Source organism: Danio rerio, chromosome 6, assembly GCF_052040795.2.
Source record: "Danio rerio strain M-AB ecotype USA chromosome 6, GRCz13ab, whole genome shotgun sequence".
NCBI classification, from domain to species: domain Eukaryota; kingdom Metazoa; phylum Chordata; class Actinopteri; order Cypriniformes; family Danionidae; genus Danio; species Danio rerio.
In genome coordinates, this window is record NC_141026.1 from 23,900,937 (window position 1) to 24,045,115 (window position 144,179).

The following is a 144,179-nucleotide window of genomic DNA, read 5'->3' on the forward strand; positions in this document are numbered from 1 at the left end:
GGGGGCGGTATATGATGCAATAATTGTTTATCTCGATTACTGCTTTTTCATAATCGTTTGAAGCCAAAATCGAAATCGGACTTTCGATTAATTGCACAGCCCTACACCAGGAAACCCTAGGGCGAAGGTCAATGATTGACTTTGTGGTTGTATCAGCTGATCTCCGACCGTATGTCTTGGTCACTCAGGTAAAGAGAGGGACAGAGCTGTCAACTGATCACCACCTGATGGTGAGTTGGATCCGCTGGCAGGGGGAAAAGCTGGACAGACCTGGTAGGCCCAAACATACTTTGAGGGTCATCTGGGAACATCTGGCTGAACCTCAAGTCAGAGGGATTTTCAACTTTCACCTTCAGAAGAGCTTTGACAAGATTCCTAGGGAGGCTGGAGACATTGAAACAGAGTGGTCCATGTTCTCCATCTTCATTGTTGACGTGGCCATGAGGAGCTGTGGCCGTAAAGTCTGTGGTGCCTGCCACTGGAGCAATCCACAAACCTGGTGGTGGACATAGGAAGTATAGCATGACGTCAAGCTGAAGATGGAGTCCACCAGGGCTTGATTGGCTTGCAGGATTCCCGAGGTAGCTGATGAGTACTGACAGGCCAAGCGTGTTGCAGCCCGGATGGTTGTGGAAGCAAAAAATAAAAATAAATTAAAAATCTGGGCAGGGAGGAGTTCAGGGACACCATGGAGGAAGACTATCGGTTGGCCCCAAAGATATTCTGGCAAACCGTTCAGTACCTCAGGAGGGGACACCAGCTCCACATCAACACTGTTTACAGCAGAAGAGGGGAGCTTTTGACCTCAACTAGGGATGTTGTTGGACAGTGGAAGGATTACTTCGAGGATCTCCTTAACTGACATGTCTTTAATCGAGAAAGCGGAGACTGGGGATGCAAGGGTGGACTCACCCATCACCCAAGCTGAGGTAGTTTGCAAGCTCCGCGGTGGCAAAGCATGCGGCGGTGGATGAGATTCATCCTGTGTATGTTAGGTCTCTGGATATTGTGGGGGGTTCATGAGAGTATGCAGAACCAGTTCACATGCGTTTTGTGGACTAGGAGAAGGCATTCGACCGTGTCCTTTGTGGCATTATGAGGAGGGTGCTCTGAGAGTATGAGGTCAGAGGTCCTCTGTTAAGGGCCGTCTCGTCTCTGTATGAACAGAGTGGGAGTTTGGTTCGCATTGCCGGCAATAAGTCAAACTTGATTTCAGTGCATGTTGAACTTCGGCAGGGCTGTCCTTCATCAACAATTCTGTTCATAATTTTTATGGACAGAATTTTAAAGTGCAGCCTTGGTCCAGTTCGGAGAGCCCAGGATCTCATCTCTGTTATTCGCAGACAATGTTGTTCTGTTGGCTTCATCAAACATGGACCTTCAGCATGCACTGGGGCAGTTTGCTGCAGCTGGGATGAGAATCTGCACCTCCAAGTCCGAGGCCATGGTGCTCCACCAGAAAAAGGTGGTTTGCCATCTCTAGGTTGGAGGAAAGTCCTTACCCCTGGTGGAGTTCAAATATTTTGGGGTTTTGTTCACGATTGAGGGAAGGATGGAATGTGAGAATGGTAGATGTACAGGTCCGTTGGGGTGAAGGAGCTGAGTGAAAGGCAAAGCTCTCGATTTACCGTTCAATCTATATTCCTACTCTCGCCTATGGTCATGAGCTTTGGGTCATGACTGAAAGGACAAGATCTCTGATACAAGTGGCCGAAATGAGTTTCCTTCACAGCCTGGCAGGGCGAACCCTTATAGACAGGGTGAAGAGCTCAGTAACCCAGGAGGAGCTCGGGTAGAGCCGCTGCCCCTCCACATTGATAGAAGTCAGCTGAGTTGGCTCACGCATTTGTTATGAATGCCTCCTGGTCGCTGACCTAGGGAGGTGTTCCAGGCATGTTCCACCAGAAGGAGACCTCGGGGAAGACCCAGGACACAATGGAGGTACTTTGTTTCTCGGCTGGCCTGGGACCGCCTTGGGATCCCCCTGGAGGAGCTGGAGGAAGTGTCTGGGAAGAGGGAAGTCTGGGGTTCTCTCCTAAGACTGCTGCCCCCTTTACCCGGAAAATCGGTTCAAAATGAATGAATGAATATAATATTTTGTTAATATGTTCAGTTTTATTATTTTTTAAATATAGCAATCAGCCAGGTATAGTAATACATAACATTTTGAAATCAGTAAAACTGCTAAAATATTACATAAATACTTTTTACAAATTCTAAATTGTGGCCCTTAGCATTTTATGTGGTTTTAGGGCGCTTTCACACCTGTGTATCGATTCAGTTGTTCCGAAACAGAGATTACAATTGTTACATTGTTGCTCTTTGCTCTTGGAGCGGTTCGCTTTCACACTGCAAAGTTTATAATCGGACCAAAAGAGCTAAAACAAGTCACGTGCGAGGAAACTCTCTTCACTTTGGTCAGAACCGACTTATTTGAGAACCGGGAGTGAGACGCGAGATTACCGGGAGATCATCACTGGTTTGCGGGCATCCGGAGACTCGCGAAACTTCCCGACATACTCATAATTCTCTCTTCATATAGCCGTAAGCCTATTACATATCCATAAAACACTGTGATATAACCGCGCTGGGATCGGATCGCTTTCTCACTGCAATCGATCCGCTCCAGGGTTCGTTTCAATCGACCCGAGACCACCTCATTTAAGCGATCTCGGAGCGATTACTTTGGCGCGGAACAGAGCGCGATTGCCCTGTTCACATATGCCAATCGAACCGCGCTAACTGGGCAAACGAGATACGTTCCGAAACAAAAGTGTAGGTGTGAAAGCACCCTTAATGTGCCCCCCAGGCCTTTAAACATGAATACCACTGAGCTGTATGGAATGCCTTGTGGGACTGGGATGCAATGTAAATGTGCTGTTGAGTGTTAAGACTGTGGTTGATACTTACTGCCATGACAAGTTCAAAAGGATGTTTGTACACCCTCACAGGGGACTGATACTTTTGCACCATGATGGAACCTTTGGCAGTGCTGAAGTATAAACTAAAGAAAAAAAAACAAGAACACAATCATTTTATGTAATGATACAAAGATTTATCAGAAGTAGTAGTACATCACCATAATGTTGCCAGAAAAGCATAATTTTACATTTTTTTATTATTCATACACATTTTTAGTTCTAAAACTACGTCTATGTATTAGGGTTGTGAAGATGAGGAAATTTCCCCACAAAATCGACATGTTAATCGACATGTGACGACACCGGTAATACCGGTATCACCGTGGGGGTGGGTGTTTCCTCTTTTTTTCTGCTTTTAAATAACTTATAAATGTGTGCGTATAATACTTTCATTTTCAGTTTTGCAGGAATTGCCAACACGCACAGCATAAGAGCGCTATACCCAATACACTGACTGGCAGGATGTGCTGAACAAACTCCTCAGGACCAGTTTTATTTGTTTTGCTATTTGCGTGTTGTTCCTTTTCATAGTACCCTTTATTTGTAAAATCTCTCAAGTTAATATTGGCTATCGGGTAACAATCTCCCTCAAAGATATTGGGGTTCAATAAGGTGGTGCGCAGTATGACAACACCTCCCTGTAAGTTTACACACTGCATAGACTACAGCTCTGGTGTGTTATGAACTGCATGTTTTAAATGACAGCGAGACATGCTACATTTAGTTTTTCTTGGAAAATATACATTATAACCCAGTACACAATAAAATAATATTTTTTGAATGGCTTGTCTATTGGCAGCGTAAAACCGTTAAGCTTAAATAGGCTTAGTACATTTTTATTAATATCAAAAAACATTGATACAAACTAGCCACCCTTTGATTTTTTTTTTCGTTTCTGTATATTTTATCAAACGAAAAATGCAATGAATTGTTTATTTTGGTTTTCATTTTATTAGAATTATTATTAACAATTATTATTCACAACTTTTACATAACATTGGCTCTGATTGGGTTAATCTAACAAATAGGCTTTTTGGCTCAAGGACATTTATGCCTGTTAATTTCAGTGCTGTATTTTGACAGATTTCCCAAAGGCTTCAGCTATTCTACCTGTCAGTTGGTACCAGCCCCAGTTTTGCGACTTGACTTGTGTGGCGTCTGTATCATTGTCTGGATAACAGTGAGAGAGAGATAAGATCAGACCTTAGATTCGATGTGTGTCATAGTCACTTTACTGCAATTTTGTAATATTGGATCATCTTTATTAACTTTCATTTGATTAAATGCCAAAATACTGCCACACATTTCATTTCTTGCCAAAATAAAACATTGCATTTAATGCTGAAAGAAGGTCAACCAGATTAACATATCATACCGCATTCACAATAGCCTCATTTATTTAATTAGGCTATAATGTCCTTGACCACCACCAAATAAGAATGTTCAACTGGACATTACTTTAGTTCTATGTTCAGAGTCGCTGCCTCAGTCAATCAAATCCAGTCAAATAAAGATTACAGCTCAGACTACAGGAGTTTTAACCCGATTTATACCCGATTTTCACCTTCTGTTAAAAGGAAATAATTAAGTTTACTACAGCTCATAAGCAAATAAACACTTAGTTTATGTTGTCATATTTTCATTGTCAATTTTTTTGTTTCTAGTTTAATAAACAAAAATAAACTTATAAGCATAATTTAAAATGATTATTTATATAAATATTACGGAATGATAGGGTATATTTTACATATTAGGCAACTAAAGCACAACAGCAGCCTGTTTTTTGTTCATTAGATATAATCAGGGCCGGAGTGGGACTCCTTTTCAGCCCTGGAGTTTCAAGCCTTATACCGGCGCACCTCAGTTCACATTGGACTATATTAAAATAAGGTAATTTCCAATTCAGTATCTAATTACACTATCACGTCTTTTTCAAGAAAACAGCTGCTTGAAAACTTCAAATGTTCCAACAACCTTTGAGTTTTATGTCTTAACAATAAAAATGAAAAAAAAAGAAAGATTTATTCAGGTGAGGATCGAACACAGATCGATGGCGTTGCAACGCAACGTGCTGACCACTGGACTACAATAGCGCAGTTACACTTGTGTGGCCGGAACGATAGTTAATACTCATCATTACCCTGCAGGCTACATTTTGCTCATGGGGCTGCAGGACAATAAATAATAAGAGCGAAGCTGCGGCAAAATAATGAATAAAAAGTGCGAGGCTATGGTCAAATAAATAAATAAATGAAAAAAAGTGTGACTAGGACTGCTGGCGGCTCCGTTTGCCATGCTTGAGAGGAACAGTCTGCGCAAATGGAGTACAGAGTGGGTGTCATCGACTACAGCTCTCATCTGATTGGCTGAAAAGTACGAGTTGCCCTGATTCTGCCAGGAAAGTCTCAAAAATACACACACTCGTATCCAGGGGGAGTCGTACATGAAAGAGGATTTGCACATTGTCATTCAGGATGAACTCGCAAGTTTTAAACATTCAAAACTTTTTGTATACTCTTATACATTTGCAAATGGTGTTTTGCATTTGTGAACGTATTTTATGAAAATTTATTTTTATATCGTGCACGTGAATTTTTTTTGTGAATATAAATAAATATTTTACGCACATGAATTTGATTTTATGCATGTGAATTTGGCTACGCATGTGTACATCGTGTCTTTTGCGTGAATCACTTTTGAGTCTTTTCTGACTTTTCTGACATACTAAAGTGTCACTACTAATAAATTAAGAAATAATGTAGGCCTACGTGTCACTAATGTCATGCCACTGATGTCAGTAGGCCTACATGCCACTAATGTCAGTAGGCCTACATGTCAGTGATATTGTGACGTGCCAGTAGGTGTCAGTATAAGCACATTAAGGCTATAGTTTTTCTTTGCTTTAATATTGAAAAATGATTAGGCGAATGAAACCTGTTATCTTAAATACAAATATGTTATGTAGAGCTGGGCGATATGGCAAAAAAAATTATCACAATAATTTTTTTCATCAGTCGATATCGACATTTATCACGAGAAATGTAAAATCTTTATATCTATCAATTATATAAGATTTTCAGCATGCCAATGGCTTTGTGCAGCTGATTTAACACATTTAGTGAAATGTTTTAGCTGTCTGACAATATAAATAATAAAATAATGAACAAAAGAACCATCTTAATTCAGCATTTACTTGTTCAAGTTTTCAACAACCAAAGACATTACAAGTTATTGGATATTATTGTTCAACATCAGAAAAAAAATAAACCCGATTTGGAACAATGTGAGTTAATAGTCACAGAATTTTCAGTTTTGATTGAACTCTCCTTTTAATGGTGAGTATGGTAAATTTAGGGTAAAATATACTTTAATGTATTTTATTTAGGGATGCTAAAGATTACTTGATCTATTGATTTCAATAACGCTTTAATTGATGGACCTTATCGATGACTGATTAAGCATGCATGTAAAGGTGTAGTTAGGCTTTGTGCTGAGACGCATCCACGCATTACATAATCAAGTGTGTGCAGTTTACCTTACTTATGCTGTCACCCTCTTGACATCCCATATTGCGGGTCGCATAAAACCTTGTTATGCGCATATCGCCGATATATCCACACGTGTTTTAACCAAATTTGTCTGACAGACTAGCACGAATAGGTCTATGCAGACTCTCATTTTACAATGAGATGGGTTGAGGGGGGGGTTCTTGTTAGGCACGGCTTTCGAAAATGATGACATGAGCCTCTGCTGGGTAGCTGCGCAGGTTTGCCAACACTTGTTTATGTCTGTAATTTCTTAGCATCTTCATAAGGGTGGTCTTGTTTTAATTGGTGAAACAGGCCATGGTGTTGCCTGCTTTTAATGACACGAGTCGTCTAAGCAGTTTGTGGAGCACATTGCTCTGTTTTGTGTCGGATAGCGAAGAAGTAGCTCATGAAGTCTAGTGACGTTTCTTGTCAACAATGTCTGTGACTCTGACCTTTTTTTACCTTATTTCTTTCTTACTCCTTTCAGTGCAACTAACACTGTATGGCTGTAAACTTGTACGGCAAGCGGCAGTCGGAAGGGCAGGCTGCAAAATGCTTGCGCAATGTTTTGCATAGTGCGTAAATATTATCGAGCAATTATCAAACTGTCATTATCATTTTATCAAAAAATTTTATATCGTGATAATTATCGATATCGAATTATCGCCCAGCCCAAATGTTATGTATTTACAACATGCATTTTATTATAACTTTATTATAATATAACTTTTTAAAGCATATCATTTAAAATACCTTAAAATTAAAATTAATTAATTATTAAAATTAATAAATTTTTTAACAAACAGAGAAGTCCATATTCTAGCCAACAAAGGAACCGCCACAATGCAATAATATAAGGCACAACAGATAAGCATGTCACAATAAATTTGATATCCACTGACATGTACTGTCAAATGATTTAATATTAAGTATAGTAGCAACAAATACCGGAAGTATAACTACGAATACATAAAATAAATGTTTTTAAATTAAACATCATGGAGTAGTCCAGCATATAAACTAACTTGTGACACAATAAATCATGTTAAAAATTGCATAATAATTAAATATGGTCTTGTGCGTGTTAATTGGTGTCATTTAGCTTCGCCGAGTGTCGATGTCACTGCAGCGACATGTAGCACCACGCTCTGAGTGACACAGGTCACTACCATAAACTGTAAAAGATATGGACGTAGTATCCTTGATGTCACCCATAGATTTCTGAACACTGCAAAAGAAGCTACAAGTAGGCCCCACCAACCATCACCATTTTGTTCGTACATCATCGCACCCACAGTGGGATACCAAACAAGGTCAAAGAGGCGGACAGTGAGCGGAGCTACAGACACCTGCTGGCATTTTGCTTGGACCTGGCTTAAGCAGATTTTACTTTGGGAGAACGCTTAATACTTTACTACCTGCGACACGTTTGTGTTCTGACCACGAGCTTGGTTGTGTACACTATATTAATATAGTGTTTTGACTTTTAAAAACACTGATATAACACACTGAGCCACTATGCATTGTTCTTATGACATTTTTCTACAGGAGGAAAACGTGAATTACTTCCCAACACTTCAGATATAGTCCATGTTAGTAAATGCAAGATTTATTAGGTCCAGGCATAACACTGTCTGAACATGCTTCAGATGACTGTTCTATAACCTACAGCTAATCAATCTGTCAGATTCTGGAGTGCTTTACATGTCTAAAGAAAAATATAAATGATGCTAAATAAAACAAATACGTTTATAGAGATGGTATACAAGTATATACTTTCAATCACCTGGGAAACTTAATCAGTTTGTGAGCACAATTAAATGCACGCAGCATGTTATATCATCTGATAATTGTAGGAAATCATCGAGATTCAGTTTTAACATGAAGTGACACGACATCTGATGTATAGATGCCACTAGAACGTGCCACTGAGTGTAGTGACACTTCCGGTGACATACCAGGTTTTCACTGTCATGCGTCACTCGGTAGTGGCATGTGTAGTGACCTGTGTTGCGCTGCATGTCACTGAAGTGACATCGACACCCGGCGAAGCTTAATGACATTAATCAACACGCACAAAACCATATTTAATCATTACGCGACTTTTAACCTGATTTATTGCGTCGCAAGTTAGTTTATATGCTGGACTACTCCATGATGTTTTCATTTAAAAGCATTTATTTTATTTATTTTCGTACGTAATGTTTAGTCATTTGATAGTACATGTCAGTCAAATTTAGTGTGGCATGCTTATGTAAAGGAGGGGTTACACTTATCTGTTGTGCTGTATATTATTGCATTGTGGCAGTTCCTTTGTGGGCTACAATATGAACTTCTCTATGTTTGTTAATTCATTAATTTATTTATTATTTAACTTGTTTATTTTCATTTTAAGGTATTTTAAATAATATCCTTTATAAAAGTTAGAATAAAATTCATGTTGTAAATTCATAACATATATGCATGTAAGATAATAGGTGTCATTTGCCTAATAATTTTTTAATATTACAGCAAAGACTAACTTAAAAGATTATGTGCTTATAACGTGCTTATACTGACACCTACTGGCACATGTCACAAGATCACTGACATTACTGGCATGTGTCCCTGACATTACTGACAAGTGTCACTGACATTAGTGGCATGCACTGACATTAGTGGCATTTAGGCCTACTGACATTAGTGGCATGCACTGACATTAGTGCCATGACATGAAGTGGCATGTAGCTGCAATCACATTTAACACAGCTTACATGACAGTGAAAACCGGACTTGCCACCGGAATTGTAACTACACTCAGTGGCATGTGCCAGTGACATTGGTACTACAGATGTTGTGTCACTTCATGTTAAAACTGCTGCTGGAATAATCCCAAAAGGCAACTGACTACGTAAAGAAACATTAACCAAAACAAAAATACAATGTATATGCCGAGCTCAGCAGCTAATTAGCCGTAATCAGTTGGGGTGACAAGACAGCGAGCAGCGAGAGCTGTCACTCAAGTGGCCATGCCCTTAATTATGCCGACTTAATATAACTTAATAAAAATTAATTAGATTATAAAATAAATAAATAAATAAATCAACCCCCTCACAGTTGTCAAGAAGTGTAATCACACCAAATATACACCACATATACATATACACCAAAGCTATCTTTTGTACCAGGCTGTAAACATGTTTTATCAGCTGTAAAAATGGCCTATTTCCCTTGCAGTCAGAAATCACCTGGACTTCCTGGAGCCAGCTCCCCAAGTGGAGTCGATGAATTGCAGTTTAAGTTACTAAATATTAGACACTACACATCACTACTGAGTGACACATGACAGTAAAAACCGGACATACCACCGGAAGTGTCAATACACTCAGTGGCATCTGTACGTCAGATTTCGTGTCACTTCATGTAAAAAAATGCTAGACTCAGATCTAGACTAACTACTGCACTAAGAAATAAAAATCTATGTATATGAGCTAACTTACAAAAATCGGTGACGTAAAGTAATAGAAACCTTCCTTCTATGAACTGTTGTTATTGTAGCATATCCGAAACAACTTTCTCTATTATGAAAGAATATGGTATATGTATGCTTATCTGGACATCATATATATTATAAGTAACTTAGCTGAGCTCTTCTGGTAACGCAATTAGCCGGTTAGCGCATAGAATACTTCCTGAAAACGTCCCTCACAATGACCCCATGATTTAACTGTAACGTTGATCATTAAGAAATTATACTGCTCTAAAACACCACGGTCGTTATTTAAAACAACACGTAACTATAAACGGTTTTAGGGGAAACGCCCGACGTAGCGTACGTTAGTTCACCGCTAATGCTATTTAACAACAAGACGTCTAAGCATTGCATTAGTCAATAGCAAGTATACATTGATTTTATTTGAAATGTATTTAATGTGTAGTTAATTGGAAAATATACTTACAAAAACAAAGTAACGTTATTCGTAGAAATTGATAAAGCCCTTTTCAATGTCAAGCGTCCGCTTCAGTTTTTAGATGCTAACGTTAAAAGGGATTTCCATGGCTGTTGTTTTGTCTCTGAGTCAAACCAGCCAGTAATCCAGATCAGACCTGGAACAGACTCACTGCTGTTGACCCTGTTCCCATAACACAACGGGTGAGAAAACACTGCTACTCCTGGCTGCTTGTATCTCCAAAAATTTTAACGCCACAATGCAACTCAGCTGCGTTAACGTCCTTCTGCGCAGGCACAAGAAGTGAAAACTACATATGCAATCACTTCTTCGTCTTCTTTGATGTTTATCGGCGGTTGGTATCCAACTACAATGGTGCATTACCGCCGCCTTCTGTACCAGAAGTGGACAGCGATAAGCAGTCCCTTCATTTTTTTAACTCTGGAAAATAGCGTTTTTTGCTTTTCTCCTAACACTGCATTTCACCGTCAAATATAATATTTCAAATATAAGATTTTTTTTCTTTGCATTGTGATGTAATTTCATATCTCATCTTTGGCTATTTATGTATAGGGATGGGCAGTATATATGATAGCCTACATGTATTTCAAATAAAAAATATAATTTTGTCATTTGTATTTAATGAGTTTGTGAAAATGGGTTAAAATTTTAAATCAAAATACTTCAGTGTAGATGGGTTGCAGCTGAAAGTGCATCCGCTGTATTAAAAAAACGTGCTGGATACGTTGGCGGTTCATTCCGCGGTGGCGACCCCGGATTAATAAAGAGGCTAAGCCGAAAAGAAAATGAACACTAGTGTCTTGTATTTTTGTATTTTTGAAATACTATAAAATACTTCGTAAGGAGTCTAGATGATGACATCATAAAAATCCAGCCTCAGATTAAAGAGCCCATATTATACATGAAATAGGGTCATATCCTGGTTGTAAGGGTCTCCAACAACAGTCTAATATGCATGCAAGGTCAAAAAACACTTTCATGGTCTTATAATCTGCATTTATTTTTACCTAATTATCCCAGCGACTCCTGTATGAATCGTCCAGTGATTCATTTGTTCCCAAACCCCTCCTTAGCGCGGAGCTAATCTGCGCTGATTGGACCGATGACAGTCTGTCGCGATTGGTCGACTGCCTTCAGTCAGAGAGGGAAATGGCCAATAGCTAATCAGCAATTTAAAAAGTAATCACAGTTCATACACGCTCGATAGTGCAGACGTGGATTTTAGCTGCCACACTATGGCGAGTGGATAGTGCCACGGATAACCGAACGAAGGAGACAGTCGTGTACTGGCCATACCACACACACACAAAAACACACACACACCTCCGGATGACAACGCTCCCGCTTCCGCCCGCACCCGCCAGGTTTTAGCCTGAGAACCCGCTCCGTTTTCTGCCCGCCGCGCCCGGTCCCGCTAGAGCGGAGAACACAACCAAAAATCACCCAGTATACAGTCCAGACAGCCAAGCTGTCGTTCGTTCGTTCGCTCGCTCTCTCTCTCTCTCATACGCGCGCGTGCGCACTAACACACACACAAGCACCACGCAGACTCTCTCTTTCTAATTCGCATAGCAATATCCGTGATATTGCTAGACAGCCCGCTCCCGTCCCAAATTAAACCCGTTACCGACCGCTCCCGCGATTTATTCGGAAATTTATTCCCGCGGCTGTCCCCGCGCCAGATTTCTGCGGCGCGGGAATAAATTTCCGAATAAATCGCGGGAGCAGAACTCTAGCACGGAGCTCCATAAACAAACAGCACGCGTCGCGTTTTTAACGTGACTTTGCACGCGATAAGATAAAATATCCAGTTAACCTGATACAGTACACGCGGTTACAAGTAACAAATCACAACCAAATACATTTGCAAGCAAGAGTAAACGAGGCAACAACTTTAACCGCACGTACTTACACTTGAGAAATGGAAGAAACCCATCCTGACGTCCATCAGTTACTCTTTACTGATCCTTCCTTTAACAAACTCAGATGAAGTATTCTTTGTAGCATGTAGCTTCCAGAAGTTTCCAACTGCTTGGTTATAATGCTGAGGTTTCATCTTTGGGTAGAGACTCAATATATCCATCTGCAGTGTGACTTCAATCGACCGGCATGTTTGTGTGCGTGTGTTTGTGGGTGTGCGTGTGTTTGTGGGTGTGTGTGTGTGTCTGGGTTTCTGCGTCAGAGGGCGGGGCCTCAGGTTTGAAATCTCCCGGGTTTGCGCGTGCACGTGAATAACTTGGTTTCGTTCGTACGTCATGGCGAAACACCTAATGAGTCGGTATCAAGGCGACTCGTTTGAAGCACTATGAGTCGACTCTTTTATAGATGAATCAACCGTTTTAAACACTGTATTCTTACAGATTTAAGCCTTAGCTGGATACTTCGCTTCACTTAGAGCTGTGTTACACACTACATGGAGGGGAATTTTCAAAAACCCATAATATGGGCTCTTTAATGCTTTCTCAGTTATTTGCCTAGGTTTGAGATCAGAACAGAAAATTTAGCAGGTGGTCAATGCTTGGAGTATGGATAGAAATTATGCAACAGACACAAAGCAAATAGCAGACAAATAACTTGGGTATATTTGGGAGCAAGTCAACAATTACTGAAAATAGTATACTGCACAATGACCAGTAATATATAATGGCAGTATAGTGTGCATTTCAGCATCAGCATCCTTGCTTAGGAAAGAAGATTAAATAAAATATCATCCCTTAAGAACAGGATAAGGAGCCTTCAGCACATGAAAAACATGATTTATGGAAATTACTTTATGATTTAAATTATTTTAGTTTAAATTAAATTTAGTTTATTTAAATTATGTAAACCAAAAAAAAGTCTTCCTATATTACCCTTTTAAAATATAAGACTGTTAAGAGAAGGTGCCAATTTTACTAAGCACCCAATGGATGAAAACAATTAACAATTAAGAGATATTGTACTATATTCCAACTCAATATCTGCATTAAATGGTTTTTACAGTGATTAAAGAGATTGAGACAGGAATCTCTGTATGAAATTTGTGCAAATATTATTTAAAAATATAAAAAGAAAAGTTTATGAATACCTCCTCATGTACAGGGGTAAAAGTGAATGAAGTGGCAAAGAAAGCTCAGAGAAACACTGTTGCTGTCAAATGTTGTTTACTTCACTAAGCCAGTTTAATGGTTTGAAGTTTAAAGGTCTGCGAAGAAATGCCATGTAAAAGTATGTTGTAGTACAGCCTGAGACCCCCTTTTTCCCCGAAAAATGTTCTAGGGCCCCCTTTACATTTAATGACATATTCGCTCATATAAGTTTGCAGTAATGATGACAAAAAATATTGTTTTCAAACTAACTGTATATTTATTACGATATCTAGATATGTTAATGCAAAAATAATAGCCTAATGTCTCCTAGAGATGGGTTGCAGCTGGAAGGGCATCCGCTGCGTTAAACATGAGCTGGATAAGTTGGCGGTTCATTCCGCTGTGGCGGAAAAAATGAATGAATGATTGAATAATAGCCTAATGTAAAATATGAAAGCAAAACATCAGTGGGCCATTTGTAACTGAAAAACGTAAGCCTTTGGTCTTTAAATTCACCCTATTTGAAATTCAATAACAAAAATATCAGTATTCACACTGGTTAAGAAAAAAAATAATAATAATATAGGCTGTTATCATTCAACACTTGCATGTTTTTTGTTATGCTCTATCAATAAGAGGATTGCTGCGAGGCGAATCAGTGAGTGTTTTTGTGGAGGACGGATTAACAATACAAATTTGGGGGGGTTAGTTTTGTAGGTTGCTATGCGACCATCAACCGTTTTCTCAGAGGATGACAAACTGACAAAATATTGCTGTCACTCTCTGATACAAGTTTTATTTATGGAGAAAAGTACAAAGGACTTCAGTGTTTGTGTGTTCTGTGTTTGTCTGAGAAAAATAATCTTACCAAAATAAGAATATTCCATACAAGCTGAAGCTGATCGGTCAATTCTTGTCACGTGACTCGTGGTGCGCTCGCGACACGGGGTTCATGCAAGCCGCGCACCTCCATTGAAAACAATTAACTTGTGCAGACTCTAGAAATACGCAATATGCGAACAGCCCCTAAAAGGCCGCCATCATTTGCAATCTCCATCAGTTGATCTTCTTCCACAGCCATGGTGGATTCACCTGATTTGTTGACAAATGGGCTGCGAAGAGACGGTGCTAAAATGGCGGGTTGAGTAGACGTGATTTACTTTAGCTCGTGCTAAGCTAAAATGATATTTTTGCCTGACGCCGCATCACGCACCTCCGCAAACTCTGCCAAGACGTCACATTCGCAGCGCTTACTCAAGCGAACAAGCGGATGCGTGGTTCCGGCCAAGATGGCGGAGAGAGCAGTTGTGTTGTGCTTTTGAAGAACGTTATAAGTTTTGTAACACAGAGTTATAAAAGATTATGTAATATAGTTGCCGTAATATTTGGTTACCGGATGTATATAGTTTACAAGTAGGATCATTTTACAAACCTGTTTTTGTTGTTTAGTGCACATTTCGGTACTCAGTGTTAACATGGAGTGAACTGTGTACCACGGAAGAAATGGAGGCAATTACTGTCAAAGAGAAAGACATACACTCTCCTGTAAAGCTTATAAGGATGGTAAAGGGGTGTGTGATTCTAGTCCAAACACACCGGATAAAAAACTCTCAAAGAAAGCACGCAAAGAACAGATAACGTTACAAGTAAATTCTGATCCTTCTTTGACTGAAATAAAGGACAATATAATTTGTGTTATTACTGCCAAAATCAACGAAAGAGCAGATATAACTGATAAAGCTGTGAAACACAATACGATGCAAATCGAGGGTCTTAAAAAAATCGCTGGACTTCTGTCATCAAGCAGTAGTCGATCTGTAAATAGAAAACGCTACAATAAAGATACGAGTGGAAGAAATGCAAAAGAAAGTCAGTGAAATGGAGCAAAAAGTAAACGATGAGATCAATATAGCCGCCGGTAAAATCTTCGTATCTATGGAATGAAGGAAGAGCGGGAGGAAAACGTCAATCAGCATAAGTGCTCGAAGGCAGCGTAGAGATCGTAAACAAATGCGGGGGAAGCGCGGTGGGCTAAGAGCTAAGCTAAAGCTAACACCACACCGGCTCTCGTTACCCAGCATCTTTCTTGCCAATGTACGGTCACTGGTGAACAAAATGGATGAGATTCGACTGCGCATCAACCACAGCAAAAGATTATGGAACTGTAACGTCATCATTTTCACAAAAACATGGCTAAACTGCGGGATACCAGACAACGCTGTATCGCTAACGGAGCACCACTCATTCCGAGCAGACAGAAAATCGGATGACTCCGGTAAGACCAGAGGCAAAGGATTATGCCTTTATATTAACAAAGCTTGGTGCACAAACTTTCTAACCTGGAATTTCTAATGGTTAAATGTAGACCGTATTATCTGCCACGGGAGTTCATATCCACCATTGTGACTGCTGCTTATATTCCTCCAGATGCTGATGCCAAGCTTGCTATGAACGGACTTTATGCAGCCATCAGCAAACAACAGACTGCTCACCCGGAAGCTACTTTTATTTTTTGCGGGGGATCACTCAAACTTAAAGTCAGGGCTCCCCAAATTCCCTCAAAACATTTTCTGCCACACAAGGGGAAACAAAACCTTAAAGGGTCACGAAACACCAAAACACATTTTTTGAGCTGTTGAAATTCGTATATGTGTCCCACACTGCTAAAAACACTATTAGGACACCTATATTTCACTAAAAAGTGTAAATTGGTTGTTTTTGCGTTATTTCAAGCAAATTTGTACTTCCGGTTTGAAACGAATTTTTGAAGCTGCGTCACGGCCATGAGATAATAGCGTGTATTACAGCATGCAGACTGGACGTCTGTACCAGAGTGGACCTTATTACGTCTCAGAGTGTGCTGCATTAATGCATGAGTAAGGCTTGGTTCAAACCAATCAGCGCGCTCTATTGTGCAACTTCATTAATATTCATTACTGTCACAGTGTTTAGACGACAGAGACGCCACGTTGGGTTGGCAAAACAAGCATGAAGTGTTGCTTTTATAGTTTGCTGCCGTTAAGTTTTGTTTTCATTTTCTCTCTGTGAGAGCGCAGCTGGAGTCACGCGTGGAATAACAGTGTACGCGATGCTCGACAACAACAACTTAAGTGTCTAAGGAGGAACATTGTTTACCTGAGAGCTGTTCTCATCTGCAAACGCTGAGATCCGGATTCGCTTGTAGTGTTCTCTTAATAAAGATGCGGCTCTATTTGCTGGTGATTGTCCTGTCTCTACAGATTTGGTAAGTGAGCGACCAATGCTCTTTGTTTATTCAGTTTGTTCGTATTGAACTAACTATTGCGATATTAATATGTAAACATGTTACTGACTTGGGTCAATCAGATCACCTTTCTTTGTTCCTTACCCCTAAGTACACATCCCTCATCAACTGTGTGAAGCCATCAGTGAGGACCATCAGAGTGTGGCCAGCGGGGGTTGACTCCACAATCCAGGACAGGTTTCAACACACAGACTGGAGTATGTTTGCTTCCCAGGTCACACGTGGCTCTCACACAAACATTGACTGTTACACTTCCTCAGTTCTGGAATATATTATCACCACCATAGACAGTGTTACAACCCAGAAACAGATCACTGCATACCCGAATCAGAAACCATGGATGAACAAGGAGGTGCGACTCCTTGCTGCTGAAGGCACAAAACACTTCATTCAGATCAGGGGATGCACAGGCCTACAGCATTTCCAGTGCAAATCTGAAGAGGGGTATCAAAAAGGCCAAGCACTGTTACAAGCTAAGGTTAGAGGAGCACTTTTGCAACTCTGATCCTCATCGCATGTGGCAGGGCATCCAGGCCATCACCAACTACAAACCCAGCCAGTCCACACCCACAGACGTCTCCTTCCTGAACGAGTCAAATGACTTTTATGCCTGCTTTGAAAGAGACTGTAAAGAACCCTACACCAGGATCACTTCCTCAACCGACCACTCACCTATCCCACTCACCTCCTCAGAAGTCTACACCGCACTGAGTCGGATCAATGTGCGTAAGGCTGCTTGACCAGACGGTATTCCTGGGGGCGTCCTCAAAGCATGTGCAGAACAGCTCGCTGTGGTATTCACAGACATTTTCAACCTGTCGCTGAACCTAGCAGCTGTGCCAACATGCTTTAAAACCACCTCTATTGTGCCAGTGCCTAAACACTCCAGCCCAACATGGCTAAAAGACTACCGTTCTGTAGCCCTCACACCCATCATCATGAAGTGCTTCGAGCAGTTGGTCCTGGCACATCTAAAAGACTCTCTGCCATCCACACTGGATCCACAGTTTGCTTACCGTGGCAACAGGAGCACAGAAGATGCAGTCTCCATAGCACTGCACTCTGTACTCAAACACCTGGACAATAAAAACACTTATGCATGGATGCTGTTTGTTGACTTCAGCTCAGGATTCAACACTGTCCAACCCTCCAAGTTAATGATCAAACTCATAGACCTGGATAACGACACGTCTCTCTGCAACATTCAACAGACCTCAGAATGTCAGATCAGGCCACATCTGCTCCACCACCGTCACACTCAACACTGGTCTACCACAGGGCTGTGTGTTGACCCCCTTCCTCTACTCCCTTTTTACCATCGACTGTAGACCTGTGAACAGATCCAACACCATCATCAAATTTGCAGATGACACCACAGTGATTGGTCTAATCAGCAATAATGATGAGACTGCCTACAACAAGGAATTTCAGCATCTGGCCACTTGGTGCACAGACAATAATCTGCTTCTTAACACCAACAAGACCAAGGAGCTTATTGTGGACTTCAGGAAGGGACAAACAGGCTCACATGATCCCATCCACATCAATGGTATGGCAGTTGAGCCTGTCTCATCCTTCAAGTTCCTGGGGGCCCACATCTCATAGGACCTTTCCTGGACCACCAACACCTCCAACATGGTCAAAAACGCTCACCAGCGCCTATTCTTCTTAAGGCAACTTAAGAAGAACCAGCTTTCATCAGCCATCTTGGTGAACTTCTACCACTGCACAACAGAAAGCATCCTGACCAACTGTGTCACAGTCTGGTATGGAAGCTGCTCTGTTGCTGAGCGTAAGGCACTGCAGTGGGTGGTGAAAACAGCCCAACGCATCACAGGGACCACACTGCCAGCCATTAAGGACATCCAGAAGAAACACTGTCTGTGCCGAGCACGCAGTATTCTGAAGGACACCTTTTACCCCGCTTACAGACTGTTTTCACTCCTGCCTTCCGGCAGGCGCTTCAGATTCCTCCGGACAAAAAGCAGTAGACTGAGGAGAAACAGCTTTTTCCCCAGAGTTGTCTCCCTCTTAAACCCTGCCCCTCACTGACTCTTTTAGAAATATTAATTATAATAATGGAAAAGAACATCAAGCAGGTCTGCTGCTTTGGAGGGAGATTCTCCCTCCGAGCCTATTCTGCCCACAGGAAGAGTTTTAGGAGCCATGTCATGTGGTATTGAACACTCCGTTAAGAAAGCACATGGTTGCGGTGGTCGGTCCAAATGATAAACGGGACGGAAGCATCATCTAGCCAATGATGCTATTCCCCTAGGACAAAAATGTCTGACTTCAACTGTATATATTTGGAAAAGAACAGTGATAAAAATTAGAGAGCACTATCAGATTCCTTCCAGTTATTGATGTTAATTGTGCCACGTGGTTGGGAATTTTCTCATTCTATTAGGGTATGTACACGAGTGCAGCAAGTCGACAGCTGTACAGCTGTGCGACTCCCAGCTACAACTCAGGACACTGTTCATATTTTTGCTATGCCACAAAGCAGCATCTGTATTGTTTAGTTTTAAGTAACATGCGAATGTACGCATCAAGTGTGTTTTACTTTCCACTGTCATGTGCACAGCACTGGGCTGCATGGCACATCCGGTGTAAGACCCCCTTAAGAAGACTGAACCAAGGTCACAGCAGAGAAGTGTGAGACACTAACGACTGTGAGTGCAGATGTGTTGAAGTCATTGCATTTTTTTTTTTTTTTGTCATTCTTGTTACTTTTATATATTAAACACGCTGTATGTTTGCGGCTTCATCTTTGCTTCCTGTTCCATGACAGAGACACAAATCCAGGCAGAGTAAACATTCCAGTTTCAGGCCTCACTTCCCCAGGAAGCAACACTCGCATCCTGTGAAAGTTAGAGCGCAGAGGTAAAGACTTAAATACATGCTCCTCCCTCCAGCCATTCTTCAGTTTGTCCAAAAGCAAAACACACATACTGTATGTGCACTGCTTAGAGTGCTCAGCCATGCAGGTGAAAAAACAGCTCTCTCTCAGGGCAGGCACATTCCTCATCCTCTTTCTCTTCACCTGTAAGAACACCTTCCATTTATTTTCTCTCAATTTTGCTTTTTGATACCAAGGTTGCTTTGACCGTGTTGATTTATGTCTCATTTTTTTGTTTTTGTTTTATTTTTGCAAACAAATCCCTCTCTCGGACATTTGACATCATCAGCAGACAAAGCTAACACAGGTCTGTAAACCGCTCACTTCTCAGACATCTATCAATTTTGTAAATTTAAGAATGTTAGAATAATTGTCATTTATTGCATTAATGTTATGTGCTGTTTGTATTTTTTTAAACATGTCTGTATGTTGTCACAAGCCAGTGTTATGCAAAGTAGTGGGAAGGGATTGAGAGCACATAAGAACATAAGTGGTGTGATATGGCACATCATTTTCTTTTAGAATGATGGTCTTGTATTTTACAGCCAAAAAGAATATACTTGAATGTAATAATCTGCAAACTATTATAGGTGTAAAGCTATAGTTTACATACTGTTCAAGTTTTACATCCTATTATTAGCTTGACTTTGGCAGCTTGTATGGAATTGTCTGTTCATTTATTTAATCCTGCAGTAAATCCTGTTTATTATAAGCATAGATTATTATAAACATAGAAAAAAAAGAATATATTTAATCTTTACTCATTTGCCTTACAAAGTTATGTGAAATAATTGGCATTTATGTTTATTATATTTATTTTCTAATTACTTTACAATTGTTCATCACTAAATGTATTCTTTTTTATAGCAATTTTCCATTATTATTATATTTTATTATTATTCATTATAATAATATATCATGTAATATCATAATAAATAAAGGTAACAAACTATAGCACAGTCTAAAAATATAACATACAAAGCTGCTTAATAGAAGAAAAAATACCAAACATTCATATGATTTAGTTGTTATTTTATTAGCCATTTGTGGGTGCTGGGTGGGGACAGATATCTCTAAAATAGCTCTAATCCCAAGAGATGGAAGTCTCTAAATATGTTTAATTATTCTTCTTCCTGTACCAAAGTTTGTGTATACAGCACTGAGATTCCCACTGCACTGCTGATAAAAAAAAAAAGATAATAAAATGTTATTCCATTCCTCAAACTCTACCACAATCTGACTGCTTAAATTGCTTTTTACCCAGAGTTAAAAAGTGTCAATCTCATTTTGTCATTTTTCAATCTATACAGCAGAGGGAGAAATGGTTTCTTTGATGGTCTTCTTTAGAGATGATTATTGCATAAATTGGTTTTGATTTTCAATGTACCCAATCATAAAATCTTTGTGTATCACCAGTTCACCTACTGGACTGATTCTAAATGATCCATTTTAGATTTTTGATTACCTTTTCTCTTTTATTTAGCCTTTGTACATATGTTGTACAAATGTACACAAGTATATTGCAGTCATAAATCTTTCTTCTTTTTGGTAAAATGTATTTTCAAAATGTGATACGATGACGCAGTAGGCAGTGCTGTCACCTCCCAGCAAGAAGGTTGCTGGTTCAAGCGTCAGCTGAGTCAGTTGACATTTCTGTGTGGAGTTTGCATGTTCTCCCCGCGTTCACGTGGGTTTCCTCAGGGTGCTCTGGTTTCTCCGGTAAGCTATAATTGTCCATAGTGTATGTGTGTAAATGAGAGTGTATGTGTTTCCCAGTGATGGGTTGCAGCTGGAGGGGCATCTGCTGCGTAAAACATGTGCTGGATAAGTTGGTGGTTCATTTCACTGTGGCACCCTAAGATTAACAAAGGGAATAAGCTGAAAAGAAAATGAATGAATGAATAAATGAATGAATTTTCAAAATACATTAAAGTTTGTCAGTAAAAACACAAGGAATATGTTGCCAATTAAATATAAGTTTTCTGTTTCCCTTTGAATTTTAGCCAGTACTTGTTGATTTCTTGTAGTGTAGATCAATACATTATCTTACACAAGAAATATTATTTATTTAATTTCTCAACCTGCCACCATCTGACTGGTAAACTTGCTTTATTTTCCCCAGAGTTCATCATAAAAAGTGTAAATCTCTTTATTCAGCCGAGGAATGAAGTTCAAAGAGGTATAAATGTGTCACTGATATGCCAGGCAGAAGTCAGCCAAAGCCCAGGGTCCAATCCCAACTATGAATACATATTCTACAAAGATTATGAAATGCTACTTACAGAAAAGACCACCGCTACACACTGGTTCTACTCTATACCAGATGCCAGAGTCTTCCACTCTGGAAAATATGAATGTGCTGTTGTCATTGGGCATCAAAACAAGAAGAGTGGTTCCACAGACTTGACTGTTAAAGGTAGAGTAACACATCAGTTCAACGCCTAAAAGATCTTTCTCTCAATTCCTAATACCATGGCATGTGTCTGCAGGTCTTCTGACACCTGTTCTATCAGTGGATCAACAAAGATTGAAAGAAGGAGATAATGTTACTGCTGTCTGTACAGCAGAGGGAGAAATGGGTTCTTTGATGTTTTCGTTTAGAGATGGACCAGTTGAACTCTACAGGAAGTCAACCAATACTCAGAAAGTTGAGCAAAAGCTGGCCTTTGAGCACAAGAGGATGAGAACTGTGAACATGTTTTGCTACTATTCAATTAGTCTGGGTAGCAAAATAGAAATATCTAACAACAGTAATGTGATTGACATTGACATTCAAGGTAGGTCAATAAATGTTTTGTTATTAAACTGTAAAAATGTTACTTTATGAAAAATTGTGGACACAGAAAATTAAAAATTGATCAACAAATGACTTCCTAATAATTAGCCCACATAAAATCCACTGTATTACTTTTAGCTGATTGTCTGAAGTTAAAATTAAAAATATATATTCATCAAACATATTAAATTGTGCTCAGCCAATTTATCAAACCAAATTGAAGTATATGGGCTTTGCCAGCAAACCTTGTAGCAAAGAAATGCGTGTAGAGCCGCTGGTCGGCACCACGTCTGGCGCATATTTAAATTACAGTTTCCAGTGCAACAACGGCGGAGATCCTACTAAACATCATATTCAGCGGATTTTCTTTCATAAACTTTATGGTGAGTACTGAGTTTTGTATTTATTAAACACTGCTTCAGTTTAACCATTAACCATTAAACTAGTCTCAGTCATTTCGACATAAAAACAAACAGCTTGTACATTATGCTATTAAGTAATGCCTGCCCCCATCCGAAGCAATGTTGGACACAATAATTTTAATTAAGCACCTGTAATATTGACATCTAAGATATGTTCATGACCATATTTATCTCTTTGGGGAGAGTTACTATACCTATATACCTCACATAAAATGAAAAAATTCTTACTACAGCCACATGTGGTTTCAAACCACCAACTTTGTAAGTTTCTTTGTTCTGTAAAACACAAAAGAAGGTATTTTGAAGAAAGCCGAAAACCTCTAGCCATTGACTTCCATGCTATCTATTTTTCCTTCTTTGGAAGCCAATCGTTACAGGTTTCCAACTTTCTTTAGAATATCTTCTTTTGTGTTCAACAGGAGCAGAGGTGGGTAGTAACGAGTTACATTTAAATATGTGTATTTTTACTTTTACTCTAGTATATTATTAGAGAAAAGTCATTACTCTTACTTCGCTACATTTTGCGGCGTTCCTCATTACTGTCAAATGATAATAAAAATGATCCAAATGTTTTGTATGCAAATATCATGAGGCGCCGTATTAGAGAGGTTGTGTTGCGAGAGGTTGCTATAAAGACACGTCTCTCGCTTTCGGTTAGGGCACATGCTGCCACGTGCCTGTTTTTTTTCTTGAAAACATTTAAAATTACATTTTGTGACTCAACTAGAGTAGTATTTTTTTTAAATTTAGATTATAGGTGACATTTGTAAGTGTAGACTTAGTATTGACATTGCTATTTTATATTTTAACATACAGGGCAACTGGAAAACCACACAACTACAATGAAGATGGGAATTCTTGAAACAGTAAGAAACAGCAGCTTGATGAACTTTCAGACCCCTGGTAACTATGCTGAATGTCTGCTGGCCTGGAGTGTGTTTCCCAAAACACACACGTTAGCCAAATAAGGTCACAAGTTCCATCGTTACAAACATAGTTTGTTGATTTGCCATTTCCCAAATCTGTTGCTGCAATGAACATTAGCAAACTGCGTCGCAAAATTGAGCACTCGCAACTACAGCTCTGAAGCTGTCGTTAGAACGCTCTGGTTACTAAAGTAACCCTCCTCGGGGAACGGAAATGCTATCAGTGAATTTATTTAATTCACAAATGGGGAATTTCATTTCAGAAAGCCAATCGTCTGAAAGAGTATATAATGGGCCAATGAAATGCCAAATATATAGCATTTCCGTTCCCCTCCTCGGGGAACGAGGGTTACTTTAGTAACCAGAGCGTTCCTCTTTGGATGGGGAACTTCAATGCTATCAGTGAATTTATTTAATTCACGAATGGGGAAATGTCTGGAAAACGCCATAATGACTGCACCTTACCTTTGCCTGCGATGAGAGGATAGCCAGGCATAGCATGAGCGCTCCTGCATCAAAGAGAGGTGCACTCTTCCAACGTGATCCCTGGCCCTTACTTATCCCACTTCAAAAGAAGTTTTATGGATTTAGATATATTTTTTGGGAAGTTGCAAGCATCTAGATAATTCTAGGAAATACGACAGTACGTTGGGAAAGCGTGCAGTCCCGATAGGGAGGACGCTGCGGAGGCCATCTACCCAATTAGGGAGATATGATGGCAAAAAATACATATGGACTAGCCCTGAAAAGGGGGAGTACACATATAATAAGATGGTTAGTGGAGAGGGAAGACACGGGTCCGCCCGTGAGGGGGGACTGCACCGTGACTGAATAAGCATGTGGGATTGCCTAGTGGGGATCACGCATAGTGGGCACCTATACACAAAACGCGGGCTGACCAGCGGGCAGACCTACAACGTAGTGGGCCAGCAAGTGACTCCTCCGCTAAGTCAGTGCTGGGGGCCTCAGAGGAATCTGCAGGGCTCACCTGACGGGGAACTTTACTGACAGATAAAAAGGCGCATGTATCTCAGTGTTAGGGAGAATGGCACAGCAAGCGTGTTTCAACACCTTAACTGAATTGTTTCCTCAATCAACAAAGGTTACCTAATACCCTTGAGGAAACCGGCTCCACTCGCAGATTGTAAAACCTTGCAATTGTATTAGGTGTCGCCCAGCTCGCAGCTCTACAGATGTCTGTTAGAGAGGGGCCGCGTGCACGCGTCCAAGAGGATGCGATGCTCAGAGTGAAGTGCGCACGCACTCTCGGGGGACATGGCTCGCCTTGGCTTTGATAAGCGAGAGAGATGGCATCCACTATCCAGTGGGCCAACTTTAGTTTCGATACGGCACTTCCCTGCTGCTGACCGCCATAACAGACAAAGAGCTGCTCAGATGATCTAAAGCTCTGAGTGCGGTCCAGATAAATACGCAAGACGCGAACTGGACAAAGTAATGAAAGGGGCTGGGTCTGCCTCCTCCGGGGGCAGCGCTTGCAGGCTCACTACCTGGTATTACCTCCCGGGCGGGGTCTCAGGAACGTGAGAGTAAGCCAGCCTGAATTACAGGCATGAGTCACTGACCGAAAAATGCCTCCAGGTCCCCGACCCTCTAATCGATATCAATGCGACCAGCAGAGCTGTCTTCAGGGACAGAAATCTTAAAGATACTGAGTCAAGAATTGAAGGGATTGACGCAGGCTTGTGAGAATGAGGGCGAGATCCTAAGAGGGCATGAGAGGGGGGCGGGGTGGATTAATTCGCCTAGCGCCTCTGAGGAACTGAATGATGAGGTTATGCGTTCCTACGGTGCTGCCAGCCACCGCATCATGAGAGCGGAGGGAGGGCCATCGCGAGGAGGGAGAGCTCTGACATCCAGGTCCGGTTGGGTCATAGGGGTGCAACCAGCAACCTGTTCCTCGTCCTCCCTGACCTTGCACAGTAACTGCGCGAGCAGGCTCACTGGGGCAAACGCGTATTTGCGCATGCCCCGAGGCCAGCTGTGAGCCAGTGCATCCGTGCTGAGAGAGCACTCGGTCAGGGAAAAGAACAACTGCCAATGAGCGATCTCGGAGGAAGCAAACAGAACGATCTGGGCTTCCCCGAATCGCGCCCATATCAGCTGAACAGACTTGGGGTGGCGTCTCCATTCTCCAGGACGTAAAGGCTGCAGTGAGAGCGCATCGGCTGCACGGTTGAGCTTGCCTTAAATGTGAATGGCACGCAGCGATTTCAGCCGCGGATGACTCCAGAGGAGCAGACGGCGGGCAAGCTGAGATATGCGGCGAGAGCGAATACCCCCCAAGCGATTGATACACGCCACCGCTGCCGTGCTGTCCATCCTGACCAGCAAGTGTTGCTGCTCCAGCACCGGAAAAAATGGTGGAGAGCGAGGAACACTGCCAACAGCTCCAGGCGATATGCCAATGCAACTAGGTTCCTTTCCACAGGCCCGCAGCTGCATGCCCGGAACGAACAGCCCCCCAGCCCATGCTGGAAGCATCTGTTGAAACAACAACATGACTGGACGCCTGTCCTAGAGGCACTCCGGCCTGTAGGAACGAGGGGTCATTTCAAGGGCTGAGGGCGCGGTGATACAGCGCAGTAGCAGTGACTCGGTGTGCGCGCATGTCATGCACGTCTGGGGACTCGATCGTAAAGCCAGTGCTGAAGTGGTCTTATATGGAGTAATCCGAGCGGCGTGAAGCGGCTGCGGATGCCATATGCCCCAGGAGCCTCTGAAATAATTTAAGTGGGATCACTATTTTGCTGTCGAGCTCTCTCAGACAGTTCAGCATCAGCTGAGTGCGCTCTCCGGAGAGGCGCACTGCCATAGTGACCGAGTCCAGCTCCAGCCCGAGAAAAGAGATCCTCTGCACGGGGGCGAGTTTGCTCTTTTCTCGGTTGACCTCAAACCCCAACAGGTGGAGGTTCCTGAGCACCTTGTCTCTGTGCATAATCAATTGCTCCGAGAGTGGGCTAAAATCAGCCAGTTGTCTAGATAATTGAGTATGCGGATGCCCGCGAGCCGAAGGGGCGCTAAGGCACCCTTCGTGAGCTTGGTGAGGACCCGCGGAGACAGAGAGAGCCCGAAAGGGCCAAGCTCGACCTTTAAGCGCAAACCGCAGAAACTGACGGTGGCGAGGAAGAATGGAGACATGGAAATACGCGTCCTTCAGGTCTATTGCTGCAAACCAATCCCGAGGACGAACGCACTGGAGGATGCGCTTCTGCGTGAGCATTCTGAACGGCAGCTTGTGCAGACAGCGGTTTAAAATGCGCAGATCTAGGATTGGCCGTGACCCACCGCTCTTTTTGGGCACGATGAAGTGCGGACTGTAAAACCTGCTCTCCATCTCTGCTGGAGGGACTGGCTCGATTGCATCCTTCGCTAGGAGGACAGCAATCTCCTCTCGCAAGACAAGGGGGGACAGGGGGCTGACCCTGGTGAATACACACCCGTGAACTTGGGGGAGCCATTTCGCAAACTGAATTGCATAGCCGAGTCTGATTGTGCGTATGAGCCACCGCCTAGGGCTGGCCGCGCTGACCAGGCAGGCAGAGCTCTTGCTAATGGACTCATCGCTACAATCGCTGACGTACCAGAGATTTGCTCTCACTCCGCACTCAAACTCCGGAGGGGAGGCTCGAGGGGTGGGAGAAAGGAGACCGTCCTCCCAGCGCACGTGAGCCACTGGCGAAACGTACCGAACCTGCGAGCTAGAAAGCATAGCTTCTCAGACTGGCAGATTTTAGGGCTGTCACATCCGGGGTAGTGGAAAAGTGCTCTTTCATTGATGTTTTCATGGCAGTAAAAAGTGCCATTGGAAATGGGGCCCCGCCCTCCAGCGGGGAAAGAGCAAGTTTCCTCTTCTCCAGATGACCTGTCCCAGGGACGCTTCGCGGTCCCTTACTGGACTTAGCGGTGCTCTGGGCAGGGGGGGGCTGCCTGCTTCCGAGGTGCTTGACGCACTCGCTTCGTAGGCAGCCACCTTCAGCGAGGAGCAGCAGATATGGATGGTACGGTGGGCGGAGCGGGGTTACGGTCCCGCCGATAGGTGACATTACCCATCGCCTCACACTACTCTCTCACCGCCTTGAATTCCTGGGTGAATTCACAGACGGTGTCGCCGAACAGGCCAGCTTGGGATATGGGGGAGTCTTGAAAGGGGACTTTGTCGACTTTGCGCATATCAGTCAAGTTTAGCCAGAGGTGGCGCTCCTGGACCACTAATGTGGACATCGTCCTCCCCAACGCACACGCAGCGGACTTCGTGGTCCAAAGAGCATAGTCGGATGCGATGCGAAGCTCACAAGCCTGGGTTGGACCCACCCTCATGCAGCTTGGCCAGCGCCTGCGCTTGGTAACGCTTGTAGGTGGCCATTGCGTGCAAGGCAGAAGCAGCCTGGCCCGCAGCCATGTAAGCTCTAGCTCCGAGGGAGGCAGATAACTTACAGGTTTTGGACGGGAGACGAGGCTGACCCCGCCAAGAAGAGGCGCCTCGCGGACAAAGATTGACCGCAATCGTGCGCTCAACCTGAGGAATCGCCACATACCCCCTGGCCGCTCCACCGTCAAGAGTGGTGAGGGTGGAGGGACACACAGCACGGGCAGAAAAAAGTGCCCTCCAAGACTGCGTGAGCCTACTGTGCACCTCCGGGAAGAAGGGAACAAGAGGCTTCGAAGGCTTCGCCCTCTGGTCCTCTACGTAGCACCCATCTAGTCTTTCTGGCTGCGGAGCTGGAGGATAAACCATCTCCAACCCATGGCCGAAGCAGCCCGGGAAAGCACGGCTAACATGTCCGTTTCAGGATCCGTCTTGACATCGCTCACCTGCCCGGAGGGGGTGAGCGAGTATGGATCATCATAAGACAATGAAAGCCCACCCTCTGATGCCACGGTGGACGTGCAGGGGACAGCTGGGGTGGTTTGCCCTTTTGCAAAGGCTAGCCGCGATCTTAACTGCGCAACAGTCATGGCATCGTAATGACGACATGAACTGCCCGCGAGCAGCGCATTAAAGAGCCCATATTATGGGTTTTTGAAAATTCCCCTCCATGTAGTGTGTAACACAGCTCTAAGTGAAGTGAAGTATCCAGCTAAGGCTTAAATCTGTAAGAATACAGTGTTTAAAACGGTTGATTCATCTATAAAAGAGTCGACTCATAGTGCTTCAAACGAGTCGCCTTGATACCGAGTCATTAGGTGTTTTGCCATGACGTACGAACGAAACCAAGTTATTCACGTGCATGCGCAAACCCGGGAGATTTCAAACCTGAGGCCCCGCCCTCTGACGCAGAAACCCAGACACACACACCCACAAACACACTCACACAAACATGCCGGTCGATTGAAGTCACACTGCAGATGGATATTATCGACTCTCTACCCAAAGATGAAACATCAGCATTATAACCAAGCAGTTGGAAACTACTGGAAACTTTTGGAAACTACATGCAACAAAGAATTCTTCATCTGCGTTTGTTAAAGGAAGAATCAGTAAAGAGTAAGTTAACTTACTGATGGACGTCAGGATGGGTTTCTTCCTCCATTTCTCAAGTGTAAGTACGTGCGATTAAAGATGTTGCCTCTTTTACTCTAGCTTGCAAATGTATTTAGTTGTGATTTGTTACTTGTAACCGAGTGTACTGTATCAGGTTAACTGGCTATATTCTCTTATCACGTGCAAAGTCACGTTAAAAACGCGACGCGTGCTGCTTTGTTTACGGAGCTCCATGGTAGAGGTCTGCATTCCCGCGACTGTCCCCGCGCCAGATTTCTGCGGCGCGGGAATAAATTTCCGAATAAATTGCGGGAGCGGTCGGTAACGGGTTTAATTTGGCACGGGAGCAGGCTGTCTAGCAATATCACGGATATTGCTATGCGAATGAGAAAGAGAGAACTTTGTGTGCTTGGTGCTGTGTGTGTGTTTATACAGACAGCTTGGCTGTCTGGACTGTATAGCTGGGTGATTTTTGGTTGTGTTCTCGCCCGCTCTTTAGCGGGATCGGGCGCGGCGGGCAGAAAATGGGGCGGGTTCTCAGGCTAAAACCTGGTGGATGCGGGCGGAAGCGGGAGCGTTGTCGTCCGGAGGTGTGTGTGTGTTTTTGTGTGTGTGTGTGGCAGCCAAAATCCACGCCTACACTATCGAGCATGTATGAACTGTGATTACTTTTTATATTGCTGATTAGCTATTGGGCATTTCACTCTCTGACATAAGGCAGTCGACCAATCGCGACAGACTGTCATCGGTCCAATCAGCGCAGATTAGCTTCGCGCTAAGGAGGGGTTTGGAAACAAATGAATCACAGGACGATTCATACGGGAGTCGCTGGGATAATTAGGTAAAAATAAATGCAGATTATAAGACCATGAAAGTGTTTTTTGACCTTGCATGCATATTAGACTGTTGTTGGAGACCCTTACAACCAAGATATGACCCTATTTCATGTATAATATGGGCTCTTTAACATGCTGGACCTCCACAGGCATGAAACGCAGTGCCCATGCCCATCATCCGAGGACAGGAAACCACCGCATCCAGAAACGCACAGTCGGAGCACCATCCTGAAAAGGACGTGCTGCACGACAGTGTTGCTCTTGTTGTGAAGTTGCAACTTTATACGCACCACTCTGGAGGACTGGACCCAAAGAACGCCTGGCAAGGGAGAAACCCAGCTCAACCATCTGCCACTGCGTGTACACACTCTGGATCGGGAAAAGGCTCTCGTTCGCTCGAAATCGCTGGATCACAGCAAGAGGAACCCTCATCAACTCTCTCAGAAGGCTGTAATAGTCTCTGAAGCGAAAAGGATGGCGTTTCCTTGCTTTCCCTGTCCTTATATGCGGAGCTAATTGGCAATAAGTTTCAGGTGCGCAAGCTTACGCTGCCAACTCATTTGGCATTTTATTGGCCCGTTATATACTCTTTCAGACGATTGGCTTTCTGAAACGAAATTCCCCATTCGTGAATTAAATAAATTCACTGATAGCATTGAAGTTCCCCATCCGAAGGGGAAACATTGTTCCTGGTTGTGTTCTATTCCCAGTAACCCCTGCGATTGCCTATTCATTTAGAACATTCTAACATTCAAAGTTGGAATTATTAAAAATAAAAAAGCATTAAGGTTATCTCCCTTAGGTGTAATTTGCTTTCAAATTATTTTGACAGGTCAGTTTTAGCTTTTTTTTTTAGCTTTCGGTTTCATCATCATCATTAATACTATAAATATTACTATTAAATTAAGATTTTTTTATTTCTAAATCATAATAATAAAAATAATAATAATAATGGGCGAAGCAGTGGTGCAGTAGGTAGTGCTGTCGCCTCAAAGCAAGAAGGTCGCTGGGTCGAGCCTCAGCATCCGCTGCGCAAAAACTGGCTGGATAAGTTGGAGGTTCATTCCGCTGTGGCAACCCCAGATTAATAAAGGGACTAAGCCGACAAGAAAATGAATGAATGAATGAATGAATGAATAATAATAATCATCATCCTCATGATCATCATTAGTATTATTAATATTATTATTGAATTAGGATTTTTTTCATTTCCTAATATATAATAAATATTAAATTTCATTTTATAATAAATAGCCTCATTATTTATTTATTCATATGATTCATATATGATATTAGAATACATGTTAGCTTTTGTAATTATTTTAGTAGGTAATTTTAGAATAGGATATGTCATTCTCAATAATTTTTGTAAAGGAAACATAGGCTCTATATGTGGTATTTACATTTAATTTGGTTAATATGGAAAGCGAGTGCATGTTTTTACCAAACCTAATATGGGATTTTATTTTAAATGCTTGTGCGTGTAAAACAATATAATTTGTTCTTCTGTAAACAAGTAGTTCCTCCACCCCGTTTAGAGCATCATTATGGGCGTTTTACGTTATAACTAACATGGTTCAAGCGAAGGGTCTGCGACAGAGAAACTGCGGGTTTTGGGAAACACTTGTCACTACATCGTTCTTTTCCCAAACGATGCATCATACTATGATAGTTCAGCCGTGAGTTATGTTGTTGTTTGAGAATTGCAGCCCTGGAAGAGTAGATGGTGCTCTTTAAATAAAAAGGCTTTATTAATACTTTTTTATGTGCTTTTTAGATTTTTGTACTCAACATGGAGTACAACGATGACTTTCTAAAGATGTTCATATGATAAATATTTGAAGATGCAGCTTTAAGTGCTTAAAGTTTTTTCCCACTTTTTCATAAAACTTATTTGAGTTTTGTTTTCTGTTCTGTGTCAGCTGGGTTAAGTCATCATTGTTTTTGATTTGATGATGTTTGTTTTTTTAACATAGATATATACACTAGATATCGCATAGGGACCCTGAGCATACGTCAATAGCGCCGCCACATTGGTACAGTGCTCCCAGGACAAATGTCTTTCAACCGCACTAGTCAAGACAGTGTTATTACGTGAAGATGCGGGACTTTAGCGCTGTATACGGGTGTAGTAACGAGCAAACAAAGAAAATAAAGCACAAAGGCAGAACATTTCATGGGTAATATTATGTTTTTTTCTGTTTTTGTATGTTCTGAACTTTTGTGCTAATCAGGCAACGTTATTGAGGATAACAGTCACTTACTGCATTCACCATACGGCAAAGCAGCTCCAACTCGCACTAAACACTCGGCTTATGCTAGTTTTGTTGAATAAAATCAGCAAACAATGCAAAAGAAATATGACAACGAGATGCTGCGCTGCCAGAAACTTGCATTATTGTCGCCTAACGTTAGTGAAATAGTCGTTCGGGGGATTCATTCACAAACGAATCACTCTCTCCGTCAGTATGAGAAGTGAAAGCAGGAGAGGAGGTGTGTTTCAGGACACGGATTAGATTAAATTTAACAGGGAGGGTGAATAGTACATTTCTGTACACACAAACACAAGCTTTTTGTCAGGAATGCCCGTGCGGTCACTGATCCATCAATGTAGAAAAGTTATGTAAAATTATAATTTTCGTAATTAGAAAAAAAAATTACATACTAACATCCAGGAAAACTCCCGATCACAGATGTATGTGTATATCTCTGGCTTTGCATGGCCACAGTCCTCCACTGTACCTTGGTCCCGCATTCATTTCAAAGGAGCGCTACCCTGTAGCAAGATGGAGGCGCTATTGACGCATTCCGTCCAATAGACAACAATAGGCCAGGCGACATCCAGTGTATATATCTATGGTTTTTTAATATATAAATGCATTAGATGTTTAATACTGATGAACAGGTTTAAGCATTAAAATGTGATTTCATGAGTTAGACTACACTAGTAGACATTACACGTTAAAGTAACCTGATAATTTTTTTTTTAACATTTTTATGGTGTTTTGACATTTTTTTGCAGATGTCTGTGTATGTTTTATTTACACCAGCTTTTTGTATAGTTTGAAAATTTAAATTCATGACTTTGTATGGTTCATTTGTAAAAGTGTTCAATGTATTTGATATTTTGAAGTATTTTCATAATAGTGCCTGTTAAATAAAAAAATAAATAAGTGTGTCAGTGTTTAGCATGTCTTCATTTTGGATATTTTATTATTTAGTTTCTGGTAACACATTGTAATGACTATACATTTTGAATAATTTATTAAGCATTAACAAATAGTTAATTTGTTGTCTGTTAAGCATCAACTCTAAATTAATTGGTGTTAGAAAGCAGATTACAACTGCAGATACAAATGCTATATTCCAGACTTATTGATTGCATTTTAATACTTTGTTAATTATTATTTTTTTCATTACTAAATTAAGTTTTGCATAATTTACAAACCAGTTATTTGAGACAAGCTGCTGTTTTTTTTTTTTTAAGAATGCATTAGTAAATGATTAATAGACCAGTCAAATTATCATTTGTAAAGCTTATTATTCAGGCATTCTCCTCGCTGGCCAGCAGAGGCCACCATCTCCGGATTACGTCATCCACTTGAACTGATAAGTACACACACATGCAGCTCATCCCGCTAACGACCCACGCTCACACATATAAGCAGCACACACACAGTCTGTTGCGAAGTATTGTTCTGCCCTGTCTGACATTACTGAGCGTTATCTCCTGGCCTGATTCCCTGTATATTACCTGGACTGTTACCGAACTTGTGTTGCCTTCTGCCTGCCCTGAACCTTGCTTGTATTCTGACTCTGATCCACGCCGCCTACCCTGAACCACGCCTGATATCTCGACTCTGAACCACGCCGCCTGCCTCTGATCCATGCCTGCTATATCACTCCTTGTGGAAAACATATGAGGTTGTTGGGCGACAAATAGTTTGCACTGTAACAGAAAACCCTGGCATTTGGCCGGATTACCCATAAACTTCTCAGGGAATGCTAGGCGGGGGCTGGACAGAGTCTGAGCATGTGTTACAGGGAGTTGGCAGGGAGAATAATTGGCGGTGGGTTGCGCTGGGGTGGCAACACTAAACCTGTGCAAAGTTTTAGCCACGACGCCGGCTAAAACTTCAAACACTCCCATCATCTTCCCACTGGTCTGCTGCAACCCCTGGAGATCCCACGTCATCCCTGGTCCCACATTGCCATAGACTTGATCACCGATCTTCCCTTGTCCCAAGGCCATACCACCATACTCACCATCATTGACAGATTTTCAAAATCCTGTAGACTCATCGCCATCCCCAAGTTACCCACAGCCCTGGAAACAGCTGAATTGCTGTGCGAGTATGTTTTCCGCTACTATGGCTTACCCGAAGACATTGTGTCAGACAGAGGTCCCCAATCTACCTCCCGCTTATGGTCAGCTTTCTTCAAAAACCTCCAGGTCAATGTCAGTCTCACTTCTGGTTACCATCCCCAATCCAACGACCAAACGGAACGTCTCAATCAGGAGATTGGATGCTTCCTATGTACGTATTGCCATAACAACCAGGAAGAGTGGATTAAATTTCTAATGTGGGCTGAATACGCACAGAATTCTTTAAGGAAACCATCCACTGGTCTAACCCCCTTTTAGTGCGTACTAGGTTTTCAATCTCCCCTGTTTTCATGGTCTGGAGAACCCTCAGAACTCCCAGCTGTAGACTTATGGTTTAAGAAGTGTGAGGAGGTCTGGAATGTGGCTCATACTCACCTGTCCCATGCTGTCAGACATTTCAAGGAACAAGCAGACCGTCATCGACGGCCCTGTCCCACATACTCCCCAGGCCAATGGGTTTGGCTATCTACCCAAGATCTCCGCCTTAGACTCCCCTGTAGAAAACTCAGTCCCAGGTATGTGGGTCCTTTCCAAGTTAAACGTCAGATTTTTCCAGTGTCTTATCGCTTAATCCTACCTAACCATTATCGTATCTCTCCCATGTTCCATGTCTCCCTGCTCAAGCCTGCTGTTGGTTCAGCCGAGGTGGATAGGGAGGTGGCAGAGGAGGCTTACCAGATCCACGAGATCCTGAGATCCAGACGCCGGGGGGGACATCTGCAGTATCTGATTGATTGGGAGGGGTACGGCTCGCAGGAGCGATCTTGGATCACTCAAAAGGATATTCTCGACCCAACTCTGTTAAGTGAGTTTCACCTGCAGCATCCGGAAATGCCGGCCTCTCGTCCCCGTGGAGGACCCCGGCATCGCGATTCTTCTCACTTCAGGAGCCGTTCGCAGGAGGGGGGCTCTGTCACTGACTCAGTCCCAGTCATTCCCCTCGCTGGCCGGCAGAGGCCACCATCTCCGGACTTCTAAGCATTACGTCATCCACTTAAACTGATAAGCACACACACCTGCAGCTCATCCCGCTAACGACCCACGCTCAAACATATAAGCAGCACACACACTCAGTCCGTTGCGAAGTCTTGTTCTGCCTTGTCTGACATTACTGAGCGTTATCTCCTGGCCTGATTCCCTGTGTATTACCTGGACTGTTACTGACCTTGTGTTGGCTTCTGCCTGCCCCGAACCTTGCTTGTATTCTGACTCTGATCCACGCCGCCTGCCCTGAACCACGCCTGATATCTTGACTCTGAACCACACCGCCTGCCTCTGATCCATGCCTGCTATATCACTCCTTGACAGCCAGCCGCCAGTCCTTAGACCCTTATAGAATACTACTGGTGTGAGTTCGCACGTAAGTGCGATTTGTATGATTGTGTTTGAACTGTGTTTAATAAATATACTGCAAATGGATCCCTCCGTCCGGCTCCCCGTTACACTAATAGTTAACTAATATGTTAATAAATGCTTTAGTAGCTCAACTTCATGCAGTGTTGTGGCCTAATCTAAAGTGAGGACTATTTATGCTTTATAAATCTCTTATAAATGACAATTAAAGGCTCAGAAGCAAATGAACAATAATCTTTGCAATCTTTTCTAATACGTAAAATTACTGTAAAGTTTAAACATTGCCAAATAACAGGAGTGTCAAAATACAACATGAAACTAGATAAAACAACAACAATATAATAATTTAAAAACGTAATAGGATGAAATGTTTAAACTCTACAGTAATTTTATTTTAGATAAGGTTGCAAAGATTTATTTTTCATTTGAAGAACAGTGTCATTTGTGTATCTTTAAATGAATAGGAATGAATAATGTAATTTTTTTGTCATTTATAAGGGATTTATGAAGCATAAATAGTCTTCACTAGATTAGGTCACAAAACTAGATGAAGTTGAGTAATAAAGCATTTATTAACATACATAGTAACCATTAATATATGCCTGATTAATAAGAAATATAAACGTTGATTTCAATAGTTTATTAATCGTTTATTAACTCATTCTGAATGATCCTAATAACCCTCAACTTGTTATGATCAAATAAGAGTCTGAGAGGATCCAATAGCAAGTGATTAATGTTTGTTTGACGTAGTCAAAATAAACCAACAAGAAAAGTGACATGCTAGGAGAACGAAGAACACAGGGCAGGAACAGACAGGATAACAGGGTCCAGGGTTCTCTCCTCAGGGGCCTGAGCACAGACAGCACACACACATGAGCAAGTGTAATGAACTGACAAAGAAACATAGAAACGTCACCCAGATATAGGAACCATAATGAGCCTCAACTGGCTGAGTGCCGTCATAGCATGTGAGCATAACAAATACACATGGACAACCAAAACAAAACAAACTCACGTGATCAAACAGACACTCCGGAAAAGCGCACAAACCTGCAACCATGACATTACTACTCTTAAATACAAATTGTTTGTTTATAATGCGATACATAATTTAGTAATGAAAAATAAATCATTAACAAAGTATGAAAATACAAATATTAAGCACATTATAAATGTATTTGTAAATCAAGAATACAGCATTTGTATTAATGTAGAGTTAATGCTTAAGAGATAATAAATTCACTATTTGCTTTGCTTAATATCACAACGCAAGCTCAGGTAATGACCACACATCAGCAACAGTTGACACACCTAACTCAGTTGACAGATGAACTGGTGAAATCGCTGCAAAACCTGCAAGCTGCTCCCACCGCGCAACTCACCGCCAGTTACTCTCCCGCTCAACCCTCTGTGACACAGACCCAGGTTACTTCTGGTGTTCGTCTGGCACTCCCCGACAAGTTCTCAGGTAACCCAGCCAAATGCAAGGGTTTCTTACTACAGTGTAAACTATTTATCGCCCAGCAACCTCATTTGTTTAAAGATGAGAACGGGAAGATTGCCTTTGTATGTTCACTGCTAACAGGAAAAGCTCTAGACTGGGCTACTGCTGTATGGCCAGACAGCACCCCGATATTCCCCTCTTTCAATGACTTTCTCAAACGATTTTGCACTGTGTTTGACCATCCCGAGGGTGGTCGTTATGCTGGTGAGGAGCTTCTGTGTTTACAACAGGGAGATCGACCCGCAGCTGAATTCGCTCTACAGTTTCACACACTGGCAGCGCAAGCAGGCTGGGCTGATGATCCACTCACTACACTTTACCGAAGAGCTCTGCGACCCGAATTGCAAAAAGAGATGGCTTGTCGTGATGAGGGGAAAACATTGGATCAACTTATTGAACTCTCAATCAGGTTAGACACGTTACTTTGTACACGTAACCCTCTATGCTCTCCCGCTTCCAGTCCTGTGTCCCCTGAACCTGTCACTGAACCCATGCAATTGGGGAGAACCTGCCTAACGCCCGAGGAGCGTGAACAACGGAGGAGAAACCATCTGTGCCTATATTGCGGAAATTCAGGATACACGAAGATCCTGTGTCCCAACAAACCGCCCCCTAAGGCTCTTCTGGTGAGTGCTACCACCGTATTCACGACTACCAATGATATTATGAGTTTACCTGTCTGTTTAAAATATGGAGATGTTGAAATTTCAACGGCAGCCATGGTCGACTCAGGAGCCGCTGGCAACTTTATTGACTACACGTTTGCCTCAACACACTCCATTCCTCTAACCTCTTGTGATTCTTCTTTAGCCATCACTGCTATAGACGGGCGCCCCCTGGGGGAAGGACACATAAAATTCCGAACTCAACAAATAACTCTTCAAACAGGCTCTCTCCATGTAGAAAAGATGTCCCTCCTCGCAATTAATTTTCCACGACATACTATCATTCTTGGACTTCCCTGGTTAAAACTCCATGACCCTCAAGTTTCCTGGAAAACTGGTGAGATTACTAGATGGAGCGATTATTGTGTTACCCAATGTCTGCATTCTGTTTCCCCTGTCCAGATCAACACTATAACCAGTATCGATGATTCTGAGATTTGTCAAATTCCTGAGGCTTATCACGATCTACTCGAAGCTTTTAACAAGCATAAGGCCACTAATCTTCCGCCTCATCGTGAGTATGATTGTGCCATTGAACTATTACCGGGTACCACGCCCCCTCGTGGTAGAATCTTTCCTCTCTCTCAACCAGAGACCGAAGCTATGAACACCTACATCTCAGAGGAACTAGAAAAAGGTTTCATACGACCATCGACGTCACCTGCTTCAGCTGGATTTTTCTTCGTCAAGAAAAAGGACGGCAGTTTACGTCCATGCATTGATTACAGAGGACTCAATGAAATCACAGTGAAGTATCGATATCCCTTACCACTAGTTCCAGCAGCACTTGAACAACTCCGCTCAGCCCAGTACTTCACTAAGTTGGATCTCCGCAGTGCATACAACCTCATCGGTATTCGTCAGGGAGACGAGTGGAAAACCGGGTTCTCCACTATCAATGGGCACTATGAATACCGGGTTATGCCCTTCGGCCTAGCTAACAGTCCTTCCGTGTTTCAGGCTTTCATCAATGAGATATTTAGAGACATGCTCAACCAGTGGGTCATCGTTTACATTGACGATATCCTTATTTACTCCAACTCCCTACCGGAACATATCCAGCACGTCAGAACAGTACTACAACGCCTTATCCAGAACCAGCTATATGCCAAGATTTCTAAATGTGAGTTCCATCAGTCATGCATTTCATTCCTGGGCTATATTATCAGTCCCGAGGGAGTCGCCATGGACCAGAAGAAAGTTGACTCCGTCACACAATGGCCACAACCTGAAACTATCAGACAATTACAACGTTTCCTGGGTTTCGCTAACTTCTACCGGAGATTCATCAGGAACTTCAGCACAGTAGCAGCTCCCCTTACAACCATGGTAAAAGCAAACAATGCTCGCTTAAAGTGGAACTCAGAGGCCATTCAAGCATTCAACCAGCTCAAAGCCCGCTTTTCAAGTGCTCCCATCCTGAGTCATCCGGACCCCAATCAACCTTTTGTGGTAGAGATTGACGCATCTAACTCTGGTATCGGAGCCATTCTGTCTCAGAGGTCGTTAACCACCAACAAACTCCATCCCTGTGCATTCTACTCCCGGAAACTCAATCCTGCTGAGAGAAATTATGACGTGGGTAACCGCGAACTCCTCGCTATGAAGGCTGCTCTAGAAGAGTGGAGACATTGGCTAGAGGGAGCTAAACAACCATTTACTGTCATCACCGATCATAAGAATCTGGAGTACATTCGTTCTTGCAAACGCTTAAATCCCAGACAAGCTTGATGGGCACTTTTCTTCACTCCCTTCGACTTCCAAGTCACCTATATCCCCGGATCAAAGAATGTCAAGGCGGACGCTCTCTCTCGACTTTCGGACGAAGAGACTCTGACAGAGGATGTCGAACCTATTCTGAAGGACCCCCTTATCATTGCCCCGATACAATGGGATATTGAACCTGAAATTATCCAGGCTTCTGAACAGCATCCCACGCCGCAGGCATGTCCCGAGAACAAAATCTATGTCCCCGCATTGCTCCGTGATAAACTCATTACTGAAGTGCATACTCATCCCAGTTCCGGTCATCCAGGCAGTACAGCAACAGTACAACTGATCCAATCTCGCTATTGGTGGCCATCCATCAACAAGGACATAATCAACTTCCTTAACAAGTGTGCTCCTTGTCAAATGGCCAAACATTCACGTCATCGTCCAGCTGGTCTCCTTCAACCCTTAGAGATTTCACGTCGCCCATGGTCACACATAGCCATCGACTTCATCACTGATTTACCTTAGTCACAGGGTAATACCACCATACTCACTGTTGTGGATCGATTTTCAAAAGCCTGTCGACTCATCGCCATACCCAAGTTGCCCACAGCTCTGGAGACAGCGGAACTATTATGCGAATATGTATTTCTTTACTATGGTCTTCCTGAAGACATCGTTTCTGACCGAGGGTCACAGTTCATGTCCCGTTTATGGTCTGCATTCTTTAAGAACCTCCAAGTTAATGTTAGTTTGACATCAGGCTATCACCCTCAGTCCAATGGACAAACCGAACGTCTCAATCAAGAGATCGGACGTTTCCTCCGCACCTATTGTCATGCTAATCAAACTGAATGGGACAAATTTCTCATGTGGGCTGAGTATGCCCAGAACTCGGAAAGGCATCTACGGGTCTAACTCCCTTCCAGTGCGTACTTGGCTTTCAACCTCCTCTATTACCCTGGTCAGGTGAGACCACAGAACTCCCCGCAGTCGACACCTGGTTTAAGAAGTGTGAGAAGGTATGGAACGCAGCTCACACCCACCTAGCACACGCCATCAGAAGGGTCAAAGAACAAGCCGACCGCCACCGTCGTCCTGGTCCCACGTATTCCCCAGGACAGTGGGTTTGGTTATCAGCCCGAGACCTCCGCCTTAAACTACCCTGCAAGAAGCTCAGTCCCAGGTACGTGGGTCCATTTCAAATAGAGAAACAAATAACTCCTGTTTCCTTTCGACTGACACTTCCTAACCATTATCGTATTTCCCCCACTTTCCATGTCTCTCTGCTCAAGCCTGCTGTTGGTCCAGCCGAGGCGGATAGGGAGGTGGCAGCTGGTAAACAGGGTCCCCCGCCTCTCATGATCGACGGAGAAGAGGCCTATCAGATCCATGAGATCCTGAGATCCAGACGCCGGGGTGGTCAGTTACAATACCTCATCGACTGGGAGGGGTACGGTCCGGAGGAAAGATCATGAATCAATCGCAAGGACATTCTTGACTCAACTCTGTTGGATGATTTCCACTTGCTACACCCGGATATGCCGGCCCCTCGCCCCCGTGGAAGACCCCGGCGTCGAGAGTCTTCTCACTTCAGGAGCCGTTCGTTGGGGGGGGGGGGCTCTGTCACCGACTCTGTCCCAGTAACTCCCCTCGCTGGCCAGCAGAGGCCACCATCTCCGGACTTTTAGCATTACGTCATTCATCTACACTGATTGCGCATACACCTGATTGGAATCTGGCTAATGACCCACATACCTCTTATAAGCCGCACTCAAACACTCGTTCAGTGTGAAGTCTTGTTTAGCCCCGGCCAGCATTTCTGAGCGTTATTTCCAGCCTGATCTCCTGTGCACGACTCCAGCCTGTTTCTTACTTTGCTTCGCCTTCTGCCTGCCCACGACCCACGCTTGTTATACGGACTCTGACTCTCTCTCTGCCTGCCCACGAACCATGCCTGTTATACGGACTCTGATCCTTGCTGCCTGCCCTTGACCCAAGCCTGCATAACGGATCCTGGTTCTCGCTCTCTCCCTTCCACTCATGCCTGGTAACTCACTCTGTGTCTGTTCATCATCAGTCTTGATACCCATACTACTACTGTGGATGTGTGTGTGCACTCCGGTGCATATTGTGTGTTTGAGTGAAGTTGTGATTAATAAATACTGCATAATGGATCCCTCCGTGTCAGTCTCCTCATTACAGTAACCTAGATGCACTTGGTAGGTAGCGTCAGAAAGCCATGTGTGTTATTCCTGTCACAAAATGCAGCGAAAATCCAACATGACGGTAATAGTTTGATTGCGGTGTTTACATGTTTACACTCAGAGAGCAGCATTTACAGCGGATCTTTCAGCCCATAATATTGTAGTGATATTAATGGACTGTAAACTTTAGTAACTTAGAAATTATTTGACTAAGGTATGTCTTTAAACACTGAAAGAATACTGTTGACGATATGAATTAACTTTGCCATCTAAATAAACAAACAAAAACACTGATCGCTTACTTACCAAATCTGTAGAGACAGGGCAATTAACATCAACTGGAGTCATGTCTTTATTAAAAGGAGACGAGCAAGCAGCAATTCTGGATTTCACCATTTGCAGTTGAGAAAAGCTCCCGGGTAAAGAAATGTTCCTCAGACACGTATTTCTGTCGCATGTCCTGTGCCCTGTAATCCACATGTGAGTCCAGCTGTGCTCTTATAGCGGGAAAATAAAAACAAAACCTTTGATGCAGCAAATTATAAAAGCAACACTGACAACCCATATCTCCAAACAATTCTTCCTACACTTGTTTTGGCAACACAACGTGGCGTTTCTCTGCCGTCTGAACACTGTATCAGGTAGAAACAGTCTTCGAAGCTGTCATGCATATTAATGAAGTTGCACAACATACACAATAGAGCGTGTTGATTGGTTTGAGCCAAGTCATGCATGAAAGAATGCAGCACACTCGGAGACGTCACAAAGTACTACCAGGTAGAGACAGCCAGTCTACATGCTGGAATACACACAAGAAGCTAATCGCCGTGACGCAGCTTCAAAAGTTTGTTTCAAACCGGAAGAACGAATTTGCTTAAAACAACACAAAAACAACCAGTTTTCACTTTTAAGTGAAATGTATGTGTCCAAATAGTGTTTTTAGCAGTGTGGGCCACATATATGACACATATATGACTCAAAATGCGTTTTGATGTTTTTTTACCCTTTAACACATTATTTCTCATTGAGCCAATTTTAACAGGCTGTTGCTGTAAAAAAAAAAAAAAATTATGTGACCAGTTACTAAAACATTTTGAGTTTGGGTGGTCATTTTTTTTAAAGTTGTTTATTGCCGAGAAATAATAAAATATGTACACTTTTTGTTCTATTTCAGAGCTGGGTATCACGCCTGAGATCAATGTCATGCCATCAGCAAATGTCATTGAAGGAGACCTCCTAACCTTCAGCTGCAATGTGGATATGACTTATCAAAAAAATTCAGAACTTAGAATCAGTCTTGTCCATGGACATACCACACTCGGTTTGAATATGGGACAGAAAGCTTACAATATGTCTGCTAAAGCCAATGACTCTGGGCAATATGAGTGCATTGCAAGCCTCGGTGCCATTCATAAATCCTCCTCTGTGAACATCACTGTAAATCGTAAGAGATTTTGATGATTAATTTTTAATACGTATTGTAGATGGATACAGTAACCATTGGGGTGGACATGATCCCTGTGTCTATTTTATGTAAAAATAATTTATAGCTATTGATACCATTACATCTTTAGACCTTGTTAGCTTGGAAACCTATGTTCTTTCTTCATCTATTTAACACTGTAAATATATTCTGCTTTAATAAGTATTTGCTTATTTTTGCTTCAGAGCTTTTCTCTGTGCCTGCCTTGAGCATTCACCCACCTGAAGTATTTGAAGGAGAACACTTCGACATCACCTGTCATACTGACATAATTGCTTCTGTGAGAATTCAGAGGGAGGATATAAAGTACTTCATATACAAAGAAAAAACCCTTGTAATAAGCAATTACAGATATAGTAATACTGCAAGAAATGTGACTAATGGAAAATACATGTGTGTGGCAAAAGCCAATGGCATAATCAAAGAGAGCTCGAATGTTCTATTTAGAGCAAAAGGTAGGCAGTCCCTTGTCATCAATTCTCTTGGAATACATAAAAAAATTAAACAGTATAAAACAAGTGAAAAAAAAAGTTAATTAACCATTGTTTTTCTTTTAAGTACTTGTTTCACAGCCTGAGATCACAGTGGATGCTCCTCCTGTCATAGTGGATGAACATTTTTGGATCCATTGCCACTCTCAGAATGGAAGTCTGCCAATTATCTACACACTGAAGAGAAACAACATTACCGTGAACAGGACAGAGGTCTCTAACCCTCATGAGAAGGCTCGCTTTATAGCCATGATATCAGCTCCCTCAGACATCAGCAGTTACTTTTGTGAAGCAGAGAATAATGGCAAAATCTCAGTCAAGATGAGTCAAAGGCTAAATGAGACTGTAATAGGTGAGGACATGAGATGTTAAATCTTTTAGCATTTTGTTTTCATTTATTCATTTATTTATTAATTTTCTTAGAAAAATAGACTTTTATTAATTCCCTTCATTAATCTGGGGTCGCCAACTCATCCTCATATGTTTTACATAGCGGATGCCTTTCCAGCTGCAACCCATCACTGGGAAACATCCATACACACTCATTCACACACATACACTATACGGACAATTTAGCTTAACCAATTCATCTATATCACATGTCTTTGGACTGTGGGAGAACATAAAATATCCAAACAGAAATACCAACTCACCCAGCCGAGGTTTCAACCAGCGACCTTCTAGCTGTGAGGCGATCGTGCTACTCACTGCGCTCACTGTGATGCCTCATTTATTTATTTAAATAGTTATTTAATCTGAAACTGTATGCATTTGTAAATTACTTATTTGGACTGTTTGATTAGAAGAAATAATTTGTTCTATTGAGCTATAAAATGCAACTTTATATATGACATTTAATGCAGTAATTCTGAACCTTTGAAAGGCCCTCTTGTATGCAATACTAACACCCCTCCTATATGGATGTATAAAGATGTCACCGCCATAAACAATAGGGATTGTTTTAAAACTAACTGGAATATGATATTAAATAATTCACCATGATTTGGCTTGTGATTCCATAATCAATTATATAACTTTATCCAAATTAAAATTACTTTATATAACTACTAATAATTTATAATTATTTAATTTACTACTAAAATTTTAGACTAATACAAATTTTTACTGATGGTGATTATTTGTTACTGATAATTTATTAGTCATATTTAAGTAATCAAGGAGCAAGAAAGTCGCTGGTTCGAGCATCGGCTGGGTCAGTTGGCATTTCTTTGTGGAGTTTGCATGTTCGCGTGGGTTTTCTCTGGGTGCTCTGGTTTCCCAGTGATGGGTTGCAGCTGAAAGGGCATCTGCTGAGTAAAACATGCTGGATAAGTTGACGGTTCATTCCACTGTGGTGACCCCAGATTAATAAAGGGACCAAGCTGAAAATAAAATGAATGAATGAATTTAGGTCATCTTAGGCCCCCTAGGAATAAGGTAATATCCCTATTTCTATTAACCCTCTGTTACTTCTTTCTTTTTTTTTTTTCTTTAGTTCCAGTAGGGAAGCCTTTATTTACAGTCATTCCAATACCTGGAAATATTGAAGAAGGCGAAGATGTTACCCTGATATGTGGCATTCCCAAGGGCTCTCCACCAATCAATTTTAGCTTTTATGGCAACAGCCATACACCAATTAACACCACTACAGTTCAGAGTAATTCATCCTCATTTGTCTTGAGTGCAGTGAGCAGACAGAAAAGTGGAAATTACTACTGTGAGGCATTTAACCTGGCTAATAAATTAAGCAAGAGTGACATCATCTCAATCGAAGGTGAGCATCAACCCTTTTTAAAATACAGTGTTTAATTTGTTCCTTCTATCTTAAAGTAACACTTGAGTATGGCAATAAATTCACTTTTGCCTTATTAAATTATATACAAAAATATATAAATTACCTAAAAATGGATCAGTAAAATAAATGGATTTAATCCATTCTGGAATAAGGCTGTAATATAAAAAAATGTGGAAAAATTGACGCGCTATGAATACTTTCAGAATGCACTGTTTATAAAAAAGAAAAAAGAAATATATATATATGAACTACCCTACTATGATGGATCATTGACAATGTAGTGACGAGAGTTTCCCAACACAGTAGTAGCTCTGTCGCAGATCCATCATTTGAACCACTTTTGTTATAATGTAAACATCCATAACCTCATAATTTATGTGCAAATGTTATAGTTTTACAAGTATAAACATTGTTTAAAAAAAATCGAATATTAGTTTTGTTGAAAACATGCTCTCATTTTTCGCATTACTTGAAATAAATGTAAAAGGCACAAATGTTGTGCTATGTTTCATTTACAATTACTATTGAAAATATTCAATATTCTATTCTAACACATAAAGAACTTACAAAAAGCAAACACATATTCTAATCTCATATATAAATGTATAAATAAAGTGTCAGGCACTTGCCAGATTAAACAGACAGGAGACAGTAATCCGGTTCAACTCAGCCAACAGCTTAATTTATTTCTTTCTTTACAAAAACTAGCATAGTGAGCATCAGGAGGTGTCCCAATCCTCTCTTGAACACAAGAAAAAACATACGCTATCTCTCTCCCTCTCTGTTTTTATCCTCTCATATGCTCCCCTCCCCTTTTTCCTGAGAAATCCCCCTATAACAGGTAATATACAATACACTATAATAGTGAACATCTGGCCTCAGCGCTACACTGCCCCCTTCCTTAAGCTCCCTTATCCTTGAGGAAGAATGAAATCCACAATTTGCTGAGGTACTCTCAATAACTCCAAAGCTGTGACCAAAGCTGTGATCCAGTTGGAGCACTGCTCTCAGAGGAGTAGTCTGAAAATAGTGATTGTTGCCTTTTTTATCAAGTATTCTGCTCCGGGATTAACAATTTAGACTTTTCATACCATCTTCGGATGGCCCCAGCCCAGATCATTATAGAAGAAGACCAGACCCCTTGGCACTGCATGTTCAGCTCCTCCAGGAGTGCCCGAAGCTTCCCTAGATGCCCAGGATGTGGATTCACTCTTTTCACAGACTGCTGAAGTTCCCCACCCTTTTGTCCTGCATTGCGTGTTTAGCTCCTCTGAATGCAGAATGGGTTGCCCCAGCACTCTGCTTAGGAATATGGCTGCTGAAGAGTCACCATTCTCCTTGGTATGGGGCCAGTCGAACTTGATGCAGCACCAAAGTATGACCTCCGGGCTTCTATCTCAACCAGTAAATGAACTCTTCACCACATAACAAGGTCTTACCCAGACACAATCCAATTTGGGTTGGACCAAAGACTCTAGACAAGATCTCCTGAACTGAAGTCACGGCTCGTGCAGTGATGGTCATATACTCAAAACCAGCCTGCAATGCTTAGCGATGGGCAAACTTATGAGCTGACTGTAGTCGATCCTTTAACTGATGGACGTACTCCAACCCAGGTGGTGCATCAGGTGTGTCTGGTGGACGGCCCATTTGCAAGGAGATGGAATGCTTAGTTCTCTTCCCAGCATGACAAGTGCTGGTGTACATCCGGCAGTCTCCTACACTGCGCTCTGCATAGCAAGTAGAACCAATGGCAACTGTAGATCCCAGTTCTTTTCATCTTGGCACACACAAAGGGCCAATTGAGTAGAAAGCATTCGATTACACCGCTCCCCTAACCCATGCAAAGGAGTTGTCCTTGTTTTACAAATACCCAACTGCCGACAGAGTTTGAAAAACAGTTGGTACTCAAAGTTCCTTCCCTGGTCCATATGCACCTTGGTGGGAACGAAAAAGCGAGCAAACATACCCTCCAGCAGGACCTCTGCTACAGTCCTTGCCTCCTGTTTGGGGACCGCACAGGCTTCCAGCCATTGGGTAAAATAGTCTATGGCAACAACCACATTTTTTTTTTACTTTATGTCTGTGGAAAAGGTCCCAGAAAATCTAGAGCCACATGATCCATGGGACAGCCTACCAGACGCTGTGCATGAGTCACATCGACAAAGTAAGACTCTAAATCCCTCCTACAAGTGTTCCAGTAGAACTCTTGAGGCACCCCTTTCAATGTTTTGTTTACTCCAAATTGTTCCCACCCCTGGCTGTCCATGCATAGCTTCCAAAACCAAAATTTGACACATCTTGGGCACTTCCGTCTACCATTTGGTCACCCCAAGTTGCTGGACCCAAAAACAAAACTCTTTGCAACATTTCCATATTCAATCTGATACCTTTTCGCATAGACCACAGCCCCCTCATCACTAGCCCAAAAGCTGCCACCTCTTCCCACACAGGCATCCGACCTCCTTCCATCCATTTGATGACTACCTGGAGATCAGGGTTCTTACGCAGTTCAATAGTCCATGCCACATTTAAATTAGGCAGCACTGCACAGCAAGATGCTGCAGAATGCTTCCTGGGGTCTTTTTGCATACTTACTGTCCTGTATACCCAGCCAGTCGTTCACACTGTGGGCAAGATGCCTTACAAACAAACCATGACAACCCATCTGCATTTTGTTGGCTATCCCCCTTACGATGCTGGATAATGAATTGGAAATTCTGCAGGTGCTCTATCCATCAAGCGACTTGTCCCTTCAGCTCCTGAACAGACAATATCCATCTTAAGGATCCATGAACCATACGGATCACAAAAGGTAGGCCACAAATGTGATGATTACACATTAATTCTGCTCAACTTTGTTAAAGGCCCCACTGTATTAAGCTATGACCATTTCACCTCCCCCAACCACCCTCCCCCTGGGATAAAACAGCACCCAGCCCTACATTACTAGCATCTGTGTTCAGGATAAATGGTAAGCTTGGATCAGGTACGGCCAAGACTGGAGCCTGAAACAAGGCCTCCTTTAAGCAATCAAAAACCTGCTTCTGCTCTTGTACCCACTGAAACCACTACAATTTCTTTGTCATGGACAGATGTCATTTTATGATTATTAGTGGCTGTTATGTTTGTACACTTACACACCGGAGCTGCTCTGAACACGTCTTTACTTCACTATTGCAACAACCACATACACACACACACCACTAGAGTGGGTCGTAACAGAACAATAAATTTGTTACTAACTCAATATACAACAATTCCTCCCCTCCAGCATTGATGTATCCACTTCAATCTGCATTCCATTATATTTACCAGTAAGAATACAAGCACTCCAAACACAACAATGCAGAACTTATTTAACTATGCAAATTGTTGTAACAGTTATTTCAGCTAGTTATCATATGTATTTATGAATAACTACAAGTTCAGTCTGTCAGGTGGTTTGTTAACACGCTCAGGATAATGTTTCGCTTGAGGCGTTGCGTTTTTAGATGAGGACTGAGCACTGGACACCTGAACAGTTTCTGATTCGTTTACACCAGTGTCTGTAGAGGGAAACTTTGGTGTTATGAGTGCAAACTCAACAGGGCATGGGGAAGTTTCCACATTCTCTGTTACGTTTTGAGAAGAATCAACCTGTGAGGTTGCATCCAAAAGCTGGTCAATTTGTCTGCACTAAACCATGTTGGCACCAACTTGTACAGTGTAAGTAAGCAGCCCAGTCTTGGACAATATCTTGCCTGGTTGCCACTTTTGATGTGTTTGTCTGTAGTCTCTAGCCAGTACATTTTGTCAAACATGTAACGTCCTGAGTACGGATTGCTTTGTGTTTTTCTGACACTGTTTGGCTTGCACATGTCGGCGTAGATCAGGCTTAAGTAAGTCTAAGCGCGTAACCCCGGCATCCTGGCCAAATCTGCCCACTGACCTCTGTGCATCATGGCCTCCTAACCATCCCCATATTCCAATTGGCTTCATCACTCTGTCTCCTCTCCACCAATCAGCTGGTGTGTGTTGTGCGGTCTGTCGCAAAATGGCTGCCGTCGCGTCATCCAGGTGGATGCTGCACACTGGTGGTGGATGAAGAATCTCTGTAGCCCAGACCCACATAACAGTGGTATATCCACCCACATTGATTTCCACCTCACAACAGCCCATCACAACAGCCTGTTCTCCTATTCACCTTATTCTCAGCTGACGAGTGGGCGCTGCCATTTGAATCTTTTTGTCTCGCGACTTCCGGTCACATTCACTTCCATTCATTTTTTGACGTTAACAACTGCTTGTTACGCTGCTTGATGTTGCAATTTAATATTTTCTTATTATATTATGCTACTTGGTCTGTGTAGTCATGCAAACATTTGTTTGTTGAGCAAGTAGTTTGGCCATTTTCTGCCGTTTATTATTCCTTGTCATTTCTCCCATAGGCGACTGAAACGGAAGTCCTAAGACAATCGCAAAAACAGGCGCACTTCCGCATTTTAGAATAAGGTCAATAACAGTCAGCAGAGGAGAATGGGAGGTCTAGAGAACTCTCTTCATCTGGAATCTGGGGTAAAAAATAGTAACTGTAGAGCATGGACTAGAACTACTCTGGCCCTGACCTCTTTTCCACAGACTCTGCTGTCACCCCAATATCCAGAGCAGTGCAATACCTTGCCTTTCCACAGCGCCAACAGACCCCTAGCTCTATTCTTGGTGAGTCAGCCTCAGTAGGCAGGGGAGGTGAGAGTGCTTTTCAGAGTATGCAACTAGAACCCTGGGATGACTGACAGCTCCACTGGACCGTTCCTCCAGGATCTTTTCTATAATTTGAGCTTGGTCCAATGCTTTCTCAAGGTTAAAAGGTTGAATCAATCTTACCTGCTGTCGTAGACAATCTGGAGTCAATCCTCAGATAAATGCATCCAAAAGTTGAGCTAGGTGATGCAGATCAGCCATAAAAACACCCAAGAGCTCTTTTGGCTGCCAAGTGTGCCCTTGAAATTGTTGCCGTCAGGCCATCGTGGATGTGGTACCCCCCAAAATGCAGAAACAATGCCTGATGCAGTGCCTGAAAACTGAAAACTTTTCACAAAATCTGTTGTACATTACCATCTTAAGCAGCAGCAATCTGACTCAACTTCATCCCATTCATTAAGCCACTAACTCAAATTTCTTTATTCTTTTTAATCAGGCTGGAGGGTGGTAGGGGTATGGACAGGTCTGGAAAATGTAAAGCCAGCTGGGATAGAGGAAAGATTTATATTGTCAGCTGTGCTAAACTATATATAGTTGGCTGTTAAACTGTAATTGCCCAGAATGTTTGTTTACACCATCAACTGCTTCAATACAATGAAAATAGGCCAAATTGTGGGGAAGTTAGGTGGAGCTATAAGCCTTTACTTGTAATCCTTTCTGGGTAATTGGCTGTAAAATATGTAATCCTGATCATCTGCAAACCCTTCTTTAACGGTTTGAGAAATGATTTTTAGAAACTGTTTGAATCTTTAGAATAGACATGGGAAGTTTCATCTATTTTATCAGCATTTATCTCATCACTCGCAACTCGCTCGCAGAGAGGAATAATTAAATGCTTAGTTGATTGCTCACACAAAAAAATGCCAACTGGCCCTGCCGGGACTCAAACCAGTTACCTTCTTGCTGTAAGGTGACAGTGCTATCCACTGTGCCGCCTACCATGTAATAAATCATGTTTAAAAAATGTCATTGCTGCCCAGCACTAATAATTATGCAAGACATAATACAGATGTGTTCACTTATTACCTCTTAGTTTGTGACATTTATAAATGAATGTATCCTCTCTTCATTGTTTCCATGTCTACTTGCTGTTTCTATGGGCTTGTTGTTTACTCTTGGCTATTTAAAAAAAAATAATTATGAAGAAGAGTTGTTTAGTCTGGTTCAATACAAACTTTCATACAAAAGTGATATTTTTGTAAAGGAAGTTTTCACTGTTCTATTATTTCACGTCTAAACTTAGTAGGCCAAGTTGGTAGTTTTGCTTTTTTTATTTACATCAAACTGTTGTATAAATGCAACATTCCGCTAATAGCACTGTGATGTGGCTTTATATATGCTTTTGATTTATTAGGGTTGTCCCAGACTAAATATTTTCTTAATTGACCAATTCTCAGTCATTAAAGCCATTAGTCAACTAATTGTCCATTTATTTGATCACTTAAGCAAACTGACTTAAGCAAATACAGGGAAACAGTAAGAGTTTAAGTAAAGAGAAGCAATGCATTTGTTACATAATTTTATGATGTACAGAAATACTATAATAATAAGCATTAAAATTAAACCTTAAATGAAAAACACTATTTATGGATAATAAATAATAATTAATAATAAATAAGCCTAGGCCCGAGCCTTCATATGAAATATTAAATGAAAAAAAAAAATTGCAGTTGCAATTAGTTGGCAAACCAAAGAACTTATTCTTGAAATAAAATGAATAAACAAACTATAGGCTAACCCCACATTAAAAAAAAAAAAAAAAAAAAATATATATATATATATATATATATATATATATATATATATATATATATATATATATATTTAAAAATGGTTATTATAACTGACCATCTTCACTGTCATTTTCCATTCATTCTCATTTTTTTGTATTACAAGAAAGCAACACACATTTGCCTACATGTTGTTGGAAAGAAGTGAGCTCAGTGTTTCCATGTCTCACTCACAATGAGCCTAGGACATACTTCCAGACCTGCGCGTGGCCATCAAAGTTTTTTTATATTGCAGAAACGTGTGCTAAAATGCTCAGCTGCAAGTACTTCTCCAACTGTCAACTTTTAAAAAACATAGAATGCTCATATGTCCCTGGCTATGCTGCCTATTTAACTCGCATATCTGCAGTACACATACGAAGTCGACTGAGCTTGTTCTGATCAACTATTGACTAATCAACTATTAGGAGGCAGCTCTAGAAATTATTTATAGCACAAATCTGTGCTTACATACAGCCACTTCACACTGTTACTTATATATAAATAAAGGTAAATATTTGTGCTGTTTGTAATATTATATTCTCTGTATGTGTCTCTGTGTCTGTTCACCCTACAGTGAGCCTGGCAAAGTGGAAAAAGATTTTGACTGTGGCATTCTGCTTGCTGATATTGGCACTGGTGGTCATTTTCATTGTGTTGCGCTACAAAGCCAAGCGAGGTAGAGAGACCTATAACCCCCCTGCATCACAAGCTGCACACATGCCTGACCTGTAAACAGAATTACCTTTTTAACCTTTCTTTCTGTCACAGATAAAAAAGAGAAGGCTGCTAAATTATCAGTGTGAGTTGGTTGGCTTATGTAAGTTGGTCTTGAATTGAAGGCATTAAACCAGGGTTCCTTAAATCTGGTCCTGTTGACTCAACTCACCTACCTCTTATTTTCTGTTAACTTTAAGACCTTGATTATTTTGCTTAGTTGTCCTTCGTAAGGTTTGGATCTAAACTTAGCATGTCAAGGCAATTTTACATTGGTTAAGATGATTTTGTCTTATTAGAAATTTGCTAAACATTGCCTATATATATTACATATTGCATATATTTTATATATATATATATATATATATATATATATATATATATATATATATATATATATATATATTTATATATATATATATATATATATATATATATATATATATATATATATATATATATATATATATATATATATATATAGACCACCACAAACAAACATGGGTACTGGAAAATATTTAACAAGTATTTTTCTTCCCCAACTCCTCAGAATGCCTGCATTTCCCAAATCAGATGACTTTCTAATCCATGAAAGTCATTATAGTGGTTTCTCAGGTAGTCTCTTTATATTGTTACTTTTGTTTGTCTGTTTATTGACAGTCATCATCCACTCCATACATTCTTTAACATTATTTCATCAAATTACAACCTGTTGGGGTAATTTTTGTTACCTTCTTTAATTTAAAGGTGCAGTAGATGATCTTCCACAATGCTTACAGCTTAGCTTAAATCTCTGAGCAGTCACTCCCCTGCCGTCCAGAGCCACGCCTCCTGAAACAGGAGTATGCGCACGTTAAAGATGACAGCAAAAGAACCCTTTCTAATGTGTTAAAAGCGGCTAGTCCTTGTCCGGCGGTGTGCAGGAATTACACTCATTAATAAGCCAAACTGACATACTATTTAGGAGCAAATATTTGGAGTTGCATCATAAACAATATAGGGAGAGACTATGCGGAATAGTCTAGCTATTTGCTTGTGTATTGTTGTTAAATTAATTAAAATCTACAATATCGTGAATATATTACCCATTTGTAACAACATCTAACGTTACATAAGCTTTGTGTGAAGCTAAAATAGTTTTAAAACAAAACATTGCCTGTCTATGAGAAATCCTTCAGACATGGTGTCATCCTTTCTCCAGTGTGCAAAGGTAACTCCAATATTGATTGAGGTTTTTAAAAAATTTCGATTTAGCATGTTTTTGCCGATCGCGCGCTCGTGCTCTCTCTCTCTCTCTCTCTCTCTCGTGAACATGTAGCACGTCTATGCACAAACATAGGTCGGCAGAGCTGTGTACAAATGGCTGCGCAGTTGTTTAAGATCTTTTCTAAACTAAAATGGGTTAGGGTTAGGGTTAGGGTTAGGCATTTGCTGACAGACAGTTTTTGGCTACTTATCGGAATTATGAGGGATGTTGGTTTGACTCTATTAAATTGAATGAACATTTTTTAGTTTTATGTCCTACCCAAAATATAAAAATACATATAAATACATTTAGATAATTTACTTTAATCATTAATATTGGAACGTGAAGAGACTTTCAACCCGCACAACAATATATGTTTCTAAAGTAAATCACCTACTGCACCTTAAATCTTAGTAATAAGATTTCCTTAATATGTAGTCGTATGACCAGAAAAAAGTTTAGGATCACATCCTGTTCATAAGTCAAGACAATTTCAGGGATCACTCTCTTTCTGTTTAAATCACTTACTTTATAACCAGTTGATTTATAACCACAGTATTTAGCTGTTGGTTGCCACTGAATCTTATATCTTAGTACACTTAGATAGACTGTCTAATTGACCTGTCATTATGCTCCAATTCACCTTGCTTATGGATAAGAACGCCATCATACCAAAAAATATGTTTCTCTATGGCAATGAATAAATGTCTGGAAAATACAAGAATTACCTTCAAGAGGTTCGCAACTAACATACATTTCCTGACTCCAGCATATATACACAATGGATCTTAACAGGTGGAGTTTTGGTGTAACGTCACTTGTCAGTCATTGTTCAGTCCTCCATTGGCCGCACCTTTGACATACTTCCTCTTTTTCTACGAATTCTCTGCACAACAACAAAGCATACATCTTTCTGTGTTCTGTGTTCAGTTTTAACACCTCTCTTCAGACAGGAAGTTTCTGCAGAGCTGAATTTAATTTTGAACCCGCATCTATCTACTTCTGCGAAAATGCTAATTAGTATGCACAGCAGTCACCCACAACATTAGAAGTTCAGTTAATATATGACTCTTACATGACCAATACAAATAATTGTTTGATTAAAAGAAAAAGAGACAAAAATAATAAAAAAATTATTCATATTTTACAAAACATATTTATTTTAAAAAGAGGGAAACTGTTGATTAGACTTTTGTAATATCTAAATATATTATCAATAATGGGTGAGGCAGTGGCGCAGTAGGAAGTGCTGTCGCCTCACAGCAAGAAGGTCGCTGGTTCAAACCTCGGCTAGTTGGCGTTTCTGTGTGGAGTTTGCATGTTCTCCCTGTCATCGCGTGGGTTTCCTCTGGGTGTTCCGGTTTCCCCCACAGTCGAAAGACATGCGGTACAGGGGAATTGGGTAGGCTAAATTGTCCGTAGTGTGTGTGTGTGTGTGTGTGTGTGTGTGTGTGTGTGTGTGTGTGTGTGAATGTTTCCCAGAGATGGGATGCGGCTGGAAGGGCATCCGCTGCGTAAAAACTTGCTGGATAAGTTGGCAGTTCATTCTGCTGTGGCGACCCCGGATTAATAAAGGAACTAAGCTGACAAGAAAATGAATGAATGAATGAATTATCAATAATGTTCAATTTGTCATGAAATTTTGTACATTACAAGAACCCTAGCAGCAGTAAAAAATTAAGCTCACCAATGTCCCAGTGGCTCATCCGTCATTCTAACAGTGTAAATCCTCTGTTCACCACATTCTTTTTCCCTGACAGCTTTGCTTGTAATATGTGTTTTTCTCCTGCAATCTTGTATTTGCTGTTTGTTTTGTTTTATAATTGTAGCATATTTGTTAATACTTTATTTGATGTAAAAAACTAATAAAATATTTTATATGCAATTTCTTAATTTGTTATCTATTATCCTACTATATGACCACTGTTGAAATGTACTTTTCCCCATTATGTCTTTTTTTTTAGCTTATTTGGGGGAAAGTTTTTTTTACATTTTTTAAAATTGTATTCATAAAAAAAAAAAAAAAAATATATATATATATATATATATATATATATATATATATATATATATATATATATATATATATATATATTGTGGATTTAATCATGTTGTAAAGTTGCAATCTTGACTTGGGTGTGCATTTACTTCACACCCTGTTTGCTGCTTTTTTTTTGTCTGATCTAGTGCACAATCAACAGTGCCAGACCAAACCGTTTTCTTCAGATGCCTGTCTCTAAAGCAGACCAAAGTCTGTGGAAATACAGAGACTCTAGCTACTAAAAGACAAAGTTTCTAGATAAAGAAAACTAGTTGTTAGTTAAGCAAATGTTACATACTTATCCTAACTTTGAGTTCCAATATGCTGAAAACTGACTTTATAAATTTGAAGAATCAGGATAAGTTTAAATTAGGCTGAGATAAAAAAATAAACAAATAAATGTGTGTGTGTGTGTGTGTGTGTGTGTGTGTGTCTGTGTGTGTGTGTGTGTGTGAGTATGCGCGCATGCTCTTAAAAATCTAATTTGTCCCAATAATGAAATATATGCCTTTCTACAAAATACGATGATTAAGTTTTCAAATAAATGCTTGCACTTCAAATGCAATAATTTTGCTGTTTTTCAGTGGGAGTTAATAATAAAGAAAGTGTTTGGAGTGAAAAACCTCCAGGTAAGTCACCACCTGAGTAATCATGATGGTTTCTGATAACCATATCTCATTCAAAAAATGCCTCCTTTAATTAATCCTTGTCTTGGTGTTTTTGTTTTTCACTAGATATTTCTGATGAGGGCATTCTACAGTTGCCAAATGAAGGTGATGTAGAGTACACAGAAGTGGTTCATTCTCAACCTTTAGATCCTACACGAAGTAAGTTCAGTCTTACAAAGTTATATCCAACTCTTTTCTTTTTCCTCTCACACTCCTTGCCTTTTGTGAAGGAACATTATGATTTTCTGACATGCATGAGCTAATTATAGAAATGCTACTTCCTGGGTGGGGTCTAAACATCTAAATTATCAAGGGTCTTAGACTTTAATTACAGTCCATATTTTCTTATCTTATAAACAGGAAAAGCCAGATTAAGTATGTTCCTTTTATCTCTGGAAACAAAATCTGTTTTCATAATACTCTGCGCTTAAAAAAATACAGTGATTTATATTTTTAGTTCTAATACTAATAGTACATATTAAATCTGACTTAAACCTTTTATTTTTTTAGTTCCTCTCAGAAAAGGCACAGATACTGTGTACAGTGAGCTACAAACCCAAGGTACAATCACCCTTGCAAAATAAAAGAGAACATGCATGTTCAACTAACATAATGTAATTAGGATTCAGTTTCATTCTAATACACATTTCTGTTTATACAGGATCTCCTGATCACATTAACCATGTAAGTAACATTCTATCACTTTTAATGCATTATATAAATTTTGTTGCCTGACCTATAAAACAACCAGAAAATATCATGTGATTCAAGCGGATGAATGACTTTCACATTGATAATAAAATTATGTTTTCAATAACATAAAATAATTCTAATCACATTTTACAATAAGGCTTCATTGGTTAAAGTTGGTAATGTATTTCAAGAATGGGGTAAATAAATAATGAACAATACTTGAACAGCATTTATTAATTATAGTTCAGCCTTTACTAAGTTTACTCAATTTCTAAATTTAAGCGTGTTAACATTAGTTAATACATTGTATAATATTACCATTAACTAAAGTTAAAAAAGGTAAATCAATATTGTAACAAATGTATAGTTCATTGTTCATATTAGTTACATTATCTAACAATAACTAATACAACCTTTTTGTAAAGTATTACCACAAATCTGAATACTATACAATCATTTGATTACAAAACAAAAAATGTGTAGGTATAGAATAATTTGTTTAAGTAAACTATCTATTTTGTTTGATTTGTTATCTTCTCAGTAAAATTGTAAGTGTTGCAGAAAGTTCACACAAGAAAAAATAATTGAAGGTCTATAAACTATAAAGTAAAAAATAACAAACATATAAACATAAAAACCCTATATAAGGGCATATAAAGTCATTTGTGCAAATGAATAAGAGCAATGGAAAGAGATCCAATCACTGCGGGGTGCCTACAGACCTTTTTGCTTTGTAAGCAAAATAAAGAGAATTCAGGCGTCCTGCAATGTTCTTGAGTTAGAGCAGCATCAGATTTTCAAATTACTTTGACCACAGATGTTGGAGCCACAGGTCTGTAGTCATTTGGTCCTGTAATTGTTGATTTCTTTGGCATGAGGATGATGGTGGAACATCTAAAGCATGAGGAAACCTAGCACAGCTCAAGTAATCTGTCTAAAGATGGAGGGCAGCTGGTCAGAACTGACGCACATCATCATTGGTCTGAAGTGCAGGTTTGGAGGTCCTCCTCCTGCAGGGGACTGCAGGAAAAGTGGGTGTGGTTTGTTTTGGATGTGGTGACTTGTAGTTGATAATGTCTTTCAGATCTTTTCCACACTGGTGCTGAGTCACTGGACTTGAACTAGATCGTTAGTTTTTTTTTAATAATTCCCCTTTGCCACTCTGATCTCTTTTTGCAGTTTGCATTTGATCTGTTTATACAGGACACTTCCCCCATTCTTTTAAGACTCTTACTTGTCCTGATGGAGCTGTCTGACTTTTACTGTAAACCAAGGTTTGTCCTGGTAGAAAGGCATATTGTAAGCCCCTCCCATTACCACCTGAGGAAGAAGACAAGTCTTGACAAAAGGACAGAATTTACCCAGATCTGAGATCATCAATTTTGGTCTGTGCTACTGATATAAAACTGAGATCACACTCACACTAAGACCTTTACACCAATCATGATAAGTTAAAATTCATGAAATTTACAAATATACAAACAACATCAAATCACCAAAAAAAATAGAATTTCTGGTAATTCAAAGACTTCCATTGACTTCCAATGCATATTTAAAGCACATTGTGCCTATCTAACTACAGATAGGACTGTTTCATGTAGAGAACCTCAAACTGCTACTTCTGGAGAATTGCACTACTGGGATTATATTAGGGCAGCCATGACTTGTTTCCCATAGTCCTTCCATCAACTGGGCCACTGGAGAGGGCCTAAAGTGGGGTAAAAGCTGTATTCCTAACCATCCACAACCCCTGCTGCCTTAAGTTTTTTTTATTTGTGGGAAAAAAGATGTAGGCTTGAGGCCCTGCATTAATTATAGATCCCTCAATAAATTACTGTCAAGTACCGTTACCCACTTCCTCTCATTCCATCCACCCTTGAACAACTCCAGGGGGCACAGATATTCACCAAGTTGGACCTCAGAAGTGCCTAGAGTCTCATCTGCCTATGTGAGGGTGACGAGTGGAAGACCATGCTGGCCACTATGAGTACCTAGTGATGGCCTAACATGGTTAACACCCCCTTCGTATTCCAGGGATTCATGAAAGAGGTGTTCCGTAGTATCTCTCACACTCTGCGATAATGTACATGAATGACATCATGATCTACTCCCAGAAAGAGGCCGAACATTGCCACCATGTTTTTGAGATTCTCTAACATCTCCGTGAGCACCACCTATATCTCAAGCCAGAGAAATGCACGTTTCATTAGTCATCCATCAAGTTTCTGCACATCACTTAACAAGTCATTAAGATGGACAAGGGGAAGGTGCATGCTGTCAAGAACTAGCCAACTTCCACAACAGTCGAAGTGCTCCAACAATTCCTACTGTAGGTTTTGCCAACTTCTACAGAAAAGTCATTCTCCATTACAGCTTCATCTCTTCCGTTAACTGATAAGCCCAAGTCTCTTTCCTGGACTCAAGAAGCTTCTGAAGCCATGAAAACACTAGAGACTTCCACCGTCCACTACAGCTCCCCTCCTGGTTCTTCCAGATACCAAAAGGCCTTCATTGTGGAGGTAGATGCCTCCTACTCCACAGTAGGAGCTGTACATAATTCATGTGTTTTTTATTCCCGGAAACTCCTCAGTAAAGCAAAACTATGACATAGAATTATGAGAATTATGAGTTACTGGCCATCAAAACAGCAGTGGAGGAATGGAGACACGGATTGGATGGTGCTAAACATCCATTTCTGGTATAAACAGATCATGCCAAGCACACGTCTCTGGGCACTGGTCATCCTGGGAACAATCAAACAGTCTCACTTCTGAAAGACCACTTCCGGTGGCCGGGAAAGGCCACCAACATCAGAAGGTGTGTGGGGGGACGACGAGAATGTGCAATGTCCAAAGCTCATCTTCATCCTCCATCTGGCAAGCTTCTTCTTCTCCTCATTTCTCTGTGTTCCTGGTCACACCTAAGTGTAGAATTTATCACAAACTAATCACCATCTGATATCACCATCAGATGCAGTGGTTCTTTTTCCAGCATCTGCCAACCCCATAACCAGGGCTTAATTTGTGCCAGAACACGCCTGATCTGGAACCTCTGAAATCTAATCCAGCACCTAATTTTACCGATCTCCCTCCTCAACTGCCCTCCTCCCCCACCCGCTGTTCACTTTTATTTTCTTCTACGACTCCCCAACCTTCTTCACTTTCATCCGTGACACCCCCACCACGCACACTTTCATCTGCGACACCACTCCGCCATCCACCGCACCATTCAAGTTAAATTGAATTACCATTCATTCAAGTGTTCTGTCCAGTATGGTGTTAATCAACCAGGTTTTTGTGAAACACAGAGCAGCAGAATTTGAAAAATCTTGTTTATCTGGAAGAGTAGATGGAGTTGGTCCTTTTGTTGTGTGGTGGAGATTTACCAGATTGATGGGTAACACTTTATAATAAATACTGACAATGTATTATTCATTAAGCATTAGCATATAGTGAATTCATTATTTGTTAAGCATTAACTCTACATTAATAAACGTTAGAAAGCAGTTTATAACTGCAGCTACAAATGCTTTATTCCTGACTTTTTAAGCACATTTATAATGTGCTTAAAAATTGTACTTTCATAATTTATGGGTGATTGATTTTTCATTACTAAATTAAGCAGTGCATTATTCACAAACCGGTTTTTAAGATCATTCAGAATGAGTAAGTAAAAGATTAATATTAATATAACCATTCAAACTAACATTTATAATTTAACATTTACAAAGACTGTGCTATATGTGCTATAGGTGAATTGAGTAAGCTAAATTGTCCATAGTGTATGTGTGTGGCTGAGTGTGTATGGATGTTTCTCAGTGATGGGTTGCAGCTGGAAGGGCATCCGCTGCTTAAAAATATGCTGGATAAGTTGGTGGTTCATTCCGCTGTGGCAACCCCAGACTAATAAAAGGACTAAGCTGAAAAAAATGAATGAATTAATCATTTACTTACGTATTCAAATAAATTTTGTAAAACCACCAACAATTACAACTATTACTAGTAACACTTAAATAAGTGGTTTGTAAATAATGCAATATTTAATTTAGTAATGAACAATGAATCATTAACAAATTATGAAAACACAATTATTAAGCACATTATAAATGTGCTTTAAATCAAGAATAGTGCATTTGTAGCTGTAGTTATAAACTGCTTACTAACGTTTATTGGTGTAGAGTTAATGCTTAACAGATAATAATTTAAGTATATGTTAATGCTTAATAAATGATTCATAGTGTGTAATTATGAAATGTTACTGAAAGATTTTTTTCATTCTAGTCTAATTGAGAATTAATCTGTTTATCAACAATTTTTTTTCAGAATATTTGAGAAAGATGGCAAAATAGATATAGGTCTATAATTTTTTAAAACATAGTGGATCATCTGCTTTAAACAAAGCTAAATAACTTTAGCTATTTTTAATCCCTAAACAATATCGGGACAATACCAGTTTTTAAGGAAAGACAAAACAATATGAACAAGTGCTTTCAGTATTGAACATTTATCCTGTTTAATAAGAAACACATAAATTGTCCATAGTGTATGAGTGTAAATGGATGTTTCCTAGTGATAGGGGGTAACTGGAAGGGCATTCGCTGTGTAAAACATATACTGGATAAGTTGGCAGTTCATTCCGCTGTGGTGACCCCTGATTAATCAAGGAACTAAGCCGAAAAAGATAATGAATGAATGAATGAAGATGTTTTATTCATCAATAAGTTTTTGAATTTCAGATGCCTTAAAATCGACACGTTGTAAAAATTTCCAGTTCTAGCCCCTTCCATTACTATCCACTACTTTCCAGAAAATCCCTATTCTATAATTTATTAAATCTTCCTACCTTTCTTTTTGTTGATTGTTTTAAGGTGTCACCAATAAATAGTTCCCATGCTAAGTTTCCCAAAAATTGTTGGGAGACCTAGAAATGACCGGTGTGTCAAAGAAAGTTTGTTGAAGCTGGCTTCTGCTGATCAAACTATCTTTAATAGACAGAGTTTGTAGGGCGCTCTGCTTACAATCCCAAATGAACAAAAATTAACCAACAACATCACTAACTGCATCAGACATATACATAAGTGTTTTAACCTGATTGGTTAAAATACAGATAAACAATTTCCAAAGATGTACGCAGAGGTGGGGTCAAATAATATTCACAATAATGATCCACAAAAGAACTGAACACACACAGAGAACATACTGTTTGTTGTTCTTGCTGTTTCTGTTTGCTTGCTGTCTTGTTGTTGCTGTTTCTTGTGCTCTCAGCCATGTTATCAAACCAAAAATAGCTCCTCTTATAATATAATCATTTAAAATGATTAATTCTTTTTACATAGCAGTTTTCACATCTAGTGACAACTGTTCAAGTAACATCAAATGTCTAGTTCCATATGAGTAGACTCAGTAACCTCTTGATTGGGCCTGAAGATCCAGAAGAAATAACTTCTAGGTCGCTGGGTCACTGGTTCGAGCCTCTTCGTATCTGTGTAGAGTTTGCATTTTTTCCCCGCGTGGGTTTCCTTCGGGTGCTCCGGTTTCCCCCACTGTCCAAAGACATGCGGTACAGGTGAATTGGGTAGGCTAAATTGTCTGTAGTGTATGAGTGTGTGTGTGGATGTTTTCCAGAGATATCCGCAGATATCTGCTGCATTAAAACGTGCTGGATAAGTTGCTGTTCGTTCCACTGTGGCGAACCTGGGTTGATAGAGAGACTAAGCCAAAAAGAAAATAAATGAATGAATGGAGTTATGCATTTCGTAACGTAACAAAAATGATTATTAATTTTTTTTTTTTTATAAAAAGTGGAAGAGAAAATTCTGCATGACAAACTGCATGGAAGACATAACACCTTATTGAAGAACATAAAGGGTATACAAAGAGATATACAGATTACTTAACAGCTAGTTAATTCTTATAATGAATGTCTGGTTTGAAAGACTTAAGATGGGAAAATAATAATAATAATGAAAATAATAATAATGGTGACACAATGGCTCAGTGATTAGCACTGTCGCTTCACAGCAAGAAGGTCGTTGGTTTGAGTCCCGACTGGGTCATTTGACAATTCTGTGTGGAATTTGCATATTCTTCCTGTGTTGACGTGGGTTTTCCTCAGGGTGTTCCAGTTTTCCTACAGTCCAAAGACACACACTATAGGTGAATTGAATAAACTAATCTGCCCATAGTGTACTGTATGTGTGTGAATGAGTGTGTATGGATGTTTCCCAGTACTGGATTACAGCTGGAAGGGTATCCGCTGTGTAAAATGTATGCTGGATAAGTTGGCGATACATTGGCACCTCTCCTATTCAACTTTTATATGCTCCCTCTGAGCCAAATAATGAGAAAAAAAAATCTACCACAGCTATGCTGATGACACTCAGATCTACCTAGCCTTACTGCCTAATGACTACAGCCCCATTGGCATCCTCTGCCAATGCATTGATGAAATTAACAATTGGATGTGCCAAAACTTTTTTCAGTTAAACAAAGAGAAAACTGAAGTGATTGTGTTTGGGAATAGAGATGAGGGTCTTAAGGTAAATGCGTACCTTGTCACTAAAGTTCAAACAGCAAAAAAATAAGGTCAAGAATCTTGGAGTGACTCTGGAGTCAGATCTGAGTTTCAATAGTCATGTCAAAGCAGTTAGTAAATTAGCATACTATCATTTCAAAAAACATTGCAAGAATTAGATGCTTTGTTTCCAGTAAAGAAAAAAAGATAGAAACTTGTTAATGCTTTTATCAGCAGCTGGGTGGATTACTGTAACAGCCTCCTCACTGGCCTTCCCAAAAAGACAGTCAGACAGTTACAGCTCATCCAGAAGGCTGTGGCCAGGATTCTGACCAGAACCAGAAAATTAGAGCACATCTCACCTGTTCTCAGGTCTTTACACTGGCTGCCAGTTACATTCAGAATATATTTGAAAGTATTGTTACTGGTCTATAAATCACTAAATGGCCTAGGACCTCAATACATTATAGATATGCTCACTGAATAAAAACCTAACAGATCACTCAGATCTTTAGGATCATATAAACTAGAAATTCCAAGAGTTCAGTCAAAGCAGAGTGAATCGGCTTTTACTGTAGCTACTAAGCCCCTCTCTGCTGAAATCAGCTTCCAGAAAATATCAGATCTGTCTCTGTTGGTCTGAATTAACACTTCCGAAACGCTAGTGGGCAGTGAGGTGTAAATGTTTCTCTGTGTCGAGTTTCTTCTCTGCTGTTTTGCTTTTCCTGAACACTTCCTGGATGTACAAGTGGCTCAAACTCGCTTATTTTAAGGCAGGAACCGCAAGGTGCAGGTGCAACAACTTTATCTATGAGGTAAACATAAAACAAAACTTTCCATCAGGAACTTCTTTACGGGACTCCACACTTGTAAACAATCGCTCCATCAGGCTCGCACCATTCGCGCGGCTCTCGGTCCCGCCCAGACTCGTCAGCGCTACCAAGCCGACCAATCACAGAGCTTGCGCTACGCGTCGTTGCATGTAGTTACAATTTTTGAGAGTTGCACGTCAGGCGCCGTAGCATACGCCGGCGTTTGGCGCAGAAGTATAAATCAGCCTTAAGCCAAAGGAAAATGAATGAATAAATGAATGAATGAATGAATGAATGAATGAATAATAATACTAATAATAATTCATTTTATTTATGAATGGCACCATTGTGTTTTCCCTTGTTGAAAGAACACTCTGTTACTATTAAAATAAAAGCTCATGCCGCTGCCTACTGAGTTTGATCATGCAGTGTATGTCCAGGAAGTAATGAAAAAAAACCAGAAATACCCTGGGTTTGATTGGCTTGGCCTTTGTTTTATTAAAAGGATTAGCTTTGACTAGGTGGGCATGAAAAAGAACAAAAGGGCTGGTTCTGCGAAAGTTCTGTTCTCTCGAAGCGTCACCTTTTCTTTCGCCAATTGTAGATTGATGTTGCTTTCTACTCTCCATTGTTGTTCAAAGTGGTTTCACAAAGAATTTCTTTTGGTTCTAACACTTTAGATTACAACCTGCAAATTACAGCATAAGTAAATTGAATTATCAGCATACTTCTCTCTAAGTATTGTTTAAGTACATATTTGAACATCTGTGTTAGTTTTACGGAAAACTGTAATGCTTGGGTAATAAGGGTGTAACAACCAGATTTGCAACACACAAAGTACCGCATAAGTATATTGAATTTATGATGTACTTTTCTGTAATTATTGTAAACATATAAAGCAATTAACAATGGTATCCATATTCAGTGCCTTGTTTTTTTAGTATGATGTTTGGTGAACAAAAGTTTAACAACCTGTAAAATTATGATACTTAATTGAATACTGTACATATTATAAATATTGAACATTCTGCAATTCAGTAAGATGTATTGCAGTTTATGCAGAAAAGAAATGATTTTGTTCCCTGTAGTTACAGGGTAAATTTTTGGGTTGTAAATTAAAGTGCATTGTTCCCTCCTTGTTTCCTGTAGTTAAAGTGCACCATTATTTCACTGTACTTACGCTGTATTTGCAGGTTGCAATCTAAAGTGTTACTCAATCAACTACCAGGTATTCAGCGGGGTTTATGATAAATAATGATTAAGAAACTAATGACTAAAAGATCCAAATGTTCGGGAGCTACGTTCACATATATCTTTTCACACCATGTTTAACCTGGAGTTCCCTTCTTTACCCTTCGATAAATAAAGAACAAATAAGTAATACTTTCCTGATAGGAACAAATGGCAGGGATGTGGTTTCCTCTTGAAAGGAAAATTTGCAGAGTGGTCATATAGACGTGACCTCATAAAGACCATAGAAAAAAGAAGCAAAAGCGCAGCTACACTGAGAGAATGACTCAGATGCTGTAAAAAGAATTTTTAGAAATTGAATGTTTTACATTATCATGTGGTATGCAAATCTGATGGACTATGTAGATTAACAAAAGAGTGTTATATATTAAGGGTGACAAGTAGTTACTGGTCTCTGAAAGTGATAACACACACTTTATTTTGCTATTATTTATACTATTTTGCAGCCATTTGCTAAAATCATTTAAGTAAATATTTTTATTAATAATGTACACAAAGCACCCCATATTGACAGAAAAAAACACAAAATTGTTGACTGTTTTGCATATTTGTTACAAAAGAAAAACTGAAATATCACATAGTCCTAAGTATTCAGACTCTTTGATCTGGCACTCGTATATATAAATCATGTGCTGTCCATTTCTTCTGATCATCCTTGAGTGGTTTTACTCCTTCATTTGAGCCCAGCTGTGAAAGCCACACCCCTGTCTATATAACCCTTACAGCTCACAATGCATGTCAGAGCAAATGAGAACCATGAGTCAAAGGAACTACCGAAAGAGCTCAGAGACAGAATTTTGGCAAGGCACAGACCTGACCAGGGTTACAAAACATTCTGCTGCACTTAAGATTCCTAAGAGCGCATTGGCCTCCATAATCCTTAAATTGCAAGAGCTGGGTGTCTTTTATTAGGCGTTGCTCATCACCTGTCCAATACAGCCCCAATAGTATTACCACAGTAGCGGCAGTATCATGGTGCAACTGGTTGCAATCGAGGGAAAGATGAATGACAACAGATAATTCTATAACACATTTTTTTGCATTCTATAGTATTTTCATTATAATGAAATTAATATCCATGTACAATATTTCTTTAATGATCTTAGCATGTGCCTCCAGTTGTGTCTTACGTTGTTTTCCAGTTACATTTATAAATGATTTCTGTTATTTATTTAGAATAACAATTGTATAGAGAAGTTTGGGTTTGATGCTAACTTTATCTCTTGGATTAAGTTTCTTTATTCATCACCAGTTGCGTCAGTTTACACTAATGGATTAAATTCACCACCTTTTTTCCTTCAACGTGGAACACGACAGGGCTGTCCCCTTTCCCCCTTACTTTTTAACCTTGCTATAGAGCCTCTAGCTATATGGCTCCGTAGCCATAATGGTTTTAAGGGAATATCACGATATGGCTTAGTCCATAAACTCTCATTCTATGCTGACGATCTCTTACTTTACATTTCTAATCTGGCCACCTCCCTACCAGTGATTTTGGACATTCTAGATAAATTCAGTCACCTCTCAGGTTATAAAATAAATTTACAGAAAAGTTAACTATTTTTTGTCAACTCTGAAGCAAGTAAGATCTTATACTCACATTTTCCTTTTAGAATAGCTATAAGTGGGTTCAAATACCTTGGCATTTTCTTTACCAACTCATTCAATAACTTATTTATTAATAATTTCCAACCAGTGGTTGATAAAATCAAATTACACTTTTCTAAATGGTCGTCACTACCTTTGTCCCTTGTAGGCCGTATTAATTTAGTAAAAATGGTTATTTTACCTAAATTTCTCTATCTTTTTTAACATGTTCCAATTCTCATTAAGAAATCTTTTTTTACAAATTTGGATGGTATTTTATGTTCATTTATCTGGGGCAACAAGCCTGCACGCCTCAAGAAAGCAGTTCTCCAACTTCCTAAATCCAAAGGAGGACTTGCACTTCCCAACTTCCAACAATACTACTGGGCTTGTAATATTAATAATAATAACTCTGTTATCAGTTCCCAGCTTCCATTAATTATCAGCGGAATTTCAACTAACTTAGTAGTCATTAACTCTATTAAAATTTGGGTGCAATTCAGAAAACATTATGGCTTACATAAAACATCTATCCATACACCTATTTTGAACAATAAATTTTTCTCACCATCTTGTTCTGATAACACTTTTTGCATTTGGGCAGCTAATGGACTCACTGAGTTAAAGGATTTATATGAAGACGGGGTATTTGCACCTTTTTCATTCCTATCCACTAAATACAATCTCCCCAAAAGTCATTTGTTTCGTTTCTTTCAGGTCAGACACTTTGTTAAGAAATTGTTTCCCCACTTTCCTAACCGCCCTCCTGAACACCATCTTGATTATTTTGTCAGTTTAGATACGGGTCAGAAACATTTAATATCCGCAATTTATAATTTAATAGGTACACTAAATGAAAATCCTATAGTTTCTCTCAAAGAATCTTGGGAAAATGACCTTGGCGTTGATATTACGGAAGAACAATAGGAGGATATTTTAAAGATGGTCCACTCTTCTTCCATATGCGCCAAACTTGGCCTAATGCAATGTAAGGTACTCCATAGAGCTCATTTATCCAATGCCAAATTAGCCAGATTTTTCCCTGATAGAAGTTATGCCTGTCATCGTTGTAAGCAGTCTCCGGCCAACCATCTTCATATGTTCTGGAGCTGCCCTCAATTAAAAAATTTCTGGTCCAGTGTTTTTGACACACTCAATAAATCTATTAACATAAATCTAGACCCTAACCCCTTGACAGCGCTTTTTGGTATTTCAGGAAGAGTTGACCTGACTGTTGCATCTCGCCAAGTTATTGCCTTTTCTACTCTTCTAGCTCGACGAGCCATTCTTATCAAATGGAAACAGGTGATTCCTCCATCACATGACATGTGGATCCGAGAATTTTTTAGTTATATAAAACTTGAAAAATTACGATGTTTACTTGCAGGATCTCTCAAATCTTTTTACAAGACCAGGAACCCTGTTTTAGACTATATCAAAGGCTTACCTTGTTTAGTTGATATCAGATCTAATAAACAGTAATTAATTAAAAAGAGAAAATATTGACTCCTTAATGTGAACTTTTAATTACTATTTTTTCAATTGTTATTATTATAATTTTATTTATTTATTTTATTTTTATTTTTTTGCTTTAGTCATAAACTTGCTCATTTATTATTATACTGTTTAACAATTTCTTTTAATTCTTGTATTTTATTTTTAATTTATTATCATTTCTTTTAGAGGATATGTTTGTTTATAATTCATAAATTTGAATTTATTTTATTTTAAGGGGAAAGTGGGAAAATAAGAAATATAAGACACACTGAAATTTTTCCTTTGTTGTATTGTATACTATGATGTAATGTCTTGTTAATCTAAATAAAAAATAAAAAAAGAATAACAATTGTATAATGATAATAATAATTTTCACATACTGAGTAGACGGTTGACGTTTTCTATCCACAAGATGGCACCAGAACCACATAATAAGCCCTAATGTAGACTGTAACACTGTAAAAAGATATCTCTGTAGATGGGTAGCATTTCATGTCATGTTCAGCCTTATATCTTAAAGCGAACAAAGTCAGCTCTTGTAATTACTTTAGAGATTACGCTATACAGAATAATTCAAACACTAGCTCTAAAGTGACATTGGTAAATTAGTAACGGCTTCTGCTGTTTTGACGTCTGCAGATGTGAATGAATGGCGGAAAAAGTATCCTAATAAAAAGAGGTTTTTAAAAAGAGACTCTCTGTGTCTGATTTTCTTATTTATATACATGCTTGTGCCGTCGAACTGTAATATAAACGCAATATCACACTCGTTTAAATACTTTAGACCATGTTTTTTAAAGAAATCTGAAAAATGTCAACAATTCTTTTTTTTCTGTCAATATGGGTTGCTGCGTGTACAATAATGAGGAAAGAAATAACTGAAATTATTTTTTAAAAATTATATCAATATAACAAAGAGTGAAAATGTAAAGGGGTCTGAATACTTTCTGTACTCACTGTATATCTCAGTGTTTAATTTTGCCCTTTTTTGTAGCAAGGCCTGTTGGAATATGCTGAACTCAACTATGATCTTCCTGCACCAGTGGACTAGCAGCAGTCAGACATCTCCTTTTGGAATTTTGCCATTGCCTTATCAATCTCTTCCATCAGTGAGGAACACACATTCTTCTTCTAAAACACTCATTAGTCATGTTTTTAACTTTGTTTGATTTGTTTCACTGTTTGTCCTCTTTGATTAAGTGCTACTGTGTGTATATTAAGCCACAAAACACCACATTCTTTTCATATGGCTGTCTTTAATATATATTTTTAATAAAGCAAAATGATTTATTTGACTTTCTCTGGGTGTTAAATATAATATAATATAATCACTATTACTTCAAAAGCAGAAAATCTGAAACAGTTTTCTTGTATACTGTGTAACACAAATTCTCCAGCAGTTAAATCAATTCACATAAAAGAAAAAGTTGCTTTCATCTCAAATGCTTTTATCAGCTGAAAAAAAGCTTTTAACGTGCTTAAAATCAAAACAAAGAATTTCCTCTTAGGTTCCACTGAGAAATATGATGATAGCAAGTCAATACCCCGGACCAGTAACACCCTCAACATCCAGTCTATATGGTGCATGCATCTTACCTTCACAAAGGTATTCATAAAATGAGCCAATCTTCTGAAGGTAGTCTTGGGCAAAAGTGGAAAGTGTGCACCGAGGGGTCAATATCTCACATTTGTGTTCTTTGGTCTTAGTCTCCTTGCCGAGAAGCAACACAGGCTTGTACCTAATGGCAAAGAGTTTCTCAAGCTGCAATGAAAACATTGGGTATTTAATGTTCAAAGCAATAGAAAAAACAAAAAAAAAATGTTTATACTATTAGTTATTGACAACATTCTGTATAATTGGTGACGCAGTGGTGCAGTAGGTAGTGCTGTCGCCTCACAGCAAGAAGGTTGCTGGGTCGCCGGGTCTGTCCTTGGCTCAGTTGGCGTTTCTGTGTGGAGTTTGCTTGTTCTCCCTGTGTTCATGTGGGTTTCCTGCGGGTGCTCTGGTTTCCCCCACAGTCCAAATTCATGCAGTACAGTACAGGTGAATTGGGTAGGCTAAATTGTCCATGGTGGATGAGTATGTGTGTGAATGTGTGTGTGGATATTTCCCAGAGATGGGTTGCGGCTGGAAGGGCATCTGCTGTGGAAAAACATATGCTGGAATAATTGGAGGTTCACTCTGTTGTGGCGACCCTGCATAAATCAAGAACTAAGTTAAAAGTATAGTGAGTGAGATATGCAAGTAACAGATCAAACATTCCACTGTCGTTAAAAAAAAGTCACTGTCTTTCTCCCCTGTGTGTGTGTTTGTTTTGCCTCAAAGAAAATCAGCACGTGCCCAAATGGAAACTCCCATTTTTATTCAAATCCTTCCCCTTTTCCCTCCCCCGACACACCCACTTTCCTGACGTTTTCCAAACTAGAGGTTTGAAAACACCCTGCTGAAACAGGGCGGTTTCATGGCCCTTTAAGGAGGTGAGCTTTAAAATATTATGAGCTTTATCCTTCCAATGAACTTTTAGGATTGAAATTCAATTTAGACGTGAATAATTGTGTTTTTTGTGGAAAAAAGATAGATTTTGGAACAGGTTCTTTTTTTTTCATTATGACATAATGCTTCCCTTTTGGTCAGAGGTACAGATGTGGTTTTGGTCCAGGAATATACATTTTATTTCCCCTCACTGTTAAGACAGTTAGGTTTGGTATGTTCCTTGAAAACAAAGAATTTCATTTTGCTGTCAATGTTCTATCATGTTTGGGGAAATTCTTTATTCACAAATGCAGATGGTTCAAATCTATTCATAATTTTAATCAGTGGTTGAATGAGGTAAAACTTTTTTGCAAATCTGTAAAATTTGTGAATTACAAAAAAGCCCTTAAGCTTATCCCTTTTCTGGATTTTAATAAGCTAATTAAATTTTTTAAATTTATTATTTTTATTTTATTTATTTTAAAAAATGTTATTTTTTATTCTAAAGATCCAAATTATGTTTGCCTGTTTTATTACCCAACCTTGAGATGACAGTAATATTGTAAGTATGTACCATTTTGTTTGTATGTTCAACTGCTGGAAAAAACATCTGAAAGCTTGTCTTTTTTTTTACTTTTATTTATGAAAGAAGAAATGTACAATGTATCAGGAAGTTATGTGTAAGAGACTGGAATATAAAAACAGTTACAAAGTGATAAGAACAATAAGTAAAAATAAGAAATAGAGAGGAAAAAGAACAGAACAAAATAAAAAAAGGGGAAGTACAAAATTAAATAAAAAAAACAAAGAAAGCATCAAAGACTAACTTGCTGGAAGCATGATATTTTCAAAAGAACCATCAGACTGACGCTTTCAGCACATGCGCATCTTCAAGAAACCCAGAAGCTAATGTTGCTCCCCCTCAAACAACACCCCAAAATTAGTTTCGCTACCCAGACACCACCACTAAACCAAACATTAGGAACACAATTGTGATGTTCAGAACCCATTAATATAACATTACAACATAACATTTGAGACCATAGTATAACAAACAGAAGTAGTAAACTGTTATAGGATAACAAAACAAAGCAAATTAAGTATCCCTTTCCACTTTCATGATTAATAAAAAATAAATAAATAAAATGAATCAAAATAAAAGTATGTATTATTCACACTGATACAATAGCTGTAAGCTAGGCTAAAGAAAAAAAAATTATGTGGCATGCATTTTTCTGATTTGCTATATGAAAGGTGAAAATAAACAGGGCTCTGATTAGGAAAAAAGGGAAAAAAGTTGTGGAATAAAAAAACTATATATGTGTGTGTATATATATATATTTTTTTTATTTTTATTTTTTTTTTCAGATATAAGACTTTCTGTGCAGTTGTTTTGCAGTTTTTTTTTTTTTTTATAAAAATCACATTTAAAATCCACATTTATTACACTTTCATCAACAGTGCATTAGTGTACAAAAGAGAAAAGTTCATTGTAGAAGCAAGTTTAAATCCTGTCTTAATTGCTGTCATCGGTCCACAAGAGCAGGACAAGAAAATTATATCCAGACACATTTTGAATGTGTCTCAACAACCAGCTCCACTGCATATATGTACAGTGGCTAATCCACTCCATTCAGAGTCAGGAAGGAGGCCGACCTGTATGTTTTAGTCACCACCGACCCCAAAAAGATGAAGCAGCTCTTTGCAGTCTGGGTCAATAAGGTCAGCCGGCTTCTCCCCACAGTCATTTTTAGCTTCAGTATCTGCACCCAGAGAAATCAAATACCTGAAAACCAAAATGAACACTGCCACTTTAAATAAGTTTCAGAGCTGGTGTCACTTATCACTTTGGTAAAATATTCTCTTTTGATTTTACAGTCTGATATTAATTCCTGCAGTTTAACTTTTTTTTTGTAGAAAAGTAAATTGGTATTGAGAAAATTCTTTTATTAGGTCCAAATAGTACATACATTAAAAAGTTTCTTACTTGGCTATCTCTGGAAAGCCATCACTGCAGGCCATGTGTAGTGGAGTCCATCCATCCTCATCTCTCTGGGTGATGTCAGCTCCAGATTTGACAAGCAGCTTTACACACTCCATGTTACCAGATAAAACTGCCTCATGAATAGCTGCCATGCCTTTACAATCAGCAAAGCATTAATATTATAATACAGGTTTAGACAGCCTTCTATCTATATTTAGCATGTTATCTGCATGGGTCTGAACAAAGATTTTCTTTTCTTTGAAGACTGGTTTTCATACCTGAATGATAGATGGTGTCCAGACTCACTCTTCTGGTTTGAATAAAGCATCCAACTCTTTCCAGCTCTCCTTGACGAACACAATCTTGGAAGACTATGTCATTGGGAAAGTGAACAATACGAGCACTTTTGATTGAAGATTGAGAACGAGAGCATGACAGTGGGTCAGTGGTATTTGGATTGCAGATGCCATAGTGCATAGTCTGTGTGACCGGACACAGGTAGAACTTCAACATTCTTTAACGTTTTTGTTCCTACGATATACAAGATAGAGATCTGTACAAAGTTTCAGCAATATGAGAGATCTTTAGAATTTTTTTTTTCGTCAGAAAGTGCTGGTCTTGATGCCTGCAGTGTGTTAGTCCTTCCTAGACAGTTGTACAAAATTTGTTTTTAAGTCATGGCTCTGTGTGTGCCTTATATATCCCCTTTGCTAGACTATTTTGAGAGCTTGTTGTCTCATAGCTCATATGACTGAATTGAAAGAGGAGTGGGTGTGATTTGGTGTCACACACCTATGATTCTCCGCCAGCTTAGCAATGAGATATGTAGGCTCAACTTGTTTTCACACTACATTTGAACCAAGTCTTTCCTCCTCCTCTTGAAATAAATTTCCCCACCCCAGCCCGTTATCAGACACCAGAGACATAATTTTCTAGTAGCGAGTAGGGCATGCAAAATGGTACTGCACTTAAACCATAAGCACACTGTCATGATAAAGTTTAAAATAACTAGTTCAACAAACCGCCAGCAAAATAAATAATAATCTTGCCAGAGAGACTATTTGCATATATGAAAGTTATCACATTTTTTTTCATATTATGATTTCTGATTATTATTCTCAGCAATAATCTGTAATGTTACTCTGCCACTATTGAAATAAGCTTGGAGATAGCTAATGTAATTTATTTCTTGACAAAGAAATAGTGCATAATGGTTATTGTAAGAGTTGAAATATTGCAAATATTTTGATATCTTTGACAATTCAAAACATGAGCTAAAAAAAAACAGACTGGTGACTTCACAACCCAGCAGGTGGGAATGCGGGAAAAACTAGTTCCTGCTGCATTTGCATCTGAGTCTGCTGAAACTCGGCTTCATCCACCCCATCTCACATATGGTCATTTCAATGTTTGAATGTTCTAGATTAACCAAACTGACTTTAACTATCATGTTTAATATCATTTAAAATGTCTCAGTGCGACTGGTACAATGGTCTCATTCTCTCAGAAATAGACATAATCAAAACAATAAATATATAACTTCAGGCATCTTTTGAACCACTGTAAAGGGTGTGACTTTCCACAGGCAGCACCAAGTGTGAATGCCTTTTGTTTTACACACCCCCTTCCTTGAGGGAATTCTTGGATTATTTAAGGTAAGGTTTGAGAAAGGCTCAGGGCGATTCTGCCTAACCAGATCAGCCCATAACATGGAGCCTAGGCTCCACGTTATGTAAAATTTACAAGTTATGTAAAAGGTCAGGTATGCATCTTTCATCTTGGATTTATCTTTGATAATTTGATGTTTTGTATTGATCATTTATGAATTGACTGATTGAATTGGCATAATACATTTACCTGACTAATAAATTGTAATGTTTAACCATATTTTGCTCACTCTGTTATTATTAATTCAAGTAGATTACGCTGTATTCTTGTTTCCGCACGTCTTGCGTCAGGTCAGTAGACGGACTAAAATCCAATTGAGATGGAGCATTGGGCACACTAATTGTGTTTTAGGGATCCGGCTGACTCTTGGTATTGATTCATGTGTACTTAGGTGGAAAGGGCGATAACTTCCGTCTAGGTCAACAAGGTGTTGCACGACTAACCTAGATTGGGTACCCGACCTTTGTTTGAAGGTAATATTATTCTAAATTAAGTTCATATGGGAAACCATGGGCTTGGTGAAAACCAAAGTTACTATACAGTCCAGTAGTCGGGTACATTTATATTAATGCCCTAACCTCTAATTAGAAATGATGATTGTATTAACTCAAAGGTGTACATCTAAGCGGGACTAACTAAAGTATTTTAGAACGAGCGCGCTGGTAGCGGCCATCTAAAGTATTAGTCAATTTACCTCTGTTTAATATTCAAGACTGACCGGAGTGTGACCGTGAGGGACGCCTTCGGCCGAGGCGATTTCTCTGAGCGACTTGAGCACTCGAATGAACGGATGTAATAGTTACTAGTGAAGATAAACGGTTCAAACATTTATCTAAATTACATATTGATATAATCTTCTTAATGTTTTATGATTGGATTCAGATAAAGAGGAAAAATATATTAATATTCTAAACCACCTTTATATTAAAATTGGAGTCAGATATGAGCTAAGTTTAATATAAATCAACATTGTGCACTGGAAAGACCGAACAGGCATTAAACCTTCATCCACCAGTGGACACCGGCATTGGGCCAACTGGGTGAAGCTTACAGTTATCATAATTCAAAGTTCAATAGTCTAAAGCGTTTTACAAATCAGGATGCCAAACCAAAGGTTGATGGGAAGTCCAGAAAGTAACAAGTGATCAAAGGTCCTGTGAACTGCTTTGCAATGTGCTTTTTTTTTTTTAAATTCAATGTTTGACCAATTTACAAGGAAACCTGACAGAATTTCCAACAATCCACAATCAGTGATTTCATAGAATGTTGGCAATGGCTTGTGTTAGTATGGGAACCCAAGAGGGTCATCAGCCAAGCAATAAATTGAGCTGGTCACCACAATTGAAGATCCAGGGCCCGGTTTTTCAAAAGTAATCCACTAGGATTTTGGATAAGGGATTGGATCAAATCTTGAAAATGGGTTTTTCAAAAGAAAAAAACGGATTACCTAATCGGATTAGATCACGTCATCCAATCTTGGTTTTGATCCGGATCAAACCTTTAGTTTGGGTTTTTTAGACCTTTTTTGTAGGATCTGGATCACTTTGATCCAAAAAACCTGGATTAAACTGATCCTATCAGAAGGGTAGATTTAATGCCCGAAATGTAATGAAAACTTAAAAAATGTATTAAATAAAACTATCTCAAATGAGCGGACTGCTTAAAGAGGATGGTTAAAGGAGTGTTGTTTTTCTTGTTTTTATTATTATTTATTATTATTTTAATAATTATAAAATTCTTTGTTTTCATTTCAAATAAAAATAAAGTTATATTGACCATGTTATTCTACTCTTTACATATCTATAGTTCTACATTGTGATGTCCTATCCTGTTTGAGCACTGGTTATCCAGATTTAGTGATCCTGAAAAGTTCCTATCCAGATCAGATTGATCCAATCCGATGTTGCTTTGAAAAACTGGCTCAAAAAGTAAGCTGGATTACATGATCACGGATCGCAAAAACAGGATTACTAAATCCGGATCAATTTTATCCGGATTAAACCATTTGAAAAACTGGGCCCAGGTGATTTGTCAAACTGTAATCCTTTAGTCACTGATCAGTGGGTTGTTTCTAGATCAGATATAGTTGCAGCTGGAAGTTATTGAGAATTATTTATAAAATTTACCATTTATTGTATTCTTTAACGTCTACCCCTACTCCAACCCTAAAACACAAGTCACAGTACTGTAAAATATTGTTAGTCATAAAAAAAATGCTGCTATATTACCGTGCATATTGCACTTCCAGCTGCCCGTGTATCCAATCTAGACTTTACCCTGATCAGTGTTCAGCAATTTCCACCTCCTCCTTGCCTCAAGCGGCCAGGTAAACACGAAGTTCAGATGCAGAACCCTCTAAATCCAAACTTTTTTTTTTTTTTTTTGTAAAGTAGCATTTTTTTTTTATTTGGCTCCTATAATTAGGTTCAGATGTATCATTTTGTAGATAATGAAAAGGTTATCTAGTAAATAAAATAACTTTTCATAAATGTCTCTTTAGATAAATACTTGGGTTTTTAAACCAAGTAGATTTTCTTTTGCGTCAAAACCAGCTAAATCCCCCTATCAGGACAAGACAGTGTATTTAGTTGAAACATGAGTAAAGATACAATTAGTAATTATGTTACCAAACATAACAGAAACCACCTAAAATTAAAATTACATAAATCTGTCAATTAAGTGGCGGTTCATTCTGCTGTGGTAAACCAGGGAAAAAGCAGAAGGAAAGTTGATAAGTGAAATCGGTCACATAAATGCATTACTTATTAACAATAAAAATGACAATCAAATCTTATTTATCATTTTTGATATTTGGAATTTAAATTTAATGCAAGAAGAGCAATGCACACATAGCTAACATTGTAAACCAAGCTTGGTAGATTCAAATATTGTAGTTTAAAACATTGTGAAACATCAATATCTGTGCATTGTCCATTAATATAAAAAGCTTGTCAGACGTTTAGGTAATATGTAGTAGGCTAATATAAATGCATTGTTTTTATGCACTACATTTTTTCTTTAAAAAAAAAAAAAAAAAAAGCTTACATTAGCAAATAAATCAAGTTGTCATTCATTTACACAAGGTGTGTGTGTGAGATGTAATTAATATATATATATATATATATATATATATATATATATATATATATATATATATATATATATATATATATATATATATATATATATATATATATATATATATATATATATATATATATATATATATATATATATATTTTTTTTTTTTTTTTAATTTATTTATTTTTTTTTTTGTATAAATGATTTAAGGATTAGCACATTTTTTCTCCTTAGGCAATGGTGTTATAAATTCAAAAGAACTGCTGCCTTTTTGGGCACAGCGGTAAAATCTGCATCTGGACAACGCAAGTTACAAAGAACCTAAGAAAAAGCAGAAATTCTTTTGAAAAATGTTACAAAATTACAAGTGACTGTTAAATTATTTAGTTAGAGAAATAAAAAGCAAAACACGTTGATCATCGTTTTGTCATTTATTTGGCCATCAGTTAACTGTCAATTTAAACACAATGGAATGCTTTCTCAAATATGTTTGCTCATTTCAAAACCCAAACCCCACCCAATTTACATTCCCAAACCTACTTCCGTAATCTCAAACATCACCCCTGAAATTCACCCCTCCTAGAAAAATAAAGACAGATAACAGAAGAGTTAACAAATCTCTCTCTCTCCATCTATCACACACATGCACTCGCACAAGCCTGAACTCTGACATAAGGGGAAAAGACAGATTAAGATTGTTACTATGCCATTTTCTCCTTCCAGTCACAGCGACCACTAGGGCAGAATCAACTGCCATGATACCGACAGTTGAAAGGAAACTTTAGAGAAACGGAAGGCAAAAAGGGTATGGGAAATGAGTTAGTCTTTACAAGATGACAGATTAACCATTTCAGTAACTCTTCTGGAATCTCTGATGGCACCGAATCATGTGCAAGAGGGTGGTCTCAAATCCTCTCCCTGGTTAAAAAAAAAAAAAAAAAAAAAAAAAAAAAAATACTAATAATAATAATAATAATAATAATAATAATAATAATATAAAATTACAAGCCCTTTACAAAGCTAGATTAAAAAATAAAAAAGAAATTAATTCTTCACCATTATGTCTTAACCAATTCAGTAGCAGGTGTTCATAATTTTAAATGCACTGAAAGTCTATAAACAGGGAAGGTACCTTAATTTGGTCTTGGCTAAGTTTTATTAACACTACAGTAGCAGCCCAGTATAATAGGTTTTTCCCCCCATGACAATCAATAGAAAGCCCATCTGCCCTGAAACCTTCAACATTCATATAAAATTAAGAAAATAACTGAATTCCCAGAGAGAGTATTACCAGAATTAAAATGGCAAACTTAACTGAACCATCAGGCCAGTATAAAAAAAAAAGGCAGTAAAACATTACCAATACAAAAAAATAAAATAGACTTAATGCCAAATGAAACTGTAAAATAAAACAAAGTTGTTGCGGGCAGAGAGGTACTTCTGGACTTGACTAGGGTGGCAATGTACTGGCTGACATGAGACCCTGTAATGCATGTTGGCTGTAGGATTAGTAAGGAAAAGCATCAGTGTTCACAGGCAGGCAGGTTGAAAGATGTGGTGGTCAAGGGGTTTTCTCATCTTTTACCCCTGGTCCTTACAACTCATCATGTCCCTCTTCCACATCTGAATCATCTTCCTCTGCATCATCAAGATCCAAATCCTTTGGAAAGAGCAAGATATTATTTTGAAACACGTTTAAAAACTTCACTTATGCAACATTGAATTACTGCCCATATTAATAACTACCAGAGTCCATGACTTCATTTTAGACAACAAATCTGCCATGCCACAAACACATAACCAATTACTCTTCCACAAAAACAAGCAAAAGCAACAGGAGACATTCGAGGAGAGAGATTTGTTGCAACCGGCAGTGGCAGAGTGCTTTTCACATAGCTGGGATACTTGGACTAGCTTGTGCTGACTGACTGAGACCAGTCACTAGTGGGGAGGGGGGGGACTGTTGTGTTGGGCATTAGTGACTAATAATATTCTTAAAATTAGCCTTCCAAGAAGTGGGACAAATTTGATTTCTGTGATCCTACTTTGGACCAAAACCTTTTGATAACCATTCAGTTTAAACATTCTGGTCAGAGTTAAAGAATAGACCCAGCGAGTAAGAAATTAAGTATTGGTCTTTTAAGAATAAAAACAGAAAACCGGGCAGATAGTGAGGAACCGTGGAAAGAATGCCATAAATGTCTGAAAGACAAGTGGTTTTAGTTAGACAAAGTATTTACTAATTAATACAAAACTAAGGCACTTGATTGTTAACAAAAATATTTGATATTTAGTGCAATATGGGGCAATCAGTTCTTTGTACTAAGAAATGGTTTAAGATCTTTGACATTATAATGTCTTTTAAGGAGTTGAAGCTTAAAATTCTCATCTCAATAGAAATAAATCTTAAATTGAGATGCTTTCCATTTCAATGAAGTTAAGCAAAATCAAGATAACTTGTATTAGAGTTTTATGGCTTGCTGAACTTATCCAAAAACTCAATTTTAATGTGTACAAACTGAAAATAATAATAATAATAATAATAATAATAATAATAATAATAATAATAATAAACAAAAGGGCAAAAAAAAAAAACGAATTAAATTAATGTATAAATAGGAAGTCATTCATCCGGGCAGGTAAAGAGGGACAGTGGAAAGAATGCCATAAATGTCTGAAAGACTAGTGGTTTTAGTTAGACAAAGTATTTACTAATTAATACAAAACTACGGCACTTGATTGTTAAAAATATTTGATGGGCAGATAAAGATATCGGTTCAAGCTTGAAATAAAGGCTCTATTTAACAGATAGATTTGCAGCAGGGTCCACTCCCTGTATAAGAGAGAACCAGAGTCAGCAGTGCCAATGAGACAGACAGCAGACAAGCATACAGTTCAAAGCATAACCATAAACATTTAATACTACTAGCCATTCATCTATCAAATGAAAACATTTATGTATTAAACTGGTTAACAACGAGACACACACACAGAGCAATAAATCTATACATACATCTGCTTCCTCATCCTCTTCATCTCCAACTGGTGCCCCACCTTCTTTTCCTCCACTCTCCAAAAATTTTGTGAAACCATCTAGTGTTCTCTCACCATTGTAGTCAATTACCTACATATTGAGGGAAGACAACATGCTTAAATCAGTTTTTGCATTTGTAATCAACATGTTTTACAATTTTGCCTCATTTCTTTAAAAAGGTAATATGAACAGAGGAGGTCTTGAATATTAGATCCACATTGTACCTCAAACTCACCATCCAGCCTAGTAGAAAATTCACTTGGTCAGTAACGTTTTGATCCATTTGCATGAGTATAAGCTATATTTGAGTAATTGTAAATCTGGACAATAATAATAATTGAGGAGACTGTTTGGTTATGCTTCCAAAGGCTTAAACCCAGAACTGCTACAGGCACACTAGCAATACACTAAACTAAGCAAACAAAACTGCTGCCCACCTCATACAGAGCATACTGATATCACATGAGGAACTGCACTGAAATATGGTCTTAAATATTATAAAAATACTTCCTACATTCTTGACAATTGCCAACCTCACTAACATTATTAGTGGTGTTCCTCATAGGAAATAAAGCCGTTTAGATTAGTTTAGTTGCTCTCATTTATGACAGACACACACCTGAAAGAGTTCCAAGAATCTAAAAAAAATACAGCATTCTCTGTAGCTTTCTATCACGTAGAACTGTGGTACATACAAGTGAACAGTTTTCCCAGACTTATGCAGAAGACCTGAACATAATATTTCTTTATTTAAATTAACATGCCATACATAAAAAAAAATAAATAAATGAAAATGTCTGGCAAGCCCTCACCTTACGTTCATCACCAGCAGGGAAGAATTTGAGTGTGGGGAAGCTATGCACTTTGACAGCTTCAATTTCGTTAGCTGTGGAATCCATCTTGGCCACAACAATGTTTGCATTGTCTTTAAATTTCTCACCCAACTGATCCCAGATAGGGGCTAATTGCTTACAATGACCACACCATGGGGCATCTGGATAAAGGACAAGCAAAAGAAATGCATAAAGGTTGGTTCTTGTTAAACATTTGCATAACCTTTTGAGATATAGATTTATTAGTCCTTGTAATGACAAGATCATGATTCATTAAGACTTTCAGTGGTTGAAAAGCACTTTTCTTTGCGGTTTCAATGCTACCACATTTGATGAAAGAAATGACTGGACTATAAAATGTCCCACTATAGCAACTTTAAGGATGAAGAGAAAAAGAAAGCTTTTTAAGTGAGATTTATGTGCATGCCCATGCCAAGATGGAGAGAATACTCTAACAGTTTACAATGGCCAGGCTTTTGGCAGGGACAATTAAGATTACAACTCAAAACAAATACAATTTGAAAAGTTCTCTCATTGAGCATTCCAACTGCTGCAGACAAGAGCATCGGTCCTACAATTGGTACTCTGAAGACTGAATTGTTTACTTGTTCTTTTAAAAAGTACATCAACACAAATCATAATATATAATGGTTTTAAATGGTTTAAGTGCTAGTCTAAATTCCAACATGCTATTTTATAGGAAAGGTTTACTAGCCTTGGTCTTCAAAAAATATTAATGTGTACCCTAGAGTACAAGAAAAAAAAAAAAGCCACAGCTCTAAAATCAACCTTCAATTTTGCTTTAGAACTAAAGAGTTTATTGTACTGCATTCAATACCATCTTCTCAAGCAATGGACTAGTTCAAGTTTATGGTAATCAGAATGGTACTAATTTCAATTATCCGACACCCACAATGTATAAAACTCGCCATGCTGCTTTCACCAGCTTCCATTAAAAGTTTGATTTTCAGCTACTTTGACCATCCATTCACAACTCCACCGGAGAGAGGCAAATCATTTAAATTGGAAGAACCAATAACATTCAAAGCTAAAGAACTTGTATAAAAACCAAAAGGTACTTTAAGACAGATACAAAATACTTACAAAACTCTACAAAGACATTATTAGCAGGATTGAAGGCAACCTCTTCAAAGTTTTTTCCCACCAAGACCTTGACAGGATTTTTATCCCAGTCTTCAGGAATGTCCTGACTCATCAGATGAGGCTAAAGACAAAAATGCACAAGTCATACCAGAGATAAAATTGAGCATTTTTTTGTTTAAATTGAACCTTTGTTTGAATGAGCAGTTGCCAAATTTGAGAAAAATGGGGATATGGATCAGTCACCTTTAATGTCCCTTCTACGAAGGATGTGCAGAAGCTGATTATGTTCTCTGCTGTTATTTCAGAAGATTCTGGTTTGTATTTGGTCATTTCTTCCTCAAGGGTGATAAGGCGGATGACCGGGCATTCTTCCTTCTTAAGGCCAAAGAACTCTAAAATTCTCTGATTATCATCCACATCACTGTCAATGAAGATGAAGAGAATCTGTGGGGAAAGTGAATTTAGGTCAAACTGAAATGCAATAAGGAAATGTACAATGTTACAACAACAACAGATGCACTTACTTTGCCTTTAAAACCCTCTGCTGCCTTCTTAAATTGGTCCATCTTATCCTGGAAGTCTTTGGCTGCTTTAGGCACAAACATTAGGATATGGGACTTGATGTCACCTCCAAAGATTTTGGGAGCAGTCTGCAGTGAAGAAATAAGAATCTTAGAATGAATCATTTTCCCATACAGCTGCAAACCATATGCATTTAATTACTAACTTCAAATAGTTCACTCATGTTCTATACTACAGGTTTGTGTTTTTTTTTTTTTTTTTTTTTTTTTTTTTTTTTAAATCAATAGACCGAAATGACACCAAAACTAAAATCCTACCTGCTCTGTGAACTCGATGACCAGGGGAAGCTGGTTGGCCTTGATGAAGTTCAGTAAACTTTCTTTGCTGACCTCTCCATCGAAAGTATTTCGACCCTCATCAAACTGAAAGACAAAAAGTAAAACTTATTAGTGGCTGCAACAGTGGATATTTGTTCAGCATGACATGGAGTGGCCAATGATGACACTCAAGGTAGTTGCTGTCTTTGAAAAAAGGCAAAAAGGGCAATGAATTTGAGCATCAGTTGTAACACCCTGCCAACACAAACCTTTTTTTTGACACAAAAGTTTAACCCTGTACTAAAATAAAGTAAAACAATATCCACCCACAGTAAAAGAAAAAAAAAATGATTCAACTAATGAATCATTCAAACTGTTTTAAACAACCAAAAAGTGTTATATTACTCAATTGTAAAACCTTTTTTTTTTTTTGAGTTTAGTTTTTCCAGAGGTTAAAAAGACAAGTTACCTTAAAAGATTCATTCACATCTCAATTTAGTGCAATATGGGGCAATCAGTTCTTCGTACTAAGAAATGATTCACGATCTTTGACATTAAAATGTCTTTTAAGGAGTTGAAGCTTAAAATTCTCATCTCAATAGAAAGCATCTCAAATTAAGATTCATTTCTATTTCAATGAAGTTAAGCAAATCAAGATAACTTGTATTAGAGTTTTATGGCTTGCTGACAATGAACTCATCCAAAATCTCAAATTTCAATGTGTACAAACTGAATAATAATAATAATAATAATAATAAGTTTGTACTAGGTTTTGTGAAAAAAAAAAATGTCGTACTAATACACTTGACTAATTATAGATGCACAGATTGCAATTCTCTAGAACATTCCAAATTTCTTGCAAGTGTGATCTGCCAATATCAATTTAAACTATTATTGACAGCATAAACAAAAATATACTTATTGCATTATTAAAAACATTGCACTTATTTTATAAATCGTTTTCTGAAATGTTTATTTTTGTTCTGATAAACTACTGACAACTTAAACATGACTAATATTTTCTAGATCTCTGGAAGCAATAACGACTGTGACAGATTATTTTACTTGCTCAGTAAAATGTTAAACTTACTTTTTTTAACCTGACAGTTTTAACGTCAATTCTTGCTGTCCGTTAAGCTGCATCACAGAGTCTAGTCTCGAGTTTAGGAAAACAATCTGGGTTGATGCATTAATGCCGATCTGAAGGTCTAATCGCGGTTTTAAGTTATCCAGAGCTGTATGAATGTACAAATCTTGAATATCACAATAGAATTAAATATTACAATTGTAACAGACAGCAACACTTTTGCACAATCGATACCCAGCTGATTCAGTCGTTTCATAAGAGGACCGCGCCTCTTCTTTTTTTCCTTGTCAACATAAAGGCAGTGAGGTGCACCTTGTTTTCGGCCCCTTGTTTAACTGCAAGGCATACTTGTTGTCGTCTTTTCATCACGCAGCGCACTTGAACCGCGAGAGAGAGAGAGAGAGGAAACCATATAGGCTAGATCAGGACATACTTTAAAATAATGATTTCTATTAAAAATGTAAAAGGTTTTGTTATTATAATAATAACAGCGGGGCATTAAATAAATGCTTATTTTCCGTGGAGCGGGCAATGAGGAAGTCTGCGATTTTTATTTGACGGGAAAAAAAAAAAAAAAATATGATGATTGGAAAAAAAGCCTATGTCGGTTATTAAAAAGAATCAGTCCGTATTTTCGTTTTGTAATATAAATTAATTTAAGTGAAAATAATTTAGGGCAGTCCTATTTATTTTATCCATTTTATTTAGATTATTCTGCTCTTCTGTGCTAAACACTGCAGGTGCGTGAAGATGCTCTGTTGTTCTGTTCCGCTATTAATATGCTAACATATTAAATATTGCATTTTAAAATACTGATTTATTTTTATGTGTCAGACGCAAAATAAGACACGTCAATTTGTTTAATATAAAATTAATAGTAATGACCAGTTAACCGTTAATAACCGATTAATGAGCAGCGTTTGTCGGTTAGCAAAATTAAGGAAATGAGCATCCCTATAGCTATTTAATTTACTTTTTCAATGTAAGAAACTTGATTGAAAAAGAATTTTCAACATGCTTGAACCATCTACACAATGGAGTTTAGTTTTGTTTGGTTTTTCAATAGTATTTTGTTACAAAGAAAACAAGTGATATAGCTTTGGCTATTTATTTATTTTATATATGGCTATTTTTAATGTTAATAATTTTCATAATTAATATTGTTCTTTGATGTTTAGTTCATAAAGATTTTTCAAATGTTATTTAATAAAAAATAGTTTACAATTTTTTTTCCCCACCCTACACGAAAAAAAAAATAAAATAAAAAAATCGTGATACGAACCGAATTTTGGGTCAAAAATAGTCATACGAACCAAATCGTGGGTTCGGTGTATCATTACAGCCCTAGTGGTCACCATCTCTAGAACCACTCCTTTATATGGGGGCGTCTTGCCAAGTGCCTGTAATTTCCACCTCATTTGCACAGCAGCATATGAAATTGATGGTCAATCAGTTTTGCCTTCTAAGTGGGCAGTTTGATTGCATAGAAGTTTGATTAAGTGCATGTTTAAGCGATTTCTTGGTGTGGATATCCATATCGAAGGACATGCATGATAATGTTTGCTTTTAGTACAGATGGTGAAATGGGTAACTTATGCAAAATATATCAAGGCTAACTGTGTACTTAATGCAAAATCTTTTTAAAAAAGCTAAAAAAAATAAATAAATAACAACAACAACAACCACCTTACTTAAAGCCTCAGACAACCTTTGCACAAAATGTATGCAATCCGCTTGTTAAGCGGTGACGTGTTTGTGACGCATGTATACCGTTTCCGGGTCCAAGCCGCCATTCATTTGAGTGGAGAAATCATTCGTTTATGATCGTGTTTTATTCCTATCACACATTAAAGTTAATTTTATATAAAGTCAGTCTACACAACAATCTCAGGGCTTGCTGCATAAGAAATACCAAGAATTTAACAATTTATAAAAAAATTAATCACTTTCTGGCCATCGGGTATTAGGCATGGACATATATATTGCGATTGTGATTTTCGAAAGTATTAAATTGCTTTGTAAACATTTATCATTACCATTTCATGAGTCTCCTCATTCAGTTGAATAGAGCGCTTGGACTCGGAAGCCGCTTCGCGTGACGTCACACTTAAACAGATGTTTATCCTCAACTTCCAAAGAAACCAAGGACTTCACGTCACGGGACTTTACATACAGTAGTTTAAAGTTATGTGACCAAGCATGGACATTTAAAGACTGCTGCACTGAGAGACGCATCTGTGACTTCATACATTAGCCTAAATAACTGTGCAATTTACGTTACCTTATAGAGTCACTCGACACTGCATATTGCAGGACATATTAAACCCTATTATGTGCAGATACGTGGTTCTTTCGTTAATCTGAAAGTCAGATCATTAAAAGGTAGGCTGCTTGATATCTGGGTCGTAGGTGGATAAGATCAGTTACTTATTATTCAATTTAACTACTCAAATATTAAAGAGTTTTCATTTTATGTTGATGCGCTGGAACAAATATGCAGACTTTGTAGCGAGCATCTCAATAATTAGTTGAGTTCTCTCATGCTTCTGACAGAGTTTGTGTTCTGAGGTAATTTGGGAACACATTCAGTGCTGCTAATAGTTTATAAAGCCAGTCCTGCTCGTAGTCAAATTATTCGATAAAACGACCAACATAAATACAGTAAAACTAATATTCAAAAAAAGTTCTAAAAATTGGCTATATAAAGTATAGCATATATACACACACGTTTCGCTACACCCATGCTATAATAAGGTTTTGTTTAATTAAATGTTGTAATAAATGCCCTTAAATCATGTAGCAGTGTTGACGGTGAACAACAATTGTTTGAGATGTTGTCAGTTATGTTGTCTTTTTTACAGAAGCTTTATTCAGATGCAAGTGCAGTGATAGAAGGCATCAGAGCTGAACATCACTGCGATCCATCTTTTTCCACATTATTTGATAATTTACAATTTATATTTAGTCTGCATATAAAATTAATGCTTAGCTTAGATCAGTGATCATTATGCAAACATCATGCAGTGCATCAGCTTATTCTTATAGTTTACATTCTTTGATTGAAGCGCTGTATTTTAGTCATTGCATTGTCATTAATTTATGACATTCAATAAGCAATTGTTGCTTGCTTTTTACTATCTTACAAGAGTTTTATTTAAAGAAAACTTCGAGAGGATGCTTTAATTTTTAATCTAAAATAAAAAAAAACGAATTATCAGTTAATTGATCATTCATTTAAATTATCATTTATCACAGGATTTTGTGAAAATGCAAATCCCCATTTTAAAATAAGTTAAGCAAGGTCACACTACATTCTGAATCAGTTTCAGATCCGTAGCCAGTTTGTTGTTTGACATTGTAGCTCTTTCATCCTCAAAGTCAAAGCTTTAAATTACGTGAGGTAATAATGCTTTGGCACAAACACTTTCCATACAATACTCTTGCAGCTCAAATAAAAAGTATCACTAAAACACTTCATAGGAAAAATAAAGCCAATAAAAGAAATTAAAAAAAAAAAAAAAAAAAAAAAAAAAAAAAAAAAACCTCACAGAAGAAATTGCAATGAGCATGTACAAGTTCACAAAGCACTGATGTGAAACATCGTCTTAAGGCCAATAAGACATAGCGTAGATATCACCCGAGCCAGAATAAAAACAAATTTATATAAAAATTAGCTCCACAACAATTTAGAGGTAAATTCTGGTTAATGGCAGAATTTACCAGTATTTTGCAATTAATTGGTCAATGGTGCTTTTACTAAAAAAAAAAAAAAGAAAGAAAAATGAAGTTGTTGCCTGTGTGAATTTTTGATTTTAGCAGCAAAAATAATTTTGAAGATTTACTTGCATTACTGTGCAAATGGGGTTAATGATAAATGAGTGCATGATTACATAATATATTCAAAAGGTCAAGGCAGATATTTGCTGTCTGCTTGAACCAGCAGGAACCAGAAATCTAAATTCATTGCGCATGCAAGCAAAAACCAATAATAGTAAATGGCAGCATTGCCAAATGACACCATTATAAAAAGTCAGCAAGATCACCTTACGTTGTTACCAAATACTACCATCCAGAGACAAACACTAGCTCTTTGCTTCCTTTCACAGTACCTTCATTACAGCACCGAAGCCAAAACCAAAAGGGCCAGTTGTAACACCATATTAGCCACACTGCTAAAACCAATTAAATAATCAATCTTCTGCAAGTTATCCAGCAGAGTTTACAAAATGTAGAAATGCGTGTACCTTCTTAAAAAGCACAACACTATCCTTGGCAACTTCAAACTTTGCAAAGACTGAATCATCAGAAGTGATTCCAAAGGGGATGTCATCCACAGCCTCTGCGGTTTTAATGAAGGCCTTGGAATCTTCTGATTCAACATCCTGCAAAGACAAAAAAAAAAAAAAAAAAAAAAAAAAAAAAAAAAAGTTAAATCAAACAAATACAATTTAAAAATCCCTGAACAACACAAATGAATTTTACCTTAAAAAATCCAATTACTGCAACCTCGTTATCAGCAATAATTGACTCTGCTTGCATGACATCATTTAAAGTAGTGGCTGCGGGTCCAGTTCGTTTTTTCAGCCAGCTGACGATGTCCTCAGCCTGTCGACCAGCTGCAGAGAGCACATGATAGTTAGTCAATCCTGCTGTAACTACGGAACAACATTTAGAATTGTGCATCTAGAGATACCCTTGTTCGGTGAAGGCTAAGTTTAAATGGAGATCAGCTATATTTAAAAAGCATTTATTTCCTAAAACAACTTGAGCTTTAAAAAGCTTGAGATTATATCATTAAATAAAGATTAAATCTAATCCAATTACTCCTTCCACGTATTATGACCACAGGGCAAGACTGATGTGTCACTCTGAATGATGTCACAGTTTCAAAGGTAGTCTTAATTGCACTCAAACCAGTCTGAACTGAGCAATACAATGTACAACTGGAACTACAGATGTGTCACCAGTGATTCAGTCTATTATGAAGTACGAGTTCTTTCAAGATAGTTACAGAACTCCTTATAGAACCGTTCCATCATGATAAAAACTAATAAAGACTAAACTTCTGAATTTTGACTCCAGTTTTCAAATTGGAGTTTGTGATCACCTAGGGTAAATCAGTAAGAAAAACAGGCTGCAAAACAAAAATAAAATAAAAAAACCCTCAAACAAGTAAATCAAACACTGCTAAATTATAATATATAGCAGGGGGTCTCCAACCTGTATTAGTCCAAGATCCCAAACCTCAGCCTTGCTGTAGGGCAAGATCTACCCATCAAAATGAATAAATAAAAAGCTATATTTTCATTTGCATTTCCAGCTTGAGAACTAAGTAAAAGCACTAGCTTAACCCTTTTTAATCAATGCAACCAAGAAAATAGACGATGATGCTCCTGGATGGAGAGATTGAAGGACCTTCACCATCATTCTCAGAATTGATATTAAAATATAAACCAGTAACTGCAGCTTTGAGCAATATTTTGCAGCATGGAGCACAATTGAGCACTTACGAGATTACATCACAGAACCCCTGAACCACAGTAGCTCTTACAAGAACCCTGACAAGTGCAAAATTGGTGATTGGAGGGTAGAGGCGACATGTTCATAGGGCCAATTACTCCTGTAAAGGAGCTCTGGATACAAGTCTGTGGTTCTGGTTAAAGGTGTTGAACTTTCACCAAATCCCACAGACAGAATGCAAAAGTATAAATGTTCACAATGCTGTGGCTACATGCAAAGTATGTCCCATGAAGTATGCATGCAATGTGTGAATTAATTTTAGTAATGTGCGAGTTGAATGCACATTTTGGAGAAGTGCATTAAAATTTAATTGATTGATGGAAACACCAATTTTAAAAAAGGCACGCATAAAAAAAAATGCATAAAAAAAAAAAAAAAAAAAACAGCAGTAGGATAAACTTTTTATTTGATAATGTGTATAAAATACGATAAACAAATTCCAGTTTTGCATTAAAAAAAAAGGTAAAGTACTTTTGTTACGAGAGATCATAGGATAAACATGTGTAAACGGACAAACCAGCAGACGGAGCACACTGGATAACATCTGACATATTGTTTGGTCATTCTTAAACACCTTTAGTTTTAGTATTGGGCGTTTTATTTTATAAATGACCTCCAGAACAGTCTGGTTCGTCTATTTTCCGCATCTCATGGCTTCAAATGCCACCATGTGTTTGTTGCATGTCGGCATTGTCTTCTGAAGTGAAAAATCATAATTTATGACGAAATATATATATATATAAAATCCACGCAGCTTTTTACAACCGTAAATTGTTTTTATTGTTAATATCTGGCACCAATTAATCATGAAGTGACGATTTTATTTATTTGCATATTTTGTGATATTCCAGTATGGCACAAATTCACATTTTTTGGATGGAAACAAAGCTATATAGACCATTTCAGTCACAAAAAGAACAAAGTCATGAGAATGGTTTGTCCTTTTTTTAAATAAATAATTTGCTTAAATTCACCGACTTTAGGCAGTGGCGTGTACTGTACTTTGATTGATGGGATTATTACTCATTCTAAAAACTATTTCATTACCTCTTGAAGTCGAAAATGTCATATCAACCTCTACCACTTGGTCAAAAAAGGCAGACGCCTTTTTTAACCTGATCAACATGTGAAAGTGGGAAATTTAAACATTTCCACCGAACGTTGTGCTAAGGTTATCTGCATTCTTGTCTAGTCTTTTTTTTGTAGAAAATGCAGTAGCCTATTTTATGCAATTTAACGCAATTACATCTGAAATAACTTCAAACTTACAGCTGATTCACAACTTTTTCCAAATGAGAAAAAAAATAAATAAATAAAAAAAAAGTCACATTACAATACTTTTCATTATACTTAAACCATTTTAATATTTAAATACTTTAAATGTAAACTTGCGCATTAACTCAAGCTGCTATGTTTTTCCATGCTGACTGTACGTTTCCCTGATGCAGTGGTGGTGTTTTATTTTTATATTAGTCATATTTGCTATAACTATTTATGAAAACATCAAGTTCAGCTGGAGAAAGAAATACTGATCTCTTTTTCAGTTGTTGCCATGGTGCCTCGTAATATCTGCACTCCATTGATAATGCCTTTTTATATATGCAGTGTGCGCGCTTAACTCTGAATTGGCTAATTTGAGTTGGGTCAATCAACTTTAAATACACCATTCTGAAACCGACATTGCTGAGTTTTTAAAATCTCTTAGTGAGTCAACTCAAGTTCAATTTTCAACTCCAAGTTGGTTGAACCTCCTTACTGAAACAGGTCCATGGTATATTACAATCCCTTACGTCCAATGCTCTCAATTAATTGTGGACAATTAATTATTTCTAGAATATCAAAATAGACTGTAGGTTTTAGATCCTATCCGGCACCTAAACACTGGAAAAGGCTTTCTGCACTGTTTGGGAGGCAGATACTCTTGTCAGTTTAAAAATAGTCTAAAAGACAGCTTTTTGCATTAGCATGTACAATACACAAATGCGTAACTTGAAAATCTAAATGGTCTTAAGGAACATTATGTTGCATAAGGTTAGGTAGGGTAACCAGATCCGGGAACACATGGCAAAAACACATTATAATATGAATAGCATCAACACTATTCATTATTCATTCAAGTATGTTACACCTTATCCCTAGGTCTACATAAATTTGGATCCAACCAATATCCCAAGCAAATGGTTGTCATGGTCCAGGATGAGTGGAGTGCGAGAATTCCTGCAAAAGAGCACAGTGGCAGACAAGTCTCCACATTAGCCACGTTTCCATATCGCGCCTAAAGCGAGCGAGCCAGGGTGAGCCAAGGCCAGTGACGTTTCCACTGTCACTTAATCGGGCCAAAGTGGGGCTTTCTTGGGGCCAGCGGCCGGCCTTTTTCAGGTCGCCGAATACCTTGGGCCAAGGAGGGCCAGCTGGGGCTTCGGGGCGGAGTGAAAGGAGAGGCGGGCAGTTTTCTGATCGCACATGAGCCAAACAAATAAATAAATAAGGGAAAGAAAACATCTGGCCTTTTAGTCTGGGGTCTTTTTGCATACGATCACCCTTATGTTTCCCTTTTAAATGTAAGGCTGCTGCATAAAATAATAAAGTAGTTTTAATTTATAGTGACGTTCTTTGCTGCGTCCTCTATGTTTTAATAGCGCATAATAATCATTACACCATATTGAAAACACAGCAGACAAAGTTTTTCGAGAGTTTTTGTCAAGTTTAAAAGGTGTGTTTGTGCACGTTTAAATGCCTGTATTTGTGTGTGAGACCGAGGAAAAGAGCGCTCCCTTCACAGCTCTGTTGATGCCGCGAGCGGGCAGATATTGAGATGATACACAATATAAATACAACAGAAAGACATAAAACTTATCAAATTACGTGCCCACTTTCGTAGACTTTAAACAATATAGTGTCATATCTTGATAAAATAGCCTAAGCTATATTGAAATATAATTTAAAGAATTACAAATATCGGATATATATATAAAATCACATTAAATAAATAAACCAATATAAAATAAACAAAAGCTAGCTATAACAATGTAGGTAGCCTATATACACAATACATAAATCAAACCGTTTTAAAGCCACATATAGCCTAACTTTCATTTTACAAAGACCTATCTGGGAAAAAAAAGACTTTAGATATTTTCTAAAAACAATAAACACCGGAGAAGGTTTGAAATATTATTTATAAAGTATTTGGATACGATGATATTAATCAAATCCCGCAAACAGAACAATATTTGGGTGAGTGAAAGCAGAATCTACCCTATACCTTTTTTTCTGTCACTCAGTCCTGCTTAAAACGCATTGGGGGAAAGCCCAAATACAAAATGTGTTCTATATCCTCAAACAACTGTTTATGTTTTTATATCATGTGGTTAAATTTATAAATGAAACTTTAAATGAAGAGCTTCAGTAAATAGCTGCTGAGCGCAACAAATATGGCTATATTTTATTAGAATACTCGCTCTTCTTGTGCCAGAAACACTTAAGACATGCTAGATCGAGTTGTAAAGGAGAATTTCTGTGGCTTTATACTATGGACGGGTGCGCTCACTGTGATGGGTCCATTAGTGGTGAGAGCAATGCACAATGCCAACAGTCGGTCGGCGAGTAAACAAATGTAATGAATGGAAATACACAGGTCTGTGCGTATAGACATTTCATGTATGCTGTACAGTAACGTGTAATTTGTTTGTTTCGGTTGTCTTTATTTTAATGGTTTCGTTTCATGATGATTCTATGGTGTGCTTTATCTGCCTCATTCCCGCTGGAGTGGGCGGGTTGTGACGTTTGATTCGGGGACGTTCTGTGGGCGGTGTTTGCGTGACGCGCCGTGAGCTACTAGCCCGACAGTGGAAACGCGACATGATTTCGGCCTCATTTCTCAACCTCCCGGGCTATTGGCCCGGCCCGATTAAAGCCCTGGCTCGCACTGGCCCGATAGTGGGATTGCGGCTATTGATCCCAGGGCCTAGCCTGAACGCCCACTTTTGACCTACTCCGCTTTGCTCCACAACAAACGTCCATCTTTTTCGAGCCTTCGGCACCCAAGCTGCAACTGTTCACAAGACGTTGCCGTGTGTACCTGTCGCACTGAGACTATTTGCATTTATAAATATTACCATAATACAAATGTACTTCGTTTGTAATGCGGTTTCTTCGGATGCTACATGAAGCAAAACTGGTCAAAACCATTGAATATAGTTCCTTTTAGGTGTAGGTTAACAAGATTAAACAAAACAATTATAAATCAGTTTAATTTAAGTGAGTGACACCTGGTTGACATTTTCATTGACTCGTGTTGAGTCCCTATTCATAATAATTTTTTTAATTTAATTTGATAATGTAGGGCTGCACAGTGGAGCAAAGGGTAGCACGTTCGCCTCACAGCAAGGAAGCTGGTTCGAGCCTCGGCTGGGTAGGTTTGCGTTTCTGTGTGGAGTTTGCATGTTCTCCCCATGTTCACGTGGGTTTCCTCCAGGTGCTCCAGTTTCCCCCACAAGCAAGACCCATGTTTTCACACAATTACCATTTTGATTACTAAAAAAGTCCCATTAAGATGCTGAAATCAAATTAAGACCAAGTTATTCTTAGAACTTCACCGAGACAGTCATTAGTATTTACAATTTGAAACAGAACATACCATATCAGTTACTACTACTACTACTACTACTCATCATCATCATCATCATCATCATCATCATCATCATTTTTTTGGAAAGCTGTGCTTCCTGGATAAATTGTTGCAAAATAGGTTTACGCACCTTATGTTTATGTACACATTGTATTTTATATATAGTTCTAGTCAAAAGTTTGAAAACATGAATGGGCAAGTGTCCTTTTGACTTGTACTGTACTATAATATGCATATAAAGAGTCAGTCAATATATTGCTATACATTTTAACTCCGATATCGGTATTGCCCCAAAAACCCATATCAGACAGACTCTAGATGCAATATAAAAGTTCCTATTTAAAAAAAAAAAAAGGTTTTTGTCATTACATTCATATACATAATAGTCTATATGCGTAAAGTCTTTAAACTTTAATTAGTAGAGGCTGGTCTGCTGGAGTAAAATGGTAAAAAATTGCCTTGGAGAGCGGCCCACAGGCAACATGAGGAACTAAAAATCGATTGATAGACCTTTTTTTACAAACAGTAAAGACACACAGGGCTTCCACATACTGAAATGACATCCACATCTTCTGCAGTTAGCACTCGCAGTCTTGATACAATAGGCAGACAAATTACCTTACCGACTTGATTTACGGTGTACTGTAAAAGCATAACTACTGCTCCATTTCACTTAATAAAATTAAAATAAGTCAGAATGAAAACAAGCTTGGCTTACTCAATATGGTATAAGGAATATTATTACCTTTCATTAATATTATTTTATACACAAACACACCACCACAAAATTTAAAAGCTGAAGTCTAGCAGGTCACAGATCAATGTAACAGAAGTAACATTGTGTACAAAAAAAGTGTGTCGAATATATCTTACCAGAATACTCCTTAGGGTTCCCTTTCTCTCCTCCCTTGAAGAACTTGATGGTGGGATACCCACGAACACCAAACTCCTGAGCAAGTTCTGATTCTTCTGTGGCATCTACCTTAGCTAGTCTGATATCTGAGCCTTCAGCTTTTAGCATTCCAGCTGCTTTGGAATATTCAGGGGCCAAGGCCTTGCAGTGTCCGCACCATGGTGCATCTGCAATAAGCAAAATACGGTCAATAAAATTTCACATTTAATAATCCCTGCAAGTTAGGGGCTTAATACTGTATCATTCACTCTAAAAACTAACCATAGCTCTGTGCATTGGCCTAAATTAGCTTAACTCATAGCACCTGTATGGTATTGGTGTTTTTATTGATTCTCTTATCCAATACATTTTTACAGACGTTTCTCTTGCCTTATTTCGATGTTTATATATTCTGTCTTTTTATTTTTACCTTGTCTTATGTACAGCACTTTGGTCAGTCTTGTGACTGCTTTTAAATGTGCTTTATAAATAAAATGAACTTGAACTTAATACACATACCCTGCATTTTTTTAGCTTTGGAAAATACGATGTGCGTCTTAAAATTACTTCACAAGATTTTAGAAAAAAATCAGTGCGGTGAACATGGTTTAACTGAAAAAAAAAATACAGTCTTAATCTTCAACAGGTCTCGACTTCAACTCGACTAAATTTTCCATTTTGTACAAGTTTAAAGTTTGTGCTTATGACGAAAACCTGCATATATACTTTAATTTCACTGTTAAACGCTTTCCTTTTCTAATTTTTTAGAAAATTGAGACATATTGGGAACCAAATTTTTTATTAATTTTATGTACACGTCAACCTAGCGCTGGGTCCCTGGGAAGTACATCCCATATAGTATCCTCCCACCCAGTTTATTATGACGTTAGCACTAGTGATTGGGTAGCACGAAGGTCTTTCAGATTCCTGCACCAGGATATACTTTGAGAGTGACCAATGAGTTCAGCATGGTAACGGAAAACTCAGCAGTACAGTTGCACTGACAACTTTAAAAAATCTTTACAGGTTATAGTCTGCCGGTGAAACAAAACAAAAAAATGCAGTATACCCAGTCAAAAAAAGAAAACAAGTGCACATTAATTGCATTGCTTTACCCATTTTCACCAAGAAAAGCTGCTATAATGCTTTTGTGAAGCTGCTATTGCTATCGAACGTATACTTTGCAGAGAAGAACATTAAACGTAATGGAATTGTATAAACTATTTTCAAAGTCTCAACACATTTTCGTTGTCAAAAATGCGTTGGAATATTCCATCGCGAACGCTTCTTATAGCTTTCAAAATGCCATTTACATTTTTTTTTGTTATCGCAGAGTTAAGCATAGTGTTACAAGTGTACAGACCCATAAAAAAAAGAATTGCTGCAAGACATGATAACTCTGAATAAAAGCTCTTATTTCTTGTAATAGAATGGCTCGATTTGAATTATCCTCATGCACATGCCATGAACATAAACACAACAAGCCAAACCCCCGTAAAAAGAGAAAAAAAGCTTGCCACTACTTACAAAACTCAACAAGGACATTTGGGTGAGCTTTCAGTGCCTCCTCGAAGTTACTTTTCTTTAATACGAGTACGTCTTCTTCCTCGGCAATTTCAGCCGCGCTCATAGCGGCCAGTGCGCACACAATCAAAAATTTCAACATCTCGGATTTACCCAAAGCGTACCAAAAATTAAGATGTCCGTGAAGGAAAGAAGGTTAACTATTAAACGCGTCAGATTTTCTTCCACCTTTAACAGCTTTGTAGTCCCTTGTATTTTGGGTCTGCCACTAATAACGTGGCAATGTAAGCAGGAAACAGAGGAGGTATGGCTGCGGCGCATGCGCATTTATGAGGCCGAACACAGTTCGTGTTGAATTGTGAGTGGACCGTGCCTCTCCTAGCACCTGGAAGTGAATCCGCCCTTCTCGAATACGAATTAGCAAATGCGACTACGGCGAATGCTCAGCTCATAAAATTTACCTTAACCCTTAATACAGAACACCCCAACTAATATTCATAAGCCAAATATTTGTTCACGTAGGATCATTAACTTTTAATTAGCATTTCTTTGAACGCTTTAGGCTGTTTTAAAGAAACATAATTTATATATAAAAAACATTCAGTGAGTTTTGTTATCAAGACATAGGCTACACAGGGAAAAGTATAGTCTAATACACAAATGATTAACTGATTAGTTTCAACGTGTAAAACAATAATAAGAATATTCATCTAAATAAGCTAAACTATTTATAAATTTATAATATGAAAAGTGATACTATGAAAGTACTTTCACTTTCACCTCCTGCTCTCGTTATAGTCTCGTCTATATAACACACACATATATATATTTTTTTCTTTTTTTTTCAACATGAAATAAACATTGTGTAAATTTAAAATCAAACGTGCAGAAGTTATAACATTAAATTGCATTTCATTTATTCTGTTGCCTTTTTATAGCATGTTATAAAAATAATAAACAAGTCAAAATGAGCATTTGTAAATAGGACATAATGATATAGGGGTTGGAAAATGAAGCTAAAAACACCTGGTTTTAGATTACAATAATTTATTTTGGTTTAGGGCCTCCATTTGCAGCCAGTACAGCATTAAATGATCTTGGGAATGAAAGATACAAGTCCTGCAGAGTGGCTAGAGGAATTTTTAGCCGTTCTTCTTGCAGATTAGTGGTCAGGTCACTATGTTATGCTGGTGGAGGAAAACATTTTCTAACTCGCTCCTCCAAAATAATCCAATACGACTGAATAATATAGCATATCTGGGGACTGTGCAGGCCATGGAAGATGTTCAACTTCACTTTATCTTAATCAAACCACTAGGTGACCAGTCTTGCTGTGTGTATTGGTGTTTTATTATCATCACTGCCTTCAGGATACAATGCTTGAACTGGGTCCTCCAGAATGGTTCGGTATTCCTTGGAAGGAAGCCTAGCACAAGTATTGGGCTTAGAGAATGCCATGATATTGCTGCCCAAACCTTCACTGATCCACCCCCATGCTTCACTCTGGGCATGTGACAGTATGGATGATATGCTTCTTTGCGGCTTCACATCGTACCTCTCCCAGATGTGGGAAAGGCAATTACTATGGTGGACTCATCAGAGAACAATATGTTTTGCATTGTCCACAGACCAAGATATTTGCTCCTGGCAGCATTGAAACCAACATTTGGCATTGGCATGAGTGACAGCCTGGCCATGTATATTGACCCTGAGGAACACCCGATGAAAAGTGTTGGTGAAACAGGAAAGTTGAGGTGCACATTCTGCAGTAAGTTGGGCAGCTGTGGTTTTATGTTTTTGGATACAATCTGGGCTGACATTACCCTGGATACCATGGCTCTTCATACATCAGGACTTGCTGTTTTGGTCAAAGACACAGCCAGCAAGATGCACTAACACTTTGAACTCTTTTGAACTGATATGTCACCCATAATGTTGTGTGGACTGCAATATTTTAAGCAAAACTGTGCTGTTACTAATGAGATAATTAAACCAATTAAACCTCCACGCTCTTCTCTTACCAGAGGAATGTGCAATCAATGAAGATTGGTCAAATTTAGCCATGAGACCTCCAACACTAAATTGGCCAGTGTTTCAGTTTTATTGTCCAACCCCTGTAGCTCTTCCAGACTCCCACAGACCAGTAGACCCTTTTCACAGTGACGTCAATTCACTTCCACCTTTCTGCAATGTTGTGTATTTTTAGTTCCAGTTTACCTTTGAATGAATGGGATACTTCTCTAAAATATTAACAACTGAAAATATTAACATTGCACATTGTGAGTAGTATTGGGAATGTGTCCAAATGTTTATTATTTAATATTGAACTGCTTTCTGAGTTTGAAAAATATTTTTAAGTCATGAAGTTATGTGCAAATGGTGTATCTGCGAAGAGACTAAATGTTACCTACTATATAATAATTAATACATTTAACACAAATGCTGTCAACAATTAAATATCTGGCTCTCGGATGCTCTCCGTGAGCATCGCTCAAAACTTCGGGCTGCAGAGAGAATTTGGCGGAAAACTAAAAATCCTGCACATCTCTTAACATACCAAACTCTTCTGTCCTCTTTCTCAGCTGAGGTTACTTCTGCAAAGCAGACGTATTACCGTCTGAAAATCAACAATGCCACTAATCCTCGCCTACTTTTTAAAACATTTTCCTCCCTCCTCTATCCTCCTCCTCCACCCGCATCCTCCACACTTACTACTGATGACTTTGCTACATTCTTCTGCACCAAAACTGCAAAAATCAGTGCTCAATTTGCTGCACCTACAACAAACACGCAAGATACAACACCAACACCACACACACTCACCTCTTTTTCTCAGCTCTCTGAGTCTGAGGTGTCCAAACTTGTGCTATCTAGCCATGCAACCACCTGTCCACTCGATCCCATTCCCTCTCATCTCTTGCAAGCCATCTCTCCTGCAGTCATACCAACACTGACTCACATAATTAACACATCTCTTGACTCTGGTTTATTCCCCACTACATTTAAGCAGGCTAGGGTAACCCCACTGCTAAAGAAACCCAACCTGGACCATACGCTACTTGAAAACTACAGACCAGTATCCCTGCTTCCATTCATGGCCAAGATTCTGGAGAAAGTAGTGTTCAATCAAGTCCTGGACTTTCTTACTCAAAACAATCTCATGGACAACAAGCAATCCGGCTTTAAGAAAGGCCACTCAACTGAGACTGCCCTGCTCTCGGTCGTGGAGGATCTCAGACTGGCTAAAGCAGACTCTAAATCATCAGTCCTCATTTTGCTGGACTTGTCAGCTGCTTTTGACACTGTCAACCACCAGATCCTGCTATCTACGCTTGAGTCACTGGGCGTTGCGGGCACTGTTATACAATGGTTCAGATCTTACCTCTCTGACAGGTCATTCAGGGTGTCTTGGAGGGGAGAGGTGTCCAACCTACAGCATCTAAACACTGGGGTACCTCAAGGCTCTGTTCTTGGGCCACTTCTCTTCTCCATCTACACATCATCTCTAGGACCAGTCATCCAGAGACATGGATTCTCCTACCACTGCTATGCTGATGACACCCAGCTATACCTCTCTTTTCATCCTGATGATCCCTCGGTTCCAGCTCGTATCTCAGCCTGCCTGTTGGATATTTCACACTGGATGAAAGATCATCATCTTCAGCTGAACCTCGCAAAAACGGAAATGCTTGTAGTTTCTGCCAACCCGACTCTACACCATAACTTTTCAATCCAGATGGATGGGGCAACCATTACTGCATCCAAAATGGTGAAAAGCCTTGGAGTAACGATTGATGACCAACTAAACTTCTCTGACCACATTTCTAGAACTGCTCGATCGTGCAGATTTGCACTCTATAACATCAGAAAGATCCGACCCTTCTTATCTGAACATGCAGCTCAACTCCTTGTTCAAGCTCTTGTTCTCTCCAAACTGGATTACTGCAACTCTCTACTAGCTGGGCTTCCAGCTAACTCTATCAAGCCTCTTCAACTGCTCCAGAATGCAGCAGCACGAGTTGTCTTCAATGAACCTAAACGAGCACATGTCACTCCGCTGCTAGTCCGTTTGCACTGGCTGCCAGTTGCTGCTCGCATCAAATTCAAAACTCTGATGTTTGCCTACAAAGTGACTTCTGGCCTAGCACCTTCTTATCTGCACTCACTTCTGCAGATCTATGTGCCCTCCAGAAACTTGCGTTCTGTGAATGAACGTCGCCTCGTGGTTCCATCCCAAAGAGGGAAAAAATCACTTTCGCGAACGCTCACGCTCAATCTGCCCAGTTGGTGGAATGAACTCCCTAACTGCATCAGAACAGCAGAGTCACTCGCTATTTTCAAGAAACGACTAAAAACTCAACTATTTAGTCTCCACTTCACTTCCTAAGCTGCAATTGCCTCTTTGAATATCACACTAATTGTACAAAAAAAAAAAAAAAAAAAAAAAAAACTACTAACACTTCCCTTCTTAGACTTTACAGACCTGAAACTTGCCTTTAGTACTTATTCATTGTTGCTCTTAGTTGTGTAAATTGCTTCCTTGTCCTCATTTGTAAGTCGCTTTGGATAAAAGCGTCTGCTAAATGACTAAATGTAAATGTAAATGTAAAATATCAGAGGAAAAAATCATGTACTACTAAAGCATCTTGTAGATGATAATCAATAAACACATCATTACGACATATTTCCTACCAGCATAATGGATGCAATTTTAACCAGAACTGACACCAAAAAGGGCAGAAATACATAAATAAAAATGGCAAAACAGAAATGCAGAGAATCAGAATGCGTTAATAAAAGAAACAGAGAATATTATATTAGATTAGATTAAATTAAGACTACAAACAGAAAATGCATTGTAAGACTCTTTGCAAATGCTCTCTTTCTATTTCAGTTTTTTGAGAGTGCATATCAGCAGACTGTAAGGTAATATCTTGTTGGTTGAGAGGTGTTAGCAAAGGAACACCAACTTTAAATCAAAATAAATGCTTTGTTGAAAACAGCTATTTTATTTAACTGTTGTAGATTACATGAAATGTAAACATACAGTAAAGAAATGTTTTTTTTTTTTTTTTTGGCATTACTAACTTGACAAGTTAATTAATGCAAGGACATGGCCTGACCATCTCTCACTTTATTTAAAGGGCACCTAGGTTACCCCTTTTTAATATAAGTCTTGTGTCCTCTGAATGTGTCTGTAAAATTTCAGCTCAAAACACTTTTCAGATTATTCATTATGAAGTTTCTGTTTAATAGCTCTTAAATAGCTTGTTGCTGTTTTTTGTACTAGGCCTTTAAGGCTAGTACTCCCCGCTCACCGTTTCCAAGTACTTGTCAGCGTGTTTCAATCCCCACCCTTGGCTGCCTCAGGAAGATCTCACATAACCTTTGCAAGAAATACTACAGTAAGAACTTTAGCAATGATTATTTGATGCATTTGCTGTAAAGTTGCAACGGTGAGTCAGACACAATGACGTTACTAAGTTCACGCACACACACACACAACACACACACACACACACACACACACACACACACACACACACACACACACACACACACACACACACACACAGAGACAGCGCGCACTTAGCTTTGCACTGTTTTTGCACGCAAATGTGACAGGATACAGGTTAATATTCACTGCTGTATGGATATCTGTTATGTTCATATACAAAATAAACCTGATTTAGCATATACAAACCGGGATTAAAGCTACTTCTTTCATAATTGTACTGACATGCGATTGTGCTGATGAAGTAATGCTGAAGTAAATCGCTGTAATTCATTACAAACATGCACTGTTTAATATGAAGGATCGAAATCTTTGGGGCCATGATACACAGTGTTATAGAAAGAGGGTATGCATTTTGCAGTTTGTAATCGGTAACTCCAGTTGGTCATGCAGCACTATCATCGACGCAGGTCCCATCAATGCACTTCTGGCTGGGGCATGACCCCATTGTCACATTGGATCTTAAGTAATCCAAGAAAACAGGAGGGGTATGTGATGAATAGGTATGTGATGAATGCTAAGATTGATTTATTGTGACCTTGTGATAGTCTAAACAGGACAGAAGTATTGGTAAAACCGGTTTACCATCAGTTCAGGGTACCTGTATAAGGTCCACCTGGGTAGTCTGGTAGATGAAGGTTAAAGGTTATTGCACAGTGAATCCAAAATTTTTACATGTAAAAAAAAAAGTCCTCACATTGTGTCAGTCATATTGACACACTGCCTCCGAAACTGTCATCTGTCATAAAAAAATCAGTGTGCAAGGTTTGTGTTCATAATATTTTTTTTTTCATATGAATACAAAAAATGCAAAAAAAATTTTGGACTTTTACTGTGTGCTCAGCCTATTAACTGGACAGTTCGGTCCAGTGCACAATGCTTTAGTACTTTTAATTTAACTCATATCTGACTCCAATTGTAATATGGTTTAGAATAATAATATATTCATATTTGTTTAATTTGTCTCCAGTCATGAAACGTTAAGAAGCATATTGTAATATTTAATTTAATGTTTGATTATTGTGATGGAGCAGTAGGTGATGACATGGAGGCAGAGTAATCCAAATGTTGAAGGTTTTTTTACACACAGCAATCAAATGCAAAACAGAAGGCAGGATTATAGTTGAAGGCAGGCAGTATCAAACAAACAGAAAGGCAGTCCAATAAGCAATTAAAACAGAGTCCACAATCCAAAAAGCAGTGGTCAAAAGGCTAACACAATGGTCATAACAAGATAGGATAATAGAACCGGCAATACTTTGCAATGGGTTGTTTAAATATTGTGATAAACAGTAAGTTACCACAAAAGAAACAGTCAGTATTCAGGAGAGGGCTCCCTCTGGTGGTCTGATGAATGGCCACCAGCCTTATTTGTTACAGAAAAATAGCATGGGATGCTGTTGGTGAAATTCTTGCATCAGTGATGGGTCCAGTACATCTTTTGAGGCTATCCAAGGTCTCTTTTCTGGTCCATAGCCCTCTCAGTCCATTAAATATTGCAACTGACCCCCTCTATGGCATCCAGGATTTTGTTAACTGAGTATGCAGGTGCACCATCAATCTCCAAGGGGTAGAGGAGGCTCAGGGATCGAGGTACAGAGGTCAGATGCCGAGAGGACCGGTTTCAGGTGGGAGACATAAAAAGTTGGAGAGATGCGATAGTTAGAAGCTCTAAACCACAGGTCTCAAATTCAATTCCTGAAGGGCTGCAGCTCTGCATAGTTTTGCTCCAACCATATTCAAACACAGCTGATGCAAATAATAAATGTTTTTAAGAGTAATCCTGAACACCTTAATTAGATGGATCAGGTGTGTTTGATTATGGTTGCAACAAAACTGTATCTCCCACTTAGATACGAATTAAGTTGTATGCACTCCTGAGGTCAAGCTTGGAGTAGATTCTGGCTTCTCGTAGTTGCTCCAATGCAGATGGAACTAATGGTAAAGGATATTTCTATTTGACAGTAATGTTCTTTAACCCTCTGAGAGTCGATGCAAGGGTGAAACCTGCCTTCTTTATTTTTCACAAAGAATAATCCTGCAGCGGCTGATGATGTAGAAGGTTGTATATAACCTGATGCAAGGGCTTCTTCTATGTATGTTTCCATGGCCTGGGTTTCAGGGAGTGAGTGAGGGTATACCTTGGATCTAGAGGGGGACATGGTAGATAATAGTTCAATTGCACAGTCCCCGATTTGATGTGGGGTTAGTTGTGTGGCTTTGGATTTGCTGAATACTAACAAATTTGTCATAGATAGCAGGTAGTGTAGTTTGAGCTCTGGTTTCAGGGCTTTTAATGCTGAGGCAGTGATTAATACAATATGTTGACCACTGACAAGTTCACCCTGGTTCCAGAAAATATTGGGATCGTGAACTGCTAGTCAAGGATGGCCAAAATAATTTGGTACTTGCATGAGGGGACCACATTGAAGGTGATGGTTTCTTTATGGAACAGCCCAATATGAAAAATCACACGTTGAGTAACAGCAGTAATTCCTGAGCAGATAGGGCCATTGTCTATTGTTATGTTAATCATTGGGATGGTAACTTACTGGCATATTGCAGAATCAAAACCAGTCCAAATCTAAAATCTTGGTCAGATGCCACGTTGTCTGCTCTGTCATTTATGATTGCCCCAAGGGGTATACCATAGGAGAACCCATCACAGATAACAGAGAGCCAATTGATTTGATTATTCTTGCTAATAATTATTTCAGATGTTCTGGGGATCATTTAAAAAAATGGAGCCCAATGTGATCAACCAACAATGGTGGTTTACAAGCCTTTTAACAAAAAACCTAACTAATTGCCTCAAGATTCTTTTGATGACTTCTGATCATGTGGATACCATGTGCTCCATGTGGCTTTACATCTTGTCGGATGTGCACTTTTGTATTTAGAATATATGCATATGAATGAACAACAGTCATTTAAATTTTGCCATTTAGACAGAAGCATATTTGAATAATATGCCATAGGTTTGCTTGTATACTACACGTGTCTATTGCAACCAAGTTGATCAATATGTTTTTAAACTTTATAGCACATGAAATCTTCTGTATGAGTCTAAACTTAAACTAGTGACGTTTGCAATACATTGGTGTAAATGAGAAACTAGTAGTACAAACAGTATTCGTCTTGTAACATGATGCAATATAGTTATGAACCTATTATATTTCACCACATTAATTTTAAAAGTCTGTTAATGATTTACCCTGAGTCTAATGGTACAGGGCATGGCCTCGCCTTCCATGGCGACTGCTAATTGGAATACAGTGTCATTGAGACAGACCTAACCAAATCACTTAAATACCTACTGCAATAGTAAAACTTTGCCTTTTGCATTAGCTTGCTCATCCTCGCTGCTGCTATCTGCCCCCTCTTGCTTGCTCTCAGACACCGCACTGACACACAATTGGGTCACCACAAACTTTCCATGCAACCTCTTAAAGTTTCGAGACCGCCGAAACCACAAGAAGAAGTTTTGCAAACTGACTCTCAGCAGAGTCTGTCACCCCAGTAACCCAGGACAACCTCCACTCATGAGGAAGTGTATCCCAAGAATGTCCCTGAAGCTAAGTCACCAATCAATCAGGGGTGCCTTGTTTCCCCAAGGCCAGCCGCCGATGCAAGGCCAGCTCGGCGCATGCAACGCGCGTAGCTGTGCATGTACACTTCTGTGCGCTGTCTCTGTTGGTCTGCATTAACACTTCCGAAAACCAAACTCTCCATCTGGAGCTCCTTCACGGGACTCCACACTTGTAAACAATCGCTCCATCAGGCTCGCACCATTCAAGGCTCATTTATACTTCTGCGTCAAACGCCGGCGTATGCTACGGCGCTGACACATAGCCCTTCACCGAGGCTGTCGGCGTCACTGACGTGCACCTCTCAAAAAATGTAACTACATGTCACAACAACGCATAGCGCAAGCTCTGTGATTGGTCGGTTTGGTATCGCTGACGAGTCCGGATGGGACCGAAAGCTGCGCAAATGGTGCGAGCCCAATGGAGGGATTGTTTACAAGTGTGGAGTCCCGTGAAGGAGCTCCAGATGGAAAGTTTTGTTTTATGTTTACCTCATAGTTAAAGTAGTTGCACGTCCGCCGGTTCCTGCCTCAAAATGAGCGAGTTTGAGCCACTTGTACATCCAGGAAGTGTTCAGGAAAAGCAAAACAGCAGCGAAGAAACTTGACACAGAGGAACATTTACATCTCACTGCCAACTAGCGTTTCGGAAGTGTTTATGCAGACCAACAGAGACAGCGAGCAGAAGTATAAATGCACAGCTTTGCGCGTTGCATGCACCGTAGGTTACGCCGTTCACTTGACGCAGAAGTATAAACCAGGCTAAAAAATGTAACTACACGTCGCAACGGCGCGTAGCGCAAGCTCTGTGATTGGAGTCTGGGTGGGACTGAGAGCCGCGTGAAGCCTGGTTTACACTTTTTCGCAATAATAAAATTGCTATTTACATGGTAGACTCTTAATCAGAGTATTGTCTTAATCATATTAAAATCGAATTATTGGTGTCCATGTAAATATATTCATTGTCTGAAGCTGTAGATTTTGTTACCTTGCTAAAATTTAACCCAATACCGTTGTATGTTATTATCGTTGGCCACGGAAACAATATAAACGAGATTGGTAAAATGCAATGATTTCTATTTGCTGAACAATTAGTAGATAACGTGTAAAGCTTTTAATCTAATTCAGTCTGACTTAATTGAGGCATTGGTTTTTCTGTTGACATCAATCTCTTTCTTCAAAGGAAAGGCTTGTTGAAGTAATCTGCAGAGTCAGGATTTGAAGGGCCTTGTTCAGGTTTGGCAAACACCAATTGGCGTAAGTGTGGAGTGTTGCGGTCCAGATCATCATCTATCTTGATGGCTAAAGTGTAGGGATGCACAATATATTGGTGGCAGTTTTTTTCTAATTATTTTTTTTTTTTCTTCTGTCAAATAAAAATAGCAGACTACCTCAAATAGATTACTCCACAAAAAATATGCATTTAATTAATGCTCCGCTTTTATTCTTTGATCACAAATATTTGTCAAAATTTTTAATAGAAGTCGTTATTTTAAAGATTATGTCTTAAGCTTCTGATTTTACCTTAGTTTCTGTGCTTTCATTTTCTCCTGGCGGGCCATGCCTGCACTGCACGTGATGGGAGACAAACAAGGTGCATATATTTACTTTTTTATTATAGGCCTCAATTGCATATAATAACTTTTGTTATTCACATATAGTATTGCATTAGTTTGCATATATGTTTTATAGTTTATATAGCTATAAAATGAAAGCCTCAGTTTGGTACAGAGCATTATGCAAAAATCAAGTAAATCAATCAATTTGTTTGATTCATAGATTAGGCAAATTCGTATAATTTTAAAAAATTACCTTTCTCCACATGTGCAAAGAGACTGAGGTGTTTATGATGCAGATCCAGGAGAGAGGCATCACCATCAGCGCTTGGCACCAACTCGTCTGTGTCAAACTAGGACCAGCCATAACCTTCTATTTGCTTTTTTCATTTTGCATCTTTGGCAAAATATGTCTGTAGTTGCATGTGTTACCACTCGTTTACAAATACGTGTTGCAAATTTATAAAGCAAAACTTAAAAAAAAAAAAACTACAAAAAAAAAAAAAACTAAAATAAAACTAAAAATTATTTTAACCATTTAACTGATACCATTAATCGGTTAAAATTCATACTTTCGGTTAACTGTGGTCAGTTAATGTGAGCATCCCAGTTACATGGTCCAGCCAGTTATCCACAGGACTCCCACACAACGGATAAAAAAAAAAATAAAAAATAAATAAATAAATAAATATATATATATATATATATATATATATATATATATATATATATATATATATATATATATATATATATATGTAATATATATGTGTTTAAAAAAGGAATAGATAAAAGCAAATGGATTTGGCATTTATCTACACACACACACAAAAAAGAATTTTCTAAATTTCTAATGTCCTGTTTCTGGCTGTTTTGAAAAAATGTCCATGCTCATTATTCCATCGAATTAAACAAAGAAAAAGATGACACATGTCAATGCATGCTGACAAAACTTGAATCAAATAAAAGTGTTAAATGACTAATGGGCTATGTGAACAGCTAGTGTTTTTCAGCCAATGATGAACTTCTGCATGGTGAAAGGTTTATGCGACTATTTTCAAACAGCATTGATGTTGTAATGTAATTCAAAAATAAATGTACGGAGTGAGGCCGTTCGCATTTTATAGATGCATCAACTGCTCCTGATATCCTGATCCTATTTCACTCTGATATATGCCTGCAACTGAGAAACCTCAGCTGCATCAACGTTAGGTGAAGTATTCTGTGACGGAGCTGTACAACATGGAGGCAGAGTAATCCAAATGCTGGAGATTTATTCACAAACAGCAAACAAATGCAAACAGAAGGCAGGATCGTATTTGAAGACAGTCAGTATCAAACAGAAAGGCAGTCCAATAATCAATAATTTTACTTTTAACTTTATCCTTTCATTTTTTAATTTTTAACACTGAAGCAACAATATACAATCTTTTAATCACAAGCATATCAGTCTTGGTCATTAAACTGAGACTATTAACCCCTATAAGGCTGAACCCTATTCTACTTATTTTAGAGTATTTTTTATGTGGTCTCCATAGATCTGCTACCTACTAAATCGAAATAAGACCATTTAATCATACCCTAATTATCACTATAGAACAAAGCAGATCAACTTAAACTATTAGTAATTTTAAACAATCACCATATGATTTAAATAGTATTAGTTTTAAGATAAAGGCCCACCCACACCCACAATACTCAGTTGAAGATACTCTGTTGCTTATGTAAAATCAAAAGATGCATCCAAATCAAATCAAATCAAATCAAATCAAATCACTTTTATTGTCACATCATCAGCAGGACGTGTCCTCTGAAGAGTGAAAAGCTTAGGTGCTGGCTCCAGACAGTACAAAATACAGTGCAAATACAACGACAGTGAAAAATATAAACAGTGCAAATAAAATGACAGTGAAAAATACAGACAGTGCAACATACAGACAGTGCAAATACAACAACAGTGCAAAATACAACAGCATACTTAAAAAAAAAGATAAAAATTTTATAAATACAATACATCATTGTCAATAAAATGAAATCAAATCAGTGGCTGCATATTTGATTTTGTTTTAGCCAAATTTTAAGAACAGTTTTAAAATTATTAAATGTGCTGCTCTCTCTGATATACACTGGTATTTTATTCCATCTTTCTGCTGCTTTAACTGAAAAAACAGATTGTCCAAAAGCAGTTCTCTTAAGTTTAACTGAACAATCACCTCTAACAGATGACCTAGTCTGTCTTATATTGTCCTTGCCGACAATCACACATTGTTTGAGGGGTGGTGGTGCAAGACCATGAAATATTTTATACATTAAACACACATCAGCATAAAATAAGAAACTGTCAAATGTTAGTAATTTTTGTTGTGCAATACAGTTGCAATGATGATAGCTCCTTGGCTTTTTAGCTAAAATTTTAACAGTTTGTTTATATATAACATACAAAGGTTTTAATGTTGTAATGTTCGTATGCGACCAGCTTGTAGCACAATAAGATAAATGAGGTAAAATCATTGTAATTATAAAAAGTTTAGCAGCAGCCATAGGTAACTGATGCCTAATGTTTCTATAGATCCTCAGGCTTGCTCTAGCACTTTTGGAAACCTTCTTAATGTGTTTTTTAAAATTTAAATTGGAGTCAATAATTATACCTAAATATTTAAAATGATCAATAATATTTATTACTTCTCCATTAACTAAAATATCTGAGCAATGCTCCACATTTTTCTTAATTGAAAAAAACATTCCCACAGTTTTACTTACATTGAGGGTAAGACATGAACGATATAACTAATCTGAAACCTTTTTGAGTTCAGCAGTTAGTTTTTTAGCAGCATGTTCTTTGGTTTTAGCGTGAGTATATACTACCGTGTCATAACAGGACAATGTAAAATTGACAGCGATATGTACGTTCAATAGTACAGCGTGGGAGCTCCATACCATGGGGTGATCTGATTACAGAATAGTGCTGACTTTCTTGATACTTTTCTTTAGTCAGACCAAGACAGAATCTCCTCCAAGGGTGTGTAAAACAACAATGGAATTTGCATGAAGCGGTATGTTAGTTCTGAAGAGTTACCTAGCGAACAAATAGAAATCTGATTTTCCAACCTAAGCAGTGGGTGGAAAGACAAATGGAGCTATAAATCTATTATTTTGATTGTGAGGGAATGAGACCATTGTACCAGTCTAAGACATTTCAAATATGATGAATAAAGTCACTTGCGTTGATACAGAACATTCATACTTTTCTGTCTATCATTCTGACCATTCTGTGTGAGTTGGGTGAAGAAGAGAGTGAGTGAAGGGAAGGAAGTGCAGGAGAGAGTTAAAATGTAAATGAATGAATGAGATTTCCCCACAAATGCCTCCCACTCCGTATAGTGTGGAGGCAGTTGTCCGTGTTTATACACCCTGTTTGTATTGTCAATATGTGGACACATTAAAGTATTTGAGGTTTCTCAAATCTTACACCTGTCTTTTCTAAACTTGGTTGCATACTCCCTTAGGTTTAGAAACTTAGCATGTCAGACGGCCTGGCACCATCAAAGATTTGAATGGAGTTGGTATGACTCCTTTAAAATGTACCATAAGTAGTCTTTTTTTTCTTTTTTTAAAGAAGCCTACAATATAAACATTAAATTAAATATTTGAAATTTGCATGCGTGGGAATGCCTGCTCTCTTCCAAGTATTGCTTCACATTGCATACATGCATGAAGTGGTTTGTCAAAAACATATCAAATGTACGTTTATGCCAACAAAGAGCTGTGCATATAATTGATGGGATTTTTAGTTGACAAACTTTGCGCCTGAAACTGCCTGGAATTTGCTGCATTGCATTGCATTTGTGTTTCCCAAGCCATGTGGGAAACTATCTTTATATTAATGTGACTGGCTACTGCTCGGCCCCGATTATTTCACTCAGGGTTTGCAGCCATAACTGCCTGCAATCTGCATTCTTTATAATTTTAACAAAATATACTGCGTTATATCAGTCAGCATTTTCTTAATTTTATTAGTAATGTAACTTTCCTTATATATTGACTCAACAAATTACTTCCCAATAATGGTCAAAAACAAACAAGAAATCCACTTTATTAATTTTAGCTGATGGTCAGCAGTTGATAGCTGAAGTTCAAATTTAAATGTATTCACCCAACATATTAAATTGTGCTTAGCCAATTTATTAAACCGAAATGAAATATCTGTGTTTGGCCAACAAACATTGAAACATAAAATGTGTGTACAAACTGATGGTGTTATTGACATATTTAATATGCAAGTACATTTGATGTTTAATGTTAATGGGTTAATGGTTATAACTATTAAAAATGTGATTTTATGAGTTCAAAGTACCTATTGTGGAAAGGCAATATTGATGTGACATTACACTAAACAACGTTTGCAGTAACTTATAGGAAAAAAATACATTTTATCATGTTTTTAACATTTTTAAACGTAACAAATACATTTTTTATATTGAATTGTAATATATTATCTTTCTAATTCATGTCTGGAGACAAAACTCTTTTTTTATTAACTCTTATGTTATAAACTCTTATTATTATAATGGATATAGCTGTTTATTAAAACTACATTGTCTACATGCACCAAAATTATTGCCTTTATTTACTGAGAAATGGATAAAAACATTTTAAGGGGGTATAAATGTTTAATGCCTATGAGCAATTCCAAGCAAATGTCAACCTTGCCATGAAAAAAAAAAGTTTTCACCAAAACAGTAAAACTTTGCCTGTGTGTGTGTAGGTTTGTATTTTACAGTAGTGTAAAAATACTCAAAAATGTCTCTGTCAATTATTTTTGATTTACCAAAGTCACACATTGGCAAAGTTGCATTTATCACATCCTCATAAACGCAAAAAAATGTCAAATAAAATAAAATCGATCATTTTTGTTTTATAGTAAGCAACTCAAAATCCTTTAGATAAGCATTGTTTCTTTTGAGTTGTGCATCTTTTCTCATGCCATAACTCTTTTTCAATGTAATGTTAACATATACTTTCAATGTGAATTTATGTTTTGAGTTTTTACAGCAAATAACATCCATAACGCTCTTCTTGAGAAGGTCTTTATTAGCATAAATATAAAGATTGTTAAACGAGCTTTAAAACTAATTTTAAGGTCTATCTATCTATCTATCTATCTATCTATCTATCTATAGATATATAGATAGATAGATAGATAGATAGATAGATAGATAGATTCTGTAGCCTAGATTTTTACACTTTAGCATTAGAGTAAAATAATTAAATTTGCAGAATTTGTTAGTAGAAAACAAACAATTATATATATATATATATATATATATATATATATATATATATATATATATATATATATATATATATATATATATATATATACACATACATACATATATATATATATATATATATATATATATATATATATATATATATACAAATATTTTTTTTTCAGGAATTTGTAGCTTAAGCAGTAATATGTTTCATAGAATAAAACAAAACAGTAATTAAACCATTAGTTATTAACAATAAAGACTGATAAACGTTTTGCAATTTCTTATTGTTTTGCTTATTTGTTTGATACTTGGGTCAGATGTTAAATCTACTGTATTTAGATTGTAGATTGATAATACAATTTGTACAATATAACAACCATTATGCCTCACAAAACAGCAAACCGGACATGTGAGTGCATAATGGGCCACTCTAGATGATGTATATCACTTTCATTTAGGATTTTTCTTTCTAATTGAGTCGACTGAATCTATTATATGATGTTTCATCATAATTTTTTTGATCATCATTTGTTGACAATTTCTAGTGCATAATTTATTTATTTTTTTGCAATATATCGTTTGAATTTAAATGTATTATCTTTCTATACCTGAAGGTGTTAGGTGAAAAAATATAGCTGTTTTGTTTAAATGCACCAAAAATTTTGTATATATTTGCTGAGAAATGGATCAAAATATAATTTTTTAAAAGGGGTTGTACTCGTATATGCTGAGCACTGTGTATGTATTTCCTCTCTAGTTATTCATCTTTTTATCTCTCTAATCTTAACATTTTAATCACTAGGAATAATCTTTGCAAAAAATAAATCTCCGTAGTAACTTAAATTCTGCCAGGATATCTTACTTTTGTGCAATACCCTTAGGACTGTTCTGCATTGTAAATAATAACAATTTTCACTTTTGGTGACCCAACCCTTTAATTCAGTTCAGTTCAATACAAATGTCACTGTTTAAACATGATTTACTAAACAGCAGCTCCACCAGTCTACAAAAAAAATCATACCATGTCATTTTTCACCATTTTATTTTTGGGACATTTAACAAGGAAATATATCATAAACAAACTATAGATAAAAACTGATACGACGCAGCATTTATTTCTGTGCAATTAATCTCCTCAGGAAGTGTCTCCCCTGAAATTAAAAAGAACTTCATTAGTCAAAGTCCAATATTTTAGGATATTATGCTATTGCCTGACAGGCAAGCTCACTCTTTAAACTTCCACTCCTGACGGCACATCGGGCACTGCTGCTGCACTTGCTGAGAGTTCAGCCACTTCAGGATGCAGTGCATGTGGAAACAGTGTGAACACTGACCCCAGACCAATGGACAGTCATCTCCTGGAACCTTACCTGTTAAAAGTAAAAAGTCTATTTTTAATATATTACGCGTTAAAAAAAAATGAACGCAGTTGCAGTTTTTTTTTTTTTTACTTTCTGTTGTTGTTGAAGTGTGTTTAACGTGCAAAAAATATGAATAAGACCAAGGAAGCACTTTTTGAAGGCAAGTTTCAGTATAAAACATTTAATGTCGCATCACCAGGCTCTCCAGAGTTTCATGCAATTTCGGGTGTTTCGTTTTTAACTTTCAACTTCTGTTTTAATGGAATTTGATACCACATGACGAACGGAAAGAAAAACCTCAGCATTTCGTGACTCTGTGGTCCTTTAAGATAATCAAAAATTGTTGCTTACATGGTAGACTCTTAATAAGAGTATTATCTTAATAATATTAAAATCGGAGTACTGGTGTCCATGTACATACTCAGAACGTGTCAGATGAAGTCGCGAGTTTTCAAAGACAGCGCATTCCTCTGCCTTTCAGTATGAGCCCTCCAATGTTTCATTAAGTTTTGTAAAGTGTCTGCCTCCCGTTGTTGTGTCAGAATCCTTATGAAATACAGGCATACTTTAGAACACTTAGTTTAAGCAAATTTGATGAACGCGATCATGCGTGTTGAATCTGAAGAGAGTCGCTCCGGCTGCCCTGTCCTGACCTGCGCGCATTTTGTGTGCATATGTATGTGTGTATGAGTGTGTGTGTGTGTGTCTGTGTCAGGCCCGTGCACAAAGCACAGACCCTTACAAGGGCAGGTACTCAACGCGATCGTAAAGTGAAGAGCAAATGCCTCCTGAGAGGGGCACCTCAGCCAATAAGGGCGGAGGGGCAGTGGCTCTAGCCAGAGGGCCACCCCCCTATGCATGGCCCTGGTCTGTGTGTGCGCGAAACCTGCCTAAACGTTGTTGTCTGTAGCCACTAAATCAAAAAGTTACGAATTGCCATGCAATGAATTGCATTTCACTCTCAGCTCACATTATTCCAAAAAAAAAGGTCAACAGACTGCATTGTCTTAGCAACTGGATGAATGTAAAGGAGGACTAAGCAAAATTGTTTCTACTTTATAATTAATGTTCTCAACTCACAGCAATAAAACTTTACAATGAGTACAATTGTTTGTATTAAATTCTTTATTGTTATTATAATTTTCCATTTTCCATAACTTCGATGCCTGTATTTTGGCATTTTTTTTGCAGAATCGAACTTGGAAATCATTTTTTTCTTTACTGGTATTGATTGTTTTAAAATTAAAATGGCATTAACACACAGAAAATATGAATGTCAAGCCAGCATCTTGATGGATTTGTGTGGAAATGTTGTTTACATGAAAAAATCTGTGTTACGAGTTATACACAAATTCTAATAAACAATTATATTTTGAATTTAAATAATTTTTGTCTTGCGTTTACATTAAGTTTACATTTGAATAGCCAAAATTACAAGTTTCAGTCTTTTAAATGCAAAAATTTTTCCAAAAAAAGTGTGATTAATTCGTTTTTTTTATTTTTATATTTTAATACATTTTTAAATCGATTGTCAGCACTAATATATATATATATATATATATATATATATATATATATATATATATATATATATATATATATATATATATATATATATATATATATATATATAATAAAGAGGGAGGTGGGTGAAATTACGAGACTTTTTTTTTTTTGAAAGAAATAAAAACGGGATGTTGGCGGTAGACTGGTCTGAAATATGTGATACTCCCATGAAAAATGGAAGTGTTGGCTGGTGTGCTTACCCGTTTAATATTGATTTAATCTGCTATAGTTGGAAATCAGACTGTTATATCGTCTAAGCGTAAGGGCTTATGCGGTTCTGCCGCCATCTTTTGGTAGAAAGCGTCAACTGCCGCCAACGAGCTGTCTCAGAAATTGTAAATATTTTAAAATAGGCATTATTCTTGCAAATAAACTGCATAGTTGCGATCTAAACAACTACATTCTTGAAAAAGCCTCAAAAGTATATTTTGTTGTGTAACAGCAGTAATGTTTGTCAAACTGTAGTGTCTGCTTGTTGCTGGCTGTATGTGGACGGAGTAATACACAAAGGGTAAAGAGGCTGTACGGATGCTGATATTACTTAAATATATCACAGCTATCAGCCAATCAGATTCGAGATCCAGACAGAACTGTTGTATAAACATACATACACACACAACTAATGCTTAAGGCATTCCAAGACAGGCACCATCAAGTGTATCTGTCTGCGGACTGCAAGACAGGTGTAGTTGGTAAGAAAGGTGTAACTTGCAGCTATCGAGACCAACTGAACCATGCAAGATTTCATAACGAGATGTTGGCAAGATGGCGAAAATACTTAACAAAGAACAATTTTTTACCAAATGTTTTTATGCGTTTTCTCCAAATGTATCTACAACCAATTAATTTGCTATATTATTATATTCATTCATTTAGCAACTCTATGCAGTTTATTTATACGGATAATGCCAATTTTTAATGTAATTTCTGAGAGACAGCGTGATTTCAGAGAGATGATTAGCCTGTCACGAAGCAAAGACGATTGACAATGTCCATCCACAAGATAATAACCCCTTGGAGGAGAAAAACGCCATACAGTAATTTCTAACTATACATGATCAAATTATTACTAAAAAGGCCAGTGACATTATAAGTTGATCTCTCTCTCTTTTATGTTTTAGTGCTGTATTTATTATACTATAATTATATTGTAGTGTATTGAGTGGGAGATGGGACTCGGATCAGTAATGTATATATTTTGTGTTGGCCACTCCTTGTATAACCCCAAGTAACTTTTTGGTTGGCCATTTGTTTGTTTCTAATGAGTCTCCTGTTTTCGTTACTGCAGACTGGTTCAGTAAAAAAAAAAAAAAAGAAGAAATATATGCATTTTTTCCACTAATATACATACACATATATATATATATATATATATATAGGGTGGGCCATTTACATGGATACACCTTAATAAAATGGGAATAGTTGGTAATATTAACGTCTTGTTTGTGGCACATAAGTATATGTGAGGGGGCCAACTTTTCAAGATGGGTGGTGACCATAGTGGCTACTTTAAAGTCGGCCATCTTTGTCCCAAATTTGTTTTTTCGATAGGAAAAGGATCATTGTCCCATCAAACTTGCTTGGTTTTAATATAACTATTCTTAAAAAATAAAGTTACATTAAAACCAGGCACACCATTGTTTTTCTCATGAAATTCCCAATATGTTTGATGCGTCAAATGACCTTTTTCCTATTGAAATAACAAAAGTTGGATCCAAGATGGCCGACTTAAAAATGGCCACTATGGTCACCACCTATCATGAAAAGTTTGCCCCTCACATATACTAATGTGCCACAAACAGGACATTAATATCACCAACCATTCCCATTTTATAAAGGTGTATCCATATAAATGGCCCACCCTCTTTGTGTGTGTGTGTGTGTGTGTGTGTGTATATATATATATATTTTTTTTTTTTTTTTTTCTTTCCCCAGACACATAATAGTTTTATTAACTCATTTTTAACAACTGATTTCTTTTATCTTTGCCATGATTACAGTAAATGTTATTTTATTCAATATATATTTTTCAAGACACTTCTATACAGCTTAAAGTGACATTTAAAGGCTTGCTTAACTAGGTTAATTAGGTTAACTAAGCAGGATAGGGTAATAAGGCAAGTTATTGTATAATGAGGGTTTGTTCTGTAGACTAGTGCTGTCACACTGAAATCTCTAAAAATAATAAGTGCACTTTAATTGCCCGGATGATGCACTCATTCAAACGGTAAAATGAAGTGTTGAATGATGGACATGTCACGCACTCAACAACCACAACTTTTCTCACAGAGCGGAAGGAGGGGAGCTATCGGGCGCACATGTTGGATAACTTTGGGTCACCAAAAGTCATCACCAAAAGTTATCCCAAACAATTTTGGATGCAGCAACAGAATGGGTGACCATGCTTGGCCATGTGTCACTTCACTTTCATGTCATGTTACTTTCATGAACCAAAAATTTCTAAAACATGTTGCTATTGAAATTCCACTGGGAATGACACTGTTTTATGATAAACCTGCTTTTTATCGTAAAACTTAAAACACAAAGATGGCAGAGTATAGTATTTGTGGGTGATGTGTAATCAGGTTACCCACAGTCTGGGCAGCAACCATTGAAAGATGCCCGACAGATGCCGCAATTTTCATCATTGGCCACCCATAACCAGGATGCCACACCGTTCCACTGCTTTATTTTAACCTTCATTCCTTCTGTAACACACAAAAAAAACAATGCAGATTTATTTATTTACACATTTTTCAAAAGCAATAATCACTTCCATTTAGTAGTGTACCACATGTTATTACCATGCAAGGTCCTACAGATTTTAACCAGTGGTTTTCCACGTCATTTCTAGCTCTTAGTGAGGATTAGAAATTAACTGCAAAACATTTTATGGAGACTATAATCATGATTAAAAATATAAGTAGGATCCTTTACAGACTGAATGAATACAATGTTCATGTACCTGTTAGATCAGGGGTTCCCAAAATGCCAGTCACTCGCAACCCCCAGATTGATTGGAGGTGGTTATAAATATACTAGCGTTGCACATACAGCAATAGGCCTATATAAACACGAGCATATTGACAACAGAAAAAAGTGGAACAGTCTAACGACTATCATATTTAAAGTAATTTATTAGTTTGTTTAATTTGATATTAACCTCAACTAAAGAGATTGGAGGGCACAATGTTTTCAGCACAAGTCTATACTTGGTTTTATTTTATAGACCGCCACTCAGAGATGATTCCCAATATTCTGTTGTGGCCTGTATTTATTTTTAATGCAAGTTATTTTATTTCCATAAAGGTGTCAGAAAGTTTAACCTGATGCTTTAAAATTTGCTGCAGCTGACAATATTGCTGCAATCTAACATAAACACCAATCCTATGAAGAAATAATAATTAAAAGGCTGATGGCAACCAAGGGACTCCCACTTTGGGAAAAACAGTGTTAGATTATAATATTATATTAGATCTTTTTTTTCCAATTTATATTTAGAAATACATTTCATCATAATGCCACATCAAACAAATGTAATTCCGTAATTATTACTCTTATTTTGTTAGAATAAATTACATATCAACCCTTACCAGCGCAGATATGAGTGAAAACACTGGTCTGTTAACGTGAACATAATACTAATCTAAATATGCTGCATTCCCCGTGCATGGCCGAGAGCAAATCGTTTTATGTGTACTAACAAACAGAAGTAAGATCACTTACTGTTACGTTCTCACATCCATAACATGTATGATGAGCAGTGAGCACAATGTAGCATTTATGCTCAGCTTTTCTTCACGCTCCCCTAAGCCAGCTGAAACCACAACATCGCCACCTACAGTGTTGGAGATGTAAATAGACATTTATCCTTAAATAATAAACAAAAAAATTAACAAGTTAATCTTTTTTTTTTTTTAATTGTCGTTGTTTATTTTTTCTACACCTCTGTTTGAGTTCCAACGAAGAAGAAATGCCGTTAAAGCCCAAAAGGGATACAGCCTCGGATACTAACATATTCAGCTGTATCCCATCTAGACTTTACCCAACAACGAAAAAGACGGAAGTGTTTAGCTTCTCCTAGCAACAGAGATGCAAAGGGAAAGCCACTCGTGTGCTAAATTGTCATCAACAGAAATTAAATTAAAAGCATTAAATATTCTGATATACCGAATCTAAAGCGAAAAAAACGTTAATTATTTCCGCTAAAGGACTGTGAATTAAAAATTGCTATCTGAACGAAAACTTTGGGGTAAGTTACATCTTTAACTTATACGTTTAACGTATAGCTCTGCTAAGTTACATATGCCCAGTCTACAATTGAAAAAGGTGATTATAACAATTATAATTATTACTTATTTATTTTTGTCTTGTACAATTGTTTATGTTTGTTTGTGTCCTTGTTGTATTACGTTACTTAAACTACCAATAAATGGAAGGTCGGCAAGAGGATCAGATGAACAGACAGGAAGAGGTAACGTTAACGTAAATCTTAGTAAATTTAAGAGAAACGAATTCACACATTAAACTTTCGTTGTAACCAGTTTGTGTGTGTGTGTGTGTGTGTGTGTGTGTGTGTGTGCGTGTGTGTGTGTGTGTGTGTGTGTGTGTGTGTGTGTTTGTGTGCGTGCGTGCTTGTGTAAAACTACTTAAGTTACTATAGACATTAAAACTGGGTAACTTACAGAGCTTCATGTTTTTTAGTTTTTCAATTGACAGAGAATGTTCACATGCCAAACTATGTGAACTAGCGTTTATTTATTTAATTAATCATTTTTTGTATTGTACATTGATGTGGTGTGATGTAATGTTTGTAATTGTTTTTATTTAAAGGTGGAGCAGTCTAATAATTATGACAGAAGCGTTGATCATGCCAGGACTGGTAGATCAAGTTGGATAGACAATTCTGGTTTGTTTTAAGTATTATTTAACCAACATATAATACACACATACACACACACCTGACAGTCAACCACAAAGCCAGTCTTATGTTACACTGGTATATTTTTTGCAATAGCCAAAATATGCATTGAGTCAAAATTATTATTTTTTTTTGCCATGTATCATTAGATTGCTAAGTAAAGATCATTATTCATAAAGATATTTTGTCTTTTTTTATTGTAAATTAATGAAAACTCAATTTTGGATTAGTAATTTTCATTTCTAAGAAGTTTATTTGGACAACTTATACATGATTTTCTCAGTATTTAGATTGCTTTTAGGCTTCAGATTGAAGATTTTTAAAAACTCTAGGTCACTCACTCACTCACTCACTCACTCACTCACTCACTCACTCACTCACTCACACACACACACACACACACACACACACACACACACACACACACACACACACACACACACACACACACACACACACACACACCACACACTTTATAAACTTTTTTTTGTGTACATATAGAAATAAACAGCAAGTGGATACCACAGCACTCCCTCCAGCTGGAGATGAACAACATTGGGGGAGAAGGAAGTGTAAGAGAGAATGATGAGGAAGAGGAAGAAATTGTGGTGTTGGATCCGGAACATGTGCGTTAACCTGATGTTTTGTTAAATACAGCAAATAATAATAATAAAAAGATTCCCTTTATCAATTTTCTGATGCAATTGTCTTATTTTGTACACAAAAGCCTCTAATGAAGAGATTCCAGACCGCATTAAAAAACAATTTCACTAATCAGCTGGAAAGACTGAACCTTGATCTTTGTGAGAAGGTGATAAATCTCTCTTTAAATCTAAAAATACATATGCACACTGGCCATGAATAACTGTTGTTTGTGAAATATATGCACACGAATAAAAATGTTGAGGAACACTTATTTTAACTGCCCTGCTGCAGGTAGTAGTTGAGAAGGCAGAGGCACAGCGGCGCCATGACCTTGCTGAAGAGGTATACATGGTCCAAGAAATGTTGGCCAGACTCCAGGCCTCGCTGGAGGTATGCCAAGAGACCAATAGCGAAGCTGCAGCTCAGCATAGACAGGCCGAGGACCACCTGTATGTGGTAAAAAATCAGTACCAAGATACTGCTAGTCAAACAAATGTACAACGTTTGCAAGGTAAGATCTATTTTTGTTATTAATTATAAGCTATGATAGTTTGAACCAATATTTTGAATTCACTTTTTTTTATTTTAGTCATTTAGAGGTTTTAGTTTAGTTTAATGATGAGCTTAATGAACACAATTATTATGCAGAACATTGTATTGTACAAATAAACAGCATGCTTTAATATAATGCACTTTTTAAAAACACTATATGATTCCTTAATTGTTTTTTTTTAGTTCTGACCTCCCAAAGAAATAGAAGAGTGTACTCGAAAATGGATTAAAATTTATTTTACAGTTTTGTTTGGTGATGCTTCTGGTATAAATTTTATGTTTATTTATTAAAAAAAGATTAAAAACTCAGTTAAATATATAACCATAATGTCTGATGATCTGTGCTTATTTCAAAGTCTTGGAGTTGCAGTCTAAAGTGGATAATTTGGCCCTGAAGTTGCTCTATATGCAGGAGGCCAAAAGTGATTTGTGCTCGGACATCAAAGCAATAATAAATGCCTCAAACAAAGCCCAGAAAGAGAGAACTCAGACAGAGGAACAGAAACACCAACAGGTGGAGTTCTAAAGTATATAAATGGCTATTTCATGTGTCTTGTTCTTTTAGTATATTCATACATTTATATTCATATACTTGTACTAATAATATATGCATTTTCATGCTGATTGTTTAATCATTTATTACAGTAATATAGCTTCAATGTTATAAAATAGAAATTCTACAGAATCAGATTCAAACTCTTTTCTGTCTCATTCTCTCCTGTCAGGATATTTATGTTGAGCGTTTAACCAATCGTTTGGAAAAGCTTTTGGAGCAGATCTCTCTGTATGATCTTCAACTCATTTCTCAGACTGAGCAGACAAGGGCTGCAAAGGACTCTCTTTCTGAGGTTAGTAACTTTTCCAGCAGATCATGAAAACCTTTTATATTAATTTCAGCTAATAATCACACTTTTGTTCAAATGTAGCAATGTAACATTTTGATGTTACATTCTACATTTAAGTTTTGTTTAAGCTAGATAAAATGTCATCATTGAAAGAATAACCACAAATTTCTTAAATACATAATAGAGGAATAGTTTGATAAGGAAGTACATTAAAATGCAAAAGAAGTATATCATGTTCAACTATTCTATTCTTTTTATTTAAATTTTTTAATTTTTTTTGAAATACAACTTTGATTAGAAGTTTTTTTATGGTTGATTTTAAAGCTGAATTTTATTCAGTGTCACATTGTATAAATAAAATGCTGCATATTTATTTGCCATCTATGCTCAAATTTACTTAGAAGGAATTTCAAAATCCTTCTAAATTCAGTTCTAAATATTACATTATCCTGCAAGTCCTATGCTACAAAAAAAAAAATTTTTTTTTAAATAAGCCTGTGTACATGTATCATAGGCACAGCTGGAACTGGACTCGGTGATTGTTGAGCATAGACAGTTACTTCAGCAATGGAAAAGCAGCCTCTTAATGATGAAGAGGAGGGATGAGGCTTACACTGCCATGCAAGAGGAACTAAGGTAAACATAATGCTCATGATATCTGTGTGAATGACTCAGACAACAGTATTTATGTGTATTGATGGCCCCTCCTCCAGACAAGCCAATGATCAGATGCTCTCCCTGGACACAGAGATTGAGAGCTATAAAAAGTCCATCACACAAGAAGAAGAGCAGAATGAATGCCTCACTTTGCGTCTAAACCGAGGCCAGACTGATTGCACCACTTCACGTAAACTCATCACACACTCCCAGAACCTTCAGGAAGTCCTGCAGGCCCAGTTAAGCACGTATACACGAATATTGCAGGAGACAGAGAACACCCTTAGCACGTTGCATGGGGTACTTAATTCACATCAGTCTATGGCAGAGATATTTTACCTGACTTATGTTTCCTGGTTAATGAGTACTGGTCTGATGCCTGAATATGTGATATGTTTTTATTTCTCTCCCATTAAGAACCTTGAGATGCATCAGTCTGCGCTTAAGGCTCTTAGGAAGCAGATGGAGAAAGTGTCTGCAGTGCGTTTGGACCTAGAAAGCCAGATCATGAACAAATTGCAGGAGCAGCTTACTCACAATAATGCAGCAAAATACTCACGTAGAATGAATGATAAAACTGCAGTTTACAGGAGAGAGAAGGTAGGATGCCATCAGCTAACCTAGAAATGCTGACTTATGAATCTCACTGTTATTTGAATAATTTTTATTCATTTTATGCATTTGCTCAATATCACTAAACTTAAATGTGCTGAAAGTGTTTGTGGATAAATAACAGGGTAGCCAGGTCATATTTCATGTCAATATCTAAAGAAAAATATTAGATGTTATAGATTTTATGTTTGTTGCCTCACAGCAAAAAATGAAAGAGTGTATGGTGTTTCCAGGCAGCACGGTGGCTCAGTAGTTTGCATTGTCACCTCACAACAAGAAGGTCGCTGGTTCAAGTCCTGGGCCGGGCCAGTTATCATTTGTGGAGCTTGCGTTTTCTTCCCATGTTCTCATGGGTTTCCTCTGAGTGCTCTGGTTTTTCCTCACAGTCCAAATACATGCGGTATAAGTGCATTGAATAAACAAATTGGGGCATAGAGTATGAGTGTTTGTGTGAATGTAAGAGTGTATGGGTGTTTCCCAGTACTTGGTTGCGGCTGAAAGGGTATCTGCTGCATAAAACATATGCTGAAATAGTTGGTGGTTCATTCCGGTGTGGCAACCCCTGATAAATAAGGGAATAAGCCAAAGAGAAATAAATGAATGAATGAATATGTTGTTTCCCAGCCATAAGGGTTCACAAGTTGTGAATTGCTAGGTTGCGACTGGAAGGTCGTGCGTCATATAAAACAAATGCCAGAGTAATATATCAATCAGGACCTAATCTACAGGAAAGCATTTGTAAATATTTGATATTTGTATATATTTACTAATAACATTTGTGTATATTTGATTTTTCAGGAGGCTCAGTTAATTAAGTTGGAAAATGACTTCAACACTGTTACGCTGGAGGGACAGGAGTTGGCCACACATCTGGATTCTCTATTAGCATTTCAAGCTGAACTTGAGCAAAAATCGACCCAGAGACACTTGTTACTCTCTTCTCGCGAGGAAGAGATTGTAAAACAAATCACAGATATTGAGCGAAAGCAGGCCACAATCAGCATATACAACAAGAAGATCAAGGATATTGTGTCCAGTACTGGGGTTAGAACTTATACCTCCAATTCAGTACATAGTTTTTTGCATGAATAATTTGAATGACACAGACATCCCTGTTGAGATTTTGAAAATGACACAGACTCTGAGAAAGAGTAATAATTTATCATTGCTGCATTTTATATATAAGTTGCTGTATGTAGTGCATGTTTAAACATTCAAATGTGTGTCTGAGTGTATGTAGCATGAAGACCTGGGTCCTTTGGAGATCCATGCAGCCACCCTGTCTAAGGAGCTGGAGGAAGTTGGTGCCAAGATTAAAGAGTGTCAGCAGTTGTGGCTCTGGCAGCAGGGGGAGCTAGTGAGATTTACTCAGGAAAAACAGGCTCACAGTTCCTCTGTACAGATCCTACAAACACAGCTCACAATATTGCAACAGGGCAAGATCAGGAGAGAGAGTATGTACCACAGTTAACAAATACAGTATAAATATCTTAATTGTGTTGTTAGAAGAAACAAAGTCAATCATTGGAATTCCATGATGATCATGCATTTTGAGATTTAAAAAAAAATTGTTTAATGTGAACTATACATTTTAGTTATACAGCTCAAAATAAACGTTTTTTAATACAATTTGTGTAAAGAAAGCAAACAAAGTAATAAAGTAAGTGATAAAATACAATACTAATATCATTATGTGCATATGTGTGTGTCTGTTTGTGTGTATCAGGTGAGATGGAGCAGGATCAGAGTGAGCTGGCAGATCTGGATAAACAAATTAAAGTTCTTATGGCAGACATGGTGAAACTGAACTCTCTACTCAACAAGAACAGTGATCTGAATCATGCCTTGCAGCAGAGCAGCAACCTTATGGAGACAGAGTTCAGACAGAGACTCAAGGTTCAGTAATATGCACTGTGCAGCTGTATTTTATGAAAATTAGCCCTTGTCTGTATCCACTTGTTTTATCTTTTCAATCTTTATCCCATGCATTATGTAATTTTCCAAGGCACACACCCTAAGATAGAATGAGCAACAATGAGCAGTTTTTCCATTATACAAAGTTTATGTAATATTTAAAAATTTAGTAGTAATTTAAAAAACAAAACTATACTACATACTACTACTACATTCTATATAAAAAAGGTCTAAAGGATAAACAGAGTTTGTAGCAAAGTTGATGGCTCCCTAGCCAACAGGAAGAAGTAGGCAGTAAACAGACAAACTTTAAATAATTTTAATAATGAAAATCAACATAAAAAACAAATGGGCGGCAGTACCTCATGGTGACAACCACCAAACTGAGAGCAAAACAAACATAACATGTCTATGCCCAGTCTGCTCTTGTCTTCCTCTGTCGTCACTTCTCCTTTTATGCCTCAGGTTCTCTGTGAGACTCAAGACTGCTTGAACAGGTTATGCTCTAGATCACTCGAGTCACTCCCATGCTACTTGTCTTATTTTATCTAATTTTAAGTCTTGCTTACATTATGTTCGAATAGGATAAATTCAGCAGCACAGTGAACCTGAAAAGCCAGATTTGATATAAATAGTCATGTAATTGTCACTCAAAAGATATATTGTTTAAGGCTATTTTAACAATTTGTATCTTGTGCGTGTAGGAGGCTGAAAAGGATTCAGCTGAAACTCAACTGAAGTTGGAGAGATTAAATGAAGAGAAAGAAAGACTTATCAACAGCTTGGTGGAGGCAGAGTGAGTCCAACCCATTTTCAGGGCTCTTTCACTCTTTCCACTATTGACTTCAGAGTTTATTTGGAAAATGTCAGTACTGTTTTCTAAACTTGTGCACATACCTGTTTTGTATATGTGAAGGCGTCAGGTCATGTTGTGGGGGAAGAGAACGCAACTGATGCAGGAGACTTGTTCTGCCATAGATTCAGATATTGGACAGGGAGACATACGAACCATGCGAGCAGAGATTCATCGTATGGAGGTATGTTTATATCATTAAAAGCTTAAGTGTGGAAGAATATTAAAATAAAAAGTGTATTTTTAGTGTGAATGGATGTTGTGCATGTGCCCAGGTTCGATATGCCCAACTCATGAAGCAACAGGAGAGGTTGTTGAGAGACATGGAGTCAGTGGTGGCTAAAAGTGAGACTATAGCAGTTTGGAGTGAGGCTCAGGCACGCACACAAGCACATAAGCAGCCCACACACAATGACTACCACAACACTATCCAGAGCCTTCGCCGAAAAATTCTCCAAACAAAGAAGGTATGTGTTAAGTTAAATTAATCAGTTTTGACTGTTTTCAAAAATAAGGTGGTGTGTCACAAATAATATTTAACCTTTTTAGGTTTTCTAATTGTTGCCTTGCTGCTAGAGGTAGCATTGACAATATTACGAAACGTAAACTATGTAACTGACCAATGTTCCAGGCCAGGCAACTGATATTTTGTTGTTACAGTAGTTTAGAGTTTGAGCTCAGTGTTGTGGTAGCTGCTATATAAAGTTCACAATGTAGGAGTAGAGAAAAAAGATTTTTTTCAGTAAATCTTCAAGGAAGAAACAAGAAATTGCATGAGAAATAATAGACAAAAAAAAAAAAAAAAAAAAACAAGATTGTGGCTATTCCGGGTCCTAAAGACGGTGCTTTTATGTTCTTTTAAGGTGCCCTATAAAGAAAATCTGGGAATACCTAGGCTTAGTCAAATAATAAGTATTATTATTAGTATTATTATAAGTATGTTATAAGAGTGTTATTATTATATTAGTATATGGACATGGTTAACCCCGAGCCTCTGGCACCATTATTTCCTCCTGTAAGTGCAAAACTCTGGTGGACAATATGCCAATCAAACAAACTCCCAGTGCATGCCCTCAACATTTGCATGTACTTTAAGTCAGATTCTACATCATCTGGACATGAAAAGATCACTAACTAAAACACAGACTGATACGTTTCTCTGGCATCATTAATATGCATGCATCATGCTGTGTTTGAAGATGATTTACAGATTATACATAACCACCATGCTTAACAGAGGGAATGGTGTTTTTAGGGTCTCTTTTTTAAGTCAAATAATGCTACATCATTGTGGCAAAATAATGACATTTTTTGTTATATTCATTCATTCATTTACTTTTCGGCTTAGTCGCTTTTATTAATCAGGTGTCACAGTGGAATGAATCGCCAATTTATTCAGCATATGTTTTACGCAGCGGATGCCCTTCCAGCTGCAACCCATCGCTGGTAAATATCCATTCACACTCATACACTACAGACAATTTAGCCTATCCAATTCACCTATACCATGTCTTTGGGCTTGTGGGGGAAACCGGAGCATCCGGAGGAAACCTACTCGAACATGAGGAGAACATGCAAACGCCACACAGAAATTTTGTTTTTTGCCACTTTCGGCTTCCAGATCACACCCTCTGAGATTTTTCACAGTGCAAAATGTCTTTTATTTTTTTAACCACTAGAGCTTCAAAGCATTTAGATATGGTTTCATAGTCCTTTGCTGAGTGGTGAGCACCCACAATGCACAGCTCCGGGTAAAGATGGTGGGGAGTTCAGCATTTTATAGTTACTTTTTACAGTTTAGAGATACATGTTGTTTTACTCAGCAGATTCCCTAAATGAGAAAGTAAACATTGATATGAAAATTTTAATAAAGGCATAAACACATGGAAAGGTGGTTATTTGCTTTTATTCATAATAAAATTGGTTTTATTCATATTTTGCAAAATACATTAAAAAAAAAAAAAAAAAAAATATATATATATATATATATATATATTATATATATATATATATATATATATATATATATATATATATACAAACACATATACATATATATATATATATATATATATATATATATATATAGTGTAGCAGGGTGGAGTGAAAAGGCAGACACAAGTTGTTAGTGAACACACCCCCAAAGGGCTATTATTTACAGTGAAGGTGAGGTGAAAGTCCGAGGAGTGCAGGTGTCTTTTGTGAACTTCCCTTGATCCCAGTGTTGCCGTGCTCCAGGTGCATTGTGGGTGAGTTGATGGTGAAGATTCCTTTGATTTATCCGTGCTATTGTGCCCGATCCGATCACTCCGTGCTTTCTGTATGAGAGAGAGAGAGAACTCATTAGAGTCAGGGTTAGCGGAGAGGCTTCTTACTGTCTGTCTTCTTCGAGCTGGTTTTATCTTGTGTGATGCTGATGAGATCCAGGTGCAGGCGATCGGCATGAGTGCATCCAGGTTGTTTGTGTGCTCCTTCCCCAGGATGACGCTGATTGTCAATTGGTTGAACTTCCGGCTGATGTATGTGACAGCCCTGTGTTTCGGAAGTGTACGTGTGGAGTATGAAGGCAGCCGAAATCCGGGGCGTGGAGGACCGGCGCAGACGTTAGGGTCGTCTTCAATTTCTGGAACACCTCTTCTGCCGCTGCAGACCATTGAAATTTTTCCGCCTGCCTCTTTTTGGTCAGGTCGGACAGGGGACAGGCTATCGAAGAGAAACTGGGAATGAAACAGCGGTAGTATCCAGCCAACTCCAAGAATGCACGTACCTGGGTTTTGTTCTGTGGCCGTTCCACTCGCTGTAATGCTTCCACTTTGTTGGGCTGTGGCTTGATCAACCCCCGTCTTACTTGGAAACCCAGGTAACATGCTTCGGCTAGACCCAGGTGACACTTTCTGGGGTTGGCAGTGAGCCCAGCCCGACAGAGCTCCATCAGCACCCTCCGCAACCGGTCCAGATGCTCCTCCCAACGCACAGTTGGATAATTACGTCGTCGAGGTAAGTGGTGGGTCGGAGCAATATGTCCATTAATTGTTGGAGCGTGGCAGGTGCCCTATGCAGCCCGAAGGGAAGAACCTTGTAATGCCAGTGGCCAGATGGTGTGCTGAAGGCAGTCTTTACTTTATCCTCTTTCAAGAGGGGTACCTGCCAATAGCCTTTTGTTAGGTCCAGTGTCGATAAACTGAGCCCCACCGAGATGATCTAGCAGTTTATCCACTTTGGGCATTTGGTATCCGTCGAAGCTAGAGATGTCTTTTAGCTTGCGGAAGTCATTGCAGACGCGGAAAGTGCCATCTTGCTTCGGTACCATTACTGTCGAACTGGACCAGGGACTCTGAGATGGTTCGATTATTCCCAATTTCCTTATGTGTGCTATTTCCTCCTCGATTGCCTGTCGATTGCCTCTGGTACCCGAAAGGGCCGCTGCCAAACTATTTGGCCAGGGGGGGTCCGGATGGTATGTTGCACTAAAGTTGTCTGCCCGGGTCGATCGCTGAACACATCCTGGAATTGACTGACCAGGGATTCCAACTCGTTCTTCTGACCCGCCGACAGCTGCTCTCCCATACCTACTATCAGCGGGGAGCTTTGAGTGAAGGCCACCATCTCTTCTCGAGGGGCCACACATTTCTTCGGGAGATTAATGTGGTAGACCTTCTCCTCACGTCAATATCCCAGCTGACAAACCTTATAGTTGATCGGCCCAACCGGTCATATATCCTCTGTTGATCGCGCTGGGAGGTTACTAGTTGTTCTCAGACCAGAGGCATAACATGGTCTATTCGCTCTCCCAGGTCCCGCACGTGCTCAATGATGCTGCAACGCCGAGCTGGTTCCTGCTACCATGTCTCTCTGGCTACATCTAGTAACCCACGGGGCTGGCACCCAAACAATAATTCAAATGGAATGAAGCCTGTGGATGCTTGAGGTACCTCCCTTATCCTGAAGAGCACGTACGGGATCATGAGGTCCCAGTCATGCTCATCCTTTGCGACTACTCGGCGCAACATCTGTTTAAGGGTCTGGTTAAACCGCTCCACTAGACTGTCTATCTGGGGATGGTAAACAGATGTGCAAAGGTTTTTTACCCTGAGTAGCCGACAGAGGTCGCTCTTCAGCCGAGACATGAAGGGGGTGCCTTGGTCAGTCAATGAGGATGAGGAGGAAATCACCACTCCGCTGATGAATTGGAAGAGCTCCTTCGCGATAGATTTTTTGTTGGCCACTCGGAGGGGAATCGCCTCGGGGTACCTGGTGGCATAGTCGACGATGACCAGGATGTGTTGATGACCACGGGCGGATTTTGGCAGCGGGCCCACCAGATCCATCCCTATGCGCTCGAAGGGCACCTCAATAATGGGTAGTGGTATTAGCGGATTGAGGGGAGGTTTCCTCGGTGACGTCCTCTGACAGGTGGCGCACTCCCTACAGAACCTCTACACTTCTGCTTCCATGCCAGGCCAGTGAAAGCGGTCTCGGATGCGTTGGGTGGTATTTTCTGCTCCTAGCTGCCCAGCCATGGGGTGGGAGTGTGCCAGCTTCATTATCGTCTCCGTCTTGGTTTTCGGGACCACCAGTAGACTTTTTTCCTCCCCCCGTTGCTGTGCTATACAGTAGAGCAGGCCCTTCCTGACCACGAAGTACGGGAGAGGGTGAGGCCCTGGAATACGCACTTCTCCATCTATTTCTCAGACTTGCTTTCAGCAATGCTTTAAAGGGTCACGAAACACCAAAACACATTTTTTGAGCTTTTGACAGTCGTATATGTGTACCACACTGCTAAAAACACTATTAGGACACCTATATTTCACTAAAAAGTGTAAATTGGTTGTTTTTGCGTTATTTCAAGCAAATTCGTACTTCCTGTTTGAAACGAATTTTTGAAGCTGCGTCACGGTCATGACATAATAGCGTGTATTCAGGCGTGCAGACTGGGCGTCTGTGCCAGAGTGTGTCTTATTACGTCTTACAGTGTGATGCATTAATGCATGAGTAAGACTTGGTTCAAACCAATCAGCGCGCTCTATTCTGCAACTTCATTAATATTCATTAGTGTCACTGTTTACACCAGAGACGCCACGTTGTGTTGGCAAAACAAGCGTGGAGTGTTGCTTTTATAGTTTGCTGCCATTAAGTTTCGTTTTCATTTTCTTTCTGTGAGAGCTCAGACTCACGTGTGGATTAACAGTGTACGCGACGCTCGACAACAATAACTTACGTGTCCAAGGAGGATTATTGTTTACCTGAGAGCTGTTCTCATCTGCAAACGCTGAAATCCAGATTTGCTTGTAGTCTTCCCTTCATAAAGACGCGGCTCTAGTTGCTGGTGATTGTCCTGTCTCTACAGATTTGGTAAGTGAGCGACCAGTGCTCTTTGTTTATTCAGTTTGTTCGTATCGAATTAAGTTAACTATTGCACTGAGTGCAAACTTGTTAGCACCGCATTTTGTGACCGGAATAACACACGCGGCTTTCTGACGCTACCTGCCGTGTGCATCTAAGTTTCCGGGAATTGCGGAGCTTTTTTTTCTCTCATTCGCCGTGCGGTATCAAACATTGCATGAAAAATACACGCTTAGAGCAGATCCTCGAATCAAATATCGCGTTTGTCGCGAGGGGCATGAATGAATTCCCTGAATGAAAGAGCCAACCTGCAGTTAAAGTCCAACATTTAATAATCTGGCAAATAATTCAACTACAGATGTCCATGTAGGTTAAACACAATGACTGTAAAAAATACACCATCACTTTCTCGTGTGAGTATTTTGACTGAAACTCGCGCGTGCCCAAATAGACACTCCCACACCATCAAACTTTAGTTCCTCCGACACTCCCCCCTTAACAGAGCTGGACACGCCCGCTTTTCTGACTTTTTCCGAAGTAGAGGTGTGAAAACACCCTGCTGAAACGAGGGGGTTTCATGGCCCTTTAAATGGTCATCTTCCTGTTGCTCTTTTCCAAACTCTCTTCCTGGGATTATTCTCTGAAACAGATCAAAAAATGGATTAGGATCTTACTGTGCGCACTCACCCTCTCGCTCGCTGTCTGTGGCCAGCATGACAGTAGGACGGCCCCCTTTTCTTCGTGGACGAGCCCGTCCCCTCTGTCGTGGTCTTGCTGGCTGCATCGTGGCGGATAGGAGCTGTTGGAATTCGGGCAGTCCCTCCCCAACAGGATTGGAACTGATAATTCTTGCACAATTCCTAACTCCATCGGCCAGGTCCCTGGACTGGCTGCCACGTTACTCGGCGTGTGGGTACGTGGCGTGTTTTTCCATGTAAACAGGTGATTGGCATAGTCGCTTTTAAGTCAGTTCGGGGAGGGACATTGTGTGATTGGACCAGTGTGATGGAGGATCCTGAGTCCAACACCGCCATCAGCTCTTTTACCCCTATCTTCACCATGTGTTGTGGGGCTCCGGTTGGCACCGTGTGGTGTATGATGCCACCAGCGATCCATGCGCAGGCTCCTGGGGACTGTGGTTCAGTTGGCATAGGCTCGTCGATGTGGGAGGGGGCCGTCAGCCTGCTCATTGTACTTGAGGTACCCTTTGGCGAGCGTCAATCCCGGGGTACCCTTCGGAAGTTTGCAGCCGCTCGATCTCCCTCGTCCCGTGCAAATGAAGCATCTGTCAGCTCGATGGCTTCTACAAAAGAACCCAGACTGGTGGGGTTTCTCATACTCATGGGTCGGCTAAGTTTTCTGGAGAGAGCTCTGAGCAGGCGGTTGATCACCATTTGCTCAGCGAAGAGGCAGTGGTGTTCCCAAATAGCAACCAGAGCTCTGCCAGTCTGAAGAGCTGTGTGGCTTGTACCCGGGAAGAGATCTGTTCAGTTGGGGTGCTCCAGTGTGTGCTTTCTCTCCTTTGGTGCAGGGTGTCCATGTAGTGCTCCGGGTTGGCTGATTAGTCTCCTGCTGCTGTCTGGAAGAGTAAAAAGAAAAGGCTCTAGTGCTCTGTCTCATTAGCCGCATTTCCACTATCGGGACAGTGCGAGCCAGGGCTTTTATCAGGCCGGGCCAGGCCAATCACCCAGGAGGTTGAGTAATGAGGCTTAAATCATGTTATGTTTCCACTGTCGGGCTAGTAGCTCGCAGTGTGTCACGCAAACACCGCCCCCAGAACCAGTGGCAGTGCCCCCGTGTCAACAAGCTTGGCCCCCCCTCTGGCCCCCCTAAATTTGGACGCGCATTTTTGTGTCAAAACGCCACGGAGAAGCGATATTAGCCAACGGTGGCGCGCGCTCTCAGTGTCGTGTCCAGTCGTATGGCGCGGACTCGCTCTCTATGCTTTTGCGCGCTCTCTCTCTCTCTCTCTCTCTGTCTGTCAGTGACGGTGCTGCGCACTTCAGTTCACCGCATTTGTCAGAAGTTAACCCCCAAATTGACACAGGTAATAAAATGATTCAACTTCAGTCATGTTTATGTTTTTAAAACACTATCAAAATATCCACTGTTGATGATATTAGGCTTCTGTTTTCAAATCTCAAAGTTTTGAGATTTCAAAACTTTTATTATAGGAAGTGCTTGGCTATGCAGAGGCTATTATTAGTCAGAAATTGACTGTACATAGTTTTCCGTTAGGAAATGCAGTCTTAAACTTACAAACGGCAAGTACAGGAGAACAGATGAAACAGTGATCCAGTTTAGTTTTCAGTCACGCTCATGTAAAAGTCATATTCAACTTAATTAGTTTTGCCTCCTTCATTCGTTTTTAATTTCAGTTGTGACATAAAGCAGGAGTCATCAAGACATGATTTATTACAACATGTTTTTAAACATAATAGTTTAACTAACCAATTTTTATAATAACTTCTTTTTACTTTTCCCATGGTGACAGTGCATGATATTTTACTAGTTATTTAGCAAGATAGTTGTATACAGACAAAGTCCCTATAAGTATTCTAGTCTTTGATTCAGATTAAAATAATCTTGTAATTGTAATTTAGAGACCTAATTAGGTTATGTTAACTAGGAAAGTTGGAATGATTAGTCAAGTTATTGTATAACTGGTTTGTCGTGTAGATGATCAATAAAATATACAATAATTCTTTCTTAAAGAAGCTAATAACACTAACTTAAAATAGTTTTTAAAAAATGTTAAAACTGCTTTTATTCAAGAAATAAACTATAAGAAATAACACTTATTATGACTCCAGATTAATTTTTTGTGTTTTATAGGAAATGCTGTGAAAATCTCATTGGTTTGAATCACTTGGGAAACATAATTTTAAATTATTAGGAGGGCAAAAAAAATTAACTTCAACTGCATCTGTTAAAGTTTACAGGTGTAAAAATGTGCCTTGCTGTACTTGAATGTTAGAAATGTGTTATCCTACAATACAAAGTTACTTGTCAAATAAATGAACACTGAAGATTATTTTCGAGTTTAAGATATTTAATTAGCTTGTTTATGAAGCACAAACGCCTCACAGCAAGAAGGTTGCTGGTTCGAGTGGCAGCTAGGTCAGTTGGAATTTCTGTGTGGAGTTTGTATGTTCGTCCCGTACTGCAGTGTGTTTTCTCTGGGTGTTTCGGTTTCCCCCACAGTCCAAAAACATGTGCTATAGGTGAATTTGTTAAATTGTCCAAGGTGTATGAGTGTATGGGTGTTTCCCAGTGATGGGTTGCAGCTGGAAGGTCATCTGCTGCGTAAAACATATGCTGTATAAGTTGGTGGTTCATTCTGCTGTGGTGACCCCAGATTAATAAAGGGACTAGAAAAGAAAAGAAAAGAAAATTAATGAATGAAAGTTTATGAAGACTGCTGAGTGATGCATAAAAAATGACTGAATAATTGTTTAAATAGTTTGTGATGTATGTTAAAGTGTACCCCTTAAAAGTAGAAGTAGCCCCTGCCCGGCCCCCTCAGTTACTCTGGTCTAGAACCGCCACTGCCCAGAACGTCCCCTGAATCAATCGTCACACAACCCGCCCACTTCAGCGGAAATCAGGCAGATAAAGCACACCATGGAATCATCACAAAATTAAACCATTAAAATGAAGACAACCGAAATAAACAAATAACATGTTACTGTACAACAGTACATTATATGTCGATACGCACAATCCTGTGTATTTCCATTCATTACATTTGTTTACTCACCGACCGACTGTTGGCATTTTGCATCGAGTGCTCTCGCCAGTAAAGAAGGGACCCAGCACAGTGAGCGCACCATGTCACATGCCTGGTTTGATCACGTCGCCTTTGTTTACATTTTCTTGTCATGAGCACGCGTGGATGTTTTGTTTTGGTCTGTCACCATGTGTTCACCGTAATATTCCTCCTATCCCCTTGTTACCTTATTTTACTATTATCATGATTTAATTGGTCTCACCTGGATTCGGTTATGCTCCTTCCCCTATTTAGTTCCCTCTTGTGTGTCATCCTGTGTCAGATCGTTGTGTGTCAATCCGTGTAGCTGTCTTCTGGGTTGTCTCTCTAGTCTTGTCTTGTCGTGTTGGTTGGTTGGGGTTATCCCTTCCAGTTGTGTCTCGCCTGGCCGTCATCCAGCTTCTAGCGCACAGTCCTTTTTGTGTATGTTCCTCTGGCTCATCTCCCTCTGTTCTCAGGCACCGTCATCCCCTCCGCACTGAGTTCTCCGGCATCACCTGCCGTCCAGCTTCCCCTCTCCCTCGCTCGCTCTCCTCGGTCACATCCGAAACAGCCGGGCCATAGTGCGCCCTCTACCAGAGGAGTTCGTAAGGACATTCTTTTCTTAGTATATTTTTGCTGTCTAAACCCAGGCCTAGTGTGCAGTACGCTACTGGCAGAGAGACTTTGTTTTTTCCCTCAGAAATTTGTATTTTTTCTTAACATATCCGGTGACAGAGGAGGCCCTAAAGACTTTTTGTTTGATCATTTTTTTTTTTTTTTTATTATTCTTTGGCTGTTATTTGTGGCCTTGACTACTGTTTTGCTGGTCATTAAAATCTTTAATTTGAACCTGCATTTGTGTCCTTCCAGTCCCATTCCTGACAGTAGGATCTGACCAAAGAATGGACGCAGCAGGTTCAGACACGGTCAGAACCACAGTCACCCAGCAGGGTGCACTCTTAGGCCAGCATGAGGTCAGATTAACCAACACCACCAGGGAGGTGGAATTCCTGGCCAATCAAGTGGCAGAGCTAACTGCACTCGTCCAGGACCTACAGCATGAGGCAGCCCAGGGGGGCCCTTCCCGTCATCACGAGCCGGAGCCCCGTTGCAACAACCCTCCACCCTATACCGGAGACCCTAATTCTTGTAGAGCGTTTTTGTGCGGTGGTTTTCACCCTACAACCACTCACTTATGCATCTGATGAATCTAAAGTGGCATTTGTTTTGACCCTCCTCACCGGTAAAGCTCGATAATGGAAAATGTCAGTATGGTAGACTAGAGCCCCTTGCTGTGTTTCGTTTGAAGATTTTTGCCAGGAGATGGTGAGATTGTTCGACCGATCAGTCCGGGGCCAGGAAGCAGCGGACCAGCTGGCACGTCTACGCCAGGCAGGACAATCAGTTACTGAATATGCCATCTCCTTCAAGACTCTGGCGGAATCCTGTGACTGGAACGAGGGCGCGTATAGGTCTATGTTCCGTGGCGGGTTACAGGATGACATTCAGGACGAGTTGGCCACACAGGATCTTCCTCAGGTGCTTGATGACCTAATTAACATGGTCCTGCGGATTGAGGGACGTCTACATCGTCGTCAACAACGTTTAACAGTTCGTCCGTCATGGAGAGTGGAGGATACCCAACCAGTCTTGGCTGCAGAACCGTCTGGTTCTGTCCCCATGGGTCCGTAGCCTATGCAAGTAGGGCGTCTTCATCTCTCCCTACTGCAGAGACAGCAACGCTTCGTCCAGGGACTCTGCCTTTACTGTTGGAAGCCTGGACATTTTGCTGTAGCCTGTCCTGTTTCTGTTCACTTGGGTGATTCCTCTAATTCTTGTTCGGCCCTAATTGACTCGGGGGCTGAAGGAAATTTTATGGACTCCTCCCTAGCTGCCTTGTGGAGGATTCCTGCTATGCCTCTTCCTGATCCTATCCCTGCTCGTTCCCTCAACGACTCCCTTATAACCACTGTTACCCATTCTACCCCTCCTGTTAACCTGACAGTTTCAGGCAATCATCATTAGGTGACCACTCTGTTGCTTCTGGAGTCCCCGAGTGCCCCCATAGTGTTGGGGCACCCATGGTTAGTAAAGCATGGTCCTCATGTTGATTACCCTGGTAATGCCATTTTATCTTGGAGCCAGTATTGTTTGTCTTCTTGTCTGGGCAGTGCCCCTTTTCCTGTTTCTGTGTCCTCTGTGTTACAGGCAGAGGCAGCTGATCTGACTGGGGTCCCGGTGGAGTACCACGGCCTGCGCCAGGTGTTTAACAAGTCCCGGGCAAATTCCTTGCCTCCTCACAGACCGTACAATTGTGCCATTGAGCTCCTCCCAGGCACTTCTCCGCCTAAGGGACACTTGTTTTCCCTTTCTGGTCCAGAGAGAGGGGCTATGGACAGGTACATTAATGAATCTCTTAAAGCCGGTCTCATCCGACCCTCCTCGGCTCCTGCAGGTGCTGGATTCTTTTTTGTTAAGAAAAAGGATGGCTCCCTGCGTCCATACATTGATTATTGAGGGCTCAACGACATTACCATTAAAAACAGGTACCCCTTACCTCTCATGTCGTCTGCTTTTGAGCTGTTGCTGGGAGCCAAGGTTTTCACCAAATTTGACCTCAGGAATGCCTACCACCCCTACGGGACACTTTGAATACCGGGTCTTACCGTTCAGTCTGACCAACGCCCTGGCTGTCTTTCAGGCACTGGTTAATGTTGTGTTGAGAGACATGGTTAATCGTTTTGTCTTTGTGTATCTCGATGATATTTTGATCTTTTCCCCATGCCTGCAGATACATATTCAACACGTACGCCAGGTACTACAACGATTGTTGGAAAACCAACTTTATGTCAAGGCGGAGAAGTGCGTTTTCCATGCCCAGTCAATTCCGTTTCTGGGGTTCATCATTTCAGCGGGAGAGATCCAGGCAGATCCCTGTAAGATAAGAGCTGTTGCCGAGTGGCCGACCCCTGACTCTCGTAAAGCTCTGCAGCGGTTCCTGGGCTTTGCAAACTTTTACCGGCGATTCATCAGAAACTTTGGCCAGATTGCTGCACCTTTAACAGCAATCACCTCTCCCAAGGTATGGTTCAAGTGGTATTGTGATGCACAGGAGGCCTTTGATGAATTGAAGTCCTGTTTTTTCTCTGCTCCTGTTTTGTCCATTCCAGATCCTGAACAACAATTTATTGTTGAGGTGGATGCATCTGATGTTGGGGTAGGCACAGTTCTATCTCAGAGGTCTTGCCTGGAAGGGAAAGTACATCCGTGTGCCTTCTTTTCCCACCGCTTAAACCCTTCGGAATGGAATTATGACGTAGGTAACCGAGAATTATTGGCAGTCAGGCTGGCTCTGCGGGAGTGGCATCACTGGCTAGAAGGGGCAGCCCAACCTTTCCTGGTCTGGACAGATCACAAGAATCTCGAATATATCCGTTCGGCCAGGAGGTTAACCCCTCGACAGGCTCGCTGGGCCCTTTTCTTTGACCGCTTTAAATTCACCCTATAATTCAGACCTGGAACCAAGAATGTCAAGCCCGATGCCCTCTCCCGTCTCTTTGAGGCCCCAGGAAAGGAGAAATCGGTTGATGCCATTTTACCTAAAGAAATGGTGGTGGCATCTCTCTCCTGGGACATCGAGAGATGGGTGGAGAAGGCCATTCAAAAGATCCTTGTACCAGGGAGGGTCCCAGCGGGCCGTCTGTTTGTTTTAACCAGACTTCGCTCAGAGATCATCCAGTGGGGACACTCATCCAGGTTAGCCTGTCACCCAGGAGTTTGGAGATCGCTGGCTATGATTGACCAACGATTCTGGTGGCCATCCATGGCCAAGGACGTCCGGCAGTTTGTGGCGGCCTGTTCCGTTTGTGCCCAGAACAAGACTTCTAATGCACCTCCCGTTGGTCTGCTTCGCCCCCTACCCATCCCGTCCCGCCCATGGTCACACGTGGCCTTTGATTTTGTCACTGGTCTCCCAGAATCTAAAGTAAACACCGTCATTCTCACGGTGGTGGACCGTTTCTCTAAATCAGTCCATTTCATTCCCCTCCCCAAACTTCCTTCAGCCAAGGAGACTGCGCAAGTGGTGATTGATCATGTATTCCGGATTCATGGTCTTCTGGTTAATGTGGTTTCTGACAGGGGTCCCCAGTTTGTCTCCCGCTTCTGAAAGGAGTTCTGTCGACAGATCGGGGCTTCTATGAGTCTGTCATCAGGATTCCATCCTCAGACCAACAGGCAGTCTGAAAGGGCCCACCAGGATTTGGAGGGAACTCTCTTCTCCCTGGCGTCCCACAACCCTAGCTCCTGGTGCCAACAACTGTCATGGGTCGAGTATGCTCACAACTCTCTTCCATCGTCAGCTACAGGTTTGTCCCCATTTGAGTGTTCTGTTGGATTCCAACCCCCTTTGTTTCCCTCACAGGAACCTGAAGCTGCAGTTCCGTCTGCCCTGGCTTTTGTTCAGCGGTGTCGATGCACCTGGAGGAAAGCTAGGGAGGCCTTGGTCCAAGTTGGCAGGTGAACCAAAGCAGCGTCCGACCAACACCAAACTCCTGCCCCCCATTACATTTGTGGTCAAAGAGTATGGCTCTCTACCAAGCACCTGCCTCTCAGAGTGCCTTCACGTAACCTGGCCCCCAGGTTCATTGGTCCATATCAAATTACCAAAGTCTTGTATCCGGTGGTGGTAAGGCTCAAGCTTCTCCCCAAGCTTGGTCGGGTACACCCTATTTTTCATGTATCTAGAGTTAAACCTGTGTTGTATTCCCCCCTTGTGCCTTCTGTCCCTTTTAAACTTAACAAAAACTCTCGAAAACCTCTACTGTCTGCTGTTTCTTTAATATGGTAATAAGGATGCAGCAAAGAATGTCTCTATAAATTAAAACTATTTTATTATTTTATGCAACACCCTTACATTCAAAAGGTGAAACATAAGGGTGATCATACGCAAAAAGACCCCATAAGGCTAGATGTTTTCTTTCCCTTATTTATTTATTTATTTGTTTGTTTAGCGCATTTACTCATGTGCGATCGGAAAACTGTGCCCGCCTCTCCTTTTACTCCGCCCCGAAGCCCCAGCTGGCCCTCTTTGGCCCAAGGTATTCGGCAGGCCACAAAAGGCCAGCCGCTAGCCCCAAGAAAGCCCCGATTTGACAGTGGAAACGCGACTGGCCTTGGCTCGCCCTGGCTCACTCGCTTTAGGAACGATAGTGGAAACTATAGAGATGTTTCTCTCCTTCTGGCTGAGTTTGTAAGGCTTATGTAGCCTGTGGCTGATAAGATGCAGCTGGCACCTATCAACCAGAACAGTGGGTGTGTTGGTGTTCTTTGTTTTCCAGGGTGATTGATTACTTGCCACACTATTAATATTGAAAAAACATTAGTTCACACAAATTTTTTAATTATTTGTGAAAACGTCTGAAGGTCATGTGATCTTTAGGAAGAATGCAGCATCTCATATTATGTCGCATATTATGTTCTTTGTTTTCCGAGTTTGTTCTTTCAAAGTAACTTAACAAGACTAATCACAAGAGTGTGAGTCCATTCTCCTGACTTGGTAATATATATATATATATATATATATATATATATATATATATATATATATAGATAGATAGATAGATAGATAGATAGATAGATAGATAGATAGATAGATAGATAGATAGATAGATAGATAGATAGATAGATAGATAGATATGGTGGCTTAATGGTAAAGAAGGTCACTGGTTCGAGTCCATGGAATTTGTGTTTGGAATTTGCATGTTCTTCTCGTGTTTGTGTGGGTTTCCTCCAGGTGCTCCAGTTTCCCCCACAGTCCAAAGACATGGATCCTAGGGGTGTGACAACATCTTGTATGATGAGATCTCGTGAGATTAAATCATGACAAGATTTCTTGACTAGGTGAAGAGTTGTCTTGTGAGTTGTGACATTATGAGCGTTAGGGTGAAATTAGCATTGAAGGTTAAAGATAGGATTGTATTTGAACTGCATATCAAATGCTTTGCACACACCTGGCATACCAGGCTGGCCTGGAAGTTGTATGTGGCACTCAGTTGCTTGGGCGAGTGTGACATAACATTTTCTTTTAACTTAAGTTTAATGGCTGCCTCATCCAATAGAGCCAAGTCGTAAACACAACTGGAATTAAGACACGTGGAGTATTCATATTTTAGTCATATTATTGAAGTGCAGCACAGACATGTAAACACATTTTGCGACTGGATAAGCCATAAATACATGCCTGTTTGACACTATTCTCTGCACCTACTGAGTCAGTATAATACCACTGATACGCACACACACACACACACACACACACACACACACACACACACACACACACACACACACACACACACACTGAACTCCTGTAGACTTGAGACACCTTTATCATCACCAAACACAAGGTTATGCTGTTCGGGAAAAGAAAAAAAGCTTATTTTATTTGTGTGCTGTATCAAACTACATTAAAACAACTGTCTCATATCAGTTCTTACCTCATATTCACATCCAGTAGCTCAGAGTGAGTCACAGGGGCATGATTGAAATGTTGCTGAATGGAAGTGAAACTAAAAATTACATACAAAAATGACATGTTTTTTTTTTTTCAAGTTTAATTTGTGGAAAGGATTTAGATTTCTCATGTGAAATTGTACAGGGGAGAAGCCAGTCAGTAGAGTTTATAGCTAAATATTTTGCAGTGTTTGCATGTCCTTTATGGCATAGAATTTAATATAATGGAAAAAAAAACATTCATTAAATTTTTTTAAAAAGTACCTACATTGTTTTGCAGTTTGTGAGTTTTTCTTTTCAGAAAAAAAATATTTTTTATATTTTAGCAAATTGTTTGCTAATATTTAAAATCATATATATATATATATATATATATATATATATATATATATATATATATATATATATATATATATATATATATATATATATATATATATATATAAATAATTTCCATTCACACAGGCTATTTGCAAAATATTTTGCAGTGCTTGCTATGGAGTAAAATAACACTTATTACACATTTAATTAAAAAGCACCTAAACCTAAATAGTTTTGCAATTTGTGATTTTTTTTTTAGTTGAATAAAAGACTATTTTCCATTTATATATTTCATCACTGAAGATTTCTTAAAAATAGTGTAAAAATCTAGCGTCTCGTCTCATGGAGTAATCATCTCGTCACACCCATAGTAAAAACATTAACTAACTAACTCTAACTAGTACATTATTGTACACCATATTTTTATGTACAGTTAAAGCATGTTGTATTCTTTTCATTCAAAGTGTG

General features: G+C 38.9%; 6 protein-coding genes across 25 annotated transcripts in view; 2 read left to right on the forward strand and 4 right to left on the reverse strand.

Moving 5' to 3' along the window:
• The window catches only part of si:dkey-237i9.1, a 74,009-nt gene extending 63,315 nt beyond the window's left edge, over positions 1–10,694 (reverse strand). For 3 of the 4 annotated variants that reach the window (XM_087257167.1, XM_087257165.1, XM_087257168.1), the window contains exons 1-2: positions 10,390–10,694; positions 2,911–3,004 (exon numbers count right to left, since the gene is read on the reverse strand). In XM_087257167.1, coding sequence (XP_087113293.1) covers positions 2,911–2,973 — 63 coding nt within the window. In that variant the 5' untranslated portion in view covers positions 2,974–3,004; positions 10,390–10,694. Of the gene's footprint in view, positions 1–2,910; positions 3,005–4,031; positions 4,092–10,389 lie in introns of those variants that run through there. The other variant, XM_087257166.1, reaches the window with a different exon arrangement.
• A 9,006-nt stretch (positions 10,695–19,700) lies between these two features.
• On the forward strand, positions 19,701–70,547 carry pecam1b (platelet and endothelial cell adhesion molecule 1b). Of its 14 annotated transcripts, none has more exons than XR_015493613.1 (16): positions 19,701–19,797; positions 19,941–19,958; positions 21,774–22,067; positions 22,141–22,428; positions 43,121–43,390; positions 43,615–43,884; positions 43,988–44,272; positions 45,416–45,694; positions 52,805–52,906; positions 52,999–53,047; positions 53,495–53,559; positions 56,816–56,860; positions 56,966–57,058; positions 57,410–57,460; positions 57,561–57,583; positions 70,247–70,547. XR_015493613.1 is itself a non-coding variant. In XM_087257157.1 (16 exons), the coding sequence occupies exons 1-16, from the start codon at positions 19,734–19,736 to the stop codon at positions 70,301–70,303; spliced, it is 2,235 nt and encodes a 744-aa protein (XP_087113283.1). In that variant the 5' UTR covers positions 19,701–19,733; the 3' UTR covers positions 70,304–70,547. The 14 variants fall into 14 exon arrangements, 12 of the variants coding, with proteins under 12 accessions (XP_087113283.1, XP_087113280.1, XP_087113285.1 ...); XR_015493614.1 differs by having other exon boundaries at positions 70,251–70,547; XM_087257157.1 differs by having other exon boundaries at positions 52,999–53,029.
• A 2,543-nt stretch (positions 70,548–73,090) lies between these two features.
• ppp1r27b (protein phosphatase 1, regulatory subunit 27b) lies at positions 73,091–74,381 on the reverse strand. The gene is given in 3 exon segments (NM_001037104.2): positions 73,091–73,511; positions 73,713–73,863; positions 73,988–74,381. Coding segments are annotated over 3 exon segments (507 nt in total). The 5' UTR covers positions 74,223–74,381; the 3' UTR covers positions 73,091–73,390.
• Positions 74,382–78,875: 4,494 nt separating this feature from the next.
• On the reverse strand, positions 78,876–98,222 carry p4hb (prolyl 4-hydroxylase, beta polypeptide). The gene is given in 11 exon segments (NM_213364.3): positions 78,876–80,118; positions 81,472–81,582; positions 82,305–82,486; positions 83,430–83,550; positions 83,673–83,873; positions 83,954–84,079; positions 84,269–84,373; positions 89,600–89,737; positions 89,838–89,971; positions 96,379–96,585; positions 97,925–98,222. Coding segments are annotated over 11 exon segments (1,530 nt in total). The 5' UTR covers positions 98,064–98,222; the 3' UTR covers positions 78,876–80,052.
• A 16,660-nt stretch (positions 98,223–114,882) lies between these two features.
• anapc11 (APC11 anaphase promoting complex subunit 11 homolog (yeast)) lies at positions 114,883–120,569 on the reverse strand. Of its 2 annotated transcripts, NM_001098480.1 has the most exon segments (4): positions 114,883–115,008; positions 115,086–115,227; positions 119,379–119,492; positions 120,511–120,569. In NM_001098480.1, coding segments are annotated over 3 exon segments (267 nt in total). In that variant the 5' UTR covers positions 119,488–119,492; positions 120,511–120,569; the 3' UTR covers positions 114,883–114,992.
• Positions 120,570–120,849: 280 nt separating this feature from the next.
• ccdc40 (coiled-coil domain 40 molecular ruler complex subunit) overlaps positions 120,850–144,179 on the forward strand; it is a 73,842-nt gene continuing 50,512 nt past the window's right edge. Inside the window, exons 1-17 of one of the 3 annotated variants that reach the window (XM_087255889.1) lie at positions 120,850–121,036; positions 121,215–121,258; positions 121,618–121,693; positions 122,207–122,331; positions 122,433–122,516; positions 122,642–122,861; positions 123,259–123,416; positions 123,628–123,750; positions 124,262–124,383; positions 124,461–124,704; positions 124,822–125,004; positions 125,815–126,060; positions 126,257–126,470; positions 126,743–126,912; positions 127,635–127,726; positions 127,847–127,967; positions 128,059–128,250. In XM_087255889.1, the coding sequence (XP_087112015.1) occupies positions 121,217–121,258; positions 121,618–121,693; positions 122,207–122,331; positions 122,433–122,516; positions 122,642–122,861; positions 123,259–123,416; positions 123,628–123,750; positions 124,262–124,383; positions 124,461–124,704; positions 124,822–125,004; positions 125,815–126,060; positions 126,257–126,470; positions 126,743–126,912; positions 127,635–127,726; positions 127,847–127,967; positions 128,059–128,250 (2,412 nt within the window). In that variant the 5' untranslated portion in view covers positions 120,850–121,036; positions 121,215–121,216. 3 annotated transcript variants of the gene reach the window in all.

Bases quoted from the DNA above. Each gene is read 5' to 3' on its own strand.
- anapc11 (XM_087256109.1), bottom strand. From the start codon at position 119,487: ATGAAGGTTAAAATAAAGCAGTGGAACGGTGTGGCATCCTGGTTATGG. The intron at 115,228-119,378 runs GTGGGTAACCTG...TACTTTTAACAG, and splicing joins CAATGGTTGCTGCCCAGACT to GTAAGGTTCCAGGAGATGAC.
- pecam1b (XM_087257153.1), top strand. From the start codon at position 19,734: ATGCAGGTGAAAAAACAGCTCTCTCTCAGGGCAGGCACATTCCTCATC. The intron at 22,068-22,140 runs GTAGAGTAACAC...ATGTGTCTGCAG, and splicing joins CACAGACTTGACTGTTAAAG to GTCTTCTGACACCTGTTCTA. The intron at 22,429-43,120 runs GTAGGTCAATAA...GTTCTATTTCAG, and splicing joins GATTGACATTGACATTCAAG to AGCTGGGTATCACGCCTGAG.